At 41.7% G+C, this 136,335-nt stretch overlaps 1 protein-coding gene and 1 long non-coding RNA gene across 2 annotated transcripts; one reads left to right on the plus strand and one right to left on the minus strand.

Moving 5' to 3' along the window:
* Positions 1 to 647: 647 nt before the first annotated feature.
* Positions 648 to 30,879, minus strand: LOC134512870 (uncharacterized). Its single transcript, XR_010070278.1, has 3 exons — positions 30,744 to 30,879; positions 11,734 to 11,862; positions 648 to 3,425 (listed from the first exon to the last, which is right to left on the minus strand). It is a non-coding gene; the product is annotated as an uncharacterized LOC134512870 (long non-coding RNA).
* Positions 30,460 to 67,456, plus strand: KCNK5 (potassium two pore domain channel subfamily K member 5). Its single transcript, XM_063328688.1, has 5 exons — positions 30,460 to 30,903; positions 58,287 to 58,398; positions 59,839 to 60,005; positions 61,210 to 61,378; positions 62,277 to 67,456. Exons 1-5 carry the CDS (start codon positions 30,718 to 30,720, stop codon positions 63,095 to 63,097), a joined length of 1,455 nt encoding a protein of 484 aa, XP_063184758.1. The 5' UTR covers positions 30,460 to 30,717; the 3' UTR covers positions 63,098 to 67,456.
* The last annotated feature ends 68,879 nt before the right edge of the window (positions 67,457 to 136,335 follow it).

The following is a 136,335-nucleotide window of genomic DNA, read 5'->3' on the forward strand; positions in this document are numbered from 1 at the left end:
AGTGGCCTGTCCTGGAGTTCATCTTCCAAAGTGTGCATGTATTTTTCTGGATTTTAAAGGCAACTGCATTTCAGACTGTTAGTACGGAAGGAAAACTGCTGCACTGTAACAGGGTTCAAATCAGGCATATATATTGTCTTCATCAGTGTCTGGAAATATTTCTGTGTTATGACTATGAACCTTAAACATACTATTGCAGGAGATATTTCAGGATTTAAAATCAAAAGCACCTGAACGTACTGAGTGATAAGAATGAGCTGAATAGCAACTATTTAGGAAATACTTTCCTCAAAGCTAAACAGTGAGACCTGTAAGAAAGAACAGAGATGATGAAAGACGAAAAACCAAATTCTGACCTAAAGTACTCCATAAAGTCAAGCACCCGAAGAAAAATACGTGCTTATTTTCCCTGTTGCTTTCTTCTGCCCAGGAACAGCATTGTTAGTGTGCGTGGTGCTCTGCAAGCCAAAAGGAGACACCTCTGTCACTGCCGTAGGTTAAAAACGTTAAAGCTCACCTGCCTTCCTGACCTCACTGTCCCAAAGATGGGCTATCTTTGCTGCCTGAGCTCTGCTAGCTACACAGGTGCTCTCTATACAGAGATATTTCTGCAGGAGGCGTGCCTTTCAGAAAGCTCCCCAGGGCAAAGAGTAGCTGAGGCATCCTTGGCTTTGTGTAAAGCCACTGGATTTGACTTGGTTTTAGTCCAGGTTTTGTCTCATTTTAAGTTTGCTTGAGAGCTGGTGACAGCGTGACTGGGAGGAAAAGAGGGATCAGTGGCAGGTTAGGAAAATCAAAAGACTGGAAAAAACATCTCTGCTTGAAGGAAGGGCTTTGAGCCACCCGTCTAAATGCCTGTTATGAGAGAGGTTCTTCATGCAGTGTAACGTGGTAGCCAGTCTGAGTCTGGCTCCGTGGAAAAATTCTATCGTGATTGCTGGTTATTGCCTCCCTCCAGAGAGGCGTGCTGGGAGGATTTCGCTTCTGGCCGGTCCCCAGGGGTGGTTTGGGGGCTGGTTGTTCCAAAGGTTAATTGACTGCTTTTATGAGCAAGGGGAGAGGAACGGGGAAACAAGTGGCGGCGAGAATATCTGTGGAAAAGGACCAAGTACAAAACTGAGGGTAGTAGTGGATGTCTGCGGCCTGAGCAATGGTTATAGCTTGAAAAATCTCAGATCCTTTGTGCAGAATGAACTGAGGGGTCCAGGGTGGGCTAAAGCGGAAATCTGACTTGGAAATAGACTGTAAAAAACACAGTGACTGTGGTGGTCACTTGCTGTACAAATATATGGTGCAATACCATTCTTATTAATGAAAACATAAAGAACAAGGCAGGAAGAGACAGGATCAGAGCACATGTTGGGATTAGAGTGATTTCCAAAAAAAGGCAAGGAATGAGTGGCCATATACTATGGCAACTAATAAACACTAGTACAGATACAAATCAAGTATTCGTGCATCAAAGTCAAACACCTAACTGCAGACAACTTGCTTTCTTGGTCCTGGAAGCCCTGAATTTGTGAGTTTGGCCTGGATGCCTGACCAGCTCTCAGACTGGACTTTGGGCATGTGTGTGCATAGCACAGCAGTGCACCCACCGCCCCCAGCACCTCAACCTGACAGAAAAGTTTCGTTAGGGAAGGTAATCTATCGGTATGTTTACTGACAACAATTTTTGTCAGAGATAACATCAGAAAAACTGACTTTTGGAGAGACTGGATTTTTACTAGAAATACAATGTAATATTAATGTCAAAAAGCCCATTCAGACAGGAAAGTAAAGGAATTGTTAATGTAAAAAGCATAAGGACAAGACCTTCAAACTAGAGCGAATTGCATTCTTAGTGTATTTTAATACCAGTAGGTTGTGTTTTTTTTTTCTCCCTCAGATCTCAGTAAACAGCCATAGCTGACAGGAGTGGACTCATTTTGTAGGTAGTCTCCACATGGCTTGAAATTACGTCAGAACAGAGCAGTAGCTATGGCAAAGATGAAGCAAACAGTTTAAAAAAAAAAACAAAAACAAAAAAACCTTGCTAAATAGTGGCATTCAGACTTTTTCTTTAGTGTTGTCACGGGGGAACCCATGCTGATTTCTCAAATGATGTCTGCAAGAGAAAAAGAAAGCTCCCTGTGTTGTAAGATGGTCTATTATTCCCACATATCTTGTTTTTAAGCTAGAAAGTTTTAAATCCTTGCATTTTTTTCTTTCTTTTTTTTTTTTTTTTAAACTGTAGACATTTGTGGCTCTGGATGAAGCTGTAGGAGTTTCGAGAACTCTTCTCTAAACATGATTTTAGGAAACAACAGGAGCTGAAAAGCAACTTTCAGCCCAAAAGTGCTGGATTACAGGTTGTAACTGAAGCTATATCCCTCAAATCAGTGGATTCATGTGGACAATGTGTCCCTGTGTGTAAGAAGGAACAAGAAGAGGCAGATGTCAACAGAAACACCCTCAAACATGAAAGAAAAAGTGCTCAGGACCACAGAATTACTGGAGGGCAGGCATCGGGATGTATTCGAGGTTATACCTGCTTTTGCTTATTTCCACTGGCATAGTGCATTGCACGCCTTCCATGGATCAAGGAATATACCCAAGCCACGGTAACCAACAAAGTCTTTGGTGCACATAGATGTCACTTTGAGTGTCACACGATATCAACTATGGTTTCCTGTCTCTTTTCAAATATTTGTAATTTGCCTGGCTGGCATAGACGTGACGTGTGAATATGAGTTGGTGTAAGCGGGAAATGAGATAGTGTCATTGGGCAGGGAAAAAAAGGACCACATGGTGCAGGATTGTCTATTGATAGTCAACCCATGAAAAAACGTGGGCTCCTAAGTTCAAAACCACATAGTGTCAGGTATAGTCCATGCATGTATTTCCTGGAAACTTTGCCAACTGTTTGCAAATAAAATCAGCCGTCGTTATAATGGCATTTCAGATAGAAATATAGACACCAGTGAAGTAAAAGCAGTTTCTTTTTCTTTTCACAATATCTCTTTCTTTTCTGTGATACTTTTACATTCTCAGTAGAGCCCCTTAGAAGTGCTTATTAGAAAAAGGGAAAGATTATTTTTTTTTAAATGCATGCATACAACTAGGGTTCTTAATCCTTATTTAGTCACTAATTGCTGCTTTTTTGAACTAGTAAAATCTCCTGCCTGAAAGTGTCCTGGCCATTTAGCGCACTTGGTGTCTAGCTATGAGCCCATGAGTTTAGGCATCCATTTTTAAAAGCAGGTGAAGCTTTTCTTTGTATTTGTGTCCAGCTTGAATGCCTGTTGCACAGAGTGTGGACGAAAGAGCAACGATAGCGAGGTGAAGGCACGGGCTCAGGTATCAGGAGATCTGCATTCTGTGCCTGGCTCTGCCAGGCCTTCTTCAGATGAGTTGCATCGTCTCTGTGCTTCATTCTTTCCCATCTGCAGAGCAAGGAAAACAAATCTCAATTTACATTGGCATTGCGAGAGCATTAATTCATTACTGTCTGTAAAGGAGATCAATCCTCTGATAAAAGGTGCTAGAGGAATGCAAACTATTTCTATTATATAAATACGAAAATGCGGATACTGTCAAGGTCTGCCTTGGCTACATCAAAAGTTCCAATACCAACTGCAGTCCCTCTGAGAGCTGAAAACTGGCTGGTCTTTGGACATGTGGCAGGATTTGTTAAGTCTGATCAGGGCAGGAATAATATTTAGCACTAGTGAAAATTTTTTTTAGAGGTAAAGTTGCTGTTTCTCGGTAACATAAAGCACTTCACTGTCTAACTTGTCACGGTTGTGTGATTTGCGCTGCAAAGAATGTGCCGCATCTCTGCTACATATTCCTGCTCGCTTCTGTCAGTGGAAAGTATAAGTGGAAAGTGGAGGGTACTCAAGGGCCTGTAAGTGGTCCATCACAGTTCAATGGCCCCTTTTATTTCTGACTATCGAGTCCCCATAAAGTTCTAGTGACAGCCATTAGGTCTTTATGACACGTTCTGGAAGCATCATAAAAGGAACATTTAGGAAGAGACTGAGTGGAGCAAATGAGAAGAGAAGATTTCTATTCAATACTCACCCCAAGTGAGGGTCAACCTAGGACACCTAAGTGCGCAAGCCAAATGTAAGTTATAATAAAGGGGTTGTTTTACAAAAATAAAATGTCTGACTTTTGGACTGTGGCTGGAGTCAGCTATACCTCAGACATATGTGATTCTTGGTGTACTCCTGTTACATATTAAACATACCCTGGATAAAGTTTGTAAATATTAGCAAATGCTTTTCTTTCCCACTATTTGCAAGAATGCAAATTTAGAGGCAAAGTTTCTCAAGTGCTCTAGTCCCATGGGTAAAACCAGCTAGTAATAAGAATATGAAGAACAGTAATTCCTTATTCAGTGTAGTGCCGTTAGCATGGAAGGCTTCTGTGCATTGTCTGTGGCCAGCCTTTCGAGTCCTACTACCGTCTACCTCACCAGTTAGTCCTTCAACATCACGTACCATATTTCCAGTGTGTACCTCCCTTTTGGCATCAGCAATATTTTGTAATGATTCCAGGCCTCAGGCAAGAGAGACTGTTTGAGCACCACAGACAGAATTGCCTCTTGACCTGGTCACAATTTTTCCACCAAAACATATTTTCCAGAAAATAACTCTTTTTCACTGGTAACTTTTTAACTTTTTTTTTCTTCTTTTTTTTTTCCCCTGGAGACACAATGGCACTTTGAAAGTTTTTGGCAGAATCAGGCAAGTTGGCTGCCTGGCTAAAGGTGTGACTGCCTGATGGGCTCACAATCTGGCTAGCATCTTAGGGAACCGGCCAACTTCCTTGGCATCCCTGCTTGTAGCTGAGCGGGTATTTTGGCTGGCCAGTGGACTGGGTTGTTTCCATTTGCTGGAAACTTGGCTGCTGGTGTTTTGTCCTAAGTACAATGTTAGCAGCGTGGAATTTTACAAAAAGCAGAAGCTGGTTTGGTTGGGTTTTTTTTTTTCCTGCCACCACTGGTCACCAGGAATGTACAACACTAAGTTGTTCCCCAGTTATAAAGCTGTTGCATCCACGTGGAAAGGTCTCGATATCACTTTTGACCAGAGTTTGCATTTCAACCTATGTCTAAGGATGGTGGCAGTAGCCTGCAGTCATTTGTGATGTGGTCTAAAATACGACTTATTTTTATTAATTGATTTATTTTTGCAAGAGTAAAAAACAAGATGAAAGCCACTGTGTGCCCTCCTTTTTCCTCCTCAACTTGTGATCTATCAATATATTTCAAAAAGTCTCCTGGCTGAGATTCTTGACATTGAGAAAGTATTAGAATTTTTCCTCATCCCCACTACATGTGAATGCATGTGATGGTCTTGTCTATTATTGTCTATGTAATGAAACATCAGTGCCCCAAAGGCACTGGCCATTCATCTACTTAGGCCAGCATTCTTGACGCTGTCTTGGCTTCTTCCAGGCAGTTTTTTTTGTGCATCAGCAGCAATACATGAGACAGCATGCCTTCTTAGATCTTTTTCAAATGACCCCTTAAAAATTGCCTCTATTTGTCTTCTCTACACAGTTTCTTGAATGTAAATGTAACTAACTGACGACCGTTTTGATAAGGAGTACATAGATGTCATATTTTAGAGGCTAGGATCACTATATTCCCAAGGAATTTGCATGAGTTTTTTTCAGGAGATATGACTCTCTACACCTGAAATGTAAAAATGCTTAATGTCAGTCCCTTTCATAGAGATTTTACATTCAACTTGTCTTGGCCAGCCCAGGAATGTATTTAATATCTAATTGGTGGAACCCTCATATATTCATGCAGACTGTTATATATTTAAACATTCAATGCAGTAAAAATTAAAACTTCTTGACCACAGTCCATCTCCTTGCATCCTCTAAGCTTTCCAATGTCAGACAATACATAGAACATGCATTCCTTCCTCAAGAGTTTGCAAAGAAATTACTGGAACTAGACAAATTTTCAGCAAAGTGTATTTGGATTCTTTATCCAATTGTTATTTACAAATTCAGTTTCAATTAATTAGGTACCTTTGTCTAGAACCTGGTCCTGCTTTTACCACAAAGATAAAGGAGGATGTGACAGATACTGGATTTATCTGACAGCCTGGGAGTAGAGTGTTTATCTGGGCTGTGAGTAACCCTGGGTTAGCACCACAACCCCGCTTTGCATAAAACATTTAAATGTTACAAAAGAAAGACCACAGAAAAGTGTCCAGGAATGAGCCTCCGCCTGATGTGTGACCAACTCCCTGTAAGGCTGGAGCTCCAATCTTTGCGCCTGCAAATGTTTATCCAAAGCGAAAGTGCATCAGCAGATAACGGCTCTTTAACCACATGTGGTGATTGTGTCACTTTTCCAGGAGATGCGCAATGGAGACAGAGGACAGAGTTGCATCTGGATAGCTCGTGTCCTATGGAAGCGCTACAGCCCTTGAGATACTGAATAAAGGGGCAACTGTCTCCCCGGCAGCAGCTCTGAGAACTACTCCCTCTCTACATATTTATATTTCTGCTTCTGTGAAAATTCTTCAAATGAAATATTTCGTGTTAGCAAGAACATGACATGTCAAATTAAATCAATTTCTGATTTTTGTTTGGCAAGAAAATTCAAATTCTGTTTGATCCCAGCTGAATTTTCCTTCAGATTTTTATTTGGCTGCCAAGCCACAAAATCAGTTATTTGGACAGCCATCTAGTAGATGTATCTGATGAAATTGCACAGAAATTTTACCGAAAAATCGCACTGATTTTCTGTGTTTCTGATAACCTCATTGCCAAACAAATATTTTTAACTATTTACCTACCCTTTGGCTCCCACATTTCTGTAAGCTTTCAAGAACAACCAAAATATGCAAACATAGCTTGTCCTTTTCTGGTAGGATTTCCATGTTCAACATGTGGTACCCTCCAAGACCTGGAGAATAATCTGTGTTTCTATGGATGTTTTTAGAAAATGTGTGTATTTTCTCATTATGTTGCACGTGTCACTGAGGAGCCAGATATGTGCTGTCACTTTCCTTTGTAAATACAGCAAGGGAGACATAGGTAGGTAGATTGTTGGCTTGACTCTACCCAGGCAAAGCCTGAAGAAGTAATAAGTGTGTAGAGTCAGATGTTCTTTTATCTTCAGTAAATTTAGGGAGTTAGCAGCCCTTAGAGGCTAGTTTCATCCCACTTCAGCTGAGATACAGTAACTGATCACAGCCATAGTAAAAGTCATAGCAGTGCAAACTAAGCAGACAAGTCTAAATGTCTTCCGGAAGGAGTCTAAAGCTGTCCACACTCAAATAGTTCTGCTTTTTCAGATGAATGGGCAGCAGCTGCTAGTTGCGGAGCGGTAGTTGGAAGCTGAGCAGTGAAACTATTGTACAAATGCATACACCCTAACGTTTGGTCTCAGATGTTAGACCCTACTAGCAGCATGAATTAATAAGGTTATGTTACCAGAAGCACTGCCTGGGAACTGATGCAACAGTTCTAACAATCCAACAACTGCAAGAAAAGCGGGTAATTCAGGGCTACGTTGGAATTAGATCTGCTTCCTCAAACCTGTAGTGCTCTACCTGCATTGCAAAGCTGACCATCTGTCCAACCCCTTTGTTTAAAAGACTGACCTCAGGAGTTGTTTCAGATAGTTACACAGATTAACTGAACAGATGGTTTTAAATAAACATCCACCCAAGTGGTTAGCATGTGCTAATTAATCCAGCAGAGCCAACAGTCATGTTCCTGCATCTTCTCCCATCCAGAGTGGCCAGAGTTCTGTTCCTCCGTGTGGTGCAACTTCTGCAGTGCCCAAAACAGGTACCAACATAAACTCTGGTTTAGCAAGGCATTTAAACATGTGTTTAAATATCACTGCAGCAATCAGACTTGAACCTTGAATGAAGAGCCTTGTTCAATTAGAAGAACACAGGAATTTCCATGAGAAATCAGATTGAACATCCAGCTAGTCCAAGCCCACCTGAGACTGTGGTCAGACCACAGGTTTACAGGGCAGGCAGAAGAAGCCTGCGGCAGGCAGATGGAAATCCATCTGCTCCTGAGTTGTTTAAGTACTAGGCTCTAAGATCAAAGATGATACTCTCCTGTTCTTTTAGTTTATTTCCTAGTCTCCCTTTTCCAGACCACTTGCCATATCACATACTTTTCTCCTGTAGTTCGTACTTGCCTCCGATCTATGAAAATATCAGTCTTTCCAATCACTCTTCCTGTGAGAGGCTTTGGTCCTTTATCATGCTTTTCTGTTCTCCATTCTGGATTTGCAGCAGCCTTTGCAAAGTGGCTTGCCATGGTCCTGTGGCGGTCCCGGGGCATCCTGTTTGGTGCCTGGCACAGCAGGGTGCCTCTCCACTTCTGATTCCTGCTGGTAAGCAGAGGGGTCAGAGAGAGGGATGGAATTTCCCAGCCCCTTTTTGTCTCCATGTGTCATCTTATTGCTGTAAGCTTTGATCCTGAAAACCATTTGCAGTTAAACATGTAAAGGGTTTTTGAGTAAGTGTGCATTAGAGATAGACGTAATTTGAAGGGTGCTGGGACCCTGGGAAATGAAGGAGGTTTGGCTTCTCTGATACAATTAATAAAATTGCAGATAGATCAGCTCAACAAGCATGGACAATTTCAGTTCATTTTGCATAGGTCTCAAAGCAAATGCATGTGAGACCTTGAAAGGTATATGCTGAAACTCTCAGTAAGATTCCAGGCACCTTGAGCTGATGTAAGTTTGGGCAGCTTTAGTCTTAACTTCTCATCTCTCCTTCCCAGCTTCATATTTCTTCCTTCTTCCTTGTGCTAGAACTAATATTTGTGTGTCTACAATATAATCTCATTTGTGAGATGATCCAGTTTAAAAAGAATTAAGTCAGTTTTTTTGGCAGCCGCCAAGGTCACTTGCAGGCCTATGGACAATTTACATCTTTTTTTTCCATGGTAAATGGGATGTAAAAGGTTCATAGGCTTTGAATTCACCAGCCACAGAAGGACACGTGTCTCCCATCTCTTCCACTCAGCTGTGGGAATTTCTAACCTTCTAAAATTCCCTTTTCTGCTTGGTGGTAGTGTCTAATTAATTTTCTCTTAGTGTTCAGAGCTGCACTGCATACAGGAGCACTGTATCTTCAGAGCAAACTCTTAAAGCCAGAATCAGACCATACTTTTGGCGAGAGGCCACTAGAGCGGGAGAAGCAACAGACCTATTTATAATAGGCATTTTGTCCATCAAAAGAATGTCAACAGACAAATTACCGTAACCTGCCTGAACCAGCTCAGCCCTCCTGCAAATGAAAGCCCAGATTGTATTGGGAGTGTTTGTTTTGTCATTTTTTAAATAAATGAAGAAATCAATGGTGTATTGAGAGCAGCCAGTAGAGCAAGTAGTCATTTTAGATGGACAGCCCCAGAACCCTTACTGCTGGCACTAAGTGACCGCAGTTCTGGCTGGTATCTGCACTAATCCTACCTGGGTAAACACAGATTTGCCCAAGTCACAAATTAAAGCTGTATCAGCTGCCATGCTTTCATCTGCTAGTTTCAGGAATGTGGTTGCTGCACTGGATCCATCTGGAAATTACCCCCCCAAGACAGATTGCTTGTCAGTATCTCCTTAGGGCTTGTCTTCAGTGCTAAACGCTGCTTTTTCTACCCTTTTTTTTTTTTCTTTTTTTTTAACCTCGGGGTAGCTGATGTGTATCAACTATCCAAAGATAAAAGGAAAGGTAAAGAGTACCTGCAGCCACAAGAACAGTTGCAGTGGGACAGGGGAGAGATGCTGGCTGTGGGGTAGAGCCTTAGTACAGTAGGACTTTGTAAACTTTGGGACACTTGGGAGCTGCCTACCATGTCATCTCGTTCATGCTGGCGCATGTGCTGGGTGAATGAGACTTGGGGTAGAGGCTGTACAATGTGCACAAGAAACACACAAATTTTTTAAATCATGATTTTGTCGTCCTGACTTTTTCATTTTGAACTGTAAAAAGACGTCAGTTCTGTACTCTTCGTACTGTGTCACACACAGGGTGTACCTTCATCTTGGTCATTTTATTGTATGATAGCCCTTTCTATTGACAGAGAAGTAGCTTGTTGCTATTAATTTTTTCAAGGCAGTGCACTGGGAGGAACATTGACTGGAACTGCATTGCCCAGCTGTCCCAGGGCCACAGACAGAATCCCAAAACTTCACAGTGCAAATATAAAGGGCTGGTGTGGTCAGGCCACAAGGTCCATCAGCAAGCCCTGACACATTTGGCCGTGTTCTGCTAGCAAGACACAGAAAGAGGATATCCTATGAGTCTTTTATATAGATATTTAGATATTTTTCTGTTCAAATCACCTTTCCTCTTCATGGGAAATACTTGCCTCTCAGAAAACTAGGATTAGTGATACGTTTTTTGTTACTCACATTACAAGGCGAGGTCTTTAAATTTAACCAAGAATATATGACGATGATGTGTCTCAGATTTTGAATTGATACCATCGTGTCCAACGGAGGTAGAAGACGAAAGTATTAAAACTCTTTTGTTATCTTAAATTAATCAAATTAAAGTATAAGGCCAGGAAGGAAAATTAAGTTCATTAAGCTGTTTTAAGCCATGCTAACATTTTGCTTTCTCAGTGTATTGACACCACCAGAAGATCTCCCCATTCCTAGCTATTCCTGAGTCTCCGCATTATAGGACAGCTTAGCAGCTGGCTTTTTAGCCTGCGTGTTTGCAGATCTCTCTTTGACTACAGTTTCACTTTGCATGCCATCTTTCCCTCTTCCACGCCCTACTCTTTCCCCTCAACAAGAGATGCAAATACCAGATAACTGACAGTTTAAGAACTTGTGATCACCACTGGCTTTCATTGGTTGGAGATTGTTATTAAATGAGACATTAGAAATCCCCAGGCATGGAAAATGTGTAGCTAGCTTGGAGTTCAGGGCTCTCCACAGATCTTATGCCTGGAGATCTGAGATTTCTTAGATGTTAAGGTTCCTGTTGCTTCTGACTGTGAAGGCAAACTCGAAGCGGTCACTGCTCCTAACCTGCAGCTGGTCGAATTTAAACAATCCTAGTCAGAAATGTGAGTTCTCTCTTTGATCTCTCTGAACTGTTAATTGTTTATCCTCAATTAAATATTTACTTCGGACTTGTTTTCTAATCTAGGGCTTTATGTCGCACAACACAGGTGCAGACTCTTACCATTTCAAGACCACTGATATTATTTTCAAGAAAAGCTTAAGTTTTAGTGTCTTGCAAAAAGACTGAGGCTCCTAGACGTGCACATAATACATGCACGTAATTTCTAGAAGGAGTCTTAGGCTTCTAAATCACTGAAGTGTGTTTGAAGGTTAACCCCTTTACAGAAAAGAAAACTATAATGATTAGACAGAAAACACCCGGATACATAGTAAGTTATGAGTGGCTGTAAGGATTTAGCTTAAGTCAGTAGGCAATTAACTGAAGCTAAATCAACACAGAGAATGTTATGTCCACTCAGATTACATTGGTTTAACATCAGTTTCTATACAAATGTAAGACTTACTTGCCTAACACCTTTATAGCTCCATGAGTGTAACTTTACACAAGGAACTGCTCTGAGAAATGTGAACACCTCTTTCAGTGACACCAGCCCCTAGGTCATCATTGCTATAATGTCACACTGCACCCTAAATTAAATGAGTATAACTATTTGTTATCACATACATTTAGAATGAGAATACTGATATGGTACAATATGATCACCCACCACTTCTGGGAGTCCTGAAGGTCTTCCCAGCAGAGAGGTCTCATTTTACGCAGACTCCCACATTCCCAGCAGTGGCACTCAGAGACAGTCCTTGACCAGAGTTGGCTGTCAGAGCTTACAGTGCTTGACCTGGAAGATAGGAAGCAAGGAAACTTTTAGACCACCGGTTTTGAAACAACCCATATGGCAAGGCAGGGCTGATAGCAGGGGACCTGGAAGCCTTGAAGGCTAAATCTGAGCCACCAAGTCAGCACTGGGGCACTGACACTGAGCTATGGACCTGGAAGCTCAAGTTCCTGGTTACTTTCCAGACCTATTGGCTAGACTCTGAGCAAGCTGCATGTTGCCAGTGGATCCAACCTGCATTTCATCAGAAGTGCACTGAAAATACTTTCATAGAATCATAGAATGGTTAGAGTTGGAAGGGACCTTAAAGATCACCTAGTTCCAACCCCCCTGCCATGGGTAGGAACGCCTCCCACTAGACCAGGCTGCACAAAGCCCCATCCAGCCTGGCCTTGGACACCTCCAGGGATGGGGCATTGACAGCTTCTCTGGGCAAACTGTTCCAGTGCCTCACTACCCTCACAATAAAGAATTTCTTCCTAATACCTCATCTAAATCTACCGTCTTTCAGTTTAAAACTATTTCCCCTCGTCGTATCACTCCACTGCCTGATAAAGAGTCCCTCCCCACCCTTGCTGTAGGCCCCCTTTAGCTACTGGACGGCTGCTATAAGGTCTCCCCGAAGCCTTCTCTTCTCCAGATTGAACAACCCCAACTCTCTCAGCCTGTTTTCATAGGAGAGGTACTCCAGCCATCTGATCATCTTTGTGGCCCTCCTCTGCAATCGCTGCAACAGGTCCATGTCCTTATGTTGGGGGCCCCAGAGCTGAACGCTCGATCCCACTTCTCATGTTTCCAACAGAGATGTTAAACAGCACCAGTCCCAGTACCGACCCCTGAGGTACACCACTTGGCACAGGACGCCACTTGGACATTGAGCCGTTGACCGCAACTCTTTTGAGTGCGGCCATGCAGCCAATTCCTTATCCATTTTGGTGAAACTTTTTGGGGTTTGTGAGTATGTATTTTCTAGTAAAATACTTTTACATTGCAAATTTCTCACTACTCTCAACAGTTAAATTTTCCCAGTTGCCTTTTGGCATATTCACACAGTCTGTCCCAACATATTCGATTCATTTGGCTCTGCTAGTGCTTGGAGATCACCTACAATTAATTTTCCAGGAAGAAGGACAATAAAAAATTAAAGGTGACCTTCACAAAGATTCTTGTCTTTCTCTGCCTTTGAGGTCTGAGTACATAAAATTATCGTGTATATGTTAATGACACTCTACTTCAGCATCATGTCACCTGCCAGTGATTTTATGGTTAATCCATATATATTATTTCACACACCCCCAATTCTTATTAAGTTTTCTACATGTCTTTAGACCATTGCCTTCCCTGAACAAGCATACTCCTTTTCTGAATTCTGTTCACCTAGTATATAGTGGGGGATACTATAATAATAGCATAATATATCATTAATATAATAAATGTTTTAAAGCAGTTACTATTTTATATGTATGGTATCATTTAATGTCTTTCCTGGTAAAAAATAAGTATAATAATCACTGTGCTGAATCATCAGCAGTTCTTGAGCTTAAGAATGTGTAGTCTAAAAGGAAAACTTATAAAAGCATGTAGGTATTCATTTATTCACTGGATTCTGATTCAGCAGAACTCTTAAGCGCTTACCTAAATTCCTGTGCAGCAAAGCACTTAAGCTTGGATTAACTCAAGGTTTTAAATACATTTCTTTTCAAGAAAATACTTAAGCTAAATATATCCGTAATCAAACTGCATTACAATTCCACATTGACTAGGATAGCCAGATGGGTTTAAAAGGAATCACAAAAAAGTCATTTGGGCCATGTTTCCACTCAGAAATTGTACTGCTCCAACTATCTTCTAAAGTGCAGATGAAGATATATTGACAGTGAAGTGTTTATATCAAAGTAACTCACTACCATATGAATATCTGTGGTTTTCCACTGCTTTTTTCCTATAGGTTTCAGCTACGTAGTTGTGCTGGTCAAAATATTATAGTAATATGAAATAGTCCACACTGGAAATGACACAGAAATGAATAACCTCATCTGTCAAAGACATCATGAGGTTATGAAGATAGAGCTGGATGGAAAAATACTTGCTGTGCCTGTAAAAATGTTCCTACTTCTTAGTTAACCAAAGGGTTCCCAAATGATTAGGCTTTTTGGGTAAACACAAATGCAGTATATCACTGTAACAAAATAAAATAAATATGAGGATAGTAAAGACTGAGTGGGAGACTAAAAGAAGTATAGCTTTATCTATATTGTCAATGTCTTTCATGCCCTGGTTTCTGTTTCCATTCACATATTGCAAGTGGCATAAACGTTAGACAGTAACTGAAGAAATGAAACTGGAGCACACCAGTAGGAAGCAGCACTATAACAGAGCAACCTCGTATAATGAAGCTATATTTCAGTAGTAGGTAAAAAGAAGGGCAGCTAGCAGCAGCCAAAAACCAGCAAAGGACAAAGAATACCCATAACAGCACGTCTTCTGCAATAATCAGTGGACAGGATTAATATTCTTTTTGATGCTTTCATTTTTACGGTTGAAATTTTCAAGTAAAGTAACACATCCTGACCTTAAAGTGAATTACAAAGGGAAAAATAATAGCTTTTCTAGTTCTCTTGAGGTTCTGGAACTGAAAGGAATTGTCAATGCTATTTTTTAAAGACTGGTTTACCTACAGGACTCTCTAGGGATCTTGGATGTTTTATAGTGAGCTTTTTATTTTTGTTTATTTGAATTACTGGCATCAGCTTCTGATTAAATAATGTCTGAGAACAGGAAGGAAGGAAACATAAAGTCCTTCGCAAAGACTTCTTTGTCACCTAACACTTCATAGGGCATTAGAATTGGAAATTTGCAAACTAGAAACTGAATTTTAAGTAGGCAGAAAAGTCCCCATCACCTCAGTTAATCAGCATTCATTTTTCTAGTTGGCTGATGTCCTATACCAGTGTCTGCTCCTCGTATAATACTTTTTCTAAAATTTTATCATTCTTAAATTTCTACTGATATTTTTTTCCTAAAAAATAAACCAAGGTAGAGAATCTATTAATTCAGAGGTATTCTTTCGCTCTTTATTCTAAAAGGAGAAAGTACTGAAATCTTTTTTGTGTTATGACTGAAGAAGAGTAATTTGCAGGTAATATTTTGGTTTCCCAAAATTTGCTGTGAATCTTTGATATTAAGATTTTAAAGGCCATGTGGTAATAGAATTTGAGGTAAACACTTTTGATTTAATCCAAAACCAGATCAGTATGAGATGCCCCTGGAGAAGTCGTCAAGTGGTTTGATCAATTCCTAACATCTTAAATTGATTAATGCTCTTTTCTCTGACAGGGAATATGCAAGTATACAAACCTATAAGCCTATAATATAAACCTATGCCTGTAGGCATATAGGCAAAGCCACATTCATGACTCCTAGTACTTGCTCTATGGTTCCTAAAATGAATTTGAAAAGCCTAGGTGTGCCATTACCACGACCCAAACTTTAATTTGATCACTAAATGTGAAATGTAGGATGACTTCTAATAAGACCTTTCTTGGAATTCTCAGCCGTGTAGAAACTGAAAATCATATTGGGAAACTGTTTTGTAAACATGCAAGTGCGAGGTGTTACATTATAAAATATGAATATCTGGAAGATATTTCTGTTTCCATGAGAAATTGATGAGAGTTGAATTCTCCAAGGTTAGGTGAATTATCAGTCATTGTAACCACCCAATTTTATCCTGGACTGATCATGCAAAAATACTTTCATTTTTTTTTATACTACAGAAACTGATAATACAGACAGAGAGTTGGCAGACACAAACCTTAAGCCATTTTATTTTCCTACATTCATTTGCGAAGCTCATAACTATGTGTTTGTCTGTTCTCTAAAGAAAAAAAATATTTAGAAAGATTGGTGCCAGAAACCCAGTGCTCACGGAACCCTTTGCTACCAACTTGGTGCCAACGAGTGGCCAGCGGGACTGGTGACACACTTCCTTTCTGAGCACTGACAATACAGAATTTGAATAGTGCGTTGCATAACTTCAAGATTTGCATTCCAAAAAAATAGAGCAAGAGTTGCAATGATGAGCAAACCGAAATCCAAACACCCAGAGTATGAAATCAGCTATTCTCATAGGCCACTACGGTTTGAAAAAATTGCCAGTCCTGCTGTCCCACTCACATTCCCAAAACATGACAACCAAAGACTATCTTGGGCAGAGCTCCACCGTCCCATTCTCAATTGGCTATGCACCGTTAAGGCTCCAGAAGTAAAGTGGACACAGCCAGATATGTTCTGTGCATCTTTATCTATCTATCTGTTTAAAAACATATAGGGTTATAATGTAATGTGATAAAAACCCATTATAGGAAATGAATGCAATAGAACAATTTTTAGATTCCCCTCTTAACTACCCATAATACACATATGAATCCATCTGTGAATGCAATATTCATTTACACATGCAAATTGCATAACTGATTGAACAGTTACCAGACTTGTGTGCTCAGGTGGGGGATTATTTTAACATCTACTTCAAATTGTGTGGATGCAGTGTAGGCGTTCTGCTGAGTTTATGACTAATATCCCTCAGGGGAGAGCTATGAAAGGGAGAAAATAATCTGTCAAGAACATACTTAACTTGATTAGTTTGAGCCTAAACATTTGAGCAGCTTTTGAACCTGAGCCGAGGTGGTTCCAGGAACCTTCTCTAAGACAAGCGCCTCTGACTGCAGGTTCAGGATTGGTGTCTCTTCCTTATTAAAGGAACATATTGTACAAGTTAAAGGATATTATGCTGGATCTGGAAAATATTTTACAAGCATGTAGTATGTGTGTGTTTAGATACTTCAATACTACAGGCACTATTTTCAGACAGTATTGTGTATTTAGGGCATGACCCTGACTCAGGAGGCTACATATAGCAGGGTTTGTTTGTTTTTCAGTTCTGTTGCTTTTTATGTTTCTGCTCATCACTATGTTTAAACCTTCCTCTTACTTTACACGTCCACTGACTGCATGCTGCTTCTACGACAGTGTAGACAGTCCATCTCTATGCAAAGAAGGGACAAATACTTTTGTTTTTCTTTTAAAAAAGCGTTGTTTCTCCTCATATGCTGGACCTTGAGAGGGGAATGTACCTTCAGAAGTGACCAGCGCCCTTCAAATTCTTATCTAAAGGAATCCCACAGGAAACCTTGGAGCTCTTACAAAAATTTGGACTGTCTGTTATTTATCAGATTTACAAGGACACTAGTCTTTGGCTATCAAGCCCTCTTGAAGCCACCACTGTCCTCTCTCCTTCTCCTTGCTTTTAAGAGAGATAAGCATTGAGAGGTAAGCATTGACTTAAGTTTGCTTCATACTATCAACCTGTAGTACAAGCAGGTAAACTATAAACGTTGGCAAGATTTTAGCTCAGTATTAGCCCTGAAGCCCTGACATCAGCACCCAATTATGTCAAGTGACAGGCTGTCTAGCAACTGACAACAAACATTTGGACCCAGCCTTTACTGGATGGGGAAACCATAAGAGCATCTTTCTCACAGTAACCAGTGGTCTGCTATCATTTCCCTGATTTGTTAGTGTCTTTCATGGTTGCACATCTCTCAACATCTTCTTAGTTACCAAGTTGCCGGTATTAATTTTTCTCCCGTATGAAAAGACCCATACATTTCATGTGAGGCTGGCTCTTAGTGACAAGCCAGAAACTGAAGTAACTTCTCTTGAGTAACAACCCAGAGGCTTATTATAAAACTACCTTTTAAACCGTATTTCAATTGTGTCATTGTAATTACATGCATGTAAAGCACTGCACAAACATCCAATGCTTGGGAAAGTTAAAAGGGATGGCTTGACAAATACAGCCTATTCTAATAGCTAAGCAGCAACTGCGTTCAGAAACTATTTCTGGAGTATGATAATACAGTTTGGGCGTCTCTTAGTATCCCTCCCTGAGTGAACCTGGGAAGCATCCAAAAAGAAGGCAAATAAAAAATTTCAAAAATAACATTATGTAGAGCCATGACATGTTGGTCAGGTGAATTAGTGAGAATGATGGTGACAGAGAATATTGTCCAGCAGGAATAGGAGGCAAAACTCTCATGTTCCAGTCCCAACTGATTCCCTGGCCTTGTTCTTGCAGTCCTTTTCTTGCTTCCCTTTCCCTCCCTGCTTTTGTTGTACTGTTGGTTTTTTTTTTTTGGTTTTGTGACCTAGGGTAATTCAAACAACCCCATCAGAGCTGCCTGCGAAAACACATTCCCACAACTCAAAGCTGTAGTTAGTGCTAAATAATGCTTATAAATTAATAATTAGATAAAAGGTATAAAACCACTGTATTTCTATTATTACAGCAATTCAAAGAGCTTCTAATGGTATATTTTTGGGCCAAATCCTGACCTGTTTGCAACTCAGAGCAGGGTAAAAGCTTTTTCAGCCAATGATCATTTTGTACTACTTCCAACTTGCTGAAATATGTTCTGTCCATCGTTGAGGAGTTCCTGATGAATCCAGCCTGTTTTAACTTAAGAGTGCTTCAGTTTATGACACAGTTATCTGTGCAAATGTGCAGGCCTATGTCATTAAAGTTCACTGTTTTACACAGTATATCTTCACATGTACTTGTCCCCAGCTTTCTTAAGCATATTATTTAAAGCATTTTAAACAATGAAATTAGTATGGCCACTGCACTCACAACTCATTTTTCTACATTTTTACCTTGAGTGATATCTCGCGCACACTATTCTATAATAAACAATCCGTGACAACAGAGGTTAAAGTGAGGTGACAACAGAGATGGGTCTGCTCCAAAACTCCAGTCCTAAACGTAGGTGAACTTCAGCAAGCTCAAAGTGCAGGGCAATGAAACTCAGCCCTTTCTCAAGTCCTTCTTTTCCTGACTTCATGGGCTCCTTTCATTTTCTGTGATACAAATTAGTCCTCACCTGGGGCATTTGCATTTATTCCTCTGAAACACAAGTTTAAACTGAAGCTGGTGCTGGGAGGAGCATCCTGCTAGCACAGAAAAGAGAGCTGGTGGTTCAGAAACAGAGCTGCTGGTTCCTCTTTTTTCTTGCTGGTTGAAGAGGCACTGTTTATCTCACTGCCTCTCCTTCCTTCAGCTGGTGCCATGAGATTTCCTTTCCTCTTTCACACTTCTGCCACTGCTGACACCCTTCTGAGAGCACAGACAGCCACAGTTTCTGTGTTTGAATAGAAGGCTTTTCAGTACTTTGGCTCTGAAACACAGGAACCCAAAGAACTCGTGTATTCTCTGACATCCTTGCTATAATTTTTTTTTTTTAAATTCTTTAACGTACACTAATCCCTTGACAATTTAATGTTTTTCTAGGGAAAAAGGAACAATATTTGCTTTGTGAGGAAGCTACAAGGAGCTTAGTAACCCGTATGGTAACAGATTCTTATGAAAAGAGTCTCTCTAGCCTAGCATGAACAAAGTAATCTTTCAGCAACAAGGTACAAGGCGCAGCATTCTTAGGAAAGTAGAGAAGGCCTTGGGCTGATCTGGTAAAAAGAGACTAAAGGCTGACAGGTTACCGCCATTCGGCAAGCCAAATAGCATCCAAGAAATACATGGTTCACTGTGTGAAATTTCTCCATATTTAAGAAGAAAAGTCAACCCCGGTCATTGTTTCTGTGGTTGTGATGGCGGTGACACGATCCACTGGTAGGTGCCAAGAGGAGCCCTGCTCAGCCTGTGGCATTTGGAGTGAGATTCATTCTGCTGCTGCTCCATCCCTCCCGGCAGCTCTCACCCCACAAGGTAAGGGCTGTTGCCAGCCCTGCGGCCGCAGAGAGGAAGCTCTCGAGCCCGGAGCTGGAGCAGGTGGAGGAGACCCCGCAGGGCCCCGCATTCAAAGCAACCTTGTGAAGCAGCCACGCGTCTTGCCGGCAGCGGCATGCCCTGCGCATCTCCTCCATGCATGATCTGACAGGCCCGGTGTCAGCTCCCGTCTAGGAGCCGAGATGTGGGCATGCATTCTCAAGCGATGATTCCCTCCAACCTCCTCCTCTCTCACGTGATGCAATTCCCCGGGAGCCTCGCCGTTCCAGGCTTTTGACAGTTCGGAGGTCTGCAAAGGGTTGAGCCAGACTCGTTTTGTATTACGGATGAAATGCGTCTGGGAAGACGGTTAGAATAGGACCTGTCTGTCTATAAGACCTGGAGGATTTTAGAGGTATGGGAGACTTGTATCCATCCCCTGCATAAACAGAATTTCTTTTGATAGATATAACAGATTTCTGTCTGGACCAACAGGAGAGGAAAAATCTGAAAGAATTAACAAGCTGTTTGTTTTTTAAGGAGGTGCTTGTTGGTTTATTTGCTTCGGCAAGTGCACTTGGGAGCCTTGACCCATGTCACCACAGCCACCATACTCAGCTGAGCCCTTTTGCAGCAGGTTGGAAAGGCAGACCAATGCTCCGTGCCAGGCACCGAGTATGACACAATGTTCTGCTAACTAGCGCTGCAAATAGCAGACACTCAAGTGGGAACGTTTCTGAACAGAAACTGCACTGTCCAAGCATGAACAACGTATGGAGGTGGACCACTCAAACAGGAGAGAGCAGCATTGTAAAAGCTTTCCCCTGCTGCAGTAGTTGCAACCTTCGTTTATTGTCTTCATAGTTCAGTAGGCACAAGGGCTTCGGTGTTCCTTTGCAGACTGAGAAGAAGAAAAATAAAGATCCCCACTGCTCCCAAATAATCAAAATTCTTCCAGGTGCAGAAGTGTAACACAAGAGTTATATCCCGCTTACAGCCAACCTGAGTATTAAGGAGAACTGAGGTGCTGTATAAACCGTACCCTGGCCCTGCACACAGGGAGGGCTGAAATTCACTCCGTATTGTGCTGTGCACAGTCCTTCAGTGAGGCAGTCAACACAAAGAATAAAAAATATACCAGTATTACCATTCTTATCCTATGCATGTATCTCGTTCCACTGTCTTCCCTGTTGGCCCAACAAGTGTTAATATTACAGCAGAGGCAGCTCACCCAGCTAGAAGACAAGCTGGCTGCAGGACTGGCCATAGAGAAGATACTGGGAGAAGAAACAGAATATGAGGATCTGTCAGAGCTCAATGGGAATAAGTTGCGTGCCTAAAACTCCCCCCAGAAGAACAATAAAGCTGTCTAGTTTGGAGAACTTTTTTAGTATAGAAGACTTTATAGCTCAGCTTTGTGAATGTGACTGGTTCAGCTGAGGGCTTTGCCTGTCGCAGGTGGCGTCTGTCAGTTTCAGTGGTTTTTCACAGGTGCCTAAAAGACGATTTGTGAGTTCTGATATATTGCCTGGAAGTGGCCTCCCATATGTGAGATAATACTTAGTGTTACGGAAAGATAGGACTTTTTGTGCCCTGCATTCCAGTTCATGTGTAACCTCCCACTCTCGTTTTACCTACTTTACCAACATATCATTTGGATAGTTTTAGGAAATATAAATGTGCTGGGAGCAGGAAAAGCTCTACTGACTTTTTCCTCTATGACTACATAATGTCTGCCTTTCTGTGGAGCTGAGTTTAAAAGTTGGATCAGGTGTGCTGGAGTCTCTTCTCTTACCCAGTCAGTTTAAAAACAGGCATAAATGGTGTAAAGAGACTGACCAAAAAAGGCAGCGAACTGGATATGCAGCTTTGAAGTTAGTTCAGGAGAATATCAGAGTCATTCTTTCCATTGTTATTTGAACGCTCTCATTACTGCATGGTACGGTGTATTCTTTGGAAAAGAAGAGGAGTGCATATGGGGGAACAGATTGGACAGTGTTATAGTCTGAAGTTATTTGCTATTCACTCTGCAAGGTACAACCGAAAACATAATTCACTGCAGTGACTAACTGAAAGGTGCACGTTGCTTCTGTATGCATTGGCAAACTGTCAAGCTGCTTGTGTGAGCTCTTCCTTGCCCCTGCACCCTGGCCCTCATGCGGGGTACTCCACTGTTGTGAAATGCCTGTGTGGAACTGCAAGAGTCATACATGGAAAAGACCGAGAGGTTATTTGATCTGTCTCCTTAGCAGTGCCAGGTTGCACCTTGTATATTACTCAGGGCATTTTTATTCTTTTTTTTCCTTCTCTCTGCCACTGTTTGAAGGTATTAAAACCTGCTACCCCCACAGGACTGAATTCAGGCTTTCTGTCTAAACCATGATCAATGTAACAATAGTAGATTTCTGATACGGAAGACTGCTGGTCTCAGAGGCATTCTCCACCAAGTGGAGACCAGAAGGAAAGAAATGGTTCAGATTTTAATAGCATCCTAAAATGTGGCATCTGTGTTCAGAAACAGATATGAGTTTGCATCAAGATTAAATGGAGAAAAAACATTTTTAGTTTAGTGACTCCACATATGAAAGCCAACTTTTTTTTCTGGAAAATAAAAATGATAGCTGTAGTGTCTCTTCATTGTGTGGCCCTGTTGCCTACAACGCCTTCAGCGAAGGCCTGCAATGGCAGCCAGCCTGCACAGAATCACAGAATTGTAGGGGTTGGAAGGGAACTTCAGAGATCATACAGTCCAACCCCACAACAACCCTTCCTGAAGGCTCCAGTGCCAACTTACTGCAGTAAGCTACGTTTCTTACTGACAACTTTTCCTACACTACCCAACTTCCTGCAGTAGCAGCCTCCCCACTGTGTCTTGCCAGCGAAGGACCACACCAGCTTCTCCTGCTCTTCTCTACTAGTGATGTTAGGTATCAAAATCTCCTCTCTGCTTTACCTGTGAGCCCCAGTAATGTCCTTCCCACACTGCTCTGTTAACGGGCGCCAGATTTCCACACGTTATCATGATAATGGATATTCCAACTGTAATCTTTCCACATTGCTCTCCAAGCAGATTTAGACGCCAGCATTGCAGCATGTCCTACAAGCAGGCCAACTATAAAGAAGGGCAAAGGAATTTAATCTCTCAAGATTTCATACAAGGCATCTGAACATTCCAATAGAGAGCTGCAAAATAACTTGCTTCCCGCTGATGAGAATAATTATTTGTTAGTTAACGTATAGTTGTGTAACTAGGGCCTTTCCCGGCATTAGGAGGAAATTTGAGAGGCAGGTCTTCAGCTGATACATGCAGGTTTAATGGTCTTGTCCCAAGTGGTTGTAAAAGACTAGTGTTGAGACAAGCCCAGAACTAAATGAGGCCTTGTTTATTAAGCAAGGCTGCTGTATTTGCACTAGACAGCACAGCAGAAGAAAGACATTTCTGACAGTTCTTTTATTCAGCTGGCTTAAACATTGCTTATTTGTCACGTTTTAATAGCTCTGTGTCAATTATCAGTTCCTTTAGTCGAAATGGAAGTTGCATTGTCATCTGTTTAGAATAGACACACATTGAAATAACATATGACACAGTTAACGTCAACTGGCAGGTTCTGGCCACTTCTGTTTAGTGAAAGCAGCACGGTTTCTTCAACCCAGCTAAGGAAAATTATGTTTTCAGTAGGGCAGAGGCAGCTGTCGCGTGGTCTGTTGTACACATAGAACAGTAATTTCAGCAAGGCAGTCCAAGCCTGTCCACATGCTTGTGACACAGTGGGAGTAATGCAAGACTGTACACTCCAGACCACTTTTAGACTTATTTTGGAAGTGGGGGAGGGGGGTGTGGTGGGGAGGTGTAGTTTCTGCAGGACACACTTCTGCACTCAAATATGGGCTGCAGCAATCAGAACTCCCGTATGAAAATTAAGGGCTTCAGGCTTCTTGGTATATTGCCAGGGCAACCTTAACTTGGGCAAAATGTTGCTGCTCCTCCTTCCCCTGTGAAATTTCATCACAAAAGATGATGATGCAAATTACTTTATAGGATCACAGACACACCTTTTATTAACTCTGATTGTCACTGAATTGCAAAAGATCGGGGGGGTGAGAGTAGGAAGTGAGGCAAGGGTAGGAGAGGAGGCAGACTTAAGAGCCAGGCTGCCCAGCCTGGTTAATCTTTATTGTTATAAGTATCCCCAGTCAGTGAGAGTTCTTGAGCAAAGGCTGCTGACCTGAGTGTTTGCAGATTGGTCCCATTATTTGCATACGCTTCCTTGTTCCAAAGAGATCTGAAGCACAAGCAAGGAAAGTGCTGAATTTTCTGTCCTGACTGAAGCAATGCAATCTGCGGAGTTCACCCATCTCCTTACTGACTCAATCTTCTAAAATAAATCAGCTGCCCCATGTAGTTTTTATTTCCTCCTCCTCCCTTTTTCTCCTTCTCTCTTTGGCAAAAGAAATAACTAATATTCAAAGGAAATGAGTTGTGAAACCTCTAACAGCCTGCTAACCATTAGTTTCTATAATTCATGTTGGCAATGCAATATTCACTAGGGATCTCTGGCTGGCTCAGATGGTCTCTTGAGTGAAAGAAGGAGCTAGAGACGTTCATCTCTGTTTGCACGCCCTTAGAGAGCACCACATCACTTCCTCTTGATGGGGTCTTGATGGTGTTCCCTTCCCCATCCCTCTTCTCTCCCTCTCCCCACCAAATGCTCCAGAGATTTTTGCAGGTGTACCATATCCCTGGGTATAGTTAGGTGTTGTCTGTTCTTATGCTCTCTGCCTTCCCTGAACTCTGATTCCTGACAGGCCTTTCCCACACCTCATTGCTGGCACCGTTGTGAGTCCGATCTGAGTTACCAGGACTTCTCCATGAGCTCCTGAAGGAGAGCAGCAGTGTGGACAATTTGAATCTGCTCCCATTCACTCCCTGCTTCCTCAGTTTCCCTGGATTTTGTTCCATTTCTGAGACCAACAGGCCAGTAGACAGAGTGAAGAGCAGAGCACTGCTGAGGTGCTACTCAATACGAGGAAAATCTCTAGCATCTGACTTGCTTTACCACCACAGTCATGGGTTATCTTGCAATTGACTGTGACTCTCCAGACACAACCCCAAAAAGCCATTGAGAGTCAAGAGCATGGTGCTCACCATGAGACCAGGACCGGCATAAGTCATAACTTGCAGGCAGCTTTTATGCTTACAGCAGTGTCAACAGCCTAGCTGTTGACCGAAGCACTAGACCAGGTGGATTTTTTCCTGATGTTCTAATTCAGTCATTTTTGTGCCAAGTTGCTTCCTTAGAGTCCTATCTGGTAGTGACCTGGATTTGCTCGCTACATCTACACTGAGTTTTGGCATGTGGGAGGCACCATTGGAAGGCAACCCTCCCTCCAAACCCTCTTAGTATCTCCAGTATCCTGATAATGGTCTAGGAGGGTTCAAACCATAAGTTAAAAGCTACAAACAGCTTGCAAGCACTTCACTTGCAGGACAGCTGTGGGTGTTATGGCTCAGTCTTTGCTGTCTTCTTTCCCAATACCACACATGATGGAGGAGGGACCACAATGGACCATGTGAGAGGCGAAGGGGCTGTGGAGGTAGACTACGCCAGGAACTCTTGTCTTCTTACAAAACTCCTTCAAGAATAGAAGGAAGAGGCACATGCTTGGAGACAGTGTGGGCCATGACCCTTCTTTCATTCCAGGACACCAAGCACAAAAGCAACTAGTGTCCATAGAAAAAAATTCTTAAAAATTCATACTCTAACTGTATGTAGCCAACTCTATCATTTGCTTACCTGATCTTTTTTCCCCAATCTAACCTCACAAACTATTGCTGCAGGATTTGAAACAGGAGAATAGATGATAAGAATATGATCCTTTTCAGTGCTTTTAGGGTGTACGGCTGTCCTCATCTGTTATACACGACTATTCACCCAAGAAGGAAAAAAACCAAAAAAACAAAAAACTTCCTTCTGCTTTTCCTCTGCCAAAATGAATGTGGTGACTTTGTTTCTATAAAGGGAAGAGGGAGGTGGGAACAGCTCTTCAGGCATGTTGACTAACAAAACGTGAGCACAACATGCCGGGCATGGAAGGGAGCCCGATGTGGATGTGGGAACCGCTGGGTCAGAAACAAGGCCCTCCTCCGTTGCACAACCTGGCACGCAGACATGCAGCTGCACAACCTAACTGAGAGACGGGGGAGGCCAACAGCTCCTTGAATTCTCCCCTGTAATCTGCCCCCATCACATTCAGGCAGATGCCGTAACGCTGGAGAAGGCTTTTGCACTGCATGACATGGGATTGATAAAAGTGAATTTAAACTGGTTTGGAAAACGAGTCTCAGAGCAATGTGCAGACTTTCATCCACATAACTATGCGCAAATAAATTTAACTCCTTCTTAATGACACAAAAATAAGACTCGACAGTGATGTTTTACATAACAAAATAACAGATTGTTGCATTATTCACTGAGTCTGTTACCATGGTGTTCAGCTAGCCTTGAGCGTACTAGCTAGAATAGTCATGTGCTCCAGGTATCATGATGGTAAAACCCAGTCCAGGACCGACCAACACTGTCGGAGTTGGGGTTTTTTGTACAGCTGTACGCTGAACTGTCTAGATCACGGACATGAACGTCAGTGTGAAGAAACGTCAGTGCGAAGGACTGTCATAAGTGTTTGGTACTAGCCATGTTTGTCTGCAAGACTGAGGCCATGGTGAAGCAGAAAGAGAAGGCCAGAGTCCATCTTTGTAAAATATTTTGAAGGAAAATGGCTTTCATCATCCAGTTCTGAAGATCCAGTGACTGCTGCGGATGGCTGAGGAACACCGCAGTCAAGGAAATACATGCAGAAAAAATGTTGAAATACCTGGACTTCCTGATGAAGACATTTCTCTAGAACACTGCAGGTATCTCAGTGAAAAACAGATGATCATAATGCATATTTTTCCTTGAACACATTACAGCCATTCCATACAGGTATCATACTCATCACCAGTTATTCATTAAGCAGCATGACTAACATCTGTCATGTGGTGTTTGTTCACTCATTATCTGTCCATGGGTGAAGAAGTCTGTTGCAGTGGTATGCAGGTTGTTTTGGTAAAGGTTTTTATTCTCTTTTTATTACTATTCAGCATGTGTCGCTGTACATTCAGGGCACAAAACATGCTATGTGTGAATACTTAGGCCAAGAGGTGAGAATAATCCCACAGAGAATTTTTGAACTTCCTACAAATGTCTCATACAAAATTCTACATCATCTGCAGACCAGCCTTACCCTTTCTGTATGCACCAGACTGTACCAAAGAAGCAAAACTGCTTGTCACAATAGTACACCCCTCAACTTACTTAGAACCACACATGGCTAGATGTATTACACTTGAAAGCAATGTTGGGAGTGCCCACATTTCAATGGATAAAGAAAAGTGAAAGATGGCAGGCATCATTGAGAACAGAGCCATCAACCAGCCAAAAATAGACTTCCAAGTGAAAAATGGCGCAGGCTTGAAGAGAGGCTTATAGTTCATACTCGGTACAACATGCAGTCTTTGCCACTACATGACAGGTTTCCTTTGCCCAAATAATGTCTTTTATTTGCTCCATCTAAAACATTTTGTGACGTTTATTCATTCATTTCAGGCTGTTCTAGGAAACATCTGTACAGCAAATGTGTCTTAGACATACAGCTTGGATGAAAGAGATTTCCTTTCGGACTGGACAGCCTGAAATAATGACCTATGCAAATAATACAAATGATTGATACTTGTGGTATTGCTCACCACAGTGCTATCTGCTGTTTCTCCCCTGATTTTTTAATGAGATTTTAAAGCCTTTGAGTGTATAACCCCAGCCTTTTCATTAACTGAGCTAGCATGAAAAGCTGTGGGGCCTATGTGGCAGGTGCTGTGGGTTAACAATAGGGGTACTGTTTAATCCAAGGGAAACAGAGAGGAGAAAATGGCCATGAATAAAAGGATATGTCTTTTATGAGGTTGGGAGAGGCATTTTAGATCAGGAGGTGCAAAGAGAGGCCAACTGCAGAAAACATTCCTTCTTGCCACACTCACTTGGACAGCAGGATGAAATTATGCCTTGTAATTTGTTCTGCAAAAGAGAAAGGAATCAGAGAAATGTCTAAATGCAAGAAGTTTGTTGGTACTCAGAGGATCACCTCTACTTGTAGGAATAGCTGGTGATGGTTCCCTGGGGACTAAACTATTCTTCTGGATGGTGTGCCTTGCCAGGCTCACCTCTTAAACTTGGAGAAACACAAGGAGACAGTCTAATGAGCAATAGCATTTCAACACGGGGAAAAACGGTATGTGATTTACAGGTTTGTTTGTTTTTTAAACACTGACTGACTCAGTTACTCAGAGCACTCATTATACAACCAGTGATTGGGAGTTTAGAGTGGAAAGTCGAGATGTTGAATCAAAATTGCAAACAAACTTTCTATAAAATGCCTGAAAGTGGTTTTGCTCTCATCTGCGCTTTATAATTGCAGTAGGTTCAGGGTCATTCGTGTCTTTCCTTGTGCCTTTAAGATAGCGTTTCAGTGGTATAAATGGGCCTTTAGAGACAGATGGAGAAGAGTACAGTTTCAAAATTTAATCAAATACCTTCTAGTTACGAAGCACAGATGTTCAGGGTCAGGAACACACAAGTGTAATATTGCTATAACGTGTCAGGCTACTGATGCTGCTGTCAGAATAACCTAACCATTTGCAGGTGCCTCAGAAGGTACGAGGGCACCAAAAGGAAAATTGTATCATAGTTTGCCTATGGCAAGAGTTCTTCCTCAACACTTTCAGTCTCTTGCCGTAAGTATTTACATACCTCACAGTTTTAAACTTTAATTTTAAATCAGTAGGTGAGGCAATGATGGATGCTCATGTTACTCATTTATGTGGCCAATGGCTTTTCAAGTTTTGCAAAGGTCTTGGGCCAAGTGATAACACCTGGGAACAATTTTCATGTGGTAATTACGTTGCGTGAAATTCTTTTCATTTTAATTAAAAGTTCTGCCTTACAACTTCATAAAAGATCCTAATTTTTGCCTTAACAAAAAAAAGTGACTGTAGTTTGTCTCTGACACTCATAATTTTTAAAATGTTTATTATGATGCCTTCTACTTGATCTCTCCTCTAGCACATATTTTTTTTTTATTTACTACTACAGTTTGGCAATCCTTTTCTTAATGTTTCCTTTACATAACTGGGGAATCCCATGCGAAGACAGCGATGCTGATCACGTAACATGCTTGTGGATTTTGTGGTTTCTCCAGTCCTGCTTTTGGGCTGCCAGGAACCTCTTGCAGATGTATTTTCACTGAGCACTATACACGTTAGTAGGAAGGACTGCTTGAGGGCCATGTAACTTTCTGAGAGCAATCTCCCAAGACCATCCACTGGACATGATTCAAAGTTTTACAGATAAGTGTCTGGACACCTCCTAACCAAGGCAGTTCCTTTGCCGTCCACATGTTCTCCTTTTTATTTTCTCATACTTTGTTGCCTATTTTCTACTTGTTTCCTTCCTCTTTCCCATTCTCCCTCCTCCCATTTCAACTATGTCTGCGTGAGAAATTTCAGCTGGCTCATCTCAGCCCCTTGGTGTGTGGGCTCCAGCTGACAAACCTATACATCCCCAAATCCATAGTGTTGATGCAGTTGATATGGACAACTGTATTTTTGAGTGATCTCCTGGGGGGAGAGGGGCTGGAGCAGGCAGAAAGTAAGCTACCCTCCCAAAAAATGGTATTTCTAAGATGAATCACGGCTGTGCCATGAGTCCTTTGCCATGGTGCATAACACGTCGCCCTAACCTGTCACTAACATTTTCTTTCCCTGACCCATTTAACTCCATTTTCAGCCCCATTCATTCAAGTCAGTTGGGCTGCCTGCCTTCTGCCTTGTGGTGTGGACACAGGGGAGTGTGAACGCGGAGGAGCATGGACTTGTGCGCGGCTGTAAGCTGCTCCTGGGAAGAGCTTCATGAACACAGCAAGCTTCAAAAGAGCTTCTTGAACTAGATGATCTCCACAGGTCCCTTCCAACCCCTATCATTCTGTGATTCAGCCCAGATGAGATTTTGAGCATCTTGTGGAAAAATCACTAGCTGGGGTCTCCATCTTGCTCCCAAACTCGCAGGCACACGTAGGTACAAAATGCACGAAGGGTGGGAGAGGCAGTTCTCGCTGTGGAGGATCTCTACTCCACACGCGTGGACACCACCTCAGGGAAGGGGCGAGCCCCGCCGGCAGCCCTCCTTCCCTTCTCCTCAGGGCCACTGCCCGCCTTCCCCCCGTGCTTCGCCCGAGCCGGGGGCGGCAGCTCTCGCCTTCCCGCCTCGACGACGAGAGACTCCACTAAACCCGGCGGCTGTAGGGGAAAAGTAAAACAAAATCGAGGGACGCGACCCCCTCTTCCCTCGACTCGAGGAAAAACACGGTGGGGAAAACAAACACGCCCTCGGGCGCAGGAACCAGCCCCTGCTTGGGGGGATGGCGCCCGGGTGCCGGGCTCACCTCAGCGGCCCCCACGCCCCCTCCCAACGGCGGGGCGGGAAACGGGGAGGCCGCGACCCCGCTCCCCTTCCCCCAGGCGGCCCCTCACGGGCGGGCGATGGCCAGCTCCAGATCCGGCCACCGCTCTCCCGCCCCTCAGGGGGGCCGGCAGCACCCCGGGACACCCTGCCGGCCCTCTGCCCCGGCGGCGGCCCCGCATGCGCGGGCGGGCGGGTGTGTGTGGGAAGGGGGGAGGAAGCGGGAGGGCACCAAATTCAAATCGCTGCTGAGGAGGGAGGGGAGAAAACCGGGGGAAGGAGGCAGCCGAGGGGAGCGGAGCGGAGGAGGGAGGAAAGGAGGAGGAGGAGAAGGGAGTGGGAGGGGAGTGTGGAAGACTCTAAGGGAAGGCGGCGGAGGCCAGGCGAGGAGTCACGGCGGACGGCGGTGAAGGCAGAGGTGTCGGGGAAGGACAAGGGCGGCTTCGGGCACCCACAGCCACAGCGCGGGGCAGCCGCCCCGGCCCGCCCGCCGCGCTCCGCCCTCCCTCCTTCCCTCCCTCCGGCACCATGGTGGACAGGGGCCCCTTGCTGACCTCGGCCATCATCTTCTACCTGTCCATCGGGGCGGCGATCTTCGAGGTGCTGGAGGAGCCTCACTGGCGCTCGGCTACCGACGACTACAAGCGGCAGAAGACGGAGCTACTCAAGCAGTTCCCTTGCCTGGGCCAAGAGGGGCTGGACAAGATCCTGCAGGTACGACAGCGGGGGCTGCGCCGAGAGCGGGGCCGGGGGGTGCCGGGCGGCGGCAGGTGCTGCCGGGCGGCCCGGAGCGGAGAATCCCGGGTGGGAGGGCGGTAGGAGCTGTCGGGCTAGAGATGCAGCCGCTCCCCGGGAAAACCCGACCGTAGCCGCCTCCTCACAAAGCCCGGTGCCTAAAACCGTCCCTCCAGCGGGAGTGCGGGGGAAAGCTCTTAATCATTCCTAACTACTTAATGACAGAGCGATTAAATGGGTCCGCGTTTCCTTCTTTCCCCCTCCCCCGAAGTGGCAAAGGAGCTGGGGGTTGATTTGGGCTCCAGCTGGCCGGCCCCGGGGCCCGGAGGAGCTCGGGCGGGGAGTGCGGTCCCGCCAGCCCGCCTGCCCCTGGAGCCAGCAGCCCTGAATGCGGCTCCTGTTCAGCCACCCAGGCAGGCTGCTTCTGCCTCAGTGGATGTTGTGTGACGAGGTAGGGACGGTGAAGCCAAGAGTCTTGATCCTCCTCTGTTTGGGCTGATTTCCTTCCCCATCTCTTTTACTCTTTTTTTTCGTGCTGAATACTCGTTGTGTAAAAACAAAAAACCCCGCGTCTGAGGGTCCGGGTGCGGGTCCCGGAGGTCAGTCGGGGTACCCAAGGGAAAGGCTGAATGCCTGGCAGGGAGGGATGCTGGTAACTCTTGCCCTGTTACTTTTACTTGAGGAGAATGACTCCTTTCCAAGCCATAAGGAGTTCATAATCGTCCTGTCTTCGCTCATCTTGGCAGAACGCCTCTTCAAAAGTGATTATTAATCAATAGCGTGTATTAAATCATGAAGCAGTATCAGCTTGGTTTAGTGCCTTTTTATAGATGTAGTATCCAATGAAACGTGGTGGCAAGTGGTGATGAGCCATGAAAAATAGGCTGCCCAGATATGTGGGGCTCCAGTGGTGAGAATAAGTCATTTGGGACTTTATTTCAGAAATGTTTATGTTGACTAGATCTTCTGGTCATTGTGTTTTGGGTGTTTTTTTATATTTTATTTTTAAGTTCACTAAAAGTCTACTAAAATGCTAAAATACAGAACACTGGGAAAATGACTCATTAGTTCAATTGGTGTAATCAATACTGTGCAAGCTTAGAAGAGGAGATATGGTTCTTGATCCTAGAAGTTTGTGGTTTAAATTCTCTTTCTTCAGTTGGTGGCTGCTTTCTGTCTGCTTCAGATAGCAGAGCTTTCTGGTGGTAGTGTCCATATTGTTACCATCTTAGTACCCTGTTAAATGTGTTTTTGTGGTATACAGTGGAACGGGTGGGTGGAGGCTGGATGGATAAAGGGACGTTAGAAAGTGAAAGATATGTTATGTTTTTTGAGTATGCTTTTGCTGTTCTGGAATCTTACTGAAATCTTACTCAAGGCTACATCCCAAACCTGTTTTAACATCCTCAAGAGAAAACCCTTATTTGGATTGGGATGCATATTAAGCCTGACATGCTTTACTTACTGCAGCCATAATGCAGAGTTTAGATTCTGTCTCAATTCAGGATGAAATTCATGTTGGTGTGAGGGAATTACTAGGTTTTGTTTGTTTTAGGTTTTTTTACCATGGCCCTTATCACAATTAATCCTGAAGCAGCAGAAAGATTGATCTTAACTTTTTTGTTGTCATTTTGTATTTTATTTGAACGGTTCATTAGAATAGACTGTACGATAGATAGAGCACACTGTAGAACAGCGATGGGTGCAGAAGCAGTGAGGAGAAAAAGAGTAGTATAAGGCAAACTATGACCAGATCAAAATACTTCGTTTGAGTATCCCTCCACAGCACAATGTGGAGGGCCTTCCCTCTTCAGTGCCTGTTAGCTCCTGGTGATATTTTCATATTCATGTGATTTCAGTTTTGCCTCTGTACTACTTCTAATCATACCTTACCTTCCATGTCCAGTCTTGCTGGTCTGGTGATCCCTCATAGATATTCTGTTGTCTTATTAAGTTAGCTAAAATGTAAGTCTTGCCTAGCTCTTATTTCACTCTTACTGGTAACTGGAAATTTCACTGTCTGCTTTCTTCCAGACTTGTAGTTTTGTTCCTGTTCTTATTCAACTTCTATGTGAGTAGTGATGGGAAGGAGTGGCATTTCCTGCAGAGGAGCATGGCAGGGTGAAATTTAGCCTAGCTGAAGTTAACTGAGGTGGGGGGAATCATGTAAGGACATCAGGGTTTCATCCCAAGTAAGCTGTAAAGTATATCAGAAATAGTCTTCATAGTTGTCCTTTCTCAAACACTATCCATGCCGCTTCTGTTGGGTTCTACTGAATCTTTAAAACATTACTAACATCTGTTCTCTTTTGTCAAATTCTGATTGTCCTGCTTTCACGTTAAGCCTCCAAATTTATTCTCTTATAATACATCCAGAATGTTGTTGGTTTGAAAATGTGCGTTTCCCCACCTCTGTTTTGTTCCTCTGAGTCTCTTCCATAGACTTCCTGAACTTTTTCTTGGGATTTTGCATGATTTGACTCATTTCTCTGCATTTCTCTGTTCTTGTGTCTTTTTTTTTTCTTTTAAATGGCCTTCAGTCTTCATCTTAGAGCCTTTTCTCTCACTCTGTTTGCAATCCCCTCTGACGCTTGTCTGACTCTACAGAGCCACATTCAGCTTTGCTCTAACTTCACTGATACTCTTTTTAATATCCCCTTAATATACCCATTTAAAACACACTGGATAAAGATCTTCAACAAATATCACCAACTATAGAATTTTAAATAGTTAGTAAAAGGTAAGGATGCCAAGAAACGTTCAAGTTGAACTAACAATACCAATTTTATTTCCAGAAGCAGCCTGAAAGGTGACAAGGACTGACTTATTCAGAGACCGATCTCTCTGCTGCCCTTGTTCCCCACCCAGGTTAGCTCATGTGTTCCTCTGAGTCTAATGTTAGCTGTAAATGCGATGGCTACAACGTTAGATCTGTTGTGCAGTCTTAACCACTTAAAAAGACAAGTACGTTATCAGCACCGATTCTCAATTCACATACAGACTGGTATCTCTGTAGTACCGGTTTAAGTGATTATTAAGTGGGCTGTATTAGGTCAAATACTGTCTAAAACTTATAGTCTGTAATAGAGATTTCACCACACATTACAGTATAAACAAACCGCAATAAATGTTTTTTGAAATGTATTTAACACGCTTCCAGAAAACTCACAAGCTGAGTTACTGTAGAATATGCTAAAAGGAAAGCCTTTTTCCCCAATCCTAATAGAGAAATGCCTAAAAATAAAGTTGTTTAGAAACAGCTTTTAGAAGTCTCTTATATGAAGAATCCATTTGCTTTTGATTATTCTAAGTACCATATTACTCATCATAACTATAACGTGTAAAGAACTACTTAAACTCTTCTTGGAGTAATGCTACTTAGACCCTGATGTTAAAGGTGACTCACTCTGGACAGTGTATAGGCTGGTTGCTGCCTGCCCATGCTCTTCTGGGTAAAGCTGATTGCTCAAATGAAAATGTGGCTGAGATGCTTCACATGACAATTTCTGTAGGCCTCTGAAAACACTCAGCCGCAACCGTGTATTAACACAAGGAACTGTGTAATTTCTCTTTGCTATGTACAGTTACCTTGGAATAGAAATGTCTCATAACACTGTGGAATATCTGCAAAAATAAACATTTTTAATAGTGATGTAACTGCCATATTTATCAGCACTGTAGAATCTTAAAAGTAGTGTAACGCCTCTGCCTGTTGATGAAAGTCTGTGGCTTGTCCTTGCAACTTGCTGCTGTGGCCTGAAGTCCTGGGACTTTTTAGGAAGAAGGAGGAGGCTGAGATCCACAGTGATCCTTTGCCTCCCCTGCAGTAGGAATGAGTTTTGGAGACAGAAGCAAATGTAAGCAATTCAGTCATTTCCCTCTTCTCCAGTTCCTTACTTTTACTCTTTATTGCTCCATCCTGATTGTGAAATACCAGTTTAATGATAAAGGAGCTATTCATGCAAGGACAAGCCCTCTTGACCATCATGTCACTACCCACATGAGCAAAAGTTTTCAATGCTGGGCCACATCTTATTTACTGGGATGTCTCTTTTATTGGCCCACCACAGTCATCAAAAAAATTAAATGCTTCCCATTGATAAACGTCAAGGCTGGTGAAAAGAAAGGGAAGAATTTGAAGATGAGTGAAAATGGTTACTTTCAAAGCAGCAATAAAATGAAGAAAGAAACTGCTGGCTCCATTTAGGAGAAGCAGACAAACATACTGAGTATGAGAACAAATAAAGGAGGTCTTTATTTGAAAAGCATACAAGACTCTAAACAGGCTGGAGAGATAACTTTAGAAACCTAAATGTTTAGACTTAAAGCCCAGTGCTGTGAACAAACATTTAGAAGACGTTTAAGGAGAGCTTCTACTAAGATATACATGGCACACAGGGGGGTTGTGCTAAAGGAAATAACAGTTAAGTGGCTTAGTAGTTGTTTCTCCCCTGTGTTTTTTAAAGCCAGGATGTCTTCTCCACTCACAAATACCGACAGGTGCATTTACAGGAGTTTGGTTTGTGTTTGAGGATGCTGAAGTTTGCTTCTAGTTTTGTTTATTCTTGGAGTTTGTCAATCTTATTATGAAACTTTAAAAATATTTGCTTATTCTGAGCACTGTGTCCTACAATGCTTTACATCCAAGCTGGTACCTCAAGGTTCAAATCTGTGCAATACTATTGAGAGGGTTTGCAAACTATAGTTTTCTTAAAAACTCAAGCTAGGATTTAAATCCTTTTCATTACTTCAACATTCAAGAAAGAGATTATGGCTGCTTCGTGGGGTGATGTGTTTTCCAATGTAAAGTTAGTAGGGCCGTATTTTTCATAATCTTTCCCTTCCTCTGTGTTCTTTAGGAGATGCATAAATGAGGTTCTAGACTACTAAGGCTTGTTTGGTTGATCTCTAACATCCCGATCCCTTCCATCTAAGGTATTGAAGGTGGTGGGGGAAACAAATAGAAGACTGGATTCCTTAGTTGGAATACCAGATGAGCTGTCCCTTTCAAGAGTAACACTTCTGCATGGGCTGAACAAAGTAAAGCTGATGAGCTATCAGACAAGAACAAGTGACTGCCAATGGAAAATCTTTGCCAATGGAAAATGTTAACTGCAAAATTAACAACTACATCTAATACCTGTCCTATAAAAACTTGACAGTGTAAATTAAGGCTTATGCCTGAGAAATAGGTATTGCTAGTTTTTTCAAATGTATATCTTTAGTTATGCACCCTCTGCATTCAGAAGGGATGAACTGAGATGACCACTGTCCACAGTACTCTGGCATCTCAGACTATAAGTTATGGATATTGCCACCGCTGCGTCAGGAGGGGAAAACTGAGTATAGGCAGTACTACGTTGCCCCGCAGCTTTTCTATGTCTGTTTCTACATGCAAAATCGTCTGTAAGCAGGCATGCTTTTCTGTTGTGGTTTGGGTTTTTTGTTTGTTTGGTTTTTTTTTCTTTTTCCCTGTTTAACCATTAAATTATTTAAACTTTCTTGGAACATGGTTAAACAAAACCGATAGTGCATACGCTGCAACTCTCTGCTGATGGAGCAACAGCAATCGATGAGAAGTTAGAATTTTCCTGGTTTCTTTTTTCCTGCTATGGACTTAATCCTTGAGTGCTTGTGGTATGTTGTCTTTCTGTTACTTTAGGACAGAATGTTTGTATTACCTGACGTGTAACCTTCTGCTATTAGGGGTGTTTTCTGGCAAGCTCTCCTCTGGAAACCATGTCACGCAAGAAGATTTGCAGGTTATCAACAGCTCGTTGTCCCGTAAGATCTAGGAACCCCTGCTTTGGTTCATGCTGTATGTATGATTATTGCAAGATACCTTCTGTAGCCAGTGAAGAGACAGTGAATGATGACTTTGTACAGATTTCCTTATTTAAATTGAATTGTTGATTTTGCTACAAATACTAATTAAAAAAAAAAAAGAAAGTATTGTTTTGCTTTTCTTTGAATGCTGTTGACCTTCAGAGCAATCGCATTTCATGCTGGTATTGCAAGTAGATGTCAACATCATAACATACAACCAGAAACCAGCTGGATTGCAAGTGGCAGTCAATAGTCTGATTAGCAGGGGAGCAAGTGAGAATGCTTTTGCATATTGGTGCTATAGACCTGCTGATCACAGTGCCTGTAGTTGCAAAGATTTTGTTTTGTGCTGATGCTTGTATGATCCTATGAATTGAATGCCTATGAGCAAGTAGTTAAATTTCTTCATGGAGTACGTCTTTAGGTTTTGTTTAGTTCAAAATGAGTTCAACTCATAAGCTCTGAGTCTGCTTTTTAGTATGAAGAAAAAAAACCCAAACAAAAACCCCAAAACAAAAAAAAATACCCAAACCATGGTAGCAGGGTACAACTGGAAGAGTTGCACTTAAAACACCACTGTGGTCACACCTGAAGCTCTTCATGGTGCTACAGACATCCTCAGGAGACCCACACTTAGAGGCAGATTGAAAGCCTAAAATACGGCATGCAATACACACTCTACATTTTTACTAGCTCTATTTATTGAAGGGATGGCTTAGGCTTGAAGGCATAAATTCATCTTCATTTATTTCCTCGCTTTGTTCTGATTCAGGTTCTTCAACAGCACTGCCAATTCTAGTGTTACTAGCTCTTTTCTTTAAGGCACCAAGTTCTTTAGCTGGTAACTTCATGCTGGCAGTCTGTTTTCTGGGTCCACCCATCTTATTTTATCGTGTCTTTTTATTCGCGATCTTAGATATTACTGTGTTAATTACGTACTTACCAACACTTCAATTGTTGGCAGGAGAGATCCCTCTCCTCACCACAGCACAACAGTGTTGTGTGAACTCTAGAGGATCAAAGGCACTGTTAGGTGCAAAGTAGCTTCTGAAATGTTTTAAACTCAAAGCTTGTACCCTGTTTTCTTAAGAGAAAGAAACATGAGTGATGAAAAGGGAGGAGGAAACTAATAATAGGCTGTATGTCATAGCCTCTGTTGAATCTGAAATCAAGTTCCTTTTCTAACAATATGTGTATTTGCAGTGTTTCTTGTGATGGACCTGTTTTTCTAACCCCTGATCTGGGATCGATTGCTACAGATCAGCCTATCTGTAGGAATATATTTCTGCCTTAATGAAAAGGCAGATGTGGATTGTGATTGAGCAAACTGGCAAATACTAAATTGACTTTGTTTTGTGCCGACATCTTACAAATATTGTGTAAGCAGGTTCCAACTGCTGAGAAACAAAACCCAGACCTGTGTGTCTCTTTTGAGGTTGCAACAGGTGCAAAAAAAAAAGTGCCGGTTGGACCTATCCCAGGTCTCTGAACTCTGATCCTTCTTAACAGCAAAGATATCAGTTATGTAACATAAATTTGAATTCTAAAGTAAGTCATAAGATTGTCAGATAATGGCAAGCTAATGAGTGATAGCTAATGGAACTTGAAAATAATTCTGCAAAGGGTTTTGAAGGTCCTGAGGTGGAAAGCATAGTCAGATATGATGCAGGTTTTTTTGGTGGCTTAGTTACAATACCAAATCCATCAGTGATGACTTCTGTCTGTGACCTCCAAGTACTCATATTGCTGCTCCTCTTTCCTACTTTCAACTGACTCCAAGGGAGTAAAAAAACTTTGGAGAAAAGTTACTCAAGAATCAGGTGTGGTCCCGTGCTGTAAGTACGCTTGTTCTGGCCTATGAAGGATGTGAGGCTGATGAGTCTCCTCCAGGCACCAAAGAAACAGGGGAGGTGTTTGGAGCCAAGCAGCTGTATGAAGAGAAGGGGTCTAATCAAACTCACTGGCGATACTGACTTCTCCCACAGCTTCTCTTGCATCCGTCTGGCTGGAACCCTCACCCTACCATGTGCTTGGCTGTTACAGTTGCTGCTAACCAGCTTCACAGACTGTAATGCAAATATGTTAAAATCAGGTTCAATAGTTGAACTATGATAACTTGCCAGTTAAGTTAGAATTTCAACCTTCAGGCCTGTGTTAAGTGGTGTGTACGTGACTGCAGAGGGCAGTTCTGTAATCAACGCTTGCCTTGTTGGCACAAGGGGTTTTGAAGGGCATTGGGGTTTATGTTTAGAAAATCATTTTATATCTTACTGGCATCGGTGCACTCTGAAAGCTTTTCAGCTGTGTTGCTACCAATTTGCCCCTTTAAAATAATACTTCCATGTTTCTGACTTAATTTTTTTTTATGTCTTTTGTAGTAGAAGAGAGAAAGAATGAAAAACTTTGAAGTTGGTTCTATTGTAGCAACAAAAGCAGTCGCTAACTTTTTTGTGTCTCTATGTGATTTGTTACAGTAATACTAGATTTTCAAGGTAGTATCTTAGCTGGATTGTGACTGTAGGATAATTGCACATTTTCATGAAGCTGCTACAGTCTCTGTGAGGTCCTAAAGCTGTCGACTTGATTAATGAAATGAGCATAGATGTCTTTATCTTACATTTAAGAGAAGTAAAATATAGTTCACACTCTGAGAGTGCCTTGGCTTTATGTGTTAAGAGTGCTTGCTCAGTTCTGCTACAATTAGACAGTTGGTTATTTGGACAGATGTTCCCACAACTGTGGCTGCTAGTGTTTCCTAGCAGAGAAACACTGCAATGAAGTAGTTTCACACTAGGCATTGTCTACGTGCTTTCAGCTGAATTCTGTGCATCTTTCTTAAGAAAATAATCTCACCTGCTTGAGGTAACTGCAGCTTTTCTGTGATTTTGATGACTTTTTGAGCATCTTGTACGCTGAGCAGCTTTTCAGCTTGAGGGTTCTCTACTTAGCAATGTGCAAATGCTTCCCCTGCCTCAGCTTCTAAGAAGGTAATAGATGCCTGCTGAAGGGTTAGAGATGTCAGCCGCAGGAAATCCAGGCTAGGAAGGAAGAGCGTGGCAAAGAGAAGACAGCAACTATAGCGCTTCTGCCACTGATCCTTCTTCCCTTTAATACAGCAGCAAGATAGGAGAGTGGTTTGGCTTTCAGGCATCCTCAGGGATGGGACAGTTGAGAAGTGGCAGGGCACAGAGTCTGTTAACTACCTGCCACATGTCAATGCTGTACATTATTCTTTGCCTTCAGCTTGCCTCATGTTAGATGTTTAGTAGTGACCTGCAAATATATGGGAAACTTTATGGATCTGGAAGTGTGCACAGTTTGGTTGTCTTAAAGTTGGAATAACTTTAAGATATAGTTATTGCTTTATAACTATAAAGAAAGGCAAGCATAACTTGCTTTTTTGCTTACTCAAAACACTTTCTACAGGATATATGCAACGACTTGTTTACTATCATCAGTTTTTGCCCAGGAACTGAATGTCATATGGGATTGAAAAGATTATTGAAGAATTATTGAAGCAGTATCTGCTCTGCTTTTTGTTAAAGTTACTGCTTGGAAGCTCTCATGGGAAGAAAGCCCTTTCTGTTTACTTAGTAATATAGTGGTGAACATAATAAAATAGCAGAAGATTGTGTTCCAGTGTGCATGTTTTGCGTGTGTGGTTTTTTTAATGTTAAATGGGGTTTGTGTGTATGCTGACATAACTGTGTTTAAGAAATATTCTAATGCATAGGTTGCTCTTACCAGCAAACTAATGCTTTTACCAGTAATTCACTTACCCAGCAGAAGAAACAAGATAGACTGGGCAAGTTATGCCATTACAGGTCTGAGAGTGTCTAGATCTGACTGTTTCCCAGCACACTTATCCTAGTTACTGATCACGCTTCTTCATGTCATGCTGTAACTGTGCTGGCAGATCTCTATCTATGTTTGAAAACATTTGTCCAGAGCAGCTTCCGCTCCCTCCCCAGTCCTCCTCAAAGATCAGTCTTGAGCTAATCTAGTGCTGAAGGGATTTGTAGTAAGTACCATAACAAAATTCTATTTTAGCTTGAGCCCTGGATAAAGCTGAATACATGGTAACAGAAATCTCAAAGCAAACGGTGTTTCTGTGTCAGGTTTTCCCCCCTCCTTACTCCCCTTAACATAAACCCATCACCTTGCTATTCATACAAAGCATCCTGTCCGTGTTGGTGTTGGAAGCCTGCCTTGCCTCCTCCTCTTGCTGTCTGATGGACTAATGGAGAGAGACCAGCATGGTTGAGGTGATGTGAAGTTTTCGTTTGGCCCTGGAAACCTTGTTGTTTGTTTGCCCTAACAAGATGAGTTAGCAAAGGTTCTACCCTCAAAGAGTTACTAAGCCAACAGTGTGACTCTTGCTCCTGCTCTGCAGTTCAAAAGTCTACTTGATTAAAAATGTCATTATACTTAGTACTCTGCTCCACCCAAGCCTAGTCATTTTTAGTTTTGTTTCATTGATTTGATGCTGTTGTGAAAAATAAGATTTTTTTCATTCTAGCATGTGTAAGCTTACAGAACTGTCAGACAAGTAACAGTTGTTTTACTGGGACCTGCCTCTTTTTTTTTTTTTTTTTTAATTGTTTCTCCTTAAGATAGGTTGTTAAAGATGCATGATGCTACTAGTACGCTTTGGCAGCAGCTTCTAGTTTGTCTTCAGAGAATTAAGACCTTTAATGTTGTATTGAAATTTGGGGATGAAATACAAAAATGCTTGTGAAACAAAAAGCCTTCAACATTTTGGTCCTAGCTACTGAGAAACAAACTCCAAACAATTTTTAGGGTGTTCTAACAAAGTGACTTTCTGTAAGTTTCTTAATCTGAAGCATGTTTTTATGCATGGCTATAAATGGGAGAGAGCATAATATGCTTCTCAACACAATGTCAACTGAGTTGAAAAGCTTATTTAGGCCTCTGTAACCAAAGTTGTCAAGCTTGGATCACCTGTGGTTTGACTTGTCCTAATGAACTATTCTTATATACTGAAAGCATGGGGGGCAGGGGGGAAGCTTCGTCTTAAACTCAGCTTCCCCTTTTACTTCTCCTGTGTAGTATCAAGGCTTTTCTGTCCAAATACTCCAATTTATACCATTTTATGGGTGGGTGAAAATCTGCAAAGATTAACTAGATTGCTGGGTTGCTGCTCCAGGTCTTGAGATCTTGTTTGAATACGAGGGGGGAGCGGGGGGGAATTGCAACACCTCAAAGATATGGTCAAACCCCTCCCCATCTAGTAAATTAATCTTGGTAAACTGTTTTTATTGACACTAGGATTGTTTTGGTTTAATTTAAATCTACTTAAATCAATTGCAGCTAAACTGAAATATATTATTTTGGAAACTGAGACTGCTGCATGGGTTAGCATCTGCTTATGCAATAGGTACCAACTCTGTTGCAATAGTCTCCTGTAAACACTGTCTGGTTCTAACCCTGCCTAACGTAGGTCACCAACTGGTGTGCGGGCTTGATTAAACTCTTGACTCTTCTGCTTCCACTTTCTTATCTCTAAAATGGGGACAACAGCATTTTCCAAAGCCTTTTTGAAGAGGAGTTGGCTACATTAGTCACCGTGTATGTATTCAGATAGGAAGGAAGCCTAATCTGCTATTATAGATTATTCCAACTTCTTAATTTCAGCTGATGCAACATAAAAGTTGTTGAAATACTTTTTTTTTCCAACCAAGGGAAAGTGTGTTATAAGCATGTTGGCACAGAAGCCCTCAAAATTAAGCTGTATTAGTGAAAGCTATGAAATTGTCTGATAGGTTTTATTTCTGAATGAGAGTAATTTGAGGCCAAAGAAAAGTTGGGGCACTCAGCATCTGCAGAACAGCTGCAGTTCTCATGCAGCAGTAACCTTTAGTTAATTTGTCTTCAAAACATGTCTATGTGGAACTTGGGAAAGTGAAAAGGAAACAGTTCTATAATTGCATTAATCACAAGAGCAAGGGAATGCTGGTAAAGCACTGAATATGCTTTTCATCAAAATAGTTTATTAACTAGTTCATTTAACTGGAATCCAGTCCTGAAATTAATAGGGGAAAAAATCCATATCAACTGTTAAATTCTGTAGTCATGATCTGCCAAAGAAGCCAGATGCCTCTTCAGAACTGTTGGTGTTTACATCCATTGCACATAAGTGGAAAGGAGAAATACAGTTAAGCAGCATTAGTTCATTCAAGCATAGGATCTGCAAGTATCACATATAGGTAAACTTCAGCATTCAATTCTGCAATGACAAAATAGTTCCAGTTAACTAATTTGCTGATTTATGAGTTTCACTTATTATTTAACTCTGCAGAAATCCACAAAAAGGAAGTAACCTTGTTGATCTCTTTCCATTAATATCCCTCACATTGTTTGTCCTATGAATTATGACTTATAGGAAAATTAACTGTCCATGCTATACATCATACACAAGCAAGTCTTAAACAGTGCATGCTGTAAAAATATTGACGTGCCTCCAAGAGGTTAATATCCCTACAAATTAGAACTTTTTTCCAGAGGAAACAATAACACCTATTTGTACTGCAGAATGGAAGTAGAGCTCCATTTGTTCAAATGAGTTTTTTTTTTCTTACGGGCTCTTACCACCTAAGTATCAATTATGACTTGACTTCACGTTTCATTCTAAAATAGAACATATTCCAAAACTTGGGGGTTTATTGCAGAAATAATTCATTCTCTTATTACAATAGTCATCTTTTTCATATATCTGGGCTGAGAGGTCACTAATAAAGCGTGTTGCTAGCTAGTTGTTATGGCAAAGAGAAGGTTAGCAGCAGGACAGCAAGGGCTGGTAGTGAAGGGAAGCTTAATCATTCAACTGTAATGGTTCAATTTCCCACAACCCCTCAAAATTCACCATGTAGCAGCTTATGACCGCTTGATTTCTAATCAAACAGTGGCTTTAAGTTCTTCTGTGCTTTCTCTTAGGGGCTTGATTTCATTTCTAAGAATGAAAACTGCCAATATAGCCACGAGAGAGATCATTATTACACACTTAAGGTACAGCAACAGCAACAAATATTTGTGAAGACTTGGCTACTCGCAGTTTTTCTGTCAATGCAATGTGAGTAATGCTGGCTTGGCCTCAACTTGCCTTGGTAAGGAGGAAGGAGTATGTGCTTAGGTCCAGCCTTGTTTGGGCTGAACATGCTTTTGTGACCTTATTCTTGAATTTACTGCGTGAAAACTGAAGCCTCAGACTTAGGGCATTCCTTTCGGTAGAGGTAGTTTGGGAAAGCAATGGGGAGTTTCCATGAGGATGGGTGAAAAAGGCAAAACGCAGAACTTGTTGCAGACCGTGAAATCAATAAGCATTATCCAAATCCCAGCTGGGCAGATCACAACAGGTTTCCACAAACACATGTACATAGTGTGAGGACTCTTTAGAAAACACTTATGTGTCTTTTGACTGAAAATTTCTCAAACTGCCTATTTTTAAAATACTGTTTTGTAAAACAGAGGTTGATGATGGCAAGCTGCAAGGATAAATGTAACTCTTGCTTTGCTTTTTACAAAACAAAAGATCAAAGAGCTACCCTTCTTCACTCCCCTCCTCCCCACATGTCCACCTCTCCCAAGTTGTGTAGCGTTTGTGCTGCAATCCTTGATTACTGTTGTGTTTCCATTATCAGCTGGAATATTTTCATGCAAAATTTGCTTAATCTGAACAAGATAGCTCATGTGTTATGTCTGTAGCTGTAGACGTAATAGCCATCTGTAAACCTTCAGTAGGGCTTTGTACAAGTGCAAATGATCATTACGAAATCACTAATCTTGAGTTGTACTTCTCTTAAATGGGGCCCTAAGATGAGGCTTCACAAAATCAGTAGGGCAATGTGTCCATTTTGTAGAACCACTAGTGTACTCAGTAAAGGAAATGACATATATTTTATGATGCTCAAACCTTATTGAAAGACCTTTTTAAAGTCTTGCTAGAAGTCTGCCAGGAAAAAATATAAATCAAGCTGGTGCTGCAAAAGTTTTGTTGTTCTATTTATCAGTACAGTTGTTTCTTTCCAAGTAATTTGTTTTGCTCTAGCATTTATCTCTCCCCTACTCTGCATCATGTCAGTCCTTGAGGAAGAACTCCTGTGTGCTTTTGAATGGTGCCACAGAAAACGGTGAATTTGTTTACTCTTTCTCACAACTTCTGTCTGAAGAACTCTTACTAAGAGGATTTTACTGTAGGACAATAATATGCTCCCCAATGCATTATAATTGTAGTAAGGATTTCAGATCCAAAATCTTACCTGTAACACCACACTGTAGAAATAGTTGTTAAACTAAACCACTGTTAGGCTGGATCTTGCTTTAGATGGGGGGGGTGGGGGGTGTGTTCATCTACACTACCATGCTGAATGTTTTGATTTTGATTTGACTTTGATTTGCATAGGTTGAGAACCTGTTTTAATTTACAGCTTAATTTCATTCACACTGAGGTTTTTTGTTTTGTTCTTACACCAAGACTGGGGTTTGGTTTAAATGGATTTTGTGGTCTTACATTATAGTTTCTGATTTAGTACAAAAGAAATCAGTGCTATCCCCTCTTAGCCTTTATTTTTGCAGTATAAATTGCTTTGGCTGACCCATAATAGTCTCCTCATTCTTCTAGCCTTTGTCTGCCACTTCCCATTTCTTGATGGAGTATGACCAGAATTGTAGAAATCGCGACAGTGCTTTGCAGAATGACAGCAAGACATCAGGGAAGGAATTTCAAGCATCTTGCAGTTCCTTGAAGTTCTTCCCCTTTTGTTTTTATTGATGTGCTTCTGTGGTTGAGATGCCTAAATTGTATGACTGGACTGATGAGATATAATATTCCCCCTTGCACTTTCTGCTGTAGGTTATAATAGCACTTTTATGGCAGAGAATGGGAAAGGAGAGGCAGAATGAATTGCAGTGGGTGACTAGGGCATTTTAAAAGCTGTCTTTCAAAATAATCAATTTTTGAAACATGGTTCATTAAGATATGTTATTCATGAAACTGAAGTAGTAATGATTTAGTGTACAATTGGCCACGACTGTTTGTAGGCCTCTCAAATCAACTGAGCAATAAATGTTTGAAAAAGTGTTTATATGTTGAAGGCATGTCAAAGTCTATAATGTCACCAGTACCAAGTACATTACCCAAGTACATGGGTAATATGAATGAAAGGTCTGGTGCCATCCTTGCTAATGACTGAAATGATGCCGGTAAAGGGCTCTAAAAGATACAGCCAGTGCGCCAGCTGATGGCTCTGTCGTTACATTTTATTTTAAGCTTACAGCACTGCTGGGGCTTACCACAACCCATGTGCTACCTGTATAAAACCTTATCTTCTCGAAATAAAATTGATGACAAAACCTATATTGCTTTCAAGGGCAGTAAGGTCCAATTTCAGGATACAGAATTTCTGGACCTCTGCTTTTACTTCAGGCTAATCAAAGGGAGAGATTCAGTTCATAGCATAGACTGAAGCAGGCAATTGCAGAAACTAGATACATTTTACTCTGTATTTTGCTACTCTGTTCTCTCTTTTGGAAGGATATAATTCAACTAAGTCAGATGGTTTTCCAGTGGTTCCCTTGTACAGGCAGGCATTTTCTGGGTTTTTTCTTTTTTTTAAAACAACACCCTTTCCTGGAACTACTGTTTTTCTATTAATTTTCAGATACTGCAGAAGTTGGGAAGCTAAGAGGGTTAAGTGGTACATTTGTTCCTCGCCCACTTGTTTGTCCCACAGGAGATAATTCTCTTGTCATGTCAATGGTGATTATTTCCCAGGATATTTTCCATTAACTTCAAAACTCTCAGCCCTTGTTCTCCATGCCAAGGGACAAAAAAAAAAAAACCCCAAAACAACCAAACCCAACAAAAACAAAACAAACTGAAAAAGAGTGCACTTGCATCTTGGGAAGTGTCATGTCCTCAGGCAAGCTCTCTCAGTTAGGTTTATTACTCAGCTGTAACTTTCCATGCAAAACTCAAAAATACCAATACATTTTGTGAAGCTTGTGCTCATCTTGGTGGGAATGAAGAGAAGATGGTGCTAGTTACCAGTGCTGATTGAGCAGGTAATCTTGCAGTACATTACAGCAATTCTAAGACACTGTTTCTCCAAGTAGAAGCAACCTTAAGGACTTATTGTACCTAGAGTAGAATTCATTGCTGTCATCAGCATTTACATCTATATGAACTACTAAAATGGTCAGCACATGTATATCTGGTTTTATTTGAGGGGGGAGTGGGTGGAGGCAGGGGGAGGGAGGAGAGAATAATATTCAATATATCTAATGCTGGCACTATAGAAGTGCCCAAGATATTTATCCTCACTTCTTCTGTATCCTGTTCATGCTTTGTCTAATTTTGATCATCTTTCAGAGCAGGGAGTAGCTGGCACAATTATTTACCTTCTCTGTTCCCAAGCAATAATATGGAATTAATTTGGCTGTAGACTCACAAATTGTTTCCACTGGACTGTGTCCTGAGGCCTCCAGACTCATAAATATTAGCCACAATTAAATTTTTTATGAGACTTTCAGGTTCAAGCATGTATGAAGATGGCTCTTTACATCTCTAAATTCATGATTTATTGCATGGCCTTCAGATAACAAGCTAAAACCCAGGGTGGAGGATGTATCTTCTAATTTTGCATGTAAAAACCTTTCCCCCCCTTCTTGTCTCTGGCTGACTAGAGCTATTTCTGGTTAATAAATTGAGATTGGGCTTGAAAAGCATGATTTCTTCTGACCATTATGGGTTAATTAATAGTTTGCCTTTCCAAAGGATCACTTAATCTGGTTAAATTGTAATTGAAAAACAAGAAAACAAATGAGCATTTCAAAGAATGAAATAACAAGTTTGATCTGGGACAATTTGATCTCTGACAAATTTACCTTATCTACCCTGTCTCTTTTAGCCAGCTAGGAAGCAAAGAGAGTAAGAGAACACAGCGGCAAGAAGAGATGAGATGCCTGTAGTACTGTCGTTATCAGCAGGTTAAACAAATTATTTTCTCTCTTCACTGGGTTGTCAGTGTCAGCAGTTATGGATTAAGAAATCTCGATGCTCGGTCCCTGTTACAAATTTATCTTTTCAATACTGTTCCCACACACACATTGCACTTGCAAAAAGGTAAAACGAAAGCCAGGAGCAAAAAACAAACCAACTGAAGTGCCCAGATTTATTTAAGTCTCCACTCTGTTCCTTTTGAGACTCAGTCCATTGAAGAACTTCCTGGTTGTTTAACATGCATAATTGGTGGTGTGTTAAAATAATGATGCCAGAGGGGGAGAAAAAAGTGCTGTCATCAATGCTTGGGAGAAGGTGGGAGAAAACTCTCTTCCACTTAGCAGAACAACAGAAAGAAGGTCTCTTCTGCAAGGTCAGGATGGAGTTTTAGGCCACTAGCCAAATAAAGGTAGAGACCTGCGACACTACTATCTTTTCAGTTTCATTTATGATGGCATTGCATCCAAACACAGGTGCTTTTGAAAAACTTCACCCACAACATTTTTGGAAAGTCCTGGAGTCTGTCTGCAGTAGTATGATAACCCATAGTGAGGATGCTCTTGTTAAATCCTCTCTGTACATACAGGTTATTCTGGGATTGGGTAGTGTGAATTTTAAAAAGAACAGCTAACCTGATATAATTTGAGGCACACATAAGAATTCATTGGCTTATTCAACAAACTGTCTCTTTTGCAGAGATATCCTAGAGCTCACTGTTGAGCAGTTCCAGTTTGCTTTGGGATATTTCTGTGTTCTTCCTCAGTTCTGAGCACCTAAATAAACCTCAGATGAAGTTTCCTCAGAACTACACTAAATAGCAAATATTTTCCAGTTTAAAAGTATGTGTGTAGGGCTAAGGTGTGGATGCTTTCTTTGCAGCGGAGTGATGCAGTTATTTAGTCAAGAGTATTTTCCCTCTCTTGAAGACCACTTCTGTGTTCTGTAGAATCTTGTACGCTGAACTGTGTTTAGTGCTCTCATCTTCAGGTGTTCTTACTAGATAGTCTGTTCTGCTCTCCTGGCTAATCAGTAAAATTATCAGTAAAAAAGCAGCTCTAATCCATGGCTTTCTTCAGAGCATGTACTTAATTACTTTCATTGAAATCTGGTTTCAAAGTCCAGTACAAGGCAATGTATCCCACTCTGTGCTTTTTCCACCTAATAAAACTAGCACGGCTGTGGTTTTTGGTTTGTTGTTTTTTTTTTTTCTTAAGTGCTAGGCATACTGAAGTCTAGGAACAGGAGTTTCCACAATACTTTACAAAAAAAAAATTAATAAAGCATTGTGATAGAATGGCCTAATTAAGAAATTAAGACTACGACACATATAAAAAGCTATCTGGGTGTGCTGTATTCTAAATTAACAGACAGAAACGATGTCTGGTTTACTGTCCTGTTGCATAACAAAACTATGCAAAGTGAAAACCAGGCATGTATTTACGTGCATTCTTTATATATCAGGCTTAGATGCAGGGACAGCTCTGTATGAAGTGGCATGTGCTGGAGGCTCTATTAGGTAAGAAAAGGTATGCTTAGATGGAAGTCCAAGTTGCTGACAGACTAAAGTTAAGTGTAATGAAGGGAAAGCAATAGAGTGTCTTGGTTCTGTAATTCATTTCTGCATTGAGAAGCACTGTTGCACGAATAGAATGAAACACTGAGAAGTTGCCTGGGTAAATGAAGAATCAACAAAGTAGGTAAACTTTTTCTGCAGAGCAAGTTCAATCTTGTTTTATAATCTTTAGGATAAAATGTGGTATTTACGGTACATTTGACCTATATATGTACCTTTCTATTTTGTATGCTAAGATATTGGTGGATCATTTAAAGTCACTTTTAGCAAATTTAAATAAGTTTTATAATTGGCTTCTTAAAAAGAAACACTGATATGTCGAAGCAGTTAAAAAGAAGAGTTGAGGATTACTTAAAGCTCTCCTTTCCCTGAAGACTGGAAAACTGACAAGATAACATTCTATCTGCTGTATCAGTAGGAGTGTGAAAATACCATTTCATTCTGGATTAAATCTTGCTGTTGCTGGAAAGAAAACCATCCCCTGAAGTATGTAAACCCATATTTTGCCAGGGTTTTTTTTTCCCAAGTGGTAATTTTCAAAAGTTTGCCCTTTGATAGGAACTGTATTTTAAGACTAAACTGTTGATTGAAAAAAGCAAAATATGTTGTTACTTGCAATAACACTTAATTCAACAATTTTATAAATGCAGCGTATGACAGCAAGGGGAAAAATTGTCCCCTGTTACTTGTAGTTGATCTATGTAGGAATGTAAACACTGGGACTAACACTTGCTTTCCAGGGTTTGATTTTTATTTTTGTTCTAGTTCAGTTCATAGATAAGGGGAAAGGAATCCTGTATACCCGTATTGATCTTTCTAGCTTTTCGGGTAATGTTCATGTATGCTTTTGGTTAGGTAACAAAGCTACATCTGTCAGCACCAAGCGTGAGGCTTGCAAGATTTTTATTCTTTTAGAAGTCGAAGTTAAAATTATTCCCTCAATGACTATTGATGTTGGACTAGATGATCTGAAAAGTCCCTTCCAACTGAGGCAATTCTATGATTCTACGACTACTTCCTATTTTTTGCCTGAGTTTCAACCTCGGCCTTGTGGTAGGTGGCTACTGGCCATAACCCCCTTGTGCTATTAGAAACAAGCTGTTTCTGCCTCAGATTTTACAGTTGTTAAAATAGACTGTACAAGTTCTAGGGTTAGTGAGAGTCTTGGAGAACCTAGCAACTCTTGGTATAGGCCAGCTGGGAAGAGGTGCTGTGCGCAGCGGTTGGATTAACTCCTATATGCTCAGTTGATCCGGAATCAGACTTGTGTAGTCAACTGATGTCCTCTTTAACAAATGTGGAATTTATTAAATCCCACCATCCTTCTCTAATGCAGGTGCTGCTGACTCATATCCTGCACCTTGTGCCCCAACCACCTTCCAGCTCCACTCTCAGCGTAGGTCAGTAAAGGCCAGTAAAACGTTCACAGGTTAGCAAGGCACAAGGGTGTTGCCTGTTAGACTCAGACAATGTGGTTCACTCGTCTTATTTTTCTTTCTACAAAAAAGGTCGCAAACTATTCCCCGCCGAAGTGAAGTAGGAAATCCAGGACTCAGCTAAAAGACTTCTTTTTACATCTGGCGTGGTTCTTGTCCGGACAAACATGAAATTCATATTGCAAGCACAGATAATGCTGAGAGGGAAATGAGAGGTCAGCTATCCTAAGTCCTGCTGGTTAGTGTAGTCCTGCGGAGACTGTCAAGTGGCTAAGGCAGCCTGAAAGGCTTGTTCGCTTGGCCCTGTGCACTGGCCCTGGTCATATGCCAGCACGTTTCAGTCAGCTGGGAACTCGGAGTCCAAGTGAGCAATCAGGATAAGTCTGTCATTACATTAGGAATAGGGGTTAAAAAAAAAAAGGGATAGCAGGAACCGTGAGTTTATGCTTTTCTAGTGACTTTGGGCTACTCTGGAAGGGTGGGTAGTTACTACCATCTTCCCCTGAGAACTCTGCCTTGAGCAGATTACATGCTAAATGTGCCAGGTGCCAAGTGGCTGGCAGAAATATGCGTGTCCAAATAAGATGCCGCTATTTTATATTCTAGGCTGTGTTTTTTTGGTATTCTAATCCTGAAAGGATTTTTTTTTTTCTCTCCAAGAAGCGATGAGCTTTGATTTCTCTGTGCGCAAATACGTGTATAGCAGCCCTCCTAAAGATGACATTGGGAGTAGCTGCTCTTTCTGCTGCCTTGATGAAATCATTTAACCTTGTATGTATTCATTCATCTTCCTGCAGCTCTGCCACGTTGTGTCTTTGGCTACCAAAGTGAGCATCGTGGCACAGCAAGGTTTTCTTAGCAGTAGTGCAGCTGCCTTCAGAAGTGAAGGCTGGGAAGAGAGGCGAAATATTTTAGTCTCAAGAATATGTAGGTTAATATGAAGGTTTTGGAGAACTCAAATAGAAAACTTCAATAAATCATTACATGTATATACCTCATATATCGAGACATGAAAAGTAATTGGGGAAAAAAGGTTTCTTACTCGTTGGTAAAACCATTAGTTGAATAGTTGGCTTTTCTTTCCCTTTCCTTACCCAAACCCCAAGCTGCCAAGATACTCTAGTGAGGAAAATATTTTCTCTGATGGGTAGTATCCTCCATTCAGTCAGGACACATTGAGGAGGGTGGGGGGAAGGCAGTTGGCTTTAAAGCTCTTGGTTTTTCTTTTTTTTTTCCCCCTCTTTCTTCAACTACTATAAATCAAAACAATAGATTATGGCATTTATTATATTAAAAATATATATATATTTTGCTTAACAACTAGATACGCAAACTTACTCTATGACAGCTATCAGCCAGGATTAATATATTCCTAGTCTGACTGTGAATCTACTATTTTTGATCTAGCTATAAAGTACTTACAAATTCATACTGTGCCTGTGAGATAGCTGCTTCTGCTTTTAATACGCAAGCAGTTGTCAAAGTGCAATATGCCAACAGGGCAGGAAACTTATGGCCATGGCCACTGTGTTGCCTGTCTGCATGACGAGTCTTGAGGAAGTTGTTCTGTCAATCTAGGTGTGACCACCCACAGATTTTTTTTCCTTCAAAAGGCATAGTGACTGAGAGGGTTTCATTTCTTTTTATTTACATGTAGTCCTGAGACAATATTATCTAGGTCAGCAGAACTTTGTAATGTATACCTGACCTGGGAGTCTTTAACATGTGACTCAATTTGTTATTATTGGAAAGATAAACATTAACAATTAAATATGTTTTGATTGCATTTAAAAATCTGATTATTATTTACAGCTGACTGCTACTGTAACGTTATAGCTGGAGCCAGAAAGCCTAGGTAACTGCAAAAACTATGGGGGACAAGTAGAAGGATGTGCAATTTTCATGGCATGGATTTTCTTTTTTTCTTATTTTTAAAGCAATTTAGGAGTTACTTTAAGCCTTTTCTTGTTTTGAAAAACAACGTAAAATGTCCATGCAGCTTCTTATTTGCTTCACCTATTTGCTTTGCTCTGCTGCTGCTGGATTTGGTTATAGTTGAAATCTGCAGCAGTCTAGAGTTTCACCTGATACTATAAATGTAAACCTTATTACTCTGGAAAATTTTATTATGATTGGCTAAATTGTCAGTAACGTATGTACCTATGATTAGATAACTACTGCGCAGTTTCACGATTTCTTCAAATTGTATAAAAATTTGGGATGTCAATGTGAAAAGAGATTGCTGTTGAAGCTTTATTCCTTGTAATTCTCAGTGTTTTTCTGTGCACTAAACCCTTAAATCTTTGATAAAAAGACTTGCAAAAGAAGCAAAATTACTCCATATTCCTTCAGAGTCAGAAAAGGGGACAAAGCCTAGGAGTCTTGGAAAGGTGCATCAGTTATTGCTTTAATGGACTCTACTTTTGGATGCAGCAGCCAGCTGTGATTGTCCTTTATGTACATGGTAATACTCTTGAGAATAGAATGAAAGCCACTGGTTTCAGGCTTAATAGTTCAATTACATCTCCTTTCTTATGGAGAAACACTTAGGAAAAGAGAATTGTTCATGCCACTGGGAGAAGCTTAAAACTACCGTTAGACTTGTGTGTCAGATCTCCAGGGAATGCTTTGAATAACTTTAGGAGGCTTCAGCTCCTTCAAAAGAAACCTGGCACTGAGCAATATCTAGCTGCTGTTGTATGTAATAGGGTGCCTGTACGGCACGATCTGTTGTTCTAATTTATATAGCCTGTTTATTGTCCTGTGTCTTTAGTCTGGCCTATCTGTCTCTCTGGCCATAAGTACCCCAGAAGTCCTTTTTCTTTCCTACTGCTCGTTGTTATCAGACCTAGCTAATCCTTGTTAAAGTGACTAGGATTTCATGCCAAATATGAAATTATTCCTACTTGATATGCAAAACCTGTATCACAGCTTTCTTGCAGTCCTTTAGCTCTTAGAATAGAATCACTAACCGCTGTGTGGATCCATGCACCAGTACGTGCTGGGGCGCACCCAGCTGGAAAGCAGCTTTGCAGAAAATGACCGGGTGTCCTGGTGGACATCAAATGGGACATGAGCCAACAACCTGCCCTTGCAGCAAAGGTGGCTAAAAGGTATCCTGGGCTGCATTAGGCAAGGCATGGCCAGCAGGTTGAGGGAGGTGATCCTTATCCTCTACTCTGTACTGGTCAGACCACGCCTGGAGTACTGTGTCCAGTTCTGGGGTCCCCAATACAAGAGAGACATGGGACATGCTGGAGAGAGTCCGGCAAAGAGTTACTAAGGTGATCAAGGGACCGGAGGGGAGGGTGCTGTGGTCGTCCTATGAGGAAAGGCTGAGAGAACTGGGACTGTCCAGGCTGAAGAAAAGGCTCGGGGGACCTCATCAAAGTATATAAATACCTGAAGGCAGGATGTAAAAGAGTACTTTCTTCTTTTCCTAGAGAGGAAGCAAAGCCTCATGCACTTGTTCATGCTTACAGAGACAGATGGTGAGAGTTTTGTCCCATTTTTCCGTCTGCTGAAGGCCAAGCAGCCAAAGTAAAATGGCATATTTCACATACCTAGTTATGATAAATCTCCTTTGGAGGCACTCTCCAATGTGCTTATTCTCTTAGCTTTATACCCTCGCGTTACTTCTACAGGGACTAAATGTCATTCTGTTGTGAACCATTTCACCTTGCAGTGGTATTGATCAAATTTCAAACTTAACCATCCCTCCTGCTAATACAAAGACCAGGACAGCTAAAATGGGTCTGCTAACTATCACAAGCTTTTAAGCCAGATTGCCCTAGCAAACCTGTAGAGGCCAGTAGAAAAACCCAATTTGAATAAATGCGGTAGTATGTAGGTTGGGAAAACCTTGCTGCTGTTCTGGGCTTGCCCCTAGCAGAAAATTGGAAAGTAGAATAAACAGAAGTAGGAACACATCGGTAATACCTATGTGGGTCAAGGCTTCTCCTCGCTATTTTCAAATCTGTTTTGAGAACTTTTCAGCCCTACTGTTACTCAAATAGGAGGGATGCAAGTGGAATGTGCCCAGAGCATCTGAGAGAAACTCCTTGTCTTTGCCCAAGGTAGAGATTTAACAACCACTGCTTGTGATATCTGGTAAATCTTGAGTGACCCTGGTCATCAGATGGTTAATAAAAATGCCACAAAGCCCAGCAAACACAAGACTGTATTGGAACAGTGCTGGGGGCTGGCTGTGGGGAAGTACCTGCAAATGGAGCAAATTGTACACTTGATTATGTTCAAATGGCATCCCGGTTTCTACTTGTGTTAATGTCATCAGAAGATGTATTAGTTTTATGTGTGCCTTAAATGTCCCTCTGCAAGTCTATTTCCAGCAATAGCCGCAGGGGCTCTAGATCTTCTTTTACTTTTTCCTTTGCCAAAGTGCAGAATTGGAACGGTGGAGAGCGAGGGAGAAGAGTGTAGGTCTTTTCCTGTGAGAGTAAATAAAAGTCCCGCCTTTATCAGTACAAATTGTCATGAGGTGGGGTCTAAGGTGATGTGTAAATTTCAAGTTAGTTAACTATTTTCAGCTTTTGAATTTGGGCATACTTGAAAAGGTATTTTTCTAAATGACATCTTTCCAGATATTAAGAACACTTGCACCATGTAACCTCTTCTGCCTCTTCCTCCTTGCCCTCTGTCTTTTCCCCATCCAAAGGCTTTTAAGAGCAAATTTTCTGTAGTTTAAGAAATTCAGCACAGGCAGCCTGGTGCATTCTGTATCCTAGCATATGAAAATAAAGGAACAGATTTACCAAGCAAAAAAACCCCCATATTTGCTGTTCAGTTGTACAGTGTCCACTCACATTTTTTGTTGAAGCCAGAATATTTAATTATTTCAGTATGGGCAAAAGTTATGCTGCTTGGAAAGCAGTTACGTGTTTCCCGCTGCACCAAAGCTATCTTAAGTATGTTTTGTCACCATCTTGTTCCTGCAGCTGGGCTCCATATACTGCCTTCAGGCTTATTGCAGGTATAAAAGTAGCTTAAGAGTAGACTGCAGATTATAGATAACTGTGTGCTAATAGCAGATAGTTGTGTGAAAATAGGGACACAAAGAGGGTGGCAGCTTTGGCTGGAGAGTATCTGTGATTCTCTATTTAAAGTGTTCATATAACTCAGAGCTGGCCATCTCTCCCCCAAAATGTTAACTGCCTGGGTGTGAAGGGCAGCTGTGTGCTACTTGGTCCAGCAGCTTCTTCCCCTTGGATCTGGGCCCCCTTCACACCTCCAAACCTCAAACACTGTCGTGTCGGATCTTAATGTAGCTGTACATACTGGGAAACTGAGCTCATTAGCTCAGGCTGAAGGTGGGGTAATGCAATGAGATAATGTCCTAGTGACAATGGAAACGGATACTTCAGTGTGTCTCTTATGAGATCAGTTGTTCTGTGAGGAAATAACAACAAAAAAAATAACAAATCCAAGTGTGGTTATAGCATGGAAAATGACTGGAGAACTGGTGTTTGATAGAACATTTAGTGCAGTGTTGCTGGGCAGTGGAAGAAGTCAATGCATCTTTTCAGAGATAATAGATCACAGATTGTGTCTATCAGATACTTTGGATGTCCTCTGGGACTTTTGGGACGTTCATCTGTAGACCAATAGCAGAAATGAATGAAGGTCCTTTATTGATCTCTATTCAGATGAACTCTTGTGATCCGTTGCCCCAAATTTATTTTTTTTTTTTTTTTTTTTTTGGAAGGGGGTGGCATTGTGTGTGTACTTGCCTGCTCTCAACCTGCCTGTTTTAGGTCTACTTCTCATTTGAACGCTACTTTCTTATGACAAATACTGCCTTGGTGAGAACTCTCTCTCCTTTTCTATCCAGAGCCTGTAGGCTATGGAAAGACACTGCATGCAGTTTTGCACCCACACAGAGTTTACCAAGAGAAAAATCTAGTTTGGTACCTTCATTCACTTTCAATGCTTCTCCTTTTATCTTCTCTAATAGCTTGTGTGTTGAAAGTGCATTTTTAATTAAATTGTTTGCATCTTGTATATGCACAATACATTCACTTTGAGGGCATTTTTATTACAGTAGGAGGGTGGTGATATGTAATAAGTCAAGAATAATTAAAACCTGTGTTAACTTGTGTATGTTTTCAGTAGCAATTGAACTTTGTGTTGAGTCTCTTCTGGGTCCAAGATCAGATCTTAATCAAGTAGGAAGGAAGGGGTGACGAGGGAAGGAAGAGTTGATTGTATGTACCTCTAAGTTCTTACTGGTTTAAGATAAATCTCACCTGTCATGTTTATTAAAGAAAAAAAGTATATTGCTTCCAATTTTACATATTTAGCTCAAGGTAGCTTTTATGCTCAATGCTTATTGAGGGAGAAACACAGGAAGTGGGATAATGTTATGAATCAACTTTTGGAGATACTTTCACCTTTCCTGTATAGGGATGTAGCCTCAAGAGTTTTGTTCAGACAACCTTGGTTTACACGGAAGGGGAAAAAAGCAGAGTAACCTGAGAAGGTTTTAGCTGCAGCATGAAGTGACAGAGCAAAGATTTAAATAACAAAGGATTTCTAGGAGAGAATATGATAAATCATTTTTCTCTTTTACTTCAGGGAGGTAGAAATACATGTCAGAATTGGCAAGATGTGTGGTTTTGATCTGAAACTTTGACTTTCTGCACTAAATAGTCATTAGGGTTTTTATCAATGTGTTTTCTACAGTCTAGTTTTGGAAAGGCAGGGGAGGCTGGGTTTTCCAAGTCCCTTTCTGCAAGAGGCGAAGATGGCTAATAATTTTTGAGCACCTGAAGACCTGACTTGCTGAATCTGGAAATGCCAATAAGTACACTTGCTTCCCTAAAACATTGTATGTTTTGCATTCATCAAGGCATACCAGATTCAAAGACGGGATAAGAAAGTGGCCTGATTCAAGGACAATGATCCGAGTCCTGTTGCGTGAAGTACTTTGGAAAAGTGTTAATTTGTCTGTCTTTGAAAAGTACAGTTTTACGTTGGCTTGTAGATGGTTTGACTTTGCCAGGGACAGCAGGTGGATTAATATTAATCACACTAGCTTTGCCAAGGATTCTATGACATCCTGCTCATACCCAAGTCAGGCTGAGGCATGTAACAGTGTTTTGAAATGGATAATAGTTCTGAAGATGTCCCTAATATTAAACCAAATTCGAGAACTGCCATTGGAGGTTAAACGCTAGTTCAGTCTGGAGGAGTGTGTTTGGTCTCTGGAAGAGATCCATTTGGATTAAACTGGTAAATCAAGTAAAAGTTTATCTAATTAAACCCCGCTATTTAAATGTCAGAGCACCTGCACTACTACTACTTACGTGAATCAAGTTTTTAATATTTCATAAAATTATTTTTAGCAAATATACTAGGCTAGTCTTCACAAAAAAACTGTGGAGTGACTATTCTGAAAGTATGAACAAAGGGGGAAAACCTGAGAGGGACAGACACACTTCTTTTTCAGGCTGCCAGGATTTTCCAAGAATGAGTGTAAACTGTTTTCTTACAGGTTGTGTCGAATGCTGCTGGACAGGGTGTTGCCATCACTGGGAACAATACTTTCAACAACTGGAACTGGCCTAACGCTGTGATCTTTGCTGCTACTGTGATCACCACAATCGGTAAGTATTTATTATGTCAAGTTTTGTAACTGCAGTTTTCTGTATGCTCTAGTGTGCTTATACTCTTCCACTTATGTGTCAAGCTAAGCCACTGAATGAAGTCCCCATGGCTGGAGTTGTCTAGAGTATGTGTTCACCTGCAGGTTCATAGAGGGGAAAAAAAAACAGTGTTTTGGCACTCTCTTCATGGGTATACAGAAGAGAAATTAGTGCTTTTCCAATAAATAACAGATTTGAGGTGCTGCTGGGGCTGACTGGTGTCATTCTGGTTCCATTAATTTACGTACTTGAATCTTCAAATCATAAAATCCCAAAAGTGTTACAAAGCATTCCATTAAATTAATACTTAAAGCATGTGTATATGAGGTTGTTGTATAGCTGTCCTGTAACTCATGTGCATTCCCTTAAACTACTGAATTATCAATGTTCTTGGCGTGCAGAACAATCTAGATTTTTTTTTTTTATTTGTCTCTTAAAGAAGGCAAAGTAGAACAAGTGTTGTCTTCTAAACCTCACTACTGATTTGTACTTGTAAAACCCTCTGGATTGAAAGGCTTCTTCCTACTTTGATATACAGATTTTCAGAGCTCTACATATCTGCCTTCTGCTTTTACAGAAAAATCTTTGCTACATGGCATTGCTACACCTACACTGCAAAAATAAGAATGCAAAACAACCAGAGAAGGCTGGAGGGAGACTGAAATGGAAGTCTTACTGTTAAACCATATGCAGTACTGTGGTGTTCTTTATCACTTGAAACTCGCAATGCCCAACTTATAATACAACTTGTGACAAAAAGTTGAAGTCAGGAACACACCTAAGTAAGAACACCCTGGCAGAAGTTCGGAATATAGGTTGCTTATTTTAGAGCCCGAGTTTGCAATGCCATGTTAGTTTCTGTGACCAGCGAAAAACCTAAATGCAGTTGAAATACCTTGCTATGTCACAGCTTACTTGGCACTTAACTCACAAACTCTTACACTGGAAAGGCACCAGGCCAGATGTTAAATGTGTATAGGGAATCTTTCACGTGGAATCTAGCTTCAGGATGAATTTTGAGCTTTTATTCTGTAAAATTGATTCAATAAAGTTTTTAACAGGGTTGCTTAAGGTTGGGGAATCGTATTAGAAGTTTTGAGATGCACTTTATTTCATATTTATCTCACCTTGTCAAGAAAAAGATGCACAAAATCTAGGAAACACTTCAAATGCAGTAATCCTCTCAGCGTGCATTAATTGAATACACGTTTGCTAGAGTAGAATTGGAAGGCATCCAGATTCAGAAGAGCAGCAGCTGGAGTAGAGTAAAGCTGTTACAGATGGTGAAGTAAGGAGCACCTGATACAGCAGAAGCCCACGCAATGTTGTTTTGTGCATAGGCAGAATTGCCTTGAATTCTCCGCGACAAGAACAGACCATGCACATACTTATCTCTTTTAGGTTACGGAAATGTTTCTCCAAAGACACCCTCTGGGCGTCTCTTCTGCATATTTTATGGGCTCTTTGGAGTTCCTCTCTGCTTGACATGGATCAGCGCTCTGGGGAAGTTCTTTGGAGGACGTGCCAAGAGGCTGGGCCAGTTTCTGACGAAAAGAGGAGTAAGCCTGGTAAGGCCCTCGCTTGTTTACCCTTGTGCTCTGTATTTTTGATGCATGAATTAAACTTGCACTTCTTAACTTACCTGCTAATCTTGGTAGTAAATGAACACTTGACAAATATGAATTTTCCCAAATGGTGTTGCATAGAAATAACTGAAAGGGAAATTGGGGTCTGATATGTGAGTTCTGCAAGAAGTTTTAGCAAAATGAGATCTTCTAGAAACCTTTGATACTAAATATAGATCTTGCAGCTTCTATGGAGATGTGTATCTCCTTACATTAGAAACCTGTAGGACAAATGTAGGTGAGGCTCCATTTCACAGACATTCTGTGTGAGCTCCTCTGGCATGGAAATAAGCTGTCCTGCTTGGTGCTCATTTGCTTCTCTGCTAGCGTGAGTACTTCCTGCTGTGCAGTGGATCAACTGGAAAATAATGTTTTGTTCTGAGTTACTGGCTTGTGGGTTTTTTGTTTGTTTCTTTTTGTTGGGTTTTTTTTTTCGTAGTGGTTTGGTGTGGGGTTTATTTTGGTAGGTTTTGGTTTGGTTTGTTGGTTGCTGTTCCGCCCGCCCACCCCCTACCCCCCCCCCCAAAGTGAGTTCTATCTCAGTTCTAACTCTGCACAGAGATGGGAGGCCATGCAGGGCCATAGTGCCGGGAGGACAGCGGGGACTGGTTTAGGTCCTGGTTTCAGAAACGGAGCTCTTGCTCTGTTCTTACTTTCTTGGTTCAGCACCTGAGAAGGAAGTACAGAAAATGATGCTGGATGTGTGTGTGCAGCTTTGTGCAGAGGTTGCATGAGTGGCCAGGGGTAGGAGGCATAGATACGAGAGAAGCATCTGAAACACTTGTGATCCTCTATACTCAAATGAATAAAATGAAAATCACAGGTACTGACTGCTTTTTAGACTAGAATGCTATGTCTGTATCCCATGCTTATTTATAAAATATCAGGAAGTCCTTAAACTTTTCAAGAGTGTGAAAGAAAACTATGAGGAAATAGTCCTGTTTGAGCAAGTAGTTGAAAGAATAGTGAGTTCGGCATAAAGGGAAAAAAAAAATAGTTGTGTGTTTACTTCAGTCAGTGACTTCTAGTAATGGCTGATAAACTGTTAGCACAAAACTCTGAAGTGTCTGATACTGTCAAGTGATGCACGAATGGTAAAAGAAAATTTGGAGGTCTTTCCCTGACTTTTTTTCTTCTTTCTTTACAGAGGAAAGCACAAATTACATGCACAGCTATTTTCATTGTTTGGGGTGTCTTGGTCCACTTGGTTATTCCTCCCTTTGTCTTTATGGTGACTGAAGGATGGGATTACATTGAAGGCCTCTATTTCTCATTCATCACTATCACCACCATAGGATTTGGAGATTTTGTTGCTGGTCAGTAATTGTATTTTATGTATTATTTCACTACATCCATAGTATGGCAATTCTGTTTCCAAACTCTAATTTGAAAAGGTGCTTTCTAAGCTTTTACAAAACATTTTGCTGAATAGAAGATTCAATTAAAGCTGGGTACTGATCCAATAGACTAGATCTGGCTCTTCAATCTTGGTTTAGATAGCTAAGGCCTTTATTGAGTTAAGTCTAGAGCCCGGAGTTTGTAACTCTTTCAGGTCGCCCAGGTCCCTATTTCAGGCAATGAGCTATACTGTCCACACTGATAGTTAAACACACCTCTTGATGGGATACAGTGTACTAAGCAGGGCGCCCAAGTACTGCACAATACTCTCTGTGCAGCTCTCTAGAACTAGTCAACAGGAGATGCTGAACATACTGGTGTCAGCTTCCTAAATCTTGTCTTTCTCTAAAATCCACTGCCTTGTTCAGGGCTTTGGAAATGGTCCTTGTAAGTGGAATTCTGAATCATTTTCTCAAAGAAGAAATATATCCATATATGTAAAATATATCCCTATGGTGTATATCATATAAGAAATATATCCATATGGTATATTCATACCTCAATGTCAGGGAGAAGGCTTATAATTTTCAAACAGGATAAAAGTTCACTTTTGTAGCTTGCAAGGAGAGGACAAATATGCTGCCATTTTGTGTTGTAGTCTAGTGGTCAGAATACACGCAGCCAAGAAATGGAAAGCCTGGGAATCAGCTTTTTCTTCCAGAAGGGTTTCAGATTCCCACTTAGCACCTCTGAGCAGTGTTCAACCAACTAGGCTCTGTTAGTGTGAAAGGGAGTACTTCTCAGGCTTGTTAACTTCAAAGGTTTATCAGCTGTGAGTCCTCTTTCAGTAACGTGCTTGTTTTCAATTCTTTGTAGGTGTAAATCCAGATGCAAACTATCATGCCCTTTACAGATATTTTGTGGAGCTATGGATCTATCTGGGACTAGCTTGGCTTTCACTCTTTGTTAACTGGAAGGTCAGTATGTTTGTCGAAGTCCACAAAGCAATCAAGAAACGGAGGAAAAAAAGAAAAGAGTCGTTTGACAACCATCCTCGGTCTAAAAAACCCCTTCAAATGGGTACCTCAAAGGATGTCAACATTTTCAGCTTCCTTTCAAAGAAAGAAGAGACCTACAATGATCTTATTAAGCAAATTGGGAAGAAGGCCCTGAAGACAAACAACGACAAAATGATTAAAGTAGAAAATGCCAAACAAAATATGCAGAATGCCAGTATGGATGCCCAGGTGACTTACACAAAGACAGAGTCATTTGAGTATGAAGAGGCTTCTCTGGACGTTCAAAATGGTCATGTACTGAGACCCCTGCATGATAAACGTATTGGAGACAGCCCTCTAGAAGGAACCATGTTCGTAAACCAGCTAGACAGGATTAGTGAAGAAGAAGGCGAAGTGTGGGATTCCAGAGACTATCGACCCTTAATATTTGAGAATGCCAATATAACATTTGTAAATGAAGAAGAAGATGAAGAAGAAGATATCTCAGATGATGAGGAAACGTCAAAATCCTCCATGGATGATAATCTTGCAGAGGAATCTGAAACTGCAAAAAAACTGGTAAAATTCCCATCCTCTGATGAATCTACCTTTACCAACAACGAGCTAGAACTTTCTGTGCCTTATGAACAACTGATGAATGAATATAATACAGTAAGCAATGTGAAGGCTGCAACGTGAAACATGTTTGACAATGGTTTTCTGAAAGTGGTCAGTGCATATTGAACAAACTAACAGAGCAAGGAGAAAAGCATGTTTTTGCAGTTTCTCCTGTCTCTTTGAAAACAAAAGCAAGTCCCAAACTAATAAACTCCAGTGTCTTTTTCCCATCCTAAGTTGGTTTCTGAGCCCATCAGCTTTGCTTCTCCGAAAAACTTGTGAAATAACAGTTGAATTTGGAGTCCTGCTCCTCCTTGGGATTTTATGGTTCTTGAACAAAGTAGAAAAGAAAAGACTAGTTAATACACTGGACCTGCTCTACGTTTATGCATTTCATTGAGGAATTAGTTTGGGAGTGTAACTATACTGTTGCAAAGAGACTGTTTTGGGCATCAAATGTGTTCGGTTACTCCATTAACCTTTCACCTCTGAAAACCTGGATTTGAATCCTGCTTTGATCACAAATGAAAGCAAGGGGTTTGCTTTTTTTTTTTGTTGCCCATTGCTAAGTTGTTACCACAAAAAAAAAATATGGTGCAACCGCTAGTTGTACTTAATTAGAAACTTTAGATGGAATACCAGGACACACAGGTCTGAGCTGAGGTGTGCTGGCAGACCAAGGAGGAGGCTTCTGAAACATCTGTCTAGAATATGTCAGTGCTTGTCAAATTGTAGCGAATTGTAATTTCATAAATAAAATATTAAAATTAAAAATTCCGAAGGAATGGATTAAGAAGGAGCCCTCTAACAAGGAAGAATCATCTGGGATGACGCTCACCGATTGGGCTGCTAAACAGCACATCAGCCCCAGAACTGTTATAAGAGTTAAGTGACTGGAAGACCTGTTGATCAAAGCATGTTTGAGCACAAGCAGGATGCAATGAACTTTTTTAATGTTGAAAGTGTCCTTCCACTGTCCAGTTCCTAGCGGAAATACTTGAATGAACCTTATACAGTATCTAATGTACAGGTGAAGTTTTATTGACACTGTTCTTCTGAGGGGGGGGAAAAAAATCACCCTGGGAGGCACAGATATTCTCCAAATGCCCTAATGCCTGTCAGAAGGGACCCGTAGCACTGCTGCTGATCTGCGCAGTGTGTTAGTCAGTATTGTTTGATGTTCCTCCCTGCCTTGGTACTTCAGAATAGACTTGAATGAGAGATGATTTTTTTTCAAACAGTTGATTACACTTTGCTTATTTGTTTTGTTTTAAAGTTTGACCTATGTGTATATATACAATGGTTATTCTACCCCATTTTCAAGAAGGCTGGGCTGGGCAATGTCAAATCTTGGGCAAACTGAGATGAGATCAGGTGACTTAAGGCCATAAGGCACTTTCAAAAAGGAACTTTGTCTCTAAGCTCATGAAAGTATTAACTTTTGGCTTGGAGATGAGCTTCTCGTTGAGAAGGAAGTATGTCTCTTCATAACATTTATGCCCGAATTGTTTTGGCTACAAAGAAAACTATACCGTGGTTTTATTTTTCTTTCTTTTTCGATATCTATGGGTTAACCCTGACAACTCTTTCAAATGAGGCTCTTGATTATGTGTTGGCAAAAGGTACTGACTACAGTTGTATCCAACATACTTGGAACAGAAAATAGCCAAGACCTTTGAACCTTAACATATCAAGTTCTGTTGTTCTGGTTAGTTTTACAGTATTTAAGTCATTCCAGTATGTCTGAAAGTTTCCAAAGTTCAGTGAACAGTTAAAAATTGTCTCATGCTTGTTTTCGATGTAATGCTGGCAGACTCACTAGCTCTGTAAGAAGAGCTTATGGAATCTTGCAACGCTAATCTTGAATTACTAGCTATTTCTAATAACTGCAAATATTGGCTGTAGCTTCAGTTGCTGGCCTCTTCCGCAGAAGGAGGAGGACATATGGGAAACTGGCACTCTGGTTGGAGAGCCTGTTGATGGGAAGTTTTGAAGTCACCTACTGTGAAACAAGGGACTGTCTTTACTAGTCTTTTTTTCAGAATTTTCGACATATATGACACTTTTTCAATTGGACTTGGTAGTTAATCTGTGTTTTATGATTATATCGCGGAAGAGAGATTCTAATTTGAAATAAAATTTTATTCTATTACTGCTATTTGGAGCAGGGGTGGCTGGGTGAGTTTGGCTTATATCTGACAGGAAACGAGGGAGAGGTCCTATCACGAAGATTCTGATTTACTTCTAACAGATACCCCCATTGTTTAAAAATGACTCCAAGCCCTTCAAGCATTTCTATATATCTGAAGCATTGTGGTTGACAACTATATCTTGTAACTGTAAGAAATGGTAGGTAAGACTACATGCACGATACACAGGATGCTTGTGTAGCAAGTGTAGCCTTCTCCTTTTTTTTTTTTTTAAATTAAAAAAGTGCACATTAACTTAAAGAAAAATGAGAAAGCACTCCATATAGCTTTTGTTGTCCTCCAACTTGTCTTCCATTATAGATGCAAAGATCAAGGTTTTAGTGACAGTTAGAAAGCTACAGGACAGTGAGGAGAGAAAAGGCTTGCTGAAAGTGCATGAAATGGAAAAGTGTAGTCCAATCATCATTTAAAAAACAAGAAAAAATATCTCTCTAATACAGAAATAATACAACCCAGACGCTTGGCTGGGCTGCTTTGATTGGGAAGAGGATGTTGCACACTGGAACCCAGACTCTCCGTTCTCCGTAGCAAAGTGCACTTGTACGCCAGAGCTGAGAATGGATGGGATCTGTTTCATATTATCAAGTTAGATGTGGCTTTCTGGCCTTTCCCAGTGTAGTCAGCATAGACCATAAGTCTGCCTAATAAGTATCATGGGATTTCAAGTAATAGTTTAAATTTATTAAAACAAAGTACAATATTCCTGCTTTTTGGGGAAACATGATCGCACCTCACAAAACTGTTCTCAAGACATCCCACCATGTGCCTTAATGTAATCCTAACACTGGGAAAAAATTCCTCTTTACACAGGGGCCAACACAATTGGTCTCGTTAAGCCCTACTTGTTTTCAGTGTTTTGGAGAGGTTTCATACTGTCTCTCTCCAAAAAGTTGAACCATTTCCCAGGGTTTTTAAAAATATGGTGCCATCTCAGAACTGCCGAAGTGCTGAGCAAGACAGCTTTTTGCCTGCCTGTCTTCCACATCTTGAGTAAAGCAGCTGCCTGGGGGACCTACAGTCTTTCTGCCTTCAAATTTACATGTAGTGAATAAGAGGGGTGTCCAGGCTGGAGCTGTTCAGCCCCAGAAGTGCCTCTGAGTGAATTCCCCAGTGCTACTTGGTAAGGTCTTGTAGTTATTTCAGTTATCTGGTCAATCTGGAAACATTTTCTTTGGATGCCACATAAGATTTCATTTGGCTAATCAATTATGTTAACAGCTCTCTTAATGCTAAAGAATTGGTTTTATAGGTGAGACAGATCTCTTCCTGGAAAGAGAGGAAAGGAGATTTTTTTTTTTTTTTAAGTGCGGGGGGAGTGGCTTTTAAGCACATCTAAGGAAGGGATGGAATAGGAGTGGAAACTTCTTTCTAGCTATTGCCTACAAGTAGATTGTATTTCCAGTCACATCATGTGAAGTATGGGTCCACTTTCACAATATAAACTTACTCATTTTGCGAAGATGAGCCAGTACTTTTTAAAAAAAAAAAAGAAAAATAAAAAAAAATTAAAGAAATCCTGAAATGTGACAACGAAAGTCTGTTCCTACAAAAGCCCTTTTAAGTGCTATAGACTATGTGACCCCATCCTTCATGACAGCATTGTGGCACTGCTTGTTTTGTCTTGTGCTATTGAAGCCTATTTTTACCAGAAGGGCATCATTTCAGATACGTATCTCATAGTGGGCAGTCTAACACATCTGATACACTGGTACGAAATCACTAAGGAAATACAAAAAGCGGTGTGTTTAAATTTTTCTGAACGAATGATTTGTGAATCTGTTGCTGGCAATGGATGTCACAAAACATGCAGACTGATAACAGATCCATGGTAACACAGTTGTATATGTTGAGATTATTCTTTTTTTTCCTCCAGTTGATCTGGGAGAGTACGTGTAGAGACAGACAAGCATCACTGATGAGGAGAGCAAAAAGCAATATACAAGTCTGCTGACCTAAACAAAAAAACTCAAGAACTCTGTTGTAGACTTGTAAGTTTTGTGCCTCGTGGGATTCATTCCGTTTGTGATGGATTTACCTTTTTAAAAATTATCTGGTCTTTCATATGGCTTTTGAAGTTTGTACAGTTCTGACTCGTATCACTCCATAATATGCCTGTCTGTCTGTTCTCTGTTGCTGATTGTCACTGGAATCACACTGTATGTAAATATTTGCTAAGTCTTTGTAAAATGTAATTTATTTTAATATTTTGCAATAAAAATTTTACAATTTATCCTCTCTGTCATGATGACAATGGCAATCAAGAAATTGAGATTTCTTTTTACAGCTCCCTACACTTGTAATGCGCCTCGCAGATGAGACTGGTCCTGGCCCAAAGAGCTGGAAGGTAAGGAGCTGATAAAGCAAGTTGTTTTATGTAAGCAGGTGCCTGTACTTGTATGGGGTGTTGATGGCGTCAGTTCAAGGGCATCTAGTCTTCAGTTAGGTACAGCACAGCAAAGTATTATTCAACGAGGATTTTGGACAGCTGTGGCAAGATAAACAAAAGTTTATTCTAGGGGCCGTTTTTTGTTTGCTTGTTTGTTTTTTTCATGGGGCTGCTTTTAAAGAAGATGCACTGAGACAGGAATCGTTAGAATTGATCAATAAAATAAAATGGGTCTTAGACTGCTATCTGAATCTTATGCCAGAGCTATTAAAAGATCTGAGTAACTGTTTATGAATTTTCACAAGATTTCTAGCAGCAGTGTTCGCCATTTTGCAGCCTAGAAGTATTTGCAGTCCTTCAACTCCAACAGTTTCCTTAAAGCAACTTGGAAAACAGATATCTGCCTACCTTAACGGGTAGCAAAATGCAACTTGGTGGTACCCATGACAGAGACGGAGCCACCTGCAGAAACTGGGACAACCTCAGCCTGAGGGTGAAGAGAGTGGAATTGCTGAGGTGTGAGCTAGGAAAGTGGGGAGATGCAAAAGCACGGGAGGGAAGGGGGGATGCTGTCATGACTTGAGTAAGGGTAGCGGGTCTCTACGTTTTGCTCCAGCCCCACAACAGAGGAGTGGTGGAGGAGGAGGAGGTGGAGGTGCCTGCTGAGGGCAGGACATAACTTCAAGTCTGGTAAGCACCTGATAACATTTCTATCACTCCCAGCAGGTTGGAGCCACAGACTATGGTTCACCTTCTGCCCTCGCTATTTTAGTAGAGTGTTAGTAATTTATGGGGGGTAGGGTAGCAAGAAGTAGGAAAACAGGATAAACCTGTATCTGTTAAGCGCTTGTTCTTATGGTCCGTGCCTGGCTTCGAGTTCCTCCGAACACAATAGCTTAACAGATAAAAATCGCAGACCAGCTGACACTTGGAAAAACTGAAATCTTTTCACCAAACGCTTTATCACAGGTCTTTACAATGCACGGTGCAATATGATACCAGCAACCTGCACTTCATGGAAACGGAGAACTCAAACCTTTAATTCTGTCTGTCTGAAGACAGTGACGTAGCAGGTTGAGACAGTGACATAGCAGGTCAAGAGCTGCTGGTCAGGACCTTTTTACACAGGAAAATACTACTTCACTCCGTTCAGGGCCATTTCCTGTAGCTGGACTTAAGTCCTGAAGAACCCAAAACGCACTGCTTTCAACTCTTATGCAAGAACCTGTGGTGAGGTGGGGGAGGTTCTGTTGCCCTATAGTTTGAGCAGGAAGAGTTTTTTTTTTTTTAAATTCATGACTTGTACCTTGTGCCTTTCAGCAAGGATTGGGTGGGGTTTGTGAGGGTTTTTTTTTAAACCTGTTTTTAGCCCCAACCTCCCCATGGTAAGATAGCTAATACTGTAATATCTAGGAGTAAAGGTTGGGCTGAGCACAGTGCCCATTAGATTTTGACTTCTTTTTGTTCCAGAAAGCCCTTGGAGGCTGGGTCTCCTCCATGTATCCTGCCTGGCTTCACAGTGCAGTAGCAGGCTGTGGCTTTATTTTGACTCCATGCCTGAGGAACAAGGGGGATAGATGGCTGGGTTGGAGCAAACCTAGCCCTGCCAGGGGCCACACTTCTCCCTGAGAGTGATCCCATGGCATTACCTTTCCCTGGCAGGCCCTTAGCTCTCCTCTCAAACCTGTTCATCACCTACAGGTCTTTCACAGCCTGGGATGCTTAAAGGGTTTGCTAAAGGATTGCTTTTCACTTTCTTATTGGCAGATGCCTTCTTCTGACGTGCAGATAATGCAACTCCTGCTGACCCACTGTGTTGGTGTAGCCTCCCCCCGCCTTTTGCATGTGGGCAAAGTCTCAGGGAAAAGGGGTGGATTTCTCACCTTTACTGCCTTGGGTTCCATCCCAGCTCCCAAGAAAACCAGACCCATAAAAGTGTAACCCAGCCCTTGTTGGGGATGTTTTGTGGAAACTCAGATAGGTGTCCAAGCTGATGTTCTGTGTCTTGGGATGAAAACAAATGCAAGCAGTGGTTATCTTGGACTACACAGCCACCCTAGTACAGGGGGTGGTACCCCAACTGATAGGAGGACAGAGGTCCAAAACGCAATGCCCACAATGAGTCAGCTTGCTGACCAAGGAGATTTGCCCAAGGAGATTTGCTATTTCACATCAAAAGGGCTTATCTGGAAAGGGAGAGTTGAGGTGGACTGGGCTGCCGGAGGCATTATCCCGCACAGAGGCTCCCTGAAAGAGGTAACATGCTCTAATTAGGAGGGCTTCATCTGACGGCCAAGTTTCCAAATACAGCCTGTAGCCAGAACTTCTTCTGGTTAGAAAATATACATGAGAGAAATAAATTGACATATGAGAAATATTCTGATGGAAATATTTTAATAATAATAACTTTGGGGTTTTACAAGTTGAACTGAAACAACTGTAACAAAAGAGGCTTATTTTTATATTTTTAGAATATTTTTTATGGGATGCCAGAAGTTGCTTCCCTATCGTTGCTCCTTGCTGCTCATGGGAAAGCGTAGAAAAGAGATGGTGACAACTCCCTCTCCATATTTTGATGGTTATGTTGTTTTCTCTATGGAGGAAGTTGTGGAAAATACACTCTGCTCCCCCCCGCCGCCCCCAGTCCTTCTCCTTACTAGGGTGGTGCTGTGGGTGACAGAGAAATCAAAACGAAAAAAAACCTGAAAATAGGAATTCTGAAATTGGGGTGAGGAGGTTAAAACACAAAATAGCTGAAGTAAAAGTTAACGTTTTCCCCATAGATACTTTGAAATTTCCTATGCTAACCTTTAATAAAATTCTTTTGGGTACTTTCCTAACTATGCCAAACAAAAGTACTTGTGTTTTCAGATCTATGCATTATTTATTCAGGAAAAACGCAAGTACTTTGACGCGCTTTTAATCTTATTTGAATATAAAAGTAGCGTGTGGCACCATGATATGCCTTTTAATTGTGAGCACAGGAAGTTTCACCTAAACATGAGGAGGAACTTTTCTTTGAGGGTGGCAGAGCACTGGAAGAGGCTGCCCAGAGAGGTGGTGGAGTCTCCATCTCTGGAGACATTCAAAACCCACCTGGACGCGTTCCTGTGCAACGTGCTCTAGGTGACCCTGCTCTGGCAGGGGGGTTGGACTAGATGATCTCCAGAGGTCCCTTCCAACCCCTACTATTCTGTGATCCTATGAATGACCATAGTCCCACACCAAGAGCAAAAATCCCGTTCAAGGCCTGTCAACACCTCTGCACTGTTCTCTGGACTCTTATGGCTTTGGGCACTTGTTGATCGCAATTTTGTTTATCTAGTTAAGTTTCTGGGTGTATAAGGAAGTATTGTAATTCCTAATGCTGCTAAGATCAGAGACAAAAATCCTCTTGTGTGCTTATTTGTGGGTTGGGCCCTACCCGTACTGATCAAAATAAACTGGATGCAGAGGAGCGCTCGTTCCTACGTACTCATGGCTGCTGGGCAGAACCGCCAAATATGTGCGTGCGAATGCAAAATAAATCCATGTTCTTGTTGAAATAGAAGTCACAAGCTTCTGAAGGTAGAGGATAAGTGTCTATTCATAAGGCTGTGTTGTCCGTCTCTGGCAATCTTCCTATTTGCGGCTTATTGGTTGTACGTTGGCAGTTGGCGAAAAGTAAAGGAACAAATCAAGACTTGAGACACAGACAACCTCTTTTTTGATGTTTTCTGTTCCTCTCGGCCTGGGACTTATGCCAACTCCATCTCTGGCACGGCTGGAAAGGAAGGAAAAATAGTAAGCTAATTGGTCTGCTTTTTAATTGCTGATTAGAATGGGAAATGAATACAAGAACAAGAGTAAGCCATGTGCCTTGGACATCTGAGGGGGACGCTGCCCTCTTTGGCTGTTTTTGTGGTTGTCAGTTTTTAATAAATAATAGAAAATTGGTGGCTTAGCTCAAAGTGAGAAAGGCTTGCAAGGGGGGGCTTTCTTTCATATAAGGAAGGAGGCCCAGGTTTTAAGATTTTCTTCTGTGCTGCATTTCTTCAGGAAGTGAAGCTTTTTAATCTAAAATATCAGACTAGACTCCGAGATGGAAGATAAGGATTAGGTGAAGGCAAGAATGTAAAGTGAATACCTATTTTTAAACTTCAACCTCTGTAGCTCTTTGGTGCAGTTCTCCATCCTTTACAGCTGCTTAAATTGAGGGGAGAGCCTGACATTTAGCCCCCACGCTGATAACCCCAGCACAACCAGGGACAACTCACAACTCAAGCAGAGTTAAAGGGATGTGTTGAACCGAGAACAATTTTTTTTTTTTTTTTTTTTAGGGCAAGAGACACGATTTGTATCAAGTAGACAAGAAATCTGAGACCTGAAACTATAGTAACTGAGGAATGTTATCTAGGAGGAGATTTGCTCCAAAATACTAGGAAATAAGTTTTCTGGCAAATAATTTCAAGCAGTTTTCTGAAGACGTTGCCTGGCCAAGTGATATTGATTTCTCTGATGGAGTTTAATTCTGTGATGTTTTTCAGTAGCCGAAAAGGGTAATCTTACGGGGGCAAAACACTGAAAGCTGCAAAATCTGCAGGAAAGAACTGGCAGCTTGTTAAAATGTGTAGGCTTGAGACAGAATTTTTCTTTCAGAGAACATAATAAAAATTAAAAATAAGGTGGAAATGGATTGAAGCTCTAACTGGCTTTTATTTAAAAGTTTCTGGCCCCATATATTATTGTGCCTTCAAATGCTATGTGGTTTTGGAAATGCTTGGGATAAACTTAGCTTCCTCTGGCTCAGAGAGGGAGGAAAAGGCTTTGGGGTTATCACAGTTTGTTTACTGTTAAATGGCCATTCTTTAAAACAACAACAAGAAGATTCAGGATGGGGAAGAGCAGTAACTGGTTGCAAACACTGTTCTATTCAGACCTACACAGTAATGACCCAGCTGATTTTTCACGGAAGGATACCGCTTCCATCTCTTTTGTCTGTCTCTGCTGGCTCCCACCGCTTTTCTCCTTGCTTTTATGTCTTAATTTTCCCTTTCCTCTGCTGCATTGCATCTGTTCTGTTACAATTCCTGTGGCCCCCATGGAACGTCACGGCTGCCTGCAGGCAGGACACAGCGGCCGCTTGGTGTTTCAGGCTGACAGCCAGAAGATCGATTTGGCTTCTCCTGCTTGGTGAGTGCCAGCCTGAACTGCTTCAGCTAAAGGGGACAGAGGTTGAACAACCAAAGCACCCAGCTGAGTGGTCATGGCTCCCTTCAGTGAAAAAGTTCAACCTTTTGCACGTTTTCAGCCATGCTCTTTATATCTGCCATGGATTTAGATTTGCAGGGATGTAGTTCGGTGAGAGCAAGGGTAGAGCTACAGGGCCATGAAGTGGACTAGGCATGCCTATCTATCTAAATACTCACAGAGCCTTGTTAGTGAGGCTGGGGTCCAAAATATTTTTTGAAAGAGACCGTGACTATTGTGAGTTGTAGTTGCGCCCTTTCCAGCTCCATATTCCTCCTCCCCTTCTTCCTGCTCCAGTTCCCTTTTACCACTATTCTTGCATTCCCCAATCCCACTTTATGACCACGGTTGTCCCTACTGCTCCTGAAGTTGGGGGCTGGCTCCCTCCCTCCCAGCCCCTGAACTTGGAGGATAAAGCTTAGCTCTTTTTGTCTGGAACTCTCCAGAAGGCTTCTAAAGCCTTAGAAACGCATTAGCTTGTTGCTGTGTGTTCAGATTGCTTGACATGACTACATTTGTCATGTAGATGTGACCTAAAACTATGTTCCAGTTGCACCAAGTAAGCAGCAAAGTTATCACCTGTTTAAATAAACCCTTGGCTCCTAATCAACAATTCAACAGAAGAAAAGAAATTGAATAGAACAAAATATGTTTGATTATTTACCAAAGACATAATGGCCTAGAGACTGAAAACAAAGAGTTGGACTGAGAGCCAGATGGCAACCAATATAAGCTAGACAGCCTACATGTCGAGTCTTTAGGGTACAGAAAACTCCCACGATGGAATTTTTTTAAGCACTAGAGAAATCCGTATGTGTTACTTTTCCAGTTACAGGTATTCCCAATAAATGACAAAACTGTTACTTTAAAAATATCACAGATCAACGTCAGGAACCAATTGGGTATTTTGTAACACTTGAAAGTAAGTGACCCCAGAACACCAGTGAGAGGGCAGCAGTGGGAATGGGCTCTCACACTGCGTCCATGCAGAAGCCCCAGTGAGAGATTTGCCATCTGTGTCACCAAGGAGTCTATAGAAAGCTAGTAATGCATGAGAGCACAAGCTCATAACGTGGATGTAGCTGGTACCATGTGCCACAGTTGAATTCTAGTGTATTATGGTGCTAGGAGGTGTAAGGGGAACATTTTAGGTGGGGTCAATCGGCTGATTACAGACACAGAAGAACAGACCATGGATAGCAGGTGCCACTGGCCCCAGGTAGAGTTATCAGTGGCATTCACATAGTTTGCATACCTCTTGGCTGCCTAGTCAGGAACTGAGGTAGAGGAGTCTTCTTCAAGTACCAGGGATAGCTGGCACCATCAAAGGAATTGTATTTGTACACTAAAATGTAACCCTGGGAACAAGAAACGGGGCTAGATGAGGACAGTAATCCTCTAGAGCTTTAGGAAGGAGGACGACAAAGGAGTGACCCTCACTCCAGAGCATCTGCACACAATAGGTACTCCACATGAGGGGGAATAAGAAGCCCTGTTAACTACGGATGAAGAAGAGTCTTCTGTACGCCCATGTCCTGCTAAACAGATGTTTGCTTTGGCTTATGTTTAGGCCTGGCTGATGTTTGAAGTGTGAAGGGTAAGAACATGATTTTGGGTGAATGCAACAGCTTTAGGACACTTTCTGTTGTTTCTCTTGTTGGAGCTAAAGGCCCTTTCTTCAAGTATCCCTGTGCATTGGGACGCTGGGATGTGGCATGTTCCCTTAACAGGAGCCCACAGGAGAGGAAGGCAGAGCATATTCTGCCATATGCCACCTGCTAGAAAAGGAGTTTGGGGAAGCAAAAATTAGCATCTACTCACAAGGAGAAAACAGTAGAGAGAGGTGTTTCCTCTCTTCCTCTGAATCAGCACAGGGATCTTCAAGGGTTAAAAGGAGCTAAGCCTACATCTTCACACTGAAGGTGTCCATTATACGAAATTTAAACAAAAACTGATGTGCACATGCTTCGTGAGAAGTGTACAACCTTCTCTTGTGGCAGAGATTCTTCAGGAGGGTGGCTGACAATTACTGAGGAGGTTAACCTTGTTCCCTCTTGTTCCAAACTGTCAGGTTTCTCATGTCTTGTTGCTGCTTCTTCATTCACCCATCTTCTCGCAGGGGGAGGTAGTGGTACCGTTTCCGTCAGGATGCGACCAGAACCTAGGTAAGCCTCCTTCACAGGATTCCTAATGCAAGCTTAGTTTTCCCTTAGCTGTTTTATGCTATGTATAGCCTTGGAAGGTCAAAGAGTGTGAGCAGACCTCTTTCCTCTCTGACTTATGACTCCTTGCAGTAAGCAAATCTGTACAACTGTGTGCTGACAACGAGTAGCCAGCTAGTCGTAGCTTTGGTGAGATCTACTGGTGGTGTTTCCACCACCTCTTAGCAGATTTCTTTTTTCACATAGCCTAATTTTTCTTATGTGTAACATGCAACTTTCTGAAGTTTAATTTAATGATAATTTTCTGGTCTTATTAGCAAGTAGAAATAATTAGTTCCTGTTCTCATCTTAATTTTAATTTTTGGCTGCCCTGGGTGCAGAGGCCTCTGGGCAGCAAAATAGGAAGAAACTAAAAACAGAATTCATGAGAAAAAAAGCAGCATGCGTCAGTATAGAGCCCATGTCAGGAAGTCTTAAAATCCCATCCTCTCAACTCAAGAAAGTCATCCCAAACAATTTAAAGATAATTAAAATCAAATAAAACGTCTGGAATAGTGTCAGAATTATTACTGCATAAAAGGATCTGGAAAGTGTAAAAGTTCTGCTACCAAACAAGCCCAATGACTTCCAAAAGGATAAGTGTTATCCTGGGATGTATGAGCAAAAGTGGCATGTGTGAGAGATGGGAGGTACTATTCCACTTTTTAGGACGATGAGGCTAGTATGGGCTCAGATCCTCAGATTTTAAGGAAGCTGTAGATAAGCTGAGAGTAGTGTGCACCACAGCAACAAGAAAATGTTTTAAGAAAGTGTGTGACACTTGAGAAAACGATTGGAAAAGGTTGGAAAAAATGGGTTTATGCAGACTAGAAAAGAAAACAAACGAGCTAGGATGCGTAAGTTTTCTGATGGGTAAAATACTGCTGAAGAGTGCTAAGCAGGGGTTTAGCAGTTTCTTGTAGACCTTGGAGAAAGTAGAAAAGAAATCTGTCCACGTTGCAATAAACAAGGCAGACCCTTATGCTACAAATCGCTTTCCAACTGTAAGAGCAATAAACTCTCCTACGTGGGCATAGACTTCAAACTATTGGAGGATTTGAGAACAATTAAAGCAAACAGCTGTCAGGGATGGTCTTGCTACATTTACTGGCCCCCAGTACAAAAGGGCAAATTCAGTAATATCTTGAGGTCCTCTTCAGCTTTACATTTCTGTGGTTTGTGTCCATTTCTGAGAGGCCTGATATATTTTAATAGCTCCCTAACATTATTCTTATATTGTATAATTAGGGTATTCTTATATTGTGTAATCAGCGTACTGATTGTCTGCTAGAAATCAGATGCAATGTTTCGTACACATCTGAGAAATAAAATATTCTCTTCCACTTACCAAGATTAACTGGCTGCCCTAACGCGCTTCAAATGTGCTACAGGAAATGCCTAGAGGAAAGCTGGGGAGGGGCTGCTTGCAAGGGCACGTAGCAATAGGACGAGGGGCAATGGTTTTACACTAGAGCAGGGTAGGTTTAGATTAGACATTGGGAAGAAGCTCTTTACAATGAGGGTGGTGAAGCACTGGAACAGGTTGCTCAGAGGTGGAGGCCACATCCCAGGAGACATTCAAGGCCAGGCTGGATGAGGCTCTGAGCAACCTGATCTAGTTGAAGATGTCCCTGCTTACTGCAGGGGGGTTGGACTACATGACCTTTGAGGGTCCCTTCCGATCCAACACATTCCATGATTTTATGATTCTACTAACATAAGAAAAGAATGAAACTGTGTAAAGAACAAAAAGACAAGGAGACTTCATATCACTTCTGTTTCCTGAGCTTCCTTAGCTGTCAAGGCCATTGGAAAATGATGTTGTATGGGATCTTCTAGTTCATTGTCTGGCTCCTCTTTTCAATGCTGAGTGTTTGGATGCAATAGTGTTAAGGCAACGTCTGCTATGCCTAGGCCAATGTATTCCATCTGATTTTCTTCTTGAAGAGGAGCAAGGATTTTTTTCTTTTCAAGCAGTGTGTCCTCCTTGCCTAGCTTTTCCTCCCACTCCTTATTTGCCTTCCATTGCTTTTCAATCACACATATGGATTTTTGCGACTTGGATGAAGTGGTTGTACTGTACATCAGTTGTCATGCATGTAAAGTTACGACAGTTGTCTCTTGATTATAGCCCTCTGGATTCTGAATTTGGTGGTCTTTCACTGCTGTGTAGCAGGTCCCTGCTCATGTTCCCCACCGTTTAATAGGAGGGATGGAAAAAAGAGGTAAGAAATTCTGTGATAGGCTTTGCCTTCCGGAGTAGCACAGATGCTTTGCACAGCCACAGCTAAAAAGTAGCAACTGGTATCTCTGAGGAACATCATTCTCTCCATGGGTGAGAGAACTGGCAAAACCTCTAACTGTTGGGAAGTTTTATAAAAACAGCTGCCTCAGGAAAAAGAACAAGAAGCTTATTTACAGTTCATTTCCAATTTTATCCCTGACTTTGTGTGTGTGTGTGTATATCTATGAGAAAGGTTTTACATCAGCTGCTGAGAGAGACTCCTACAATTTTACAAAATGTTGAGCTATTTCTGTTTCTGGAGCAGAGGAATAAACAATCTTCTCAGATACCTAGGATTTGCTTGTGTAGAAGAAAAGCATGTTATAATGAACTGATAAATCAGCTGGACATATGATTTGAAATTGCAGTGAAAAGAGACGAAATATCACTTTACTAAGGTGTGTTAGAGATCATCTGAAATACTTCTGATGTAAATCATGTTTTATTCAGCTCAGGGAAAGGATCTAAATAAGATCTGTGTTTCTGAGTCTTAATTTCTTGGGTTATTTGGATTACAAGGCCTTTAAAGATTGTTTTTATTACAGCTAATTACATTCCCCTAGACTAGAGCCAAAAAAACCCTTATTTACTCTTGTATTTAAGCTTTCCTGGTAAAGATGTGGGAAATAGTCAGCTACCATGAGGTCCCATGTGATACCAATGGAAGACCCTTCCTTGTAGCCCATTTTAAGCAGGTCGTTCAGGAAAGACAGAGGGAAAGGTGATGAAGAAGGGAGGGTTGGCCCAGTGTAACAGAGCAGTCTGTTCACAACAGATGCAGTAGCCAGGCCTGTCCCTTTCCTAGGCATGGTGGGGACCAACAGCACCTCAACCAGGCAGGGACACATCTGTCCCGCTGAGGACAGACGGGCTCCTCTGGATCTGAGTCCGACAGCCTCTCGGATCCTGCAATGGTCTCATGGCAGCATTGAGCTCACCACCATGATTCATGGTGCTTTGCTGTGTGCGTGGGAACTTGTACTCACAAGACAGGAAAAAGAGCTAAGGAAGAGGTCTGGGGACACCTCTTTCTCCCAAACTCCCATTCATTTTTGCATTTCCCCCTAAGTCATGCAATTTTTCTGCTCTGCAGGGCATCCCGTGTGATTTCTCACATCAGGCCTAAAGTCATCTTTGCCCTCTACTGGCATCCTGTAGAAACACAGAAGCACATCGAGCAATAGTTCTATCACTTCAGCTATTCAAAATCATCAGACAGAAGGAGACGGTACACAGAGACTACGTGCGGTCAGTGGTGGGACCATGCTCTTGGGGTGGGGAGCAAACCTATGCGAAAGCTCAGTGAGCAGTTTCCTTCAGCTCCTCTCGCAGTAACGTCCTGGTGAGACAGAGCATGGCTTCACTTTCCTCTCACTCTGTCCAGATGTTTGCAAGGGAAAATCTTTTAAAATTGGTGTCTGATTTCAGGTTATTTATGAACAAGACAGCCTAGAAAATGAGAAGTGGCTCTGCCAATTGCTGTTTATGGTGTTTCTTTCCATCATTTTTTGCTATAATGTACCCCAGCTCAGGGAATGGGAGCAAGAGTGGTCGAAGAAACCTACTGAATGGCTACCATGGATGTGTGAGCAGGCTGCTAATCTTAGATGGCACTTTTAATCCCAAAGGACCACACAGTGCTTGAATATAGTATAGCCTTGAAGCATACTGGTCTTTGGAACAGGTTTTGGCAGAGCCAGCATGTTTAACTTTGCATCCCAGACATCACTCCCATGTGGCTTTGCCCTTGGATGCTCTAATGCTCTGGTGGCTCACAGGAAGACCATATACTTCAAAAAGCTTTTGAGACTTTGGCATAAGCTTCAAAAGCTGTTTCTTCTCTGGTTTTCCATCTCCAGATCACAAGGAATTTGTGGAACTGATTTACTACTAAAATCAAACCATTACAGCCCTTGGGCCCTGTAGAAGCGATTGCTCCTCTGAACTAAAAAGGCAAGTATCTGAGATATTCCATCCAGTTACACCAAAGGCCATGTCTTCCTCTTAATTACGCAGATCTTCAGAAATTTCCCATACTACCACTAGTTGATGGATGTAGACGCTCAGCTATTTACGTCACCTTGATCCTTATCTCCAGCTTCTGGTTTCCCCCTCTTTTCAACCTAGAGATCTTTCTCGCAAGACCCTGCTGCAATGACATATTTCTTTGCTACTGTCTTCTCTGCAGCATTGAAGAAGCAGTGGAGAAGCTTTCTTTTTGGATGTCAAAGTTCATATTAGCATCAAACTTCACCACAGAAGAGATCTAAGGCTTTTGGTGAGCTTGCATTAATTACCAGAGCTTTCATGGGAGAGGCAGCCCACTGGCCAACAAATTACATAGCGACGTAGTCCAATAGACATATGAAAAATGAGTCACAACATCATCTTATTTATCAAAGAAAAATCTCCTGGATTGCTTGTTTGCTTGTCTGTAATAAACTCCAAATGTACCCTGCTTTCATAGGATCTAAGAAGTGGCATCTTAGGTAATTTAATTTAATTTTAATAACGGTTGAGAAACTTCAATTCCGCCACGCCCCCCCCCCCCCCCATTTTTTGTATAGGGTAACAAATTGACCCATTGGTCACCAATTTCTTCAATTACAAAGGATGAAAACTATTTTTCCTCTGTAATTCACAAATGAGACTTCCATTCTCCAGTAGCAAGGGTTCCTGAGATGAAAGCAAAAGAAGCATCTAGTCTCTTGAAGTCACCAGCAGAACTCCCACTGCCTGCAGCATTGTCAGAATTTCACACTAAGGATTAGGCATATCCTAATCTGTCCTGATCTTTTATGCAAAAGACTAGTAAAAGAGCATTTAAAGTTTTATCAGATTAGACACACACACACTTGACAAATCTAAGGCCCTTTAAAGATAAATCTTGTGCCTCTAAGAGGCCTGAGTCATGATGTCTGAATGTTTGGAGACTGTGACTTAATTCTGCTGAGAGGGATACCTTGTGCAGGCTAATGATGTCACCAGAGCTGATGCCTGAGGAATCGTGTTGGCAGCAGGAAGACACAAGAGGCAGTTTACCTCAACAGTCTGATGTAGCAAAGTTTTGGCAGGCCTGATTCCCCATTGACTCTTCTGCCCCTCGGGTTCACCAACTCCAACTAAATTAGGTATTTTGTTTCCTCTCTCTTGTTGCTGCCTAGGCATACCAGGGAGGATTGCTTATGCTCCTCTAAACAAGTAATAATAACTTAATCTTTGCAATTGATAGATGTAAAACAAGACTGTCTTGGAGGAACTCAGCAAGGTCATTTCCAAAGCGATAAAGTTTCTCCCTTTTATCCTTCCTACCAAGGGAGTACATTCCTGGCTTCTTTCCTCTAGGGACAAAATACAGCGTGGGGAGAAACAAGTAACCTTTTTTCGCTTGTTGAAGATTTGACTGATAACAACTCTGAGCTTGAGTAAGGCCATGTTTCAGCTCCTACTGAGAGACGTGCAAGAGGTGCACACGTGCTGCCCTGTCATTGTATGGCAAAGACATCCCAAGGTGTATATCTGACCTGTGTACTTTCTGAGATTTTTTTTTTTTTCTTTCATGCTGCATCCAAAAGGAAGGGCTGAAAATAAAAATGTCAGAGCAGAGAGTATCCCCTGTGCAATCAGGCATATTCCATGGGTATCACAGGTATCGTTTTTGCAAATATTTCCTTTTAAAACTAGTGAGGGATTCTGGCCCTAGAGGAAAGCTGTTGCAGATTCTCATTCCTTTGGGGTTTGGAAACCTGATTTCCAGCGCAGATTTATTCTTGACCAGGTCTTACCTATTTTTAGTAAGCTGACATTGTCCTTTAGCTTAAGTATTCTCTTCCTTTCCTAGTGTTATGTTCCGGTGTATTTACTTACAGTAATTGTATCCCCATTCCACTGTTTTGTCCTTATTTTGCTAGACTAAACAAGCTGAAGTCCTTTATCTTCTCCTTAACCAGTGTACTTTCTTTTCTCTGTTCCACTCCAGTGTGCACAGGACTAGTCAGGTATTTTTACAGATTAAAGCTCATCAAATAAAGACTCTTTTTTCACTCCAAGAAACTCAACAAGGAAAATTGTACTGTAACAATAAACTCCTAGTACTATTGCGATTGATACTATTGCTATTTTATCAATAGCAATAAATGATACTGTATCTCCTGTTCATACTATAATCAGCTCGTGCATTTAATTTTTCCTTCTTCCCTTTCAAGGTACCCTGAAAATGCATCAAGGCTGAAGCACCATCGATGGCCGGACGCTCTGCCGCGGCCTGCTGCTCTGGTGACCTGTGTCTCCTCCCAGGCGCTGAGCTCACCTTTCCCAGAGGGTAAGGCTGTAATCCCAAAAAAGCCCGGAGAGGAATCATCCATGTTTCTCATGTCAGACCTGTGCGTGCTGCATGACTTCTGTGACCCTGAAATATGATATTACCCTTGGTGTGAAGTCTGTTCGGAAATCAGCCTTCATTTATTAAAAAGTTAGTTTCCAGCCACTGTGATTGCAAGGAAGGGAACACAAGCTGATGCATCAGTATTTACTACATGAAAAAACGGCACTGCAAGCTATTCTGCTCACCTTAGCAGGCTGTGAGTGTTAGTGCCTTGTGATGAAAATGGAATATTGGTGGATTTTTAGGAAGAACGAACTAACTTGTTTATAATCCCCATCCCACGCTGCCTCTCATTCCTTCACAGCTGATTAAGTAAGCAGCTGTCCTCATTCCAGCTCTATCTCCTTTTGATAATTCTGCAACACTTTCACATGTTTTCAACCTAGTTTTGCAGTACACTTTCAAAAAAGTGTGGAGAACCTATAAACCAAATTGCATTTATGCATAGAAATTTTGTTTTACCAGCTTTCTCCAATATATGCTTAGTTCAGTAAATAAACACACTTTTAATCAACCAGAGGCTAAATTTTCTCTGCCCTCAAATTTAAACACCATGCTGTCAAAAGTGGGTCTAATTTGCTAAAGAATAGTTGATCTATGTAAGCATCCAGTGTGATTGATTGTGCTTCCAGGATCTTTGTGATGATGGCTTTTGGTTACGGAACATCATTTTCCTGTCGTAAAGAGCTGCACGTGACAAGGACTACAAGTCTCTGAGGCCTCAGCGTGAGAAACAAAAACTGAATTTCACTGGCAAATAGGTAAAACCTACTGTTTTGTTGTTGGTTCCCCCCCACCCCTTACCCAGTGCACGTACTGTAAGGAAACCTGTAAGGCTCTACAGTGAAAAAATTTAAAAACGCCAGAAACTTCTTTTCACCACCAAAACGTTCACTCTGTAAACACAAAAAAGTATTTAAAGATGTGTCTGGCTATGCTATTATTCAACAGTTTCTTTGCCCCTAAACCACAAAGCAAATGAAAATACTTGGAAGTGTTTTGGGGAGAAGGGAACACCAGCATCACGGAATGAGACACTTAAGGGAACCTGCTGTTTTTCCAATAAATCCCAATACATTCAAGTGACACCTAGAGGCTTCCTCTGCTCTGGAAGAGCAGATTCATAGAAATACCTAGCACGAAGGTAATCTGAGTGTTGATGTTATCCCACACTGCCTCGACCTCTCATATCTTTCTTCTCTCCTGGGGACGGATGTCTTTGATTGCAACAGGTCCTTATTCCTACATAGAATTTCAAGTCTGAAACAGACTTTCAGAAGCAAGGATTTGGCTTTGAGTCTCATTAAAGAACTCCCGAGCATCCATCATGAAGATACTTATCAGGCATTTTTGAATATATGTTTCCAAACCTCTACAGGATGAGAATGCAACAGTCAGAAATATTGGGAGAGACTCTAACGGAGCTTGAAAGGAGATGCCAGCTCATACTCCTTCCTACTCCTTCCTACTGCATACTGACACTTGCAAAGACTACTTTTGCTTCCTTGAATGTATCTCCAGGCCTGAGTTACCCACCCTAAGTCATTTTAATTAATAGAAAAAACAAGTGCTCTTTGGAGCGTTGGGTGCACCGAGTCCTGGCTCAGAAGTCCCGTGTGTCTCGCTGGGTAACTTAGAACATGTTCTGGTACACCTCTGTGCCCCAACTGACCCAGCTGAAAAAGGAGTAAAGCACTCCAATTTCACCCTGTCCTGAAGTGCTTCGAAACATGCAAGATCCAAAGAGCGGTATTATCATTCTACTATGTAAGCAAACTCCTTGTAGGTATTGCTAATTTCTGATTGCCTCTTGTCCCCACCTCCCCAGAGTGGCAGCTACAGAAAACGCAAGGCAGGTACCACACATCTCATCAGCGCTTTCAGCTGAAGACAGAAGGAAATGGAAGGGGGAGAGCCAGAGGCAAAGGGGGCAAAGCCACCCATCAGTTTGCATCCCCACTTCAGATGAGATGAGTCTTCACTGGCTCCTGGCATACATCTAACCTGGCCATTATCCGGAGGTTAATTTTACACTGATGAGAGCACCGCAGCCTGTTGTACCGCGGCTGAGGCCCCCACCTCGTTGTCGGTGTAACTGTCAGAGACAGTAAATTATGACTCCCTGATTTAGCCTAAACTTGCTGGCTCTTGCCATCTGCAAGAACACATCCTGAGTGCTAAGTGATTTAGAACAATGTTCTGCATAATCAAAGGACTAGTTTGTGCACCCAGCATTATATTATACTGATGAGTATGATAAATGAATTGACCTGTAATTTCCCCACAGCATTAGCTAGCGCAAGTATTTCCTTTTGTAGATTGTATTTATGGAAATCTAACTGTAGCAGGTCAGAGTGACTTGATACATGGCTGAGGCAAGCAAAGATCTTTTTAAAGTCAGACAGGCTGGGAAGAAGCTTTCCTCCCATCAGGCTCAATCGTGGTTCTGTCACTTGTCTCCTGCAACTATGAGAAACCCAGGTACCTGGTCGTTGTCAGTCACACCACGATCATGCAAGCATTGTCACAGTTGGATTGTTTGCAGCACTCAAGCGGTGTCTACTCAGAAAGGCCTTTGAGAAGATCGCTCCAGGTCGGTGATGGTAAAGCACTGGCACCGGTACCCGGTTTTAGTTGAGCATAGGCAGAAATTTGGACCATTCATACAATAATTTTTAAAAGAAATTTGATACTGCACGTCAGAAGAATTTGCTGATGTTGATCTAAGTAATGGGTTTTTTGATGTAGAGAGTACAGAAGTGTGGCTGCATTATAAGGAGATTCATACTCTTATACATTTGGGAAACAAGAGCAAAAATTCACATGAGAAAAATAATATGCTGAAGGCAACAGTCACCTACCAGCTAGTGCCTCTGTGCAGCTAAAATAAATTAATAATCTTTCTGATTGCAGACAGTCTTTTAAAAAAACCTAGGCACTCAGTATCACTTTTCCTGATTCATAAGAAAACCTACTTAAAATCCCCAAAGGCCTTACTGAGCCCAGACTCAGGCTTCCAGGTACACTCCTTTTCCACTTCTGTGCCCCGCTGGGACCCAGCTGTGCTATCAGGTACCAGCCCTAGATTGTCTCTAGGAATCAGGCAGCAAGAATAAAAGTTACCTAAGCAAACTTCAGTGCAATTATCTTTAGTTAAACAAACAGTTTACTGTAGTGGCAGTAATTTTTTCCCCCCATTTTCCTATTTGTCTTGCAAGCAGGGGCTGGGGAAAACATTCCCCACCCTCAGACACAAGCCATTTTTTGAGCGTGAGTTGTACATATTTCGAAACTTTGTATTATGAGTAACTCTCCAGAGCCCTGTCACGTTCCAGCCCAACTGACCAATTCCAGCAAATTTCTAATATGCCACCCTATGTCCCTTGCACCTCCCTTTGGTTGCTCTTCTCTTCCCTCCTCCCCCTGACCAGACTCTTGGGAGGGTTTTATAGTAGCTAACAGGAGAGAAACAGGGACGTCGCTAGGGGTGGGTTTTGCCACAACCCTGCCTCTGAACCCTGCCCTTCTTCCCCTTCCTTCTTCCCTCCTGCTTCTCGTCTTGGGGCATAAGGAAGTGGCATCCAGCTCAAAAGTCTTCTGCTTGACCCTCTCTAGGGCAGGATAAACCAGTCCTCCTCGTGCTCAAATCCCGTCCCCGAGCACATGACAGGCAGCTTCATCACCCTCTACTTCCCACCGTTTCCCTCTGCTACGATGTGCTGCTGCCCACAGTAGGCAAATGGCCACTGTCAGGGTGACTCTTGCTGTATGCTGATGTTGCTGCATCTTCCTGACTGTGAAGAAGTCAAACCCGGTGGTTCCACAGAAGAATGTTCCCCGTTAAAAAGTGAGGCAGTGCACAGGCAGCATGTCTGGAAAAGACGGAGGGATGTTTCTATTCCTTTGCTACGGCCAGAATCTGCCAGATGTTTTTGCAAAGTTCACGGCACCGCCTATACAGAGGCTCCTTCCCTCTCCCCCTGTAGCTCTGCACTAGGAAGAAAAAAGACACTAAACTGCTGCTGTGATCCTAGTAGTGCAATGACAAAAGCTCACCGGCATGTATGCATTAAGCCTCCTGTTCTCCGTCTCCTCAATATAAAATAGCCCACTTCAGCTTACTAAATATTATAAAGAAATTTCGGACTGAGATCACCACTCCCTCAGTAAGAAATATACTATCTCCACCCAAATGGAAAGAAAGCATGATTGTTCCTTGGGGAGGGTGACTCAGGTTTTGGTGGCAATGCAATGTGCCTTTTGATCACTACGTTAAACAAACAAAGTCTACAATGGAGAATGCCAATAGCTCTTACTGCATGAGAGGACGCTTAACACAGTGTTGCCAAACACTTGCACAACATTTTCAACTGATAGATGCCCAAATGCTGTCTAAGGACAGGAATGAAAAAATGCTCAAATCATTAGTTAATCTTTGCAAACATGCCTGTATTATTAATCCCATTTTACTGCTTGTCACATAGAGGTAATGCATAAGCAAGGAATCGTCCCTGCTGTGGACAGCAGTTCAATAACACAACCACAACTAAACATCACTTAACCACCCAGTCCACTGATGTACAACTTAGATACCTTATATGATGGAAACTTTAATCTGTGATATATCTCCAGTGACTTTTGCTGTCAAATGGAGCACATTCCATTTTGAGTAAACGGAATGGAAGTTCAATGAATTAACGTGTTGCTGGATAGAAATATTATATGAGGCTATCAGCGCAAATAGCTATCTATCTTGTTAGGAAGAAAAGTAATTTAAACCTGAAGTAATCCAAGTAACTATATTGTTATTAAGAAGCACAAATCTGCAGTTAGAGGGGAAAGAGTTTTCCTGGTCTATAAACAGGGCCTCCCAAAATGTCAAAGTCTCAAATTTATACAAAAAGAAGACAACATAAAAGTACATCCCCAGTGGCATAGGCCTTCAAAAGTCTTTTGACAAAGGCACTGCACTTCATGACAGATATCACAAATTGCAGTGATCGAGAAGGATGACAAGAGCAATGTGGAAGGTGAAGGAAGTTTGAAGAAATGTATTTAGTCTGGATGAAAGACATCAGGTTGTCTGATAACATATTTCAAACATATAAAAAAGATGTTGCAAAGGTGATAGCGATCAATTGCTCTCCATGTTCTGTACAGGCAGGCCATAAAAGTGAAGAGGTCAGCCCTCATCTGCAGAAACGGAAAGAACTTTCTAAGATCAGGGATAAGCTATATAGCACATTTTGGAGACTCTGATATCTAAGGTTTTTTTAAAACAGATAAGATATATACCAGGGAACATCTAGGTCCAGTTATTCTTATCTGGATCAAACAAGCTGTAGGTGATAACTTGAGGTACTTATAGATTTTAACTTCTGTGATTCCAAGATACTCTCCTGAAGTTTCAGGTTTCAACATTTGGCATTTTCTAACTTTTTTTTCCCAAACAATCCCAATCCAAATAATTAATGAAGGCTATTTAAAATGATCTCTCACTGTCTTCGTGTTGTCTTGGCCTGAGAGAAGCACAGACAATATTGCTGTGGGGTTTGTCCACAATCAGGGAGTCAGTTTAGGTCGCTCGTGGTTGCTGCCCCAAGGCTGAAGGCCACAGAGGTCTCCAAGGAGTGCAGCTGGATGTCTGCTCAACACCAGCTGCTACTGCCGCTGCTTTTTTCTGGACTCCGCTTGTAGCTCCTGTTACTTAGTATGCAGCTAATATTTAGTCTAGTCATCACAGTCGGGAGAAACAACGTATTGGAAATATGCTCCAAATAAATGACCTAAAACCAAACAGGTTTTAAAAGCCACAAACAACATTGTTGCGAGAAATTCTTTCTCAGTCCCCAAAACTGAGGCGGAGTCTCTAAGTGACTTTAAAACCTGAAGGATTGGGAGTGCGTGTGATAAGAGTGTTAAATTTACTGAGGAACCTGTCTAGCACTGTGAAAAGGCTAAAGAAATCTGATGGAGGGGAGTGGTGGCCATTCTGTCTTTAATCTCTGTGTTTGTTAAATTAGTTAAAATCACATCAAAAAGAACAGGCAGCTCTTCTCAACACACCTGGGAAGCTGAGGTCTGTTTCCCCTGGCCAACAGTGAATCCCAAGACTGTACAGCTTCATAGTCGACTCACGAACACACACATCTTCTTCTAAAAAATACATGTTTGTGGAGGAACCTCAGTGATCCAGCTGATATCTCTGAAGACATGGGATTATATGGTGCAATGACCTGATTCAAGAAGCTCACCGCTGGGGAAATCTTGTAATAAAAAAATCTCAAAGGGCATGATTAAATCTTTAAATAAAAATCAGACACCCGTGATTGCTTGACATCTGCTATTCTCAACATCTGGGGCATCCAAGCAACTGTCTTCGGTAGATGGTAAAGCCCGTGTCCGCGCTGAGCTGCATCCACCCTGCCCCTCATCCTCCCCACCCAGCCCTACGAACATTCGCCATAAAGCTGGTGGGAATGGAGGGAGGAACAACACTAGCTGATGAGCATCACTGTCCAGGAAGGGGATTAAATTTTAGGGACTTGACTCAGGAGGAGTAATACTTGTTGAGGGGATTAGTGGGGTAAGGGAGTCTGAGTCAAATCCTGTGCGAGGAAGGGTGCATCATATCCTGCACTCATATTGTTCTTGCTTTTGGAAATGCTACTGCCAGCATCTGTACAAAGGCTAGGAGAGAAAAATTTAGGTCACTTCAGTCCTGATAGCTCACGGAGCTGGTAGCACAGCTCCAATGTATGAGACCAGGGCCAGTCAGCACAATGGTTCCCATCAGTGAGTGATGCTGGATGCAAAAACGACCAAAGATTTGGCTTTCATGTCTACGTACAGTGGCAGGGCCTGAGTTGTTTCACTGATGCCTTTTCTCTGCCTTACACTGAATGCATCAATGAGAGAGACCACAAAGAAGTTGGAAAATAAGCTAAGAATTATTCTCCACTGAGTCACTGTATTGAAACAACAAGGACGTAAGTGAAAACCCAAGCATGCAATAATGTGGTTATATAATACATTCATCATGAATGCAGCAGTTAAATAACATTCATTAATTGCATTTTTATAGCTATGATTAGCCACCATAATGTGGTAGTCTTTAAGCTGTTTTGCTTCAGGTTCAGGCAGCTTTGTGCTCCACAAAAGATGCAGCCCAAAGAAAGAGTGACAAAATTGTCTTGTGCTACCTATACCCTTGGCTCCCTGTGGTCCCACTCGCCCGCTCATTCTTGTGTAAATTATGGGAACTCTGGGTGGGTTGTTTTAATTTCCATACGGGTTGTCCGCATTAGATGTTGGTAACACAAATGCTGCACGTGCTCTAGTCCTGCCTCCGTACCTGGAGTCAGAGAGCAAACGCTGAGGGGGGTGGGCGGCAGCTGCCCTGGTCCTGGGCAGAGCGAATTCTCCATGTCCATTGCAGCCTTCGCAGTCAGCATCACTGGAGCTGGATTTGGAAGGAGAGAAAAATTGTTGCTTTAAATGACCACTCAAACAATTCCAAACGAGGTAATATAAATAAAAAAAAGAGGCCATTTCAATTATGCATGTGCATGTTTGGCAAGCACTGCAATGGACAAGCTCCCCAAAGCAGATGTCCTTACTGCAGTTTGAAAATGGTAAAGGTAATAGTGTAGCACAAATGTTTCTCGTTTCAAAAGTCTCCTCCTGACTTTCAGTAAAGACTTAAAATGTATTAGTTTTTCTTTCCCAAGGAGGTTTAGATGAGATCCATCTCCTTTCTGTGAAGGCTTCATAGTTTTCAATGTACACTGCACACGGTCTGCAACCATTTTTTTCCCACAGAGCCTTTAATGGGCTTGGTCCAGGTATTGTGTTTTCTTTTTCATTCATTTTGTCCATTATATTATATTTTAGCATATCACGTTACCGTAATCTTCTGATTCCACCCCTTTAATAAGAGTGTAAATCAATTCTTCCTACCAGCCGAGCAGCTGCGACTTTCTGCATACTACTGAGAAGGGGTAACCATGATGTCTTTTCAGAAGAGCGGTATGTGTCATTCATTGGCATGTAACAGTAGAATATTTATGCGAAGCTTGTGGTTGGTGTTTTCTCCTCAAATGCTAAGTAGTTAATATTTAAGCAAGCTGCATGAAATCTTTCTTTGTTGCACAAAATAACGACAGTACTAAAGGAAGGAGGTAAAAAGAACCCAAGCCATTGAGACAGACTGAGGGGTTTTATGACTAAACTTAGCTCCTTGTGTTGACTTTGGCCTCAAGTCTTGACTGGGCCAGAGACAAAGAACGTTTCTTCCACTTGGTGTTTACCTGCCCTTCTTATGCATGTTTTAGTGCAATTTGCAGGACTTGAAAAAGAGCATGTAAAGCCCCCAGTCCAGTGAGTTTCCTTTTTGTCTCATCATAGACAGCGTTTGCAGCTGTTCTTGTTTGCAGAAAGTTTTATCTGATTTCATTGCCTCCCAGAACAAGTTCTCTTACAGTGACGCAAGTTACTTCTTCATGTACAAGCTTTTGGTAAGAGCAGTGTCCCTCAGGACGAGATGGGTTAGCATCTAGCAGTAGGTCCATCCCTGAGGATTCAATTGCCTGCGTTTTTTTTCCTGGTATTGTGTATGTCCCCACATTTCTGCAAGGGGATGGGGGGGTCTTCTCTGTTGAAATACCGACAGCTTCATTTCAGAAAAAAAGAAAAACAAACCTCTTCCTCTTTGCTTTGCAGAAGAACAAGGCGTGAAACACAGCACATTTTGGAAACTGGACACTAACATTGCAAGTCCCACGTACAGCAAGCTTGAAATGGCTGATGTCTTCAGTCTTTTTACTCATGGAGCAACTCTGGCTTTAATGAGGCTCAAGTTAAAACTTTTATCATAAACACTTTGAACAGAGGAAGTTAGCATTGGTTTATATTTCCTAAGTAGGCTGATGCTATAAACCACTCAACATTAGCTCCTCTGTCATGCCAAGTACCCAGTAAATGGATCCAAGCTTCATGGGGAAGAAGAGGAATAAGAGACCTTCATGATTTTCATAGCTGCCTCTTAAGTGAGTCACAGGTTGACAAGAAATGACATTTGGTGGCAGTCTTGTGGTTGGGACACTGTGTGTCTCAGATTGCTCAAACAGTTTTCATCCACTACTGACTAAGTTGTCACTGAACTTGTTTATTTCTTTAGACGTTGCTTTTTGGGTCATTTGTCAGTGCTGAGTCAAGAAGTGGAATAATATCTAAAACCATGACAGCATCAGTGCACCATTGTACGATAAAAAAGTCGTGTCACTTTTACACCACAAAACCTCGAAATAATTTTGCCATGCAATTATGTGCTATGGATTTGACCTTTATCCTCTCACAACCGGTGCTTTGCCTCTTCTCCAAAGGGAATTCTTGTGCATGTAGGTGGTTTATGGGGAATATTTTTTCCCAATGCAGCAGTAGTATTAGGAATGTTGGTAATACACCAGGTCAGCTCACAGCTTTGGAAATGGCACCATCCAACCACAGGACAGTAAACAATAATTAAAAATGTCAAAACTATGCTTTTTGTAAATGTGTGGGTATGGTGGAAGTAAGAGGAGGGAGAAGCAAGGACAAAGCCTCTTCTTCAGTCCCTGTGGACCATTTATTTTGTATACTGGGGCACAGGTAATTGTTACCAAAGGATTTTGTGCATTTTGCTATATTGAGTTAGAAAAAGAACCTAGCTGAATTTTCAAAACAAAACCAGACACACAAAAAAAACAAGCTGGGAAAAATATTACCAATTTTTTAACGGCATTTAACACACAATAGGAAGCAGACCATTCTTACAAAACCTTAAAGACATGGTGATAAGATGGGAAAAAGTTTGTGTGTTACTTTCTGTACTAGCAAGCCTACAAAACTTCCAGTAACATGTTTCAGTGCTCCATACTTTTACCTCCTGAGGATACTCTACAATAGCAGAGAGGCCTGTGGTGCCTCTGATTCTGTGTCCAAGGTAAATCAATCTGGTGTCTCTGCTAAATACTACATTTTCTTAAAAGTTGTTGTGAAGATGCTTAATGAATAAACTCCCACTCAAATACAGATTGAATCATAAGTTCCACCTTCATGGTGTGGACAGAGGAAGAGCACTAATTTAAAAACCTGTGGGTGTCAGGTTTTTCCTGGATGAGTGGGCGTGGGATTTTGGGGAAGGTTTTAGGGTAAGTCGCAATCTGTTTTGTCAGTTGTGTGGGCTGGGTAGAGGAAGTGGCTAGTCTAAGGGCCGTAAGCGTCACTCATGGGGAGAGTTTAAACACCCCCGCCACACACAGGTTTCGTATCAGAGGGCAGGGACTGGAGGTGCTCTCAGAAGTAAAGATAACGAAAAGAATAACGGACCCAGAAAAGGGTATCAGTAGGTATACCAGCTTCGTAAATATTTTTGGTGGTTTTGTATTCCTTTATATGAATTCAGAGCATCATCTTATGGCCCAAACTTTCCCGGTAGCTCCAGGAAATGGAAGTCGTCTTTAAGTTTCACCAAATCCATGCTCAGCTATCATCTGTTTCCTTCAGAAGGAGGCCCTTCCCAGTAGTTTAACACCTCCCTATCTCCAAATGTGGTGCAGGTGAAAGCTCTCTATGTAACCTCAGGATTATCTATTTTGAAAGGGACGGGCCCTGAAGGTGGGACAGTGAAGGCTTTGCCAAGAGCCTCCTCTCCCTGCTGCACTGCCGTGACTTTGCCCTTTTTGAAGGGAACCTGAATGCACAAAGGAATCTGCAATAAAAGGCCGTGAGGAGCTTTCCCCTTTCGGCTTTTCTTTTCACCCGCTAAAGCTGTATCGTCCCAAGTGGCATGTGGTTTATCAAATCTCTGCCACAGCTAACACACAGGAGAGAAGACTGCTAGCTGATAGTCACATTTGTTTCCAGTAGATAAAATTTAAGGACTTGATAGAGACATCTGAATTATTTTAAATACATGCCTTAATCGTTTGTATGTCAAATCTCGGCAGAGGCAGAGAAGCCCTCCATGTTTGTTTTGGATCGCAGGACACAGAGAATAAGAGGAGCCAAAGATGAAAACATGAATGGAGATTAAAAAAAATCACTTCACCTTTGTACAGGTGAGCTGCATTTGTTTTTTAATGTTTACTGATAAATGCAAAGAAAGACATGGTACATTTCTCTAGAGCTGCTGAAAATATCTAGCATTACTAGGCATTGACTCTAGTTAGTGTAAAAGAAAGCCACGTGCTACTTTGTTTTCTGCTGGAAATGGATAATATAAGTGAAGTTTCCTTTTATTTGATGATATGCTTTATTAATGATGTTACGCTCTGGAACTGTGTGCAAGGCTGTCAAGTTTGAGAAGACAAGGAGGCTGGAAAGAAAAGCATGCAAATACAACGGAGGGGATAAATAATAAAAATTATCTCAGAGATATTGCTGGCAATAGTTCATTAAGACAATGCAAACATACGAAGGACCTCAGGTCATCGGAACAGACGCTTCTTAAGATAAGACATAGGTTAGCTCACATGCACCCTGTGACTTTGCCAGAGCTAGAACAGGACAAGCCGTGCATACGGCCAGGTGAGATAGTCTGGAAGCAGAGAGGGGCACACAAACATGTAGAATAGTTTTACTATAGTCTGACAAAATCTGACTTTGGAGAGAAAATGGACAACTAGGTTTATAAATAGATGACTACGGAAACTGGTCAATGGGAAGGATAACTTGGGGGATTAAAATGGTTTTGTGGTGCTGGGACACTCACAAACAAGAATGCCTGGACGCATTGCAAAATCAGACCTTCCTGTCCTTTTATACAGCCACCCAGATCAAACATGGAAGATAAAGTATTTTCCCAGCTCTAAAGCAGCTCAAGCCTCAGCTGGTTAAAATGCTTCCCCCAACTTCAGACCGTCTATAAAATTTTGTAGTTTAAATAAACAAGTTCTTCCTTGTCTGCCTCTCATATGGGAGATAAAGACCCCTTGGCTGCTTGTTTAAAAATGTCAGTAGAGTTGCAAGTATGCCTTTCCTCTGATACAGACAGAAACATTCTTTTATATTCTTTAATTTGCGGACCAGATTCATTCACTTGTGTCGTTCTCAGCAATATTCCCCCTGAGAATAGCACAGGGGTTCATTTAATTGTGAAGTGCTCCTGAGGAGGACAACTTCATTTTCCCTGGGTGTTACACAATGTCAGTGCCAACAGAAATAGCCTGAATAGCCGCTATTTCCAGCAGATATAATTATTGTTATTCTCCTCTACTGAGCAACACTCCTGGGTTCCCCCTTATAGACGTGCTGTCATTGCTGGGTTGGCAATTTCCAGAAGGAACTGAACACGAGACACCACAGCACACAGGGACTTTTCCCCTTTTAGAAAAGCCAGCTGTAAGAATCCCTACAAACATGACAGGAACTTCTGCTGCCCTTTGCCATGGTAGTCCTTCTCTCCTTGTCTAGACCTTTAGGAATGAAAAATAGCAGTATTTCCTTGGATGTACCAATCACATCTATAACCCACGCTTTCCTACAGATGTTGTGCTGCTAGAATTCATCCTGGTTGAGTTTGTTTTGCAGAACTAGCTCGTCTCTTGTATAAAAACCGAGCAGAGGAACGAGCTCTTCAGGACCTGTTTGTCTGGGCAGGTTGGAACAGGAGAAGTTGCACAAAGGCAGCTTCGGCCCAAGCTGATCTCAATTTGGAGCTGTTCTGCTTCAATGGGGGGCTCTGGATGTGCAGGAGTGCTCATACCACAGGTACTTCTGGGGGATGCCCTGGTGAAGATTGGGGAGCAATGGAGTTACTCCACTTGAGGGCTGCAGAGGAGGTAGCCCTTGTCATGAGCCCTCTGGCTTTAGTGGTGTCTGGCGAAAAAGCACCAGGGCTGAGAACCGAGCACAGATGTGGGGGCTTGTTCTATTTTGTTGTTTTGTTTTGTTGCAGATTGTGGAATTGGTCATTGAGTTACTGGGTTCACCTACTCCTGCACACTGGGTTGTGCAACCCAAAACTCTGTGGGAGTCTGTACGGGCAGAAGCTGTGCTGCAGCAGCGTGAGGTGAGGGAGACTTAAATGAGAACAGCAGATCAGTGCCAGGGATGTTCCTTATAAGGCTACTAAATGTCTTCTGTAGTGTGTTTCTTGGTCTATGGCTTACGGTAAGCAGCTTCAGGTGCTGTGTTCTTGCACTGCTGTATATCAAATGCTATTGCTGGGGTTGCACCGAGCTGCGCTGAGTCTGGGCCAGAAGGGGGTAATGGGAGTCATTCAAATGCTGAGGCGTTTGACTAGCCAGCCCTCATATGGTCTGCAAAACTGCTGACAAAAATCCCTCCCTCGTCAGTGACTGACAACGGTGGCAAATGTTAACGGGGAGGCCTCGTCCTGCAGCTGGTTGCACGCCCCCTCGCAGGCAGGGGGGGTCTGCCGTCCCCTCCGAAGCTAGTGGGAGCAAACAGGGCAGAGCGCTCTCAGGATGTGGTCCCCCGAAGAGATTAAACTTAACCAAGGACAGACCGCTTTTTATATCAGGCCCCGCTTTGGTTTTTGTTGCTCTGGCTGAGAACATCTAACAGGACCGCTCCTGTTTGCCAGCAGGGAACTTATTTTCTATGTCTTGACTACGGCGTAGCGCTGGCTGCTGGTCTGTGGATGGTACTTGTGCACAACTTGTTTTAAACAGCACCTATTTATGTTTTCAGGGCTTGTTTTTTAACCTTTCTAGAATCCGCTACTACTGGCGATCATCCACTAGCTCTGCTTCTTCGGGGGCTTAGCTACAGTGAATCACGCTCAGAGAACGGGCCATGTTCTTGATTGCTGAAACATTGCTTTTTTGCAACATGGGATTTTTAAAGTGCAAATACTTGCAGCTTTCCCAAACCCACAAAAAGACTGTTTATCAGTGCCCTAGAGATCAATGTTTAAACCAAACAATTAAGTGCAATCAGGAGGACTTACAAGAAATATATTTTAAAAGCAAACAAATTGCTTTATAGATACATGTATAACTGCATACACACACACACACACACACATACATGAGAGACAGAGATGTAGATAGCTCAGGTAACTCTGATACTCTAAAGTCGTGTCCTAAAATATACATTTTACAGCTGTGATAGTATAAGGTTTCCAAGGAAGATTACTATGAGTTGACATTTTTATAAATAATGTTTGAGGCCTCAAATAAAACTTATTTGTTTCCTGTCCCAAGTGTCTGCCAAATACTTCTGATTCTTAGGAGACTAAGAAAGTGATAGGCTTCCTCTAGCCCTTTGGTAATTCTGCTACCAGATTGTACAGTTGGATTAATTGGGGTTTTTTGTGTTTCTCACTCTTATCTGAAACACTGGATTCTCTCTCTCCTCTGTTCATGAGATTTGCCTATGCTGGGCATTCTTACATCCTTGTTACCACTGTAAGTTTGGCTATAAATCATCCCTGGAAAACATCAAAGCTGTCTCAGCATTGGTTTTGAAACAATTGGCTTTTATTTCACGGTACAGCTCGAGTTGCCTTTGTTTTACTTGGAACTCCCAGGATCTTATGATGAGGCTAGTGCAGTCTCTGGTCTTTTTGTTAAATTTTACATATCTATATGTTACGGGACCATCTTAACGGAAGAAAAAGAGGCTGCTGCATGGTACATCCAGAAATGAACCCACCTAGGGATATGTACTGAGCAAGCAGGCTCCTCTACCAATGACCAGCGGCTCTGAAGTTGTAGTAATAAAGCACTGAAAGTGGGTTCAAATTACTTCTTACATTGTTAAGCTAAGAGGAAATTAATTAAAACACCATAAACCATGGTTCTTGAAAAGGAAATGGAGTAGGCTCTGACTTCTTGTTTTCACAGCAAATGTAGTACAGTGAGTTTGTGATGAAGACTTCTGACCACAGTGAATTCCCAGAGGGGAGAGTCTTTAAACATAACAACAACAAAATGACAGAAAGAAGGGATTTTCTAGCCTGCATTTTAAAGTAGTCTCCAGAAGTTTATGGTAACATTTATATCAGATGTTAGTGAAAACAACTAACTATTATATGCATGAGCTTGGATGAATATATAAACTTGTTTGGAAAATGTTCAAGAAAAATACTTCAATGTATTTTTTTTCTTTTTTTTTAACTTTAACTGGAATTTGATGATGCTCTAGTGAGGGGTGCATTGACTCCTCCAAACTCTTCTAAAAACCTGTGATGCTTGCTAGCTGGAGGCGGGCCAGGCTGCTGAGAGAAGTAGGCAGCCTCTGCAATTAAGTTGTGGTCTAAAATTTTACTCTTGTATTTGTCATGTTGCTTTCTCCCGTTCTGCAGAATAAAAGCAATTTTATGTAATTCCCCATTTTATGGGGGACTTAGATTCAGGGAAGTCACAGCGTAGGACTCGCTTTTCATTACCAGCAATTTTAAAAGTACTTTGCCCACTGTGATATATTACGCATCTCTCCAGAGGCACAGAGCCACAGGGGTGTAGAGTAGGAACAGTTGTATAAAGTCACCCCATCCTGACTTTCTTTTCTGCGTTGTAACGATTATGTGATGCTTGTGATAATTAAATGCACGTTGAGAATAAAATAAGCTATAGGTTTGCTTTTTATTTTTGTTCTAGTTCAGCTCATAGATAAGGGGAAAGGAATCCTGTATACCCATATTGATCTCTCTAGCTTTTCGGGTAATGTTCATGTATGCTTTTGGTTAGGTAACAAAGCTACATCTGTCAGCACCAAGCATGAGGCTTGTGAGGTTTTTATTCTTTTAGAAGTAACAGTTAATATTATTCCCTCAATGACTATTGAGGTTGGACTAGATGATCTGAAAGGTCCCTTCCAACCGAGGCAATTCTATCATTCTGTCATAAGTGAAACCTGCATCTGTCGCAAAACTAAGCATACTTTAAACAAACCTGTAGTTCCCACAGGCTGCAGGTGCAACATCTTAGGCTCAGTGGTGAACAGATTATTTTATTTTTATTTTTCTGGTCCCATGGGGTTTTTCTTCTTTTGGGAGAGGTTTTGGAGGGGTTGGGTTTTCTTGCTGTTTTGGTTTGTGGTTCTCCATGACAGCTCTTGTTATTGTTTCAAACCAATTGGCACATTCTCAAACTATATAAGACAAAATATAAATAAATGTAGTATAGGTAGTAGTCTTTCACTTTTCCCAGGGAGAAGAACTAGAGAGAACTGAAGTGATGCATGGTAAAGAAGGTGTATGTGTATGTCTACTGCCTCCCAACAGGGGTGCAAAGAAGCAAAAAAGAGAGTGAAGGCAGCTGCATCCGAAGGCTATCGGTGCATTTTTAAAAGAGACGAATTGGACTTCTGTTCTGCCAGAAAAATCAGCTGCTGGAACTATTTTAATCTCTTGTGCTGAACATTTCATCCGTATTTTGAGTCTTTCCACTGTTACCTCCTTGAACATGGCATATATTTTACATTTCTTGTTCCTTCTTGCTTGCTAGCTATGCAAGTCCAACCAGCTTGTACCTCAGGCCACGTCTCAAATAGCAACTTTCAAAACAGGTGATGAGAAATGACCCGAGCAGCACAGAGGTGGTAAAAACTTCTTAATTTACTGGTTGTTACATAGAGTTCTGGGAGCTCTGGCTAGTGGATGATGGAAACACCTAGTGTTTGTAGACTACTATTCTTAACTGATTTTTGGAATATGAGTACACTTTTTAAAATAAACTTTCAGCTAAGCCCATGTGCCTATTACAACAGGACAGAGCAAGATAACCTTGCACAGAGTCTCTATGTCACCCTGCTCTTAAGCTGTAAATTCTTTCATTATGATCAGTTCTTTCTCATAGTTATCATGAGGATTCATTTGTTAATGGCATTCTCTAATAAGCATTATTTATCTGTGATACCATGGACTGAGAATAAGTAATCTCATCCTTTCTAAATCTCTCAATTTGCTTCTGGTGTGAGATTAAAAATTTCAAGGGACATTCAAAGGTTATAGAACAGTTCTTGGCTTTACAGGAACAAAATGTCATGGAAACGGCACCTCTCAGCTCCCTCCCCAGCAGCAATAGTAAATATTTGATCAGCGCGTACTTTCCATTCAGCTCAGCATCCTCGGGATGGTTTGGCACATCTGTTCTTTCGGAGAACCCTTACATTTGTGAAAACATGATCACAGAATGGTCAAATGGACCTTCCCTAAGTACTTCAGTGAGACTGGTGTAGAAAAAAAACAAAGGGAAGACATGGAAAGACTTTAATGAAATACATGAAAACTTGAGGCCGTCAGTTCTCTTCCCTTCACGTGTTCTTAAGGCGGATAAGAAAGTGGGACAAGTCATCCTTGCTTGCTCTGATTTCCCCTGGATTTGTATAAAAATTTGAGAAATCCCGTGTCCTGATTCTCACCATTCTTCATGCTTTTAAGTCATTATGTCTTAAGAGCAGCCATAGCTCTTAGGTGATGTTGTCGTTCCCACATTAGTGCTGTGGCGTCTTACCAGCAAAGGTTTACCAGCAGGCAATTGTGAGCTTTGTAGGTCCTCAGCTGTGAGATGCCACACAGGAAGAACCACTGAGCTTGAACTTGCTCATTTGCTCTTGAACACAGCTGCCTGACAGTCCCACAAACATCTCTGAACCACACGAAGCCCCATCACCTTCTGTCTGTGAACCACTCTCAGCTCCCCGCTGCCAGCTCCTGAAGATACGGGGCATATGTCTCCTGGCTCCCCACTAAAATCTTTGCGCAGGAGAACAGGAAAGGGAAAAAACACAGTAGAACCTCAATGCCAATGCAGTGCTATTGAGGGAGGCATTCTCTAGGTATTTTGTGGGCTCTTCTTGCCAGAAAGCCAAAGGAAACCAAAGGGTAAGTAAGAATCAAGCCAGTTACTGTTCCCCCCAAATAAGGGCAAAAAACATACAGGAGCAGCTACATAACACGCCATTGCCTCCAAGGAATAGAAAAAGACTTATTCTTTTAAACCTGTGCAGAGAAACTAAATTCCAGGGAAAAAGCACTGATAGCAATCCACTATAAACCCAAGATTAGAGTCCAGACAAAGTAGGCTTATTCTTGTTCTCTAAACAAGAAATTTATTAGCCCACACAACACATTCAAAAGGGCCTCTGACCAGGTAACTGGAATCCAAAATTCTGCTTTCAAGGTTTTGTCATATATTACTCCCTGTTTGTTTTTTATCATGCAAGCTCAGACACTCCAGTGATAAACTGTTTGCCCTGTGGCCTTGCTGTGGTACATGGAAAACTTTCCATGACTGTATTGCTGTGGAACAGAAATAACCAGGCATGTCCCAAGCAGCTTTTGAAACCCAGTTTGGATCCTGATGAAAAGAGGGATTGTTCAGAGGATAATCACTGTCCTATACAACTTGTTTGTTTCTCTTGAAATGTGTTACGTGAAGGAGCATGAAACGGTGGGAAGAGATTTCATTTCATACTCTCTTGCTAGCTTTTAGAGGGGCAGAAAGCTGTGCAATTCTTGAAGAAATTTTCTTTCAGGAGTATGCAGGGGAGGATTTGTCTTTTTTTTTTTTTTCTCCTTTTTTTTCAACTTTTTTTTTCTTTCCCTCCCCAGTGCTGTACTATATTGAAGGGTAGAAAGATCTTCCCCATTTTTTATGAAGTTATATTTTTGTATTAATTTTATCCTGCTGCATTGAGAAATTGCATGTTTAACTGGTTTTCCTTCTGGAGTTTTCTATAGGAAAAGTACTCTGCTGGTCCATAGTGAGTCTTGGTGCCAGTATTTTAAATATGAGAGCTGAGAGGAGAGATCGCTATTTTCTCTTTCAGTCACTAATGTTGAAATCAGAGCAGATTTCATTCCTTCCTTCAGTCCAAAATTTCTTGGGTGACTTCATGTGAGTCACCTAGCTGCTTGATGCTTCTTTTCCTTCTTTGTAGGACACTTTCAATTCCCACCATCTCCCCCTTCTTTTTGTTTCACTGGGACATAACCCGTGGGGCTAAAAAAATAACAAGTGTCTTCAGCGAATGGATAGCTGACTCTATCAGATTTCCTTGAGATTGTATCAGGTTACTCCTTGTTCTCCAAACAGCTAGAGTTGGTGCTAAAATAATTATTCTTGTGGCTTTTATCTTTAAGAAATAACCCTTTGCATTTTATATGTGAGGGCAAGAATACTCATTACTTAAATTTTCTTCCTCCAGATCATGCTGGAATTTCTCAGGTAGTTTTTGTGGTTTAAAAGTGTTTAATAGTCTTTCTGGTTGGCCTGATTAATCCTAGCTGGGCCATTAAGCCATGCAGAGAATACTGTTTATCTTTGGAAGGTTTTTCTAAATGCTTTTTGGTTTTTTTGCTAAAGCTCTTGCCTTATATTTTTTCCCCTCTTCAGCTGTATCTTATGTAAGTTTCAAGAAAATGTTCATCTCGGAAGTGAACTGTAGTCAGTAAAAGGGCTTGGGGGGAAAAACTGAACCATTCTGTGGTTGGTGAGAAAACATGGAATTTGCACCTTCAAGGACTGGGCATAAAATTCCTGCTGGATTTTAGTTTCCACGTTAACTAGATGCTAGTTTTGTAGTAAGTCTATTAACAGAAATATTGCCCCTGTTAGCAGTCTCAGTAGAGAGGAGAATATTTAGGCAACTGATGCTATTCAGGCTAAACTTCCTTCCCTGCTGATGACTTCATCCAGAAGCATTTGCAGAAACTGTGTGCATTGTTGTTCAAGTTTACCCACTTCCTGATAAATCTGAAGGCTTGAGTCCTTAGGTCTATCCAAATTACTTCAGCATCATTTTTCTACCACTCCTGTCATCTGTAACCTAATAGAGATGCAAGAATGTTGAATTCCATTGGTCAAACAGGGAAAAGCTGAACATAAGATAGAATCATGGAATTGCCTAGGTTGGAAGGGACCTTTCAGATCATCAAGTCCAACCATCAACCTAACCGACAAAACCATCACTAAACCATATCTCTAAGCACTATGTCTACCCTGGAAACACCTCCAGGGATAGTGCCTCAACCACTTCCCTGGGCAGCCTCTTCCAGTGTCTGCATGGCTGAACGTCTTTCTAGCATAGATCCTCTTCTCAGTTATCCCTTGTTATCTCTTGTTTGATTCTAAGTCTGTAACTCTGGCTCTGCCGTGCACAATTAATGTCTGCTTCGTACATCTACTTCCTCACCTAAACCTCTGCTTGTCTGTCATCAAACTTGGACAGTTTACATGTATTTCATACACTTCTGAAGCTTCTAAAGACCCATGGCATGGCAACACGACAATGTAACCCTGCCTTTGGGGCTGGACAGGACTGTACCATAGTTTCTGACACTGCGCTTTTCCATACACAGGTCTCTCACAGCTAGGGTTTCCAGAAGATACGCAATCAATAGCTTAGTACCAAATCCTATTCACCATGAACCATGGAAAGCAGTATCCTGAGCTAAATACCCTGAGGACAAAATATACTTCAGCACTCCAGAGCTTTTGAATTGGAAATTCGGAGATCTTGTTATGATGGATTCAAGGTTTCCAGCTGTGACACTGTGACCTGCTGTTTCATTTCAGTGATGTCACTTCATAGGATATAAGCAACTTTAAAAGTTTCCCAGGACATCATAATGCTGTTTAGTAAACAAATAAACTATGTCTTAAGATTGTGGCTCTGAACTCAGAACAGTTAAAATGTTTTTGACCGTGTACGTCTCCTGGTAAGCTCAGGTTCTGCGAGCCCCTCAGTCAAATCTGGAAAAACATGAGGATGCTGCTCAGGTGTCTTCCCCACTAGCTCCTGGGGGCCTTACTAAAGGGTTAGAGAAGCCACATCTGGTTGTTCAAACACACTACTGAAGTTTAAGGCAGATTTGGGGATGTTGGGGGCAAGGGCGAGGAAAAAACCTCACCAGACTAACTCCAACAGGACTTCTGAGTTCTGCTTTTGGCAAACACTTCCCCTGCATGGGAGCTGCAGCTAAGTCTTCCTCCAAACCGGATTGTGCCTGATGAAGACAAATAAATTAAAGCAGGAAACTGCGTTGATCTGAGATTGTAAATGAGCTTTAGGTACACCTCTTGCCCTTGTCCAGAGGAGACACCGCATGTTGATTTTTGGAGGGTAGAGGGATTCCTAGGAAATCCAAGCTGGTAGGTCTCTGAACAGTGTTTAGTCGGTGGCGTAAGTGCAGTGCGCAGCCAGCCTCCCTCAGGAGCTGCTGGCAGCTCTTTTGCAGCCGCTTGGGATGAATGTAAACAGTACAGCTAGAAGGCAACGATAACCAAGGTCATCTGCGTACCTGAAAGTCATGCTGGCAGGACGGTATTTAGGCTGACGCTTGGTTTGAGTTAATTTCTTCCACCTTTGCCTACCGTCAGAAAGACAGCAAGAAAGGGTGCGGCTGGTTGTAACGTTTCATGGTGGAGCAGAGAAGCTGTGCTGAATGAGAGAGGGTAACGGGGCTGGAAAGAGACAGTGCTGTCAGGATGGGATAGGAAAACGAAGAGCTGAAATGAGGCGGTTTTGGTTTGCTTTCTTAAGAGCAGGTTGCATTTCTGGAAGCTGCTAAAGGCTGGTGGGGGAAGCGAAAGACAAGCACGGGGAGGAGGAGGCTGTATGGTGAAGGCCTCTGCTTAATGACATTTCCTCCTGCCATCAGAGAGGACAGTCTCAAATTTCTTATGCAGTATTTAACCTTGCCTTTGTCGTGGCACTGTAGGACTGAGTCACCTCCATAGCCCTCACTTGTTTAAATATGTCCTACATAATACTTTCCTTTTGCCCTCTGCGTGTAACCAAAAGCAAAGAGCAGTGATTTTTGAGAAGGCTTCAGATGAATATCAAAGAACGCTTACAAAAAGCAATACTAGTGAGGAAGGGGGAGCTATTTTAATACTTATTGATAACTTATGTTATTGCAACAAATTCAACAAACAGGTAGGGCTTAATTTCAGAGGTGAGAACCTGCAACTTTCTCTGAAGAGGGCAGTTTTAAGCGGGGTGCATCATGAAGAAATGGATTGTCTGGTTAGAAAATCCTGAGCCGTGTAGCCAAGACACCTGAGAAAAATCAGAGACTGCGTGTTGTGCAGATAGTGGAAAATCACCAGCACGTTCCAGAGCAACGCTGCAGCTCCAGAGGTTTTGGGCGGGGGGGTTGGGGGATGTTGGTTAACCTTGGATGAAATTATAACTGAATGTGCTGGACACTTTCTGCAACAGAAACCGATTGTATCTTGTGTATAGATAAAAGCGGATGGTCAGAAACGTTTCTCTTCTGGTGAAGATTCGCCTGGAGCTGTAATTTACTGCAAATCAGGGGAGTAACTTTTTTTCCTCTGAAGATTACAATGTAAGAAGAAATATAGATGCGCTTTTATAGTAGGATAAATTTTCAGGGCTGTAACCATGGAGTCACGATTAACCTCTTCACTGCTGTCAGAAAGCACGTGTACTCCAGCAACATATTTCTCCTGATAATTTTCTTACTTCTGGGGATTACTGCTTTGGTTCTCTGTCTCATTCATTTGCTGAAAACCAGCTAGAGCATCCTGCAGGAAAGTGCTCTGTATGAGGGGCTTTTTAAGGCCTGCTGTGGCCATGGGAATATTTGTGTATTTCACTTCTCTACTGCCTGCCACGGAAAGGAAAACGGATACCAGAGGAGGCATAACAAATAATACTAACAGAAGTTTGGAGAGGGTGGTACACTTCAGACTCCAGGGTTCATCCCAGCCTCTAGTAGCAAGAGACTGGACCAAGACTTGAAGTATGTGGGACAGGGAGGGTGAAGGTCTCTCACGCTTGCCTACTGGCAGCTTCATTAAATGTTTCTTGTTTGTCAATCCATACAATGAAGCGCTAAAGGAGGAGGATTTTCTTTTCAAACACTTTAAAATGCCTTTTGATTCTCTTTGCTGGATTCAAAGGCCCAGGCAGTGCTTTTGTGGATCCAGCTTAAAGTTTAGTTGTGTTTTTAAATTCAGTGAAATTATAGACGTGACCTGGATACCGGCCTGTCTAAATGTGAACAAAACTCGGCCCACAGATGGCAAAACCTGATGGATTTATTTTCAGCTGACTGTATTCTGAGGTACCGTGTATGCGCGGCCGTGTATGTACCAGCCAGCAAATGTGCCCTTTTCCGACTGCCTCTCAGTGAACGACTTTGTGTTCTTGCTTACCAAGCTCCCTCGCTGCCGTTGCTGTGAAAGGGTCACTGAACTGAAAAAACCAGAATTACCCAGACTTTTATTTACTGATTGTCAGTTGATACAATACAGTTCATTCAATCCCAGGCTAATAAAGTCCTGAAGAAACATTGCTATGAACAAGTTCTGACCTAAGTGTTTTCTCATTTCATTTAAGCTTTTATAAAATCCTGCTCAAAGGACATTCTAATGGAAATAAAGCATTAAGACTTAATCCCTGGTGGAAGTTACCCAAACAAAACATTTAGTAGAAGCAGACATTTCAAACTGCTTTCACTGATGGGCCAAGATCAGAGGAACTTTTCAGGATTTCAGTTTCACCTCACCCTGGGAATGACATCTTCTGAGTTTTAAAACAAACTGCACTGTAATAGAAAGACAAAAACTAGAAACACTCTGAAAAGAGGAGGAAATACTTTTTCCTCTCTAGTACTATTTCAGGACAAATTCACCTGTGCTTTCCTTTATTTCTTTCATGTGGAGCGACAGGGCTTCTTCCCATCATCGTATTTTGGAGTACCTAACGAGGCAGTAATCGCTGTTACGCTGGCAGAACCACAAAGGGTGGAGGAGAACCCGCTTTGGTCCTCCATGTCCATTTTGTAAAACACAGTCAGTAAGTCCAATTAAGTGTAGCCCTAGAATTGCAGAAGCACCCAGTTGCTGAAATGATTATAACTTCTCCTGACTAAAGATGAAGTTTTCTCCTTATAAGCACATTTTGCTGTGGTGATATGTTCAGACAAAGAGCTGAGTTTATATTTCCATGTAGCATTTTTGCATTTGTTAAAGGTTGTGGTGCTTCTTTCTGTATTTGTGGCCTCTTCTCCCGGGCACTGGCGGTACTGTCAACACTTACACTTAGTCTCATTACTTCTACCTCACTTGAGGTGAAGAAGGGTTACAGCTGAAGTTAATTTGAAAGCTTAGGCTTGAGTGAAACTGATGTGCTTGTCCTTTCAGAAAATACCAGCTTGCACTGGCAAAACCTCATGTTACATTTAGGCCTGCACTATATTGGCCATTGTCCCTTTGCTGCACCTTTCTGATCTAACCGCAGACTGTAAAAGAGTTTCAGCTGGAGCAACCTTGGCTTAAAAGCAGAAGATCTGGGAGTCTGCAGTTGATGCATACTACTTGATCTGGAAAGATCTTAAAAAAATGTGGGTTTTTTTGGCCTTTTTTCCTCCCTGGTATTTAGTGGTAATGAAGGCAAGAAAATGAGAGGCTGAGATAGTGTAGGGTTCTATCTGCATATCTTTAGGGTTTCTTGAATAGATTTTTTTTTTTTTAAATGCCGTTCTAAAAAACTGGTTTTGTTGGTCCAGGAACGCACAGAACAGTGCAAAGAGATATTTCATATTTAAACTTGTACGTAGAATTAGCTTATATGTAAAACTAAGTCTTTTTATATTGCCAGCGTTCAATTCTAATGCTGTGTGCCCACCAGTCATTCCATTCCAAAACCTAACCCTGCTTTTCCTTTGAACCCAAGTTCTGGGTGACTCTTTTTTCCTGGCCCTTGAAGCTGACCCTCAGAGTACAGCATACTTGCAATGTATCATGCTGCAGAAAGCTTGGGATGGAGTTAAATGTTATGTTGGTCAGTGAATAAACCAAGCTTTTCCCAACAATTATTTTTTTCCTCTTGTAATCGCTAGTGACTTTAAAAAAACAAACTGTGTTTGGATTCAAAAGACCAGCTCTCAGAGGAGTTAATGTAATGGCCATGTTGCAGAAGGCCAAGTGTTCTTTCCTAGTTTAGTCCTTGCTTAACTGCTTTCTTCAAAGCTGAGTATGCTTGGATGTATTCTTTGGTATTTGAATGTTAGGAAATGGAAAATTAAAAATAATAATGGAGGAAATTCCCATCTGGGAAATCTGTTGTGTATTCAAAGCACCTTTAGTTGCAAGCTTGCACTTTGTGGCCTTGACGCATATTGTACCTAGAGATCAAGCTTGGATTTGAGCTTTCCCAAGGTTTTTAGTGAGGGGGTGGGGGGCCTGGAAGGGGGTTCGTTCAGCTCTGCCTAACTCCATCTCTCTCAGTAGTTCCAGTGCCTGGTCCGCGTCCAGATGTTCCCTTTTCAAAGGAAAGGGAATGCAGAGCTTGCCTTGACTCCAGCTTCAAGCCCAAGACCAGGATTCTCCTTTTGACTCCTGTGCAGAAAATAACCATAGCAGTGAGGAAAAGTGAAAAAGGGACAGTCCTCTGCCTTGTCTTTTAGCCAGTCATCAGAAATGATCTGTGACTTGGGGGAGGGCATGAATAGAGACTGGAAATAACAGGGATAGGAGAGTTAGGTGAAACTTTCGCGATAATCTAAGAAAGTTATTTGGCTCTCTTTTGGCATAGATGAAATAACGAGCATCCCTGTCCAAAGTATACGTCTCATAGAAAGCTCAATGGTATTGCGAGCTCCACAGGCAGAGTTTATGAGCAGTCAAATTAAAAACAAAACTGGTGCTGATCTTCATATGGAAGTGTGGGTCTGGGAGAGCAGCAGCCATGGAAAGCCTACAGAAACATCACACAGATTTATTTGAAGCATGAAGCCACGAGAAGGAGCTCTCGGGGTTCAGCTACTAGCTGGAAGGAGGCTTGGCATCATCAGAAAAGAAAGTGCTTCCTTGAGTGCTCAGTAGTACTTTGCTTATGTATTTTGTAAATAAATGCAAATGTCAGAAAGAGAGGAAATTAGTAGCGGTATAAAGTTTGTGTAGGTGCAGGGTAGTATAAAATCCCTCTCTCTGGCTAATTAACAGGACAGGTAGTAGGGTGCATTTGTAGTATGTTCCTCTCGTGAGCCAGGTGTCCAAGGAGATATTCTGCTTTCCTCCCTTCCTAGATGGATAGCGTTATAGTCAGTGCCATAACCAAACCTACCTGTGGCAAAAGTTACAGCAGATCGCTTCTCATATCTTGCAGAGCTTTCTCTCGGGGTTCTTGGGCTTCTGGGAGGGAGTTGCTGCTGGTGTTTTCCAGTTGCATGGTTCTAGTGATGCTGTTTCCTCCTTCGACCTGGCACACCACAGCCCGCCTGCCAAACCTCAGGAGAAGGCATCAATGGCAGCCCAGCACCCACTGCAGAAAGCTGGCTGGTTTATTGTTGGCTTTGGAGTTTTGTTTCTGAATGCGGGTGTCTTTTTGGAGCTGGAGTAAATGTGTTCCCTTCATAGAAATAAAAACATCCGCTTGTTTCTCGGAGCTTGTCACCTTTTGAACATGTTGTATTAAACATAAAGAACTCTTCTGGGGCTGACCCAGAAAACACATGGATCTATTTCTCTGACTTACGAAAGTCCTACCTCTGCTACCTGATTTAGAGCTTTGGGTGTGCTCTCTACCAGTGTCAAGTTGTTGTGTCTGCTGGCTATCAAAGCATTTAGCAATATCCTGATAGCAGAGTTTGGGTTTTTTTATTATTATTATTTTTAATCTTGCCACAAGTGAACATTTCCTTCTTCTGTAGTTGAATATATTACTTATCTGTATGCAAAAGTTGTTCCCTGTTGGTTGTTTTGCATGCAAAACTATGTGAATGTTCGCCTCTTTATTTACATGTAACCACAAGTATCTGTTGATGCAGGAATATTGAGAAAGTTAATTCCTTATTGCAGGGCAGTATCGTACTTCTGCAATACCTAAAAGTCTTGCGAAATAATCCATTCACCTAGTGTGCTAGTCCCGCCACTTGATTTAAGACAGTGCCGCAGGACACAAGGTGCATCTCGCAAGCCCTGTGGTGGGGCAGGAGCAGCACAACAGCCACCCTCCACAGCGAACCACCTCGCTCGTACTTGCTGCTGGGTCTTTGAAGCAAATCAGAATGTAGGAGGAAAAAAAAAAAAAAAGAGAAGAATGTGATGGTTAATCACAGTTTTGGATGTCTATGAGCAACTAGCGTGAAGTGGCAGTGCAAAGCCTAATGTGCTTTTAGGGCACTCTAAGCAAGACGTTTTTGGTAGAGAAATCCAAGCCATTGTATGCGGCAGTGATAAGGTTTCACGCACAGCTGAGATCACCTGGCTTTAACAAAGCTTAATGTGAATTCAAACAGGTGCAGATGAGGATTAGTCAGTTGGTTAGAAGAATGGAATGGATTTTAAACATTTCCCTGTTATTCCTTACAGAGAGATAAAAATGCCTCGATTTGTTTAACCTGGTGGGCAGATGCTTATAAGGGGATAGGACAGCTATTTGTAAATGGATTGGAGGGTTATGTATCAAGGAGGGGAAAATCCTATATAAGAAGATAATATTAGCCCCAGATCAAGTGTTTATTATCTGGTCAATTTAGGCTGGAGACTGGAAGGTTCCTGAACACTCACAGAATGAAGCTCCAAACAGGACTAGAGGGAGCAAGGAGTTTAAGTTGTTGGGAGATTGAGCACGATAAACCCAACGGAAGGGATTGTGTAACTAATTTGGAGAATTCCTGAAGATAAGAATCCATGTGTATCTGCTAGGTTCAAAAGGAAACCAGATCACTGCTTGCACTGTATTTATTTTTTGGTAATCCTGTGCTAAGACTTCTGCCCCTTTCTTGTAGGGATCAGCAGAGATTTGTCCCCCTAAACTATTTAACAAATTTTGTTTAACAGTTTTCTTGCTTGTTGCAGGGATCCAGCACATCAGCAGTGCCTTCAGTCTCTCTTCTGCTGTCTGCTGTCTACGGCTGTTTTGTCTGAGCTGTTACTTAGGTCCTTGTTTGGTTATGAATATTGGGCAGGAATTGTGCGGAAGTGGGTACCTGGATATCTGTCATGTGCTTTCCTGGGATTGCAGGAAGCCTCGCTGCAGGACCTGCATCCCAGTTCTCCGCTCCTGCTAGAGGGAGAGCTGCTGATTTCTTTTTCCCTCAAAAGGTGCTGGCAATCCAGTAGTGTTCCCCCACCCTATGTTTATACAGACAGTTTGTGTCTTTAAAGGCTATTTATTTTTTCGTTATGAACATTTCACGAGACACATCGCTGTTTACTCAAGCAGGGGCCTGGAGTACAACTAAGTGCTTCTCTGTACTGATTGAATCCAAATTTATTTTGCGTCTGTTATTCCTCCTTTCCGGTGCATAAAAAAAAATATATATATCATGGGAGAGAAGCACTCTCTGGATTCCTTAAATATTCTTTGTGACCCAGTGTTATGGCAGAGCTCTGTACGTAACCGTGACGACAGCAGGAGTGATCCTCCTCCTTAGGATGCACAGGCAAGGGGCAGTTATTTACTTTTTCTCCTCTGATGGCTTCTGAACAGGTGAAATAGCTATGAGATTTCAGAGAGTACCGGTCATACCTTTATCTACCAGTTTACTTCGCTCAATGGTGCATAGTTAATTCCTATTTTCTGTAGAGCTGTTTAAAAGCACTCTCTGTGTAGCCAGCTACTGCGTGTGCTTGAAACTGAGGAACAGAAACACACTGGCAGCCTCAAGGTCTCGCTGCTGTACTTTTCCTTGCAGCCTTTAACAAATTCAAACCATTGTTATTGTGCATTGAATCCGGCAAGGCTATAATCACCCTTAAAGAGCGTGGTTGGTTTATGTTCAGCTTGGGTTTCACTATTTTAGGGCAGACGAGAAAAATATTTACGTAATTTTTTTTTTTAGGACAGGAATAATCTTTTCTGTTTACAAGAGATGAGCGAGCACAGCCAGGTCCATGTGGTGGCTGGGACTCCTGTACCGCAGTACACGAGTGTTTGTGTTCTAACTTTTCTCAGCCCTCATCACACTGATCAGTGGATAAGCAGGTTTCATCTGATTGAGATGTCTAAATGGTTAGGAAACATTGTGGTAGAAAGAAACTATTTTTCTTCTGAGCAGCAGAAATTTAGTTGCCTTACAGTTGCCTACATCCCAACTTTCTGCCAGTTGCCTACATCCCAACTTTCTGCCAGAAAAATAAATAAATGAAAGAAATTTTAAAAAACCCTCCAGATTTAACCGTTGCGTCTCTTCTGAGCCCTCCACCAACAGGTTTCTTCCCCTTTCAGTGTTCCCTGCCTCTCTGCTCCCTGCATACATACTCTTGTCTTCCTCCGAACTACCGTACAGGCAAAAGGCGGTGTGTGTGATGCCTTGCTCTGAGCTGTACGTGTCCTCCCTGACCCAACTCAGCAGGGACCTGCTGATCCACTGTAGCAGCCTTTCCGTCAACAGGGGCATTTGCTGGTATCTTCTGTCCTCATGCAGACCCCCTACAGCACTGCAGGAATTTGGGACCTCCCCAATCCATCCGTCAAATGTGGTTAAAACTGCCTGTCATGTTCAGAAGCCATTAGGAAATGCAATATAAAGCCCATTTCATCAGCAAAGCACCCTGAGAAGACTGTATTTCCAATTGTAATATATACAGACAGATATGTATTTTTACCCAGATGTATAACATTAGCTCTGAAGATGTGCTGGTACATGCACTCTGCAAATGGATAATTGGAGGGGGAGAGGGATGTTTGTATCATCTCATGGCAGGTAACAATGTAATAGCACACCTGGGTGCTGCTGACCTTGTTTCTCATGCAAGTGCTAATGAAATATTTTGTGGTTAAAAGAAAAAAAAAAAAAAAAAGAGCTTGGAAAGCCAGTATCCAAAGGGTTTCAAAACTTTATTGTATGTGCCAAATATTTCCAGCTGTTATTGCCTTCCACTTATTTCCCACAGCATCTTGGCCTGGGTCTGCTAGTGATCTTTCTTCGTTGATGGCATGAGATGTTAGCTGAGCCAATGTTTATGCTGCTCAGAAGGATATTCCTCAAGCCTTACTTCATTAATGATTTTAAAACTTGTTAACCTGTTTATCTTCAAAGGATGGAAGCTTTTAATGCTAAATTATTCGGACGGCTTTTATATAGATTTTGATAATGAGTACAATTGGATATCAGACTCCAGTCTGTGTAATAAACTAGGAGCCATCACGCATACTTCAGCTGATTCTCACTGAGGAGTGAGATTAGACTGCATCCACGGGTGTCTCAAGCAGCATTACATCTGCTAACTCCAACCCATCGAGTGTTTCTAATGTTACAGCTTCTTCAAAAGAAAACAATTGCTAAGAGATTTGACAGTGGAAAATTTGGGGATGGTTTGCTATAGCTTCTGCGATCCTCCATGGCTTGCCTTGTGGCACACCATAATCTTATGAGTGGTTTAATTAAATTAAATCTAGAGCAACAGGGGATATCTTGGATATTGTGGGATCAGCTGTTTTCTATCACGAGACTTTATAAAGTTGTATATGCAAACCAGTTGCAAAGTCTCTTTAAATTTTCTTATATATCAGCCTACAGTGCTTTCTTAAAGAGCTGATGTGAAGCTACTCAAGTTACTCAAAAACCACAGTCTGGCTGATTGACTGCTTTTTGTTGTTGTTTTGGCTTTCAAACATTCATTAGAATGGAAGGAAGTTTTTGCTTTAATTTTATTCTACACCATTCACATTGGTGCCGCTTGCATTTTACATTTCTTTTTGTTTTGGTGATGAAAACATCCTGCTTGGTTGTTAATTGTTGTAAACATTTACTTAGCACTTTGCTGTCGCTAATGAATTAATGTCTCTAATGCTGGGTAAGTGTTATGTGTATTTTAGAGCTCAGGAGTGTCGATGAGACATACCTAAGGCCATAAAGTGTGTCAGTAGTGTAGATGAGGATTTAATTTGAGAACCTTTCTGTGACTCACTGTAGTTAATGTGCTAGTAGTGTCAGTCTGTGGGTTTTGTGCATGCGCCAGGATTTGCAGTATTACAGAGATTACATCTTTCTTATTGTTCTAAAGCAGCTCTTCCAGGTTGCGTTCATTTTCCTTTGAGAAGTGGATATTTTTGAAAGCTTGCTCCTTCAAAACTGAAATGTTAGCTTCACTTGAAAGGAAGCACTATTTACTGCTAAAGCAAAACAGTAACTGTTTCAATATTGGCCCTAGAAGTTAGACTCCAAAAGGTGAAAGTCCCCTCTTCCTTCTCCCGCTGGCTGGGTGTAGAGAGACAATCTCTTCTCTTTTCCACTTGCCTGTCTGCAGGGCCCCTTGTATCCAACTTGTGTTGCTGAACCCCAGAGATGCTCCCCAGCCTTGCACGGCAGAGCCAAGGGTAGCACAGCCAGGAGGAATCCCGCATCCCACCCTGCATGTCATAATGCAGCCTCAGACCAAACCGGCTCGGGACTGAGCAGCCTCTTGGCATCAGAACAGGCAGACTCTTTGCCCAGAAGGCCTCTTTGCACTCCAGCTCTCAAGATAAGGCAAAACCCCCTTCCTTTTATTCTAAAAATGACAGAAACTTCATGCAGAAAAGGTGTCACTTGCTGTATTGCCAGCAGCTCAGAGCTGGTAGAAGAGAACATAAGGCTCCGTTGTAGCGCCACGTTATTAGAGTCGTAGCAGCTCACTGGGACATAAGGTGCTTTTATTGCACGTTTGCATTCAACAGTTGTTTTTCTGTTATTTAAACTTGCTGGCCTGGGAATACCCCTGGGTCTAAATTCACAGCCTGGACTTTACCACTTAAGTACATGTGACTATGGCTATGGTTTTTGTTTGCTTGCTTGTTTGGTTTTTTTTAAGAAATACACTTGAGACTGCTCCAGTATCTCCTTCAGAATTCTAGGTAGAACTAAAAACTTGCTGGAAGAGATATATGGGCTGGGGAGGGGGAAATAATTTTCCAATCACATATTACCTCTTCCTACATTTTTCCCTCGCCATCTTTCCCAGATGTTGCTAAAAGAAACTTAGAGCTCACAAATCTAGAGGTAGGGTTTTGTAGCTGAACATCTTGTTTAAAGGCTACTTATTTGAGTGAAGTAACAATGCCAACTAGTGGTCAGATCCTTCATAGAGAAGAGACCTGGTATTCTAGCAAAAAAACCCTCTCATTTTAATAAAAATATATGTAAACCGTAGCAGCTTTTATGCCAATCTCACTAATCAGCTTTCTGATAGGGAGAAGATTGTATTTATTGATTTTGTTTAAAAAGGCATTTCAATTAGTAATATAACAAGTATATCATTAGATTAATGACGTGTTGTCCTTTGACCACCCATTAATACACTATTATGCTTTCCCTTTTTTTCAAAATTAATTCATCCCACTCATAATCTGATCACCTGTGTTAATGGTTCCAAAATAAAAGAAAGAAGTATATATTATCTCCATCCTGTTTCACAATAGTATAGTTCTCCTTTCCTAAACTACAGATGTGCAGTGAGGCTCGAATAACCCGCTCTGGCTCTACTTTGAAAGTGTGTGGTTATTTTAACAACAAGGGGTATTCTTCCAACATCACTGAAATCTTTTTTCTTTCCCCTGCCTCATTCAGTCTTCGTTTAAATGTATATCACCGTATCAGAGTTCATGAAGTGCTGTGCCACAAGTAGCTTTTTTTCCTCGTGTTGCTTAAAGACCCTTCTTTTATCAAGGTATTTAGGTTTGGGGATGCATATGTAACTATTATTACCTATAATCTGGATATCAGTATCTAAATATAAATATCATCTTTATGTGTTGAAGAGGTAAGACTCTAAAACAGCTATTTGGGGGTGAATTTTAGGTTTTGAGTTGTTTTTGCTACCAAAACTGTATCCTTCCTATAGCATTCAAGGCAGTTTCACTAGATGACATAGGGAGAGGCACAGGTCAGGAAGACAGCTCTCCAAGTTCTGCAAACTGGTTAAAATTAGGGTATCTTTTTACTCTGCATCAGCTTGATGTTTTCAGAGTCTGCAGTCTGTAGGCGCTGTGTCTTCAGTATCTACGGTTCTCTTGATGCACAGGATTTCTAGCGGCTGTCTGATGTTGGGGTACTCTATTCTTCTAGTGTTAAACTCCACACATTCCCTGGAGTTTCTCTTAGAAATTGGCCCGACTACCTACCTGCCTGACTTTTGAAAAGCAGGCTTTCCATGTGTTATCACGTATTTATAACTATTAATTTTGCATTCCTAACAATTTTGAGCATATCTATGCTATTCATCATGTTTTATGGCTTCTGCAAATAACAGTGACCTTATATGTTCTGTGAAGTCAGCTAGTTTGCATGTGCTCTTATTTCTGATAAATGCAACAGTTACCTGTATTTTATTGTATCCAAAGGCTAGCCCAATTCCCTGATGCTTAGTGAACTTTAGATCAACTTCTTCCTCTCCTGTGTTTAGCTTGTGATGCTGAGATTAGGAGCTCTGATTCGCTTTGGGCCACAGAAAAATGTGGACCACACTTAAAGGAAATATTTTGGGGGCTAGTTTTGATTTGCACTAAAGCTCCAAATCCTTCTTCCCCTTTTGGCAGGCTTTTGTAAATGCTGTCGTTTTCCACCATGGAATAACTTGGACAGAAATCTCTCAGCCTGCTCTCTGTGGCTGTGAAGTTGTACAGTTACTGCTGATGGCACCGCTGAGTGTTGGCATTGTATAAGCATCCTTATCCAATGCGGTCTTTCAGCTCTGCTTTCACCTCCCTGGCAGAGAAATACCAAGCTTTGGCGTTCAGTGTTCCAGACACCATATACTCCAAGGCAATCCTGAAGTTTCCCATGTGTTTTGGAGGAATTTGGGGATACACCACATTCTCTGGCTCCTCTGCACCGCCACAGGGTTCCTGGGTTTCTCTGTCATTCTTCTGACTCCAGACTCTGAGGTCTTGATTTTTCTCCTCCTACCTTGCTTGTTCAGTGCTGGCAAACCCAGAGGCCATACTTACAGCAGCCACAGCTCATTCATTTATTTTTTAACCTGTGACTCCTTTGAAGATCATTTACTAACAACCTTCACAGAAACAGCTTTTTAGCACTACTGCTCAATTTGGAAGTTCTCTGTGTTGCTAGTTGCTCAGCTATCTTTAGACCTGTTTTTTTTTTTCTTTTTCTTCCCTTGACTCCAAGCTCCATGGTTTGCATATTGCTTTTATTCTCCACTTCAATTTTTTTTTTTTTAATTTTAGCTCAGAAACATCAAACACTGACTGCATTTCTGGATATATGTATTCCCTGCTTTCTTGCCCTTTGTAGCCTGAAGGCAGCCTAAGTTCATTATTAAACTATGGGCAAGATGGGAAAAGAGAACTGTTTGCTCCATGAACTCAGCAGCATTAACCATTAACTATGCCTCTGTTTACTTATTTTTACTGAGGGAAGAAGGGGAAAAATTAATAACTTGTCTCTCACCTGTATTGATATATGGGGTTTATGGAGGTGGGAAGCTAGAGGAGAGAGAGAGAAAGATGCAGCCATTGCTTTCTGTGATCTTTGCCACCTCCAGTCCTGGAGTGAGGATTCCAGAATTTATTTTCCCCCACACCCCATTTTTTTCTCCCCTCTCCCCTGCCCTTGCATTACCAGCAAGTTTAAAGAGAAGGAGGAAGGAGCAGAAAGATGAAGCAGTTCTCAATCCACCATCCTTCTCCCCATTGCAGCCTTTCCTCTTCCCTTCCTGGCAGAAGAATGCTGGTTTCTTGCTTTTGGGGTTTCTCAGTTGCTAGGAATTCAAAATATTTGTGGCTTTTTAAAAAATAATTTTGGAAATTGCGTCAGTGCTGAGGCCCTGGGGCTGGAAATGCCAAGTGTTACCGAAGTGGAATACTTGGCAGCCCAGCATGGCACTGTGTGATGGGAGACAAACCTGGGGCAAGAGGAGCCAAGCACCAAGGGTAGAAGGGCCCCCAGCCGCTTCTGAGTCAGAGTCAGGCAGAGGAGCAATGCCCTGATTGCAGAGGGTCAGTTGGCTGCTGCTGGAGCTAAAATTTGTCCTTCACAAGCAGCAGCCCACACACAGATCTCGGTGGCAGAGGGAAACCAGAGAGTACACGGAGAGGTGAGCAGATAAGGAGCAGAAACATTTGCCTGGTAGGAAGAAAAGGGATTCTTGAAGAAGGACCAAAGCTGAGGGAGATCCAACTAGCCTTAACCTGTCACGCTTCCTCCTTTCAAGTCCACTGTTTGCCACAGGAATCTGGGCAAATGCAACAGCTTTCCCCTCCTCTGCCTTGTACAAAACTGTCCTACCTAGCAGATTCAGAAATGGATGATGAGCACAGCCAGGGAACAAGGAGACTTTTCATAGGAGTCTGTGGACAAAGAGCTCCTCACTGGGAAATAAGTGGAAAAAAACAGAGCTGTCGTCCCTCCCTCACATGGGCATAACAGGCAACTCTGTGGAGTAACACACAAACCAAGGGAATCCTGCCATCTCTAGGGAAGGCTTAAGATGTTAAAATTCCTGTTTTCTTTGGCATGTGAAGGAAATATTTTTTGTTGTTTTAAAACCAATATTTCAGTAGTGCCAGCAGAAGAATTTACAAATCACATGTACGATAAGGAGAAGGGTAGTGTCCATGCACGTGACATCTATGAGAAAGAATCTGGAGTGTTTGAATATGTCCTAGCCTTCTGCTGTAAATACCTACGTTTGTTAAAGTAGTGCTCCTTACAATATATTGATCGTTCGGCTGTTTTATTTCTTCTCCAGAATTTGGATGCCTGTTGTCAGCAGAAATGATTCTTCTTCAGTCATTGTAAAGAGCCCCTTCGTTCTGTAAGGAAATAACTTTATATTGTCAAGGAATTCTGCTCAAATAGAAGGGAGACTGTATTTTTTCTCCCCCCCCATCCCTTCCCTGCCATGCCAACTGTCCTTGCTAACAGCTACACTGTGGTTCATGCAATAGTCCTACTGCTTTGGTCCTCGACATTGCCTGGTATTCTGAGAAAGTTTGACTAAACCTGCATAAGATTAGTCACTTTCAGTGGTGGAAAAATGTTCAAGGCTATACTCACAGCTATTGCTCAGTACCATTTTGCAACAATATACATGAAGGAATTCTCCTGTTGCCATCATAACGTCCTACAACTAACACCGGGCTGCTGCAGTGCAGTTGTTCATACATAGCTCTGGGGAAATTTTTATGGTGTGTGTTGCAAGCTTCTCAAAATCCAAACCAGAAAATTCCCCTGTTGGTTCAGTTCGGCCCCTGATGGCTTGCTTCATTCTGTTCCCAAGGACTTGGGGGTCCAGTGCCCTATTTTATTCTGTCCAGAGGTGGAGCTCAGGTGTGATATATGTAGAACAGCTTGGGCTTCTCCAGATTCTTTGGAGAACACAGGTGTAATGCAGTCCTGAGGGAGATGGGAGATGCCTTGTTCTGACCCCTTCTACCTCTCCAGGAATTTGCTTAGGGGAATGCTGACCTGGCCAAAGTTTTCTGCCCTACTTCTTCCTCTAGGCAAATTCCCCTCTCCACTTTCCTCTCCTATGATGAATTAGGGCCAGATACCTGGACTGCAGAGACTTTTCTTGATAAATATGACTACCCTACATCCTCTTCCTCACTTCATTATTTTCTTTAGGAAACTATTTTGTTCTTGTTGACATCTGGTAAGTGCAGGCTGAGCTTTTGAAATCCTGTATAAAGGAGGAGCTCTGATTCCTTCTTTTTATCCTGCAAGGACAGTCAGGAAAGGGGTAGGCTTTAGCTGACCACCCAGCTACAGGGGAAAAGTATGGCAGATGGGCACATCACCAAAGCTGAGCAGGAAAAACTAAAAAGCTGCAGCAGGTTTGGTGATCTGAGGCAGGGACATAGGTGGGAAAGGAGTTGCAGATAAGGAGGAGTGTGAGGGGGATGTAAGGGTGAGCTGGAAGAGAATCTGGGAGCAGGACAGAGGACTGAGGGTAAAGGGAGGAGTGAGAAGAGGGTGGTGAGGGGCTCCAGGGGGGGTTGCAGGGTCAGGACTAAGAATTTGAAGCAGGAGAGGGTTTAATGAGGAGATGCTTTTGAATGGGAGAGGCTTAGGGCACTGTGGTTAACTTACAGGACATTTGAGAAAAGGAGAAGTGGGGTATTCGAAAGAGGAATGGTGAGAGGGATTGGGGATCAAAGGAAAGTTGGAATGAAAGGGGGTGATGAGGACAAAGGAGGTAGTTGTAGAGTGAATGCAGTTAGGTCATTTGAGCTCTTAATGGGTCACTGCAGTGCAGGGGGTGTGAGTGATATGACATCTGGGTCAGAAGAGGGAAAATACTGGGGACTTGGAGTGTGGGTCGGAGGCAGGATAGGTCAGAAGGATGCTCCAGACTGCAGGGATCTCTGGCTCAGGAGGGACTGTGATTACCAATGGGCAATTCTTGTCCCTACTCATCCACGCTTCTCACTCAGACATCTTGAAGCAGGACTCAGGAACGAGAGACACCCAGGCCCACTTCCTTGCCTCTCTGCTCTGCCCCTTCCACTTGCTTAGAGCAGCAGGAGCCACCTGTGAAACCCTTCCACCATCCTCACCTTCTCTCCTGCTCCGATGTCATAGAGGTGGCACACCAAGCAATGCAGCAGAAACTCAAACTCATAGAGTCCAAAGTTCTCTGTGCTTCCTGTTCCTTGCAAGGGGAATGTTTGATATTGGGCTGACCACTTCTTTTAGGTAAACTTGGGCTTTGAACACGTGTTCAAACGTGCAGAGCACGGTTCAGAATTATAACAATGGCCTCGATCATAATTTCTTTTTTCTACATATAAATTGTGGTAGTGGGAGATAAGAGCAACTTCATCCAGCTTTCTGTATATTCCCATATTGTTTGCCACTACAGCACGTGCAACACTACATCAAAACCCACTACATTTCTATTTTCAGATTAACTGGTTTTTAATAACAAAGTCTGAGTGTGTTTTAATGAGTCTGTAAAATGAATTCTACATAAGTTATTAAATGCCATATGAAATCCAACAATTGCAAGCATGGCCTACTAATTTGCTATCAGATAATGTGAGAGAATATCATCATGGCCTTGCAAAATCTATTAATATATGATAATTCTCTTAAATTACTATATGCATCTTACAACCAGAAACAAGCACTGTGCGTTGTTTTAAATGAATCTGTGTTCCTCTTCAGTGGGGTGATCTGTTAGAAACGTCTATTAAAAACTGGATAGGAAGAAATGTCAGTGTATATGAATGCCCCAGCAAGCATAAACTCTTCTTGAAAAACAATGTGTTTCTCTTGCCAGCGGACTAGACCGTCCCCATGTAGGCTGTACCTACAGACGTTGCTGTGACTATATCCTTAGGCCAGTTTTAATATTTCTGTTTGTTTCAATTATATTTCATGTTTCAATACTGGCAATTTTAAATAGATAATTTGTAAAAATAGAGCAATAAAGTGAACAAAACATGAAATATTTCAGTCAAGAAGCTTAGCTTGTGAACGTGGCCTGTAAGCAAGCAGCTGTGGAGTTGTTGGTGTCATATAAAGAGGAATACAAATTCCCACGCAAAATGTTGATGAAAAATTATGGAGATGTGTTTACATGACCCCAGTAAAGTACATCTGCAGGTAAAGTAATGTAAAAAATATTGCAATTTTTTTTTTTCCAGGGCCCAGAGCATAAAAATAAAGGTTTGCCTTCAGGTGGTATGTGATTACCAGATACAGAGTAAGAAACTCTAATGAGACTCAATGAATACAGCAGCCTGAGGTCCATTTTGTTGATCTTACAACATTTTTCTAACAAACTGTTAAGGTTAATGTATCCTCTTGGCCTTGATTACTTGCCCTAACTGGTGCTCTGTTAAATAAAATGGCACCCAGGACTAAAAAAAATTGAAGGTGGTATTGTACTTATACCTATGACATACAACTTAACTTCCTAAACGACTCAGGCAAGACACCTGTTTTTTTGTTTGTTTGTTTTAAAGAGCAAAACTACGGATGGAAAATTTATCTAATCAATGCAGTGGTAAATAAAAATAATGAAAACCGATTTCACCTGCAGATGAATTTCAGGACTCATTTGTCCTTCTTCAGTGAATGGCCTCTTGTCTACTGAGGATATAGAATCATAGAATGTGTTGGGTTGGAAGGGACCTTTAAAGGTCATGTAGTCCAACCCCCCTGCAGTAAGCAGGGACATCTTCAACTAGATCAGGTTGCTCAGAGCCTCATCCAGCCTGGCCTTGAGTGTCTCCAGGGATGGGGCCTCCACCACCTCTCTGGGCAACCTGTTCCAGTGTCTCACCACCCTCATTGTAAAGAACTTCTTCCTAATGTCTAATCTAAACATACCCTGCTCTAGTTTAAAACTGTTGCCATTAAAAACACTCAGGCTCATGTTTTGTACTAAATCCATTCCCTGCATTAAACAGTATCATGTAGGAAAACATGGTATTAATTAATCTTCTGTTGCCTTTTTATACAATCTTCCAATTCAAGGTCTTTGTGATAGTGCAGCAATCTTGTGTGTTTCCAGCACCCCACAGTAAGCTGTTGCTGGAATCCAGAACAAGGGACTGGAGCTCTTGATCCAACTCTGTTATATGGCAAAATTACTGAATATTTACAGGCAGGTATCTACCCAAATGCATATTGTTCCATTTACCTTCCAAATATTTGAAATGCAACCACTCAGGTTTGCAGCTAGGTGAGTACTCAAAGTCGGGGCCCTGAGCATTCCAGGAAAACACTCACTGACTTCACGTGTCCTAATCCCCTTGGAAACACCGAGCTGGAGCTTTTGGGATAGCGGATACAAGTGAAAACAAGCAGCATTAAGGTAGTAAACATCTCTGCTTTATTGAGAAATATGGATTGGAAAAAAATATTTGCTTCTTTTTATATTTCTATTTTTAAGTTTCCGCAAAGTAAAACATGGAAAAACTTAAGCATTGTTGCCAGATTCTGTCCTGATATGTACAAACATGACCTTCATTGACCTTTTGAGGGAGGGTTATGGACTTCACTGAGTACAGCACAGAACAGCATAGACTTGGAGTAGAAAAGTTAAGTAACTAATAGGGACTTCAAGATATTTATTAACAAGTCAGAAGTACTTGATGAGCAAAAAATGTCCAGTTATCTCAATGCTGGGGTGTGGAATAGATAAAGACACAGTAAAAAATAGAAATCATCAGGATCAACGCATAACCACAAAGCCAAAGAAATAGGAAAATTATGGAAGAAGGTCAGCAAAACCAGAAATGTCAGGGAGGCAACAAAAGATGTGACAAAGAAGTGTTGAAAACTGTCTGTGAAGACAAAGTAGGACTTTTATAATTACGTGAGGAACAAAAGGTCTGTGAGAGACAGCTTAAGCCAAGGGGAAGTTATTCATGGATGCGCTAGATAGTGCTGGGAAACAGAGCAGTCTCTTCACCTCAGCATTCACCAGGAAGAAAAGAGAAAAACCTGCCAGAACCAAAAAGATGTTTTGTAGAGCAGAAAATGGAAAATGACTGAAAACTAAGTCTGCCCACTGCAGCTGACAGGAAAGTATAATGGCTCAGCAGAGTGGTCCCAGGGCAACTGGCATCCTCCCTTACTCCTCCAAAAAGGTAAAGATGGCAAGTGGTGACAGGAGGACTGGCAAGAGCCAACTGCGATATCTGCATTGCCCCAGCACAGTATGGGTCATACTCAAAGAGAAGGTCTTTTCTTCCCTATCGCCATGCACGGTGTGCATGGGTTTTGGTGAGTTTGTTTTTGGTTTGGGGCCTTTTTGTCTGTGTATGTGTATATGTGTTTGTGTATGTGCAAAGGCTTTGTGTTTAACTTTAATTGAAGTCCTCCTGCTTGCTTTCCTTATGGTGTCCCCTTTGTTTAGGATGTTTGCTTGCTCTTACTCAGGGAGCACTGTGTGCTCACAAAATGTTGGATTTCACACTCATCCCCATTCGTCTAGGCTCTGTGCTTACCCAAAAGCTCTGGGGCTCAGATAAACAAGGTTATGTTACATTTATAAAGCTGTGCATGACTAAATTGTGCCTCTGATGGGAGAAAATAAGGTGACACTTGAGGTTGCAAAACTCATAGTCACAAATCGAACAAGGTTAATGAAATTGCACAGGGCAAGAGGGTTTATTACCATTGATGTTCCTGGACCATCATCCATGAAGAACATGATAACAGAATACTCTGTTTAATCATGAGATAGATATGGTTCAGGCAATGCAAAAAGGGTACCTTTTCTTCTGCTTGTATGCTAACCCTGATTTGGAGAAAGCACTGCTAGGCACTAGCACAGAGGCAAACAATTATTAAGTGAGAAGGGGATGCGGCAGTCGCTAGCCCCTTCTTGCTGGCAGGAGGTAAAGCAAAGGTATGAAAGCTTCTATTAGCATGACCCATGCAGTACGTGCTTCTGGTCACTAGATACCCTCTTCCTGACCAAATCTAAAGTCTGCTAAATCTGTAAGCTTCTTCATTGCATGACTGACCAAAAATTTCCACTTTATTTCTTAACTGAGCTGGTCTAACTTTGGTTTCTGATTATTAACTCTTTGGTTAGCAAGGCCAGTCTCAAAAGAAAGGGTCCAAATGGACTCCTCCTATGCTTTGCGAACATCTTTTCCCTGGAAATTAGATGAAGATCCTTCAGCTCTTGTAATCTAAATTGCTGCTCTTTGACGCTTGTTTGGCAACTGAGAAGGGCAGGATTCAAAACAGCATCATAGAGGTGAAAGGCTACATATCCTGTTAGTGGGAAAACTTTCATCTACAAACGCAATGGTATTTGTCAAGAGGCTAGAGAAGATTTGACATCAGGAAAAGCCTTTCTAAAGAAGTCCACCACAGTAACAGAAATGTGTTCACCTTGATTTAAAGCATTCTTCTTACAGTGAAATCTAAAAATGGAGCAAGACTGGGTTATAACTTAAATGCAGGAACTGTGACAAATAACAATTTACATGAGGAAATGGAGATGCCACAGGGCTTGGGTTCCAAGGCAAACTTGTCTTGTGAAAAGGATACGTTAAGCAATGGTCAAATAAGCCAAGGATTTTTTGTTGTGTTGCCTTTAAAACAATAAATAAAATAGCAGGAGTACAGGACTGCCTGACATTCAGGAAAGGCTCGCTTGTGATTAACATACTGAAGAAACTGCTAAACAGTTTCTCCCTGTGAAAGTACTACCCCTAGGATGTTGCTAAGATCAGGAAAAACGTGGATGATTGATTACCTTGCCTGTGAATCAAACCTGCAGGAATGCAGGAATTAATATCTAATATAGTTGATCCTGTTTGATTTGCAGCATTTTCTGAATTTTTGCTCTTGAAACAATTCACTTTTAATAAAGAGTTACTGGTTTTGTTCTGGGGGATTTTTTGGTGGTTTTTTTTTGTTTTTTGGGGTTTTTTTATCTTTGTTCTGCTTTTCTCTTGTAGAACAATAAGAACTCAAGTAAATTGCGGTCTGGTGAGGACTTCTCTCAAGAAGGCTGAGCTGCAGCAGCTTAAATGCTGAGGAGCTGGAGAAGTGAAAGAAATTACATCCTTCACAGAGCTACTCAATTGGTACCAAAGAACTGCACAGTCGTTCTGCTACCCTTTCTGCTAGGCTCCAGCAGTAGCTGGGATGTTGTATGTGCACAGGAGGAGGTGAGGCAGTTTGCTGAACTTTGTTTTTTGGTTTTTTTTTTGAAATCATGGCCTTCCTGCTCCATTGAACAGAGATGGTCAGGAGTTCCCGGAGCAATTTTCCAAATAAAAGATGGGTTTTTTGTAATCCAAATACGTTGCAAGAATGTTTCAGCAGAAGACGTTTCCTGTAGTGGGGTAATTCAGATTAACATGCTGAGAGAGGCCTGCAAATAAGCAGAGGCTGGGTAGAGACAGACTGCATCACTGTGTCCCATGAGGTGACTTGGTAGCACGAATGTAGAGGTCACAGTTTCTGGTAAAGCTACCCATTGAAGTCAAGTGCTTGCCCTGAATCAAGCAGGGATGGGATCTGAATGAGAGATCTTTCTCGGTTTATTTTCTTTCTTTTCCCATGTAAAGGCCTCAGTTATTTTGAGGCAATTCTTTTGCTCTCTCTTCATGAAAAATAATCACATATTCCATTTAAAAAATATTGAGTTTGTCCCCATATGGAAAAGCAAAACTTCTACAAGATCAGAAGTTTCATATTTTTTTACTAAGCTCTAGTGCTAGCGGTGTTACAGATGTGGAGTGGGAGGTGATCAAAGTTTGGGTCTTTGAGCTTGTGCCTGAATCTTCAACCCAACAGATAGTTCAATTAGTTTATTAATTGCAGGTATTTTTAAATTAAGTAATAATGCCAACAGAACACCATGAACTGCCTTTACCCTGCTCCCTTCTTTGGCCTCTAGCTCTTTTCCTAGGGATGGCCTTACCACATGCAGCATACCCTGAATAAATGAGCTGAATATGGAAACCTCCACGCATTTGACAATTTGTGTGTGGGACAGCATCGCTGGAGGAACATCACACCAGAGCATTCCTCTGCAGGTTTTGGGGATCCTTTCAATGAGAAAGTCCCCAGCTGTTTCCTTCTCCCTGTTTTGTAGTTATGACAAAGCAAAGCATTTGCTGCAACTTGCCTTCCTCACATCGCCCTGAAGTTCGAGAAGCATTTAACCTAAGCATTTAACCTAACCAGGACCTATACAATTGAAGCCCCTCAGGGTTCCCCCCACCTCCCCACTCCCACCAGCAGCTTGACTCCAGGTCTGCCCTGCAGATACCCGGGTGCCCTGGTGGAGATGGATGCATTCACCCGGCTGGAGAGGAGCCCTGGAAACCCTTCCTCTCCCAATAACGCCTTTCTGCTACCACCTAGTGGACACAAGCAGGTGTGATAAAACAGACTTTTGTAGAGAGGTGGATGTCTGTGACAAGAAAGAATGTGGAGAACTGGGTACAGAAATTTCCCCTGATTTTGCTTCGCTGTTCCCCGGCCCTGACCCTGCTGCTGTTTCAGGGTGCAGTGCAGTCAGGCCAAGGCAGAGCTGTGGCATGCTCTCATCTGAGATCTGCCTGCCATGATGCTACAGCTCCTTCATGTGGTGCGCCTGGGTGCCTGGTGCTTGCTTGTGCTTGGTTACTTTGGGGTGATGCATGCTGTAAAACCGACTGAGAAGGACCCCAACGCTGTTTATATTGAAGGAAAGACCACAGCTGTTCTCTGACACTGCCCTGGATTTCATCAAGAGATCAGATGAAATTTGCTGAATGTCCTGGACCGTGATATGAATGGTGCATCACAGGAGATGTCAGCCAGCAACAGCAAAACACCAGAGCAACTTGTCTGAAGGCCATAGAAGTGTATGTCAAGTCAAGAACCTTGATTTATATGCTGTGAAAGAAGGCCTTGGCCTAAAGAGATTACCACCTATCAAATGGAGAGAGTATTTTTGCTGTAGACTGGATGTATACACCAAAACTGTAAGTGCAATAAAGCATTAACAGAAACAGTTATAATGAAGCATCTAAGTATTGTTAGATGGAAGTGTCCTTGGAAGCCTTACGGCCCTGCTAACTGTTGAGGAGGGGATAGGAGAACCGAGGCTGTGGATTTCATTTTTCTGCAATCAGCCAAGACTGAAGAACATGAAAAAAATAGAAAAACAGGAGAGAAAGAGTCAACTTTCTTGTGAAGTGAGACTGAGGTGGTAATATAACAACTAAAGACAGACTCAAATTGTGATAGGTCTGGAGATATGGCATAAATTCTTTTGGCCGCATAACCTGCAGGTAAAGATGCATAGTAAATACAACTGTAGAGCAGGGGCCATTTTGTTCAATCTCCTAGGATTTTTTCCAGAAATAAACATAGACACTAAATTTAGCCAACCGTATGAGTCTTAGCATTAGGCCTGTACCTTCCATGAGGAACACTGGGCCAGATACTTGCTAATGTATGTGCATGTAGCGCTAGTGATTTTTATTCATTTCTTTTTATATAGCTGATGCCTGCTGAGAACCTGGTCAGTACTGTTCTGTTGATTGCCCACTGGTTTTGTTGTTTTACCACTTGCTAACAAATATGGGCAATGATATGAAGCAAAGCAATGCTGGAATAATTATGTATTTGTGCTCTCTTAGTAAAAAGTCTATTATTTCATGTAGATGATCAGTATTTACTTTGAACTGCTCAAAACCACTTTTGTTCAAGAATGTGAATGTGTGCTGATACCCAATGTTTTAAAACCACTACCAGCGGAACAGCTTCTTTTAATGAATACAGGAAAATATTTCCTAGCACTTCAATTTAAAATAGAGAACATTTAAAAAAAAAAAAAAAAAAGAAAGAGGACAGAATACCAAATTTCCTCTGGAAAGAAAAAGCAATAGTTGGAAAACCTGAAATTGAACTCTGAAATCCATTTAATGAAACAGACATTATATATACAGGAAGACTTGATCCATTTTTGGCTCAATACACCTCATAAAATTTCTAAAGAAAATGATTTTTTTGGTATTGGTCCAGAGCTCCCTTTTCAGTATCCCACGGTCTGGAGACACGGATGCTTTTGTGTAGATCATAATTATATAAATCAAACATATTTTGTGCATCTGAGTGAACTAAAAACAACTTGAGTTCTATGAGACCAGTTCTACAGTGAATAGGTCCACCTCCATAAATACATAATGAAAGAGTCTTTGTATATGTGATTTTACTTTTATTTTATAACTTATTTACCCCAGAATCACAAACATATGTCCATCACAGAAGGGAAACCGGAATTAGAAAGAGAGGGAGTGTATATTCATCTAATGTAATGTAAATTGTACTTTGGTCCCTCATCCTGGAATTAAATCCTTTCAGGCCTCTGTGGTTGATTCACAAATATGTCTTTGGGAGATCAGTGTCAGAATTGGCTGTGCCTGCAGCAGGGAAAAGGGAGATGCATTCTCAGCTTGTATTGTGCAGTTTTCCAATATTAGCTGTATGAAGAATTACAGAAGTGAAGATTAAAGCTGTCTAGTTTTTGGGCTTGACAGTCAGAAAGTGGTATAAAAACCATATGTTGAAATTCAGTGTGCATGTGATAAAAACCACGCTTATTGAAAGCAAAGGTATGTTTTGAAAGGTTGGACAGAACTGCCCATCGTACGTGAAGATCAGGTTTGTGACTATCTGATGAACCTGAAAGTGAACAAGTCCATGGGACCTGATGGGATACACCTACGGGTACTGAAGGAACGGGCAGATGAGGTTGCTAAACCGCTCTCTATTATATTCCAAAAGTCATGGCAGTCTGGTGAAGTCCCCACTGACTGAAAAAGGGGAAACATAATCCCCATTTCCAAAATGGGAAAGAAGGAGGAAGCAGGGAACTATAGGCCAGTCAGTCTCACCTCCGTGCCTGGTAAGATTATGGAGCAGATCCTCCTGGAGGCACTGCTGAGGCAGAAGAATAACAAAGAGGTGATTGGGTACAACACGGCTTCACCAAGGGCAAATCATGCCTGACAAACCTGGTGGCCTTCTGTGAGAAGGTCACAACATCAACAGACAAGGGGAGAGCAACTGATGTCATTTACCTGGACCTGAGCAAAGCCTTTGACACTGTCCTGCATGACATCCTGGTCTCCAAGCTGATAAAATATGGCTTTGATGGACTGACAATTCAGTGGATAAAGAACTGCCTTGACGGCCATACCCAAAGAGTGTCTGTCAATGGGTCCATGTCCAAGTGGAGGCCAGTGACAAGTAGAGTCCCTCCAGGATCAGTGCTGGGACCGGTCTTGTTAAACATCTTCATCAGCAACATGGACAGTGGCATAGATTGCACCCTCAGCAAGTTTGCTGAGGACACCAAGCTGTGTGGGGCGGCTGACACACTGGAGGGAAGGGATGCCATCCAGAGGGACCTTGACAGGCTGGAGAGGTGGGCCCATGCCAACCTCATGAAGTTCAACAAGACCAAGTGCAAGGTCCTCCATCTGGGTCGGGGCAATCCCAAGCACCGATATAGGCTGGGCAGTGACTGGCTTGAGAGCAGCCCTGAAGAAAAGGACTTGGGGGTGCTGGTAGATGAGAGGCTCAACATGAGCCGTCAGTGTGCACTAGCAGCCCAGAAAGCCAATCGTATCCTGGGCTGCATCAGGAGAAGCGTGGCCAACAGGTCAAGGGAGGTGATTCTCTCCCCCTCTACTCCACTCTCATGAGACCCCACCTGGAGTACTGCATCCAATTCTGGAGCCCCTACTGCAAGAAAGATATGGACGTGCTGGAACGTGTCCAGAGAAGGGCCACGAGGATGATCAGAGGGCTGGAGCACCTCTCCTATGAGGACAGACTGAGAGAGTTGGGGTTGTTCAGTCTGGAGAAAAGAAGTCTCCGAGGAGACCTTATAGCGGCCTTCCAGTACCTTAAGGGGGCCTACAAGAAAGCTGGTGAGGGACTTTTTAGGATGTTGGGTAATGGTAGGACTAGAGGGAATGGATTAAAACTAGAGCTGGGACGATTCAGACTGGACGTTAGGAAGAAGTTCTTCACCATGAGGGTGGTGAGACACTGGAACAGGTTTCCCAGAGAGGTGGTGGAAGCCCCATCCCTGGAAGTTTTTAAGGCCAGGCTGGATGGGGCTCTGAGCAACCTGATCTAGTGGGAGATGTCCCTGCCCATGGCAGGGGGGTTGGAACTAGATGATCTTTAAGGTCCCTTCCAACCCTAACAATTCTATCATTCTATGATGTCACATAAGCAGATGGCATAGATTTAAGATTTCAGTTTTATTTAGATCCCAGAAGATAAACTAATCTGAATTGTGGAATATTACAGTAATTTACAAAACAATAAAATAGAAATAAATCACAAGGCAGCCACAGTCCTTCTACCATGAATTAAAAATTATGAACCCAATATTCTGCCAGCTTTTTTCCAGGCAAGATAAAACTACTGAGATTAATACAGAAATCTTTAAGGTAATCATCTAAAATGACAGCAGAGGGTGCTATCATTTCTCCTTCAGTTCATGGTTTCACAACTGAATCCACGTCTGTTTTACCCCTTGTGTTGGTACGCTCAAGAATCTTGAAAAAACTAATTCTGAAATTCAGTAGAAGTTATCCAGAATGGAATTAGAGACCATGGATGGAGGAAGAAAATATACACTGGTAGGTATTTAAGGCCAGAACTCAACTTCTAAATGTGAAGGTTCTGCGACACGCTCTTTGATTTTACAAAAATAAATTGTAGAGATTTTTGCTGTTGTCTGTTTCTCTTTTCTCTAGAAACATAAATGTCAGACCTTTTAATCTGTAAATATTTCTCCCTCATGAATTTATACCTTATCTGCTACAGACCATTGTCCTTGCTGAACTGCTCAAACAGAAATGATAGAAAATAGGGCTAAATGTTCGCAATGTCCTGCCTATGAAGGCCACTTAGTCATCCTTTGGAAGACCTGACAAAAGAACATATTGCATCCTTTGCTGCCTTCTGAGATAAACAAATGACCTAGAAACAGTCCTCAGTCTTTTCTGCCATCTGAAATCTCTACTTAAGCATGACACATGAAGCATGGTTTCCTTTGATTTGGGCTTTCCCCCCCTTCCTTTTGAAGCTTGATTGCTCAAAGCATGGCCTGCGAGGCCCCAGTCAAGTGAAGTACTTAAACTCTGGTCGAGTTGGACTGAAGAGATAGCCCAGGCGTGAGGTTACATGCTGAACCTGCTGCAATGCTGACTGGCCTTCAGGATCAGCCCCAAAATGCCAAGGTTTCTAAACCCACCAGAGGCCGGCTGAGTACTCCACATTATCTTACTGCACTAGAACCAGCCAGACCCAGTTTTGAACTTTACTTGTCCTAAATTTAGAGACTCAGCCCCATTCCAGGTTGTCTTTACAATGTGATATGTAAGAAGCTAACTTTGTTTAGGTCCTAATTGTCCTCTTCATGTTATTTATCTTATTTTAAAACCCTGTATGCATAAGGTACAAGATTTGTGGGGAATACTTACAATATAATAAATAGAATAAATTGACTGGATTTGTCAGAGTAAAAATAAAAGTTACAGTTTTTGTCGTTGTGTTGGTTTGTTTTTAAGGGAAATAAAGCGAAGCAATTTTGTGTGGGGCCCACAGGTCTCATCAAGCAGATAGAGAGGTATGATCTCAGTTCGGTCCATCAGGAGATGTAATCCCAACCCCAGTGTAGCCCTGGCAAAGTTCCCACTGACTTCAGTGGGGTCAGGATTTCACTTCGCACAGTCTCATCAGTTCAGGAAAGCTGAGGGTCTGGCTTGGCGTCTCCATTTCTCTCAGACCCACAGGAGTGTCTCCATTCTCACCTCACATGAATTGCCTTGTTCTTCCCTCCTACCTGTGTATTCACCTAATCTCACCTTACTGGGCTTTACACCTGAAATATTGTGTCTTGTCCTCCGCTAACCAGAGGAGACTGCTGCTGAGTCTCTGCTCGATGTGGTGCTTGCTATGGTTCTGCAAAGAACGGTGTTTTTCTGGGCTCACAGTCATCCCCAAGCCACTGAAATAACTTGAAGAGAAAGTGGTAACTGCTGGAAGACTGAGGATTTTCCACTTCTGAGGATGTCAGAGGTAGGCTTCTGCATTATGTATTGGATTTTGGAGTGGTGAATGGATATTTTTGCAAGTCAGGGTTGGCAATACGTTTAATTCAAACAGTTACTAATCTGTTTCAATAGGCAAAGTTGCCTTTTACAAGCTTTCAGCAGTTAGTAAAGACTGTCTTTCTGTGAGTCTTTTGTGGATTTAGGATTTTCTTAGATTTTCCTTCTCTTTTCCCATTTTGCCTCAGTTAGGCTTTGCTGCCAGATCTTTATTCCATTTATGAGAACACTTGTTGGCATAAAAAATACTCTCTCTGTGAATTACACCCTATTAAATTTAACCTACAAAGCAAGGAACTCGGATTCCTCAGAGCTCTGTACCACTATTGCACCTTTTACTCTGGTGGTATCCATTTGGGTTCCTGTGGTTTTTTTACAATCATGAAGATAAATTCATTGGTATATTCTTAATGAATTAAAAGTCAACATTTGGTGGCGGGGGCGTAAGATCCAAAATAGCATGTAATTACCAAGAGTGGGACGAAAACTTCAATTATATCCTTACACACAGATCAATTGCACTCTGGACCCTAACTCAATCCAAAGTGCCTGTTACGAGATGCTAGATGAATAGAGCAGGTGCAGTCACCTAAACATGGATGAGGGACTTGGACAGAATTTAGATTGCTTGGCTGCAATCCAAGACAGCCACGTACAAAATCTTCGCCCTGGTGATTAGCCAGGCTTTGTCCAAAAATCTTTCTTGGTTGCACCTGTGTGTCTGGAGAAGTGCTGTCATCTTAACTGAGCAGAGCATCCTCATGTCCTATTTTCTATAAAATTAATTTGGGATTCTCAAACTATTCATCCCTAGGGGTGGTATGTCCTTCTGGTACATGGCTGAGATATCTGACGGCTCTGGGTTCAGCACAGAACATTGAAAAGTAATCACGACTTCCATTAGAAAATGAATGAGTACTCAGGGAACTTTGTACTGGTGGTGATGCCCGCATTTTGTACGACGGTACAACAGCTGGAGTATTTACCCACTGAACACTAGGTTTTTCACAGCTGATTCCGATCATGCCCTGGCCTTGACTCGTTGCATTGGTGGGATATAAAGCTTTCTGCTCCTGCCTTCCTCCGAGGGTTCACAAGCCCATAAATATTCCTTCTGTAACTGGCAGATGAATTTAGGGATGAAATTCATTACTCGTGTGCCTGGTTTTCATTTGTGTGTGCCATCCACTAACTTTCACTGGTGGACTGCAACCTTGTGCGTTACTGAGGGCAGCTTGGAGCTTAGAGCTCAAAGCTTCTGTTGGAATGAAATCAGTCATTTGTATGACCCTGTAGCAGAGTTTGGAAAGAAGCTGGTGTATCACATGTTTAAATAGCGATTTGGAAAAGTATTTTCCTAGCTCATGCTGAAAGGCCAAAGTTCTCTTGGTAGATTGGATAGTTTATCCCTGTCTTTGAGAAGACAAGTGAAGGCCTTACACCTAACCTTTGTCATCCGTTAGCTGTGATCTGACTGAGCGGTTTTACTTCTGGTGGCAATCGTCATAAATATTCCAGAATCCAGTGTAGGTGTCGGGGCTAAGAGGACATGATGATGATAAGAACTTGGCAAAAAGAGTAAACTGGTAGTATTTCCATACAATCTGACAATTTTTTAGAAGGAATAGTTTAGACTTTTGCCCTGTGGATTACGTGGACATATACATACGTACCTATTTTATTTTAGGTAAGCTCATTTCTTTCATGTAGAGCCAAGGAGGCATAGGACTGCCTCCTTCATCTTGTGTTCTGCTGAATAATTTGTGGGAATTAAGAAATAGCACTAAGCCCTTAACACCTGGTACACCTATCTCAGGAGTGCAGGTGCAGTCTTACCCCTTTTGGATTGTTTATAGGCAAATTATATTTATCAGCAAAAGCCTGAGGCTCCAGACAGCTGGCTGGAATGCACATTGCCAACTGTGATGACAGGTCAGTTCTTCTGGATGATGATTTGCTCTATCATATAGGACAGAGGTGTGAAGGCATAAGAAAAGGTTGTTTCTGGGCATTCTGCTCCTCCAAAAATTAAATCGGTCAGTGCTCTGCTGCTCTTTGCATTTTTATGTAAGTGGCTGTATAAAACTCTCAATCAATGGGAACATTAAAGTTTATGGTGTACTGTTAATGAAAGGCTTCTGAAGACTGAGTGCGTATGCGTGTAAGGGGCTAATGTATTCCACTTTTGTCTTTCTCACTCTTTATTCACCTTCTAGCATATATTTTCTATATTTTAAACGCCATTGGATTTGAAGGAAATAGATGTGGAACCAGAATTCAGATATAGAAATGGTTTTAAGATGTTCTCTGACATTCTCTTTACTTCATTTTCCTTTTATGCAACACGGGGGAAATGCTGTTACAACACCTAGTTACAGACTGTTGTGGTTCGGTGCCGTGCAAACCTAGAATGAAAAAATATTCACTCCAAGCCCAAAGAGCCTTACCTATTTCCAACCCCACAAAAGTGCTTTGATAGTTAATTTATAAAGTATTTTTTTTAAAAAAAAGCTCTGAGAAGAGTTGACTGGAGAGTTGACACACAGGAGCGACAAATCAGGCTTCCTTTCACTTAAGTTATAGGGAATTTTAGGTGGCAGCTGCATTTTTTCCCACCCTATCTACATGATAAAAAACAAAAGGCAGTATTATGATCTTTTGAAGTTTTAGAGGTTTTGAAAACTTTGACTTTCGAATCAGATCGAAGTTATGAATATGGCAAAACAATCCCAGCTAGAATGCTCATCAGTGTTATATTCTAAATGTAATAAAATAGCTTATCTTTTTGTCTGTTACAAAGATTTCACTAAATATCTGACATTTACAGCTGACATTGTACTAGTGAGGGATATTTACTATGTTCTTGTCCTCAAATGAAAGTTTCACATGAAATGCTAAGGAACGTTTCAGGGTTGTGACAGAAATATTAGTAATTCTGCTTTGCCTGTGTTTTAATGTGTTTAAATACAGAGCATTTCAGCATATAAAGCAGTAACGTAAGTGCTAGGATCTCAGCACCTTTTAGCATGCACTGCTGAATATACAAACGTACACATTTTGAAACCACACAGATGTGAAAATTTGCAATTCATAACCTAAACTGCTTCAATAAAAAGACAGACAAAAAGATCTCCTTTATGTCTAAAGGCAAAGTACCCTGATGCTGCTATTTTAGGAAGGAAAATTAATGACCATTTTTTACAACGGAAGCAGCAGCTCTTGTCTGCAGTTTAGAACTGATTAGTAAATGGATATGCAGAAGGCTGTGTATGGAATTAGACAAGTATGAGTCTGTGCACTTCAATCTATTTTATACATGTTCTCCAAGACCTCAACAACTAAAGCTAATGTTCCCTCAGCTCCATTGAACTAATTAAGCTAGGTCGTTATATTAATAATGGGTTGCCCTTCTGTGTGCATTTATGGCACTTAGCAAGTCAGTGTGTGTGTGTGTATGCTTACCTCATGAAGGAGAAAGCTCCTGTCAATGAATTAAATTCATCCATCCAGAGAATTAATGTGCCTTGATTACTGTTGATATCTGAAAAAGCTGGCATGCAGGAACAGATACCTGCAGCTGCAGGGAGTGAGTGACAACACTCCAAAACACTGAGCAAGGCCCTGAGCCTGTACTCTTGCATGAAGAGGCTGCTGACGCCCAGACGCGGTGATGGGCTGCCGATGTGATAAACGCAAAGGCTGCCACAGGATCTGAATGTTGCTATCAACACTTAGCTTAACTTAACTCAGTTGGGGTGGTATTTTGCCACAACTAGTTCTAACGTCCTCTGTCACATAAAGATCTTTCCCCAAATTAGTTTACAGTTCTCTTGCTTCCTTAATGAGTATGAAAGACCAGAGACACTTGAAAAATTCATTAGGAAAAACTCTGCAGTCACTCCCCAAAAATAAAAAGTCTGACGCGCTTTGGACATGGCTTTGATAGTTTTCTTGTTTTGTGAATTCTTTCAGCAGCCACTTCTTCTCCTTCAGTTCTCTTGCTGATGGAGTGCCACATCCAAGGTTGCTAAGGGTTTGGAAGTTCCCGAGTACTGAAAAAAGTAGTCCTTTAAGCTGGTGATAATTGAACGAGAGCAAAATGCAAAGATTCTTCTGTAGCATAAATATTAAAATATAATGAAAAGTTGACAGCTGGGATAAAAGAAAAGGTTTCAAAATTGCTGAAGTGGAAATATATAAAGAACAAGAGGTTTTCTTCTTGGCACAGAGAAACATGCATGAGGGATTCTTTGTATTACAGACATGACAACTACGATTTAGCATGAAATCAAGTTAAAAAAAATCACAAGTTTTAAAGTGATTTTAATGCTGCCTCCTAAAAGTCGATGGACAGTTCCAAAATTTCAGTTATCAAGAATGAAGCACTAGAGATCTATCAATAGCACCCAACATTTTTGATTATTCATTTACTTAGCTGCAGCGAAGGAGAGAAGGACTTGGCTCATAGTCTCACACCTACAAAGAGTCTATATTCGATTTGTTTTTCTCGTGCATAGTGAGAAAGTCATGAAAGGACTCAAGAGTCCCAGAGAAGTGTTCTTCAACTGCTCCATGCCCTCCTTGCCCTCCCAACCACTGGCTGAGGATCCAGAGACTGGGCTTGGTGAACTGCCCAGGACCTTTGTAAGCACTGGAGTAGGGAACAAACTGTCCAGATGGTTTGTTAAACAAACAAAACTAAGTGTCTATTCAGTGGAGCTGTTTGTTTAAAAACAGGTTATATTGAAGTCATTTAGGACTTTATGGATACAAATTTGTTTAGGTATTTGTCTGCAGTGTAACGCTCATCTAGAGATGAGGTTACTGTAGTGCATTTAGGCTTCCAAGGTATGGTTCATGGCACTCTTTTATGTGTTTCTTAAAAACACATGGCAATATAGGTAGCCCGAAACAGCCATAAAATAGCATTTGGATGCACAATAGCAAGTACGTACCAAACCCAGTAAATTTTGAAAAAAAAACCTCATAGCGTGTGAATTACTGGGTGCAGCTTGCAAAGGTGGTATTACGCTCGGGTACAACCATTAGTTCGCCTGATGATGCACACAGAACAGAACATGTTCCTCCTTCTTGGAGGAGCTGTTTTGATGAACAGTAGTACAAGAGAAAGAAA

The sequence above is a fragment of the Chroicocephalus ridibundus genome, chromosome 3 (genome assembly GCF_963924245.1).
Source record: "Chroicocephalus ridibundus chromosome 3, bChrRid1.1, whole genome shotgun sequence".
Taxonomy (NCBI): domain Eukaryota; kingdom Metazoa; phylum Chordata; class Aves; order Charadriiformes; family Laridae; genus Chroicocephalus; species Chroicocephalus ridibundus.

Coding starts and splice junctions, on each gene's coding strand:
- KCNK5 (XM_063328688.1), top strand. CDS start 30,718: ATGGTGGACAGGGGCCCCTTGCTGACCTCGGCCATCATCTTCTACCTG. Junction 58,399..59,838: donor TACTGTGATCACCACAATCG/GTAAGTATTTAT, acceptor TATCTCTTTTAG/GTTACGGAAATGTTTCTCCA. Junction 61,379..62,276: donor ATTTGGAGATTTTGTTGCTG/GTCAGTAATTGT, acceptor AATTCTTTGTAG/GTGTAAATCCAGATGCAAAC.